Source organism: Plectrocnemia conspersa, unplaced genomic scaffold, assembly GCF_051122295.1.
Source record: "Plectrocnemia conspersa isolate PC_06_02 unplaced genomic scaffold, ASM5112229v1 ptg000012l, whole genome shotgun sequence".
NCBI lineage: Eukaryota > Metazoa > Arthropoda > Insecta > Trichoptera > Polycentropodidae > Plectrocnemia > Plectrocnemia conspersa.
In genome coordinates, this window is record NW_028277176.1 from 21,577,692 (window position 1) to 21,700,421 (window position 122,730).

A 122,730-nucleotide genomic window follows, 5' to 3' on the forward strand; every position below is an offset into this window, starting at 1 on the left:
CAGATTTATTTTATCAATCTTGCGATATTTATTTCTATTCACGATCCACATTCGTATGAAATAAAATTGAAAAAAATGTCAGGCAATATATTGTATTTTGCCTAGTCCCGAGTGTGTTCAAAAGATAATGGCCCTGTTTCGACTTTTGTCTAGTCTTCGAATGGAATACAAATTGGTTGAGCCTTCCCATCTATACACAACAAACGCTTTTGATACCGGGAACAAGACAATAATTCGAGGTATTGGAAGGAAATGACGCAAAACGTATAATCCCCTATTGGGAGAATTGTCTGAAAAACATTTTGCATTGTTCGGGAACAAATGACGAAATCCCAATTTAACGATTGGGTTTAAAAATTGTTTTTACGGCAAATATTATGTGCGTAATTATTCGGAAATATTATGTAACGATATAACAACGAATAATAGTGTGAGATAATATATTTTATGATTCTATATTATTTATAGATTTATTTGATGGAAATAAATATTAAATTTAATTTATGTAATACTAATAGCCATAAAATAAATTAAACGTAATTCTAGCGTATTATATAAATCAAAGAAGATTTGTTGCCTTACTCTGCGAACCTGCTGTTACGAAAATAAAAGTGGAATGACAATAACCAAAATAACTTAAAAGTAGATCGTAATAATTCAGCTTAAAAGTTTTGTAAATTACGACTTTGCGTACTTAACGACCTTAAAACATATATTAATGTATTTTTACATACAAACAAATTAATTTTATTTTAAACATTATTGTTAGCTTACTATTTTTATGCTATAAAACAAACTAAGACTTCAATTAATATGATTTTTTTATTGACTTTCCTACTAAAATGTATCTCTTAGCAATAATATTATAATTATATTAGGCTTTTTTTATTTTCTGTTAATATTTCATTAGGTTAAGTTGGATTTGCTTAATTCATTTAGAATAAATTTTGGTTTTAAATTGAGTTTTATAGATATCTTTGAGAAGCATATAATTTCACTAGCGCCAATCAGCTAAATTATTTTTTCGCTAATAAAAATATATATCAACCTGTGACAATGTATTAAGATATGCTTTTACTGAATTCGAATCGAATGGCTTTAAAGCAATAAGATATTTTTTCTATATATCGTCCGGTCTGCCTTACATCACAAAGTTTCTTAAAAAGTTTGGAAAGCCTATTGTTCAATTTGCAAGTTTTTAGTATAACAGACAAATAGAATGACAAGCTTAGAAAATTTTTCAAATGTTTCGATAATAGCCTATTACCTGAAAACTGGGTAATAACCCAGTTTTTTCAGGCTGTAATAACAGTCATAAAATATTCAAGAATACATTTTTTTTAAATTGTCTTCACTCATAATATTCTCCCTCTAGAAACGTGTTAAAACGTAAAAATAACACACGGCGGCACATGTTTATGCACGTACATGCTTTACATATTAGGAAAATGTGACGTTTTTATCTGGAGTTATGCGAACATTTCCCTGGGCCGCATAAGCGAGTATGAATCATGATAACTGGCTTCAGAATAAATCTTACTTTAGTACGTGACTCGAATTAAGACGGGGCTCGTCTCCGCGCCTTGCGAATCTTCCAGACATGTGTCATTATTATCCGTACACGCAAAGGGATGAAAGGGTTAACGTGAAGGCCTATCCGGATAATCGACGGAGGTGTGAAAGAGTAATAGTGAAAAAAATCTATAACATTTTCTATGTAGACGAGGTGTTTTAGAGTAAAACCTTTCACCGATCTTAATCAAATTCTGCATATAAACTTTTTTGATCGGTGTTAATGACATTCGTTTATAAATATAATTATTTTAAAATATTGCTCAGCTGCGCTATAGGACCCCAATGAAAGTATTGTAGTATAGGCTTACTTTATTTTTCAACACCCAACGTGCTAATAGTTTCTTATAGTACTATATTTCGTTCTCACTGACATTTTTTTATAATGAACGTCACTTATTTTTGCTTTACATTCACAAAACCATTTTTATAGTATTCATAGAAGCATTATTAATAAGATAAACCATATATCAATTTTACTAGTATTAACCGGAAAGCGCCTATTAAAATAATGTTATCATGTTGTATAAATTTAATTTATAATTATAAATACCAAAACTGTAATTATTTTTCTAACAACCAAATATGTTTTCCACTTCATTTCTGTAGTATGTATTGTAATATGACATCAATTATGCATTTCACTGTGTGACACAATTTCATTTCGGTAATCCCTAGTACTGATTTTTTTTTCATTATGTGTTTTACCTGGTTCATATAATATTCCATGTGTTTTTAAAGCCTTCATTTCAAAAAGGCCGTTCTAGTTTTTATTTATATTAAATTAATTAACCAGCACGATAGACAGAGTGGTATAAGTCGCTAACTATTGACCTGAAAACCCCATTAGTTATAATCCCATATGGAGCTTAGTGTGTTTTAATTTATATTGTGTCTGAGAGATTTGATTTAGTGATTATTATATAAATATAATAAAGATTGATCATCGCAGATTAGATTTATTTAGATTTTCTTAATCGCGATAATTAATTAAAATCAAGTTAGGTCGTATATATAAGAAATCATTTTTTTTTTTAATAATGAGCTGCTTTAGCTGATAAAAAATAATTTTTATGAGTTAAAAAAAATATTCTGACAAAGTTAAAATATGAAGTACCATATAAAATATTACATATATTTCTTGAATTTTGGATCAATTTTTTGTGTTTTGTGAAATAAAATAAAAGGAAAGTGCTATTTAACCGACGGTTAACAAATAATTATAAATATATGACTTATTTAAAAAAAATTATCTGCATTGTCAGATAATATTGTAGTTGACTCACTTTCGTACATATGATACCCATTTAATTATAAATATTTTAGTTCTTAATTAAAAATAATAAATCAAAAGTATTATATAATATACATATATTTATATGTATACATTAAATATAGTACGTAATTGTTAATTTTCACATTTAGCAATTATTTAAACAATATTACAAAATGAAATTGGATTAATTCACGTTATTTGACAAAATGATTGTTTGCCGTTGAGCTTTTTTATTAAAAAGTACAATTAAAAAAACGTGAGAACATCAGAGTTTTGCAAAACAATTTTATCATTACACGTTCAAAATTTATTCGTGCAAAGCTCTAGGCCGCTTTTTAATCACCGCTGGAATTAAGCAAATGTCAAAGGCAAATACTTAAACACATCACATGGCGTATTTATATTGTAGCAGAATGTAGAAGTGCGTGCTTCCAAAAGAAAATACTTTTTTAATTAGCAATAGCAACGTATGGCATTTTCGATTTTAGCTCTTGTATCTGGGTTTGTTTTTAAGTTAAATTAACAAATAAGCTTTGTCGCCAACGGCTCAAGTTGGAAATTACTGGAATTGAATTAAAAAAGCGTTAATATTAATTATGGTGAATGTCAGCGTTTTAAGCTATTAATATTTGTATACACATAAAGCATTTTTCACAATTATTAGAAATCTTTGTATTTTTCTTTTTATATACTAAAGCATATACTCTCACAATTTTAGTAACAAAAAAATATATCAAGCGTAAAAATAAGGAATAATATATATATAATCATATGTATAAAAGAAATGGTAGCTCTTCGTTATATTATATTTATGCAATTCCTGCATATTATTAAAATATTATCAATTTATGTTGTTTATTTGGTCCCTTATCTTATTAAACATATTTTTTTATTTATCTTATAAACAATATGTCAAAATAAAAGTTCTATCAAATCTTCAGTCAATCTAATAAGAAGCAAATCAATATTTCATGTGCCACTCAATGTTTCAGATGAAAGCTGCCACCTGAAACTACCAGCGCTCCACAATCGACTACTCCAAAAAGGATTGCAAGACACACACAAAATGTACCGGATGAGAAAGAGATTACAAAGAGTACCTGCGACAATACAAAATCACCACCAGGTGAGTCAAAAAACTGTCAGATTTTTTAATCGCTCTTTTTAAAAATTTAAAGCGATGATTTTTGAGTACGAACTTGACTAAATTTAAAACGGTTTTTAAATTTGTAAAAAATCTACACGTCCACAACTTTTATAGGTTTTTTAAGTAAAAATATTCATCGAAAATTCTTAAAAATTGTAAAGCATCCAAGGACAACGAGGTCAACAATTTTTTACTTTTTTTTATTTTTGGACTCAAATTGAGCCAAAATGTCCACAATTAGTGGACATTTTGGCTCAATACCTTAAAAAAGTTTTTGTTTCCATTTTTTAGAAATTTGGAGCTTGTTTTTAGTAATAAAAAAAACTATAATTATATATTTTACAAATTTATAGCCTGTTTTAAAAGACATCCACGATTTTTGAGAGTTTCTGCTGGATTTTTAAGCTTAACCCCTTACAAAAGCGGTTTAAAATTTTGCTCAAAAAAGCGTTTATGAGCTTTTTGATAAATAATGAGCTTTCAGCATATGTTTGAACCTCTTAAAACATGCTCTAAATTAATCCCAAATCTTAAAAAATAAACACAAATTAAAAACCTTTTTCGTTGATTCTTAAGCTTTTTGCTGATTAAAGATTTTCTCTTTTAAGCTCCTTAAAAGAGGCTCTAAATTCATTAAAAATTGCATAAGGCATTTTTTAATCAGTTTAAAGCCTGTTTTAATGAGTTCAGCATTTTGGTAAACTATTATTATCACATAAACATTACATCTTGTAATACTCAATAAAGTTGCTTTTTAAATTTATAAAATTAAAATCACCCTTCTGAAAAGAAGTGTCTCCCACCTCATTTATTTATAAACACTACAAATACAAAACCCCCGACTATTTGCTACGCTTAATACGCTTATATTTACCTAAGTAGTAGAAGCTTTGCTGTTTCATTAAATAATGAACGCTCCAGTTGGAGTTCCTCAGAGATGTTTGCTCGGGCCGTTTCTCTTAATCTTGTCTACAAACGATATCCTAAAATTAAACAGCAACTTGAACAAGTCCTTACGGTCTTAAACTAATTGTTAATTAATTACAAAAATCTTTTAAATTCTACTATAAACATTTCGAGAGGTAGAAAATTAAAACCAATAAATTAAAAAAAAGCAATTATATTTACAAATCATTGACAAACTCTGTTACCGCTTCTCCAAAATGAACAAGCGTTAAATATCTGGTCCTAAACCTAGACTGCAAGCTTAAAATTGATAAACATATTTCAAAACAGCTCTAAATGACGAAGTTTTAAAGTATGCCTAATTAATCAAACCCATTTAATTATACGCTTTCTAGATTTAAAGTGACACTAGTAATACAATTTTTTCTCAATTTCAAAATACAGCTATCAAAATAATTTACTTTAATACAACTTTTTTATACTAATCTTAAAAAACGTCATATTTCGCGTAATCACACTAACCAACTAATCTCGTGTATCTGTGACTACGATAAAAACAACATTCAATTTTAAAATTTAAGCACAAAATGTTATAGTATATATTGCTTTGGAGGTTAAAAACATCATGTCAGTGGTTTAAGATTTTCAGTTAAGTGTATTCAAATTATTACTAAATTTATTATTATTTTCCGATCTTTTTTTTCTTTTACTTAAATTGTGAAAGGTTGTATAGCTTTTGCTTTAAAATATAACCAGCAAAGTCTTACTAATATTTTTTAACAAATTATAACTAATAACAACTCGAAATGGTTATAAACCAGTAACATGTATAATATAATATATATTATTGGTATATTTGTCAAATCATTTCTATTATTAGAATAAACTATAAAAAATTAAATACAAACCATTAAAGAATGGAAGTTAGTTATAAAAGTCGCAATAGAATACGAATGAAATTATTATTTGTTTAACAAAAATGATAAAAAACGTATATGATACAAAACAAATTTACGATATAAATAGAAAATCTTAATACCTTCTTTTTTCATATACCAATTTCTTTCGCTTTTTGGCTCGCTTCCTAAAATTATGCTACTCATATTCATAACGCTCACTTTTAAAATATCTTATGTAAGTACACACGATATAAGAAGATTATAACAAGAATTTCAGAGGACATAAAAAATATTTTTATCCTTATCTTTTTATATTTAATATGATCATCTGAATTTCGTGGGTGAAATAATTTAGCTTAGGCAATTTATTTAGTACTTTTAGACCAAAATAAAATAACTTTTTACTCGGTCATTTACACTGCCACTTTCACAAGGATCCGTGTGACAGGGTTGAATTTTAAGTAATAATTTTGTTTAGATAACTACGTCTTTATATAATATTGACCGACCGTTGTTGAATTAGAACCACGCACAACGTTTATATATTATAAACAAATGTTAGTCCTTAGTAATACGAAAGTTCTAGACTTCTTAAAACGATTTTTAATATAAAATAAAAGCCTACAAAATATGTGCCACACAAATTTAATTTAAATTTTAAAAAATCGTCGTTAAAATGTTTATTCTACAATGAACCAAAGCCCTTGAACTCACATCAATAAAAAAAATCCCAATATCTTTAATGCTTTATTGCATATATTTTCTATATTTTTTTTTTATATATAAAGTAAATTATTAGCTATTTAAATCCTGCAGTCTAATAGATATATCAGTACTAATCTCTTTCGCAATTTCTAAACAAATTAGTCTGCTTCAAATAAAAACTAATATTGCCAACTTATAGATTATATATCAATAAAAGTCTACGTCTCAACAACGGGTTGGGAAAAAATAACAGATTTATTAAAAAGCAACAGACTCCAATGGAATATAATAAATGAAACTCGAGTTTTAGTTAACTTGCTTAATGCAATTTATCAAGCGCGAATTTCGAGGCACAAAACAGCCACCAACATAAAACTAAAGCTAATGATTAATTTTACTTGGTTTTTTACGGTTATTAGCAAAAATTGTATAATATGTATATTAGATTTTTTCAAAAGCAAATTCTTACATATAAGTAACTTTAAACTATGCTACGAAAATTAGAGAAATTATTTAGTTAGTACTTAAAACTAAGTATAGTTTGCTTACTTTATAACATTTTTTTATGGACATATGTAGATATTATACATACATATACCATAAATTTCAGATTCCCAGTATTTATTTAATACAATCTATTTTTTACCGGCACTTTTGTGATTGTTGCCAATCGGGCGGTCAAATTGAATTTTAGAAGTTATGTTTTCATTAGGTTTTATGGAGTTTTTGGAAAATTTACGAGCGCACCTTAATTAAGCACCCATCCGGTCGTGCTTTAAACATATTTTTCACGCGTATCGCAAACGTAAACGTGGTGAAAATTAAATAGGAAAAACGTGAAAGAAGAAAAATGGCGCCACATCGCCGAATGTAAACGGCGATTTTCCGCTTTAATCTCGGCTTGGATCGCAGGCCTTTCCGGCGATTTAAAATTTTCCGCGGCTTCCCCGTAAAATTAATTTAGTCAGATTTTCCGAGGAAATATCACTTTGTATCCGGAGAACGCAGTCTCCCACGAGGGACAAAAAATTATTACTCAGACATGACAGTATTTACCGGCTATATATTAAATCAAATTTAAAAAAATCTCAACTAGAAAAAATAACATAAATAACTTGGTACTAAAAATTTATATTACAAAATTTCAGGAATTGTTTTTATAATATTGCCACAATAGAATAATTTTGCCTTTTTTTTTAACAAAAATAAAATTTATTCGTTAAATTAATTTTAATAATCCTATTATTATAAATTTATTTTATTGTACATATTGCATTGAAAAATAAATTCAATATGTTCTAATCAATCATAAAAATAGTTTTATTTAATTTTGTCAAAGCAAAAAAGTAAATATATCAACGGAACCTAAAGCAACTATAATTATGCAGCTGAAATCATGGTATAATTTATTTTCGGGACAAAAATCTTTTTGCAAATCTGATAATCATCACCATCATGACATGTTTCTTCAATGCGTTATGATGGTCAATATCTGTGATACTTTCCTTTTCGCTCGCACAAGTGTTAAGTGACGAGAGCGAGCGAAAGGGAAAGTATCTCACCGTATGCGCCTGCTCGATTTACAAACAATAATTTATTTCTTTTGGCATTTAAAGAAATAAATAAAAAAAAGATTTTGTCACCGCCTTCAAAATGCATAACAGCATAGTGGCCCTGGAACGACGCGGATAAAACCCATGTTGTTGGTCTACTAGCGCTTGCCTTACTAGCTCGTAAATACTTTCAATTTCATCATTTTCGACACATGATTTATCACTGTTTTTTTATTATTGTAATGCTGACATGTCTACATTGAAGGCTCACAATCTTAAATTTCTAAAAGAATTGTCATCAATATAAATTTTCACTGCATAAAAAAATACGGGAGAAGGGTACGTCATACGATCTTGAGATATTTCTCAATTAAAAATCATTGTTGAAAAAATAGATGACTTACTTTTTCTGAAAGCGAAAGGTATTTTTCAACCATCACCGTACTATATAAAAAATATATTTATTTACAGATAAATACGTAAGATATTCATCTAAAATATGTGGGTTTTTTTTTATTTTAAAATATATGAGCTAATTGATTGACAAAATACAACATTATTATTTTAGAGCAGTTTAGTCGCGAGTTAATAAATAATTGTATAAATTTAATATTAATAATTTATTTAAAATAAATTTTTGGTATCTAATATTTAGCGTTCATAAAATATTTTTGTATCATTTTATTATGATTTTGCCTTAAAATACCTTAAATGCGTCTATTTAATAATTTTTCTTTATACAACGATAGCTTATTGCTGTTATAGTCTCACGTTTTCTATATTTTTTAGCACCCAACGCGCGCAGAATTTGATATCGATAACGGTTTTTTAAAGAATGGCACCTACTTTTTCAAGTTTATTATTCGCTTAAAAATTAAACGTATATCAAAATGATTGTTTTTTTAATTTTAAATGAGCTTGTTACCCTTTCTGATTTAAATATAGAGCACTATTTCGTTAAATTTTGTAATATATTAATTATCTATCTTCATTTTTTAAACCGAATAAGGGTTAAACGAAAATATTATTTTTATGAATAGTCTTTAATACCCACTATTTGCTGAACATCCCCTAATCGATAAGTAGTCATTTTTTGACGAAACCCGAAAATAATTTATTGAAAACGTTTTGATTGATAAAATCTCAATATTCGATACCGTGAAAACTACTTTTAATAAATAGTTAGGTTAATGTTAATGCGCTGAAATTACTCCAATCAATGTAAATAAATCATTTACAATATTTTACTAAAAATAAAAATATTTTTTTGTATACTTATACAAAAAGATTTTAAATATTTTTTATTATTTTATTGAGTCGAAATCAAGTCTTAAATATTTAAAATCAGTATAAAGAACAACTATTACAGAAGTAGATCATACCCAATTGTTGAATTCAACTGTGACATAACACACGTCACTTGTTGAATATCGCATATGAAAAATATAAAAAAGTAATGTATGTATTTTTGAAGAACTTAAATCACTTTTCTATTTCGACTTGTAAACAACAATGAAATATATAAAATATATCATCGGAAAAACTTCTTGTTACCTGGAGATATCAGCCCCTTTGACAGATTGTTCGGCATATACCTATAACTTTTTTTTCTTATTATATACACTTTTTTCAATTTTTCGTGTCAATGCATATCAACAGGTCACACCGGTAGGCCTGTGCTTCATTCAATTTATTTCGATTCAATAGATGGCTTTTGACCTCGTCTTATACATAAATCGAGCTTTTATTCGAAATCATTTTATCTCGATTCATTCCATACGCGTAATTTTTTTTTTTTTTTTCTCTTAAATTTAATTCGAAATTCGCTTCTGAATATTTTTTTTTATAATTAATAGTTCGTTTTAGTAAATGTGTGTGAGGCATAAATAAAAACACAACACTAAAGTAATAAGTCATTTGAATATATTAATGTGATCATCATCATTTTTTTTACATAATACTAATGACATTATACACTATCATAATATTTCACATTTTCATTTTAATATGATTACAAATATGAGTTAATTTTCACGATAGAGTTGCCCGATAGGTTCGGCTATCGAATTTGATATTAAAAATCGCTTTTCAACTCCTTTGCAGCCGTCGTTAAAAAATATCACTCAAGACAATTTTTAATATCGAATTCATTCATATTGTTCGACATCTAACTAAGAAGCCATAAAAAAATCTAAACTGTCAGTCTAAACAGTGAATCAGTAACAATCAATATATAAAGCAAAGAATCGTATCGATTTATTATCGTTTATTGCGAAAGTACTATGTGAAAATGATATATTCAATTATTGAAATCGTTTTGAATACCATGTCCAATTTTTTTAACTATAATATATCATTTATCTCTATTGGACCATCATCCAATTCTATTATTATTATTATTTTACTAAAATACCATAAAACTATCTTAACAGAATATATACAAAGGATCTCAAAAATATATACATATACATATGTATGTATATATTTTATACTCCTTTGTATATACTGCAATTATAATCTATTATTTATAATAATAATAATATATTAGATTAACATAATCAATAGGAAAATAGTTGAACTGCATTTATAGAGAAAATTATCTACAAATAGTCTATAATAATAATCTCATTGAGTCAAATCTGTAAATACCTTACGAAATTCATACATATAATTTAATGAAGTAGTCATTCGATTAAAACATTTTTTCAGACAAATAAATTATAACATTGGTCTCGAATTTTTATTACGCTTATCATAATCTTTAATAATAGTTTTAAAAATTTCAACCCGTTTAGCTACGGTATCGATTTAATAAAATATGTCCATCTTTAACCGATCTCTTTCTTGTTATTTTTTTTCTTCATCATAAATCACGCCATACATTTTCCGATAACACATTAAAACTATTCAATAAAACAACAATACACATCATACGCCTAAACAATAATAAATAACAAAAGTTGTATATAGTATAATATAATATTTATAGAAATATAGATATAAATATCAATACTTTTCACTTTTTTTAGAATCGATAGCACATGTACGAAAATGAATTATGTGAAACGTAACGCCTGGAAGATTTCGGCGAAAGCAACAGATGACGATTCTACATAGTGTTGCCTACAACAACGAATAACTCGCCTACGGATATGTCATATATGTCATATTACATCTCACAGTCAAATTTAAACAAAAATAAGAACTATTATTTTATACATACATGTGATATTCATGGAACCTAATAGGTATATGATACCCGTACTTCGAATGTCTTACGACTGTGACATACACTATTATTATTACATTTATATATGTTTCACTTCAACGTTGACCCCACACACGTCGAAGCATCTCAACTCGCGTAAATAATAAGCGTGCGTGGTAGAATACGTGAGGATCGTTGTATCATCCGGATATGATTCCAAAATGAGGTGTGGAAGAATGGATTTAATCTCTGATGAAGACGAATTCATTGTAGTGGTTCCAGCGGTTCTCTTCCGAGTCGACGCCCGGTTTAAGCTCGGCTGCGCTTCCGGCTGTTCCGCTTCCGCAACTTCCGACGAGCTTAAATCCTTGCTCTTGGAGCATGTCGAAAGCTTGCTCGATGAAGGAATGCTTGAGGAAGAATCGAGACGTGTATCTATCTGTCAATCCGTGGTCAGGATCGCGACTTTCGTTCAACGTCTCTCCGAAGACGTCTCGGCAAAGAGTCACCCTTCCGCATACTAAGATTCTAGATAGTTTCCTGAACTTGACGTCGGCTAATCCGTCTCTGCCGAATGCAAAACTGCCCCTGTATCCGACGGTGATACTGCCTTTCTCCTTGTTTTTCATCGCTATTTCTGTGCCATATTGTAGATTGATGGCTTCGGACATGCCTTTTAACTTGAAGTATTGAGCCTCGTTCCTGAGTCCCTCAGCTTCGCGGAAGCTCTCCGGCAGGACTAGAGAATCGTTTCGCAGATAGTCCAAGACGTAGCGGAAAAGCACTCCATCTCGATCGATGAAGTGTTTTCCTTTGGCGTCTTTGGCGACGGGAGTTCTTCCAGTGAAGATGGACGCTAGTAAAGAGTCAGCGTCTTTGGTGAGAGTGCTCAAGGAGGTGGTGTAGAAGACGCCTCCCACGTTGAGCTCGATCACGGGCCGAAATCCCGCCGCGTTCTCCGCCATTTTTTTCTTGAATTACTGAACAAGTTTGTCGAACTCGGTTTGTTTACTATGACACAGTCAAGTCGCGCGTTTCACTTGGTGCGGCTCATTGCGGGGCACGCGTGCGGCCGGCCGGCGGGGCTCCAATCGACTGAGACGTCGGAGGGCCGACGGTGCCGCATGAGAGCGACGGCGGGCGACTACTGCGACCGGCCTCGTGTGAATTGTGCGCGTGTTATGGACATGGTAGTAGGTGAAGTTTATCGCGTGCATTATCGGAGACCATCTCTGTCTGGTAGGCTGCGCGCAGCATCTCTCCTCCCGGTCTGGCGACAGAGGGGGATATTTACGGTCGTTGCGCGGGGCGTGATCAATACGGCGGCGAAGGGGCGCAGGCGCGAGGGGCCCCGCCGCCAGATGAGCTCCACCACAATTAAAACACATTTCCCATTTCCACCGGGAAGAGCGAAAAAGTTTGAGACCGTTAAATTGGAGGTATTCGACACAATCGCAAATCCATTCGAAAAAACTAATTCAACACCGAAACTATTTTAAAGAAAATGCGCTACCTAAAAATCCCTTCATCCTAAAAAAAAATGGTTTCAAAGGATCCTATTTCAGATAACATCGCTTCTCTTCTTATATAAAAGACGAATTCAAACTCTGTCTGTATACACTTAATACTTAAAAACTCTAACGCTTTGGAATTTCCAAGACTTTAAGCTATATTTTATCAATATACAATATCGGTATGCTTATAGTTACAAGTTTTTCAAACAAAATATATTGATTTGTAACTGCCGTTAAGCGTATTTGTTACAAGTATTCCGCAAAATTATAAAAGCGCCATATTATTTAATTAAAGTGCGAAAAATTTTAAGAAATAATAAAATATTATCAGATGTTATTGAAATACAGTGAAAAGTGATCCCCCATTATTTTTAACATTTATTCAAAAACCTATTTTTTACACAAACGAAACGATAAAAAAAGATTCACTCAATAAACCTGCGATTCACTAATGATACATTGCTAATAGTAAATAGTCAAGAGTGGTTGCAAAAGCTCGTTAAAAAAATAGCAGAAGCCTTAAAATAATACGGTCTGAAATTAAACTTAAAAAAAATTAATGAGCTTATACAATTATAAAGCACACGACTTTAGATTCCACTTGAACGAATATGAAGTTTTAACGTTTTTCTCTGTGGGAGCAACTTCACTTTTTTTAAATTTTAAATTTGCACTGTTTTTTATTACCAAATTATTGTTCATCATTTTTTTTATAATATTGATACAAGGCGGCCCAAAAACTAAGTAGTTAATAAAAAATATTCCTTAATAAAATATAATTCATGTGTCAGGTTTATTAATAAAATCACTCTTCTAATTACAATTGAAGAGATTAACTAATGCAACACAATCACAAAATTAGTTTCTTCGTTAAAATGGGACACCACCGTGAGAAACATTTTAACAGCTCTAGTCATAAAGTATACGCTTATATTAGAAAGTATTTGTCGCCTTGCGAAAAGACCGTTTCTGGCCTGCTTTATCGTCCAATGGCAATTTCTTTCAAAAAAAATCCCCACCTTTCTACGGTAAAAGGGGGTGTAAAAAATCTCAGATTAAAAACAAAACGCATTTTATTGCCATTTTATTTAATAATACATATTTTTGACTCGTTTGAATTAAATTCTAATGTTGTTTTAAATTAAAATGTTTGCCATCTAATCGATTCTGAGATAAATAATTTGTTAAAATCCATTATTCAAGAATTTATAAGTTAAAATCTAATTGTAGTCAGTTTTTTGTCCTCAAATTATGAGTTCATTCTTGTTTAGGTCAGCATTTTCATTACGGATTCATGGTTAAGCTTTTATCTCATGAAGATAAAAGTAAATAAGTGTTGTTTTGTATTTCAACTCAACTTTGAAAGTTTGAACAATGTTGTCCTTTACTCTCATTTTACTGATTGCTATTTATGTTGCAGTTATAATGGTAAAAAAATATTTATCTCATTCATACAGCGAAACATATCTAGTTTGTTAGATAATTCTTAGAAATCCTTTCTAATAAAAGTGTTTCAGGAGTAACTATATTATTTCTCTTTTTTAGTTTTAAAACCTCTTTTTTAGTTTTAAAGTAAAACCTCTTTTTTAGTTTTAATAAGCGTTTCAAAATTTGTTATCTTGGAAACCAGTATACTTCTATGTGATAGAGAATGCTGCTTTTTATATAGTCTATGTGTTTCTGTACCCTAAACAAAAGGATCGCCGACAGGTTAGCAAACTAGAATATATTAAAATTTAATTTATCAATATTTAGATCATATCTAAAAAAAACAGACCTTATTAAATATTGTTATGTATATATAATATGTAAATTTCGAGTAAATAAAAAAGGAAGTTGTTTATGTAATATATTTAATAATTTGCGCACGTTAATAAAATAGAGGAAAAACAACACTGAGCAATAAATAAAATAAAAACTTTTTGAGAGCTCTTTTTAGTACAGTATTATTTAAAGGTCATAACATTGTTGTATCGGGGTACGGCCGCCATGTAAAAAAAGCTATTGACGTCTTAGATTTTCTTATTAAAATACACAGGGTAGCACAGAAAATGTAATGTTTAAAATTCTATATGAAAATGACAAAAATAAGTTAAATTAAAGCAAATGTTAGAATACTATTACTTGAGGCTACAAGAAATAAAAATAAATTTAAATAGTTTTTCATGGGATAATATTAATTGTCCTTGATATACGTTAAAAAAATGCCTAAAAAAAGAAAAATAAGTAACAATTCTATTAAATAGTAATTTGTTTTTATAAAAATGAGATAAAACTGATTTTATTAAAATGTTTATATTTGCTTTTAATAATAAAATATTTTACAGAATAATAAAGTATCTCACACCGACCCATTGCGATATTCAGAATTTAAAAAATACACACAGGTGATTAAATTTTATCCCAAAGCATAATGAACTTATACAGTCAATTCCCTGCGTTCTTTCATAAATAAATAAATATAGCAATTATACAAACAAACAGATTGCTTTAATTGGATTCGGATCGCCGCAATATTTTCGTAAAATGAAATATGGTTTCAAAAATAATTGGAATAACAAAATTGTACCAATTTTACTCAACATTTATGGACCCTTGATTACAACGAAACGTTCAATATTTTTTTCATCTAATATGTGTATTTTTAAAGTATAAAATCAATTTTAAAAATATAAACTAAAAATAATTTTTAATTCGCACAACATGTACACAACCCAGTAAATGAGAGATAAGACCCAACCGCAAATTTTGCGAAACTTTGTACTACGGTCTGACCGTTTTAATTTAACTGTTTGATCATATCTATGGTCGGTTAATTCTCAATCAGATTTTCGCCGCTCCATTTCTTCGCGATCTTAACTATACACAATTAGTGATCGAAGTTGATAAAGCCAATTTTTGAAACATGTTAATGCAACACTGAATTGGCATAATAAAATATTGCACTAAATGAAATTGTAATTAGTAAATTAAAAATGTATTTAATTATATTACATGAATTTGTATAATAATATAATTTATTCGTTCTACTTATTACAAAGCAAATATATGAAAATTATCATTCTGATACATAGTATGCTATGAAAGTCTCAAAACTTTAATATAAATTAATCATAAAAAATATCTTACATGTCGCTGAAACCATCAGTATCCAAAACAAAATCCGCTGCTTCACTACAAAAACACTGGTTCATACCACAGCATGCACTTATTTTCTGTTTCATCCACATATTAATTTACTTTCAGCAACAATTATATTTGTTATTTTGATATTCCATAAAGCTAGTAAATAGTAAAAATATTTTTGCCAAATATCTATATTTACATACGTCTGTAATATCAACAAACTGCTATATAAAATATATATTCAAAACAACGATTGTAATATTATAGTTTTGTTGAGCAAAAATAAGTTTTTATAAGAACAAAGACATTTAGAAACAGATGGTCTATTTATAATTTTTGTAGTGAATATTTCTGCCACCAAGAATTCTTTTTTTGCTCGCTTTTCATTGAAGTTGGCTTAGGTGTGAACAAATATTTATACAAAAGATTCAGATTTTGAGTCCGTTCTCTGATTGTTTACAAAATCTTAAATTAATTTCTAGATTTGTATTTCTTATGTGGTTGTCAACGTCATATTTATGAAAACGTGATCAGTATCCTCCATCAAATTCTAATTACCTTCTCATTATACAAATATTTATTATACAATATTTATTTAGTTTTAATTAGCCATATAGTCAGAGACTTATGAAAATATAATATACACCAATGAGTTGCTTATTTATTTTTTCTTTAATTTAATATTTTAGCGCTGCAAACATCTATAGTGATAAATTTGTATTAATTTCAGACAATATTTTTAGTAAAATATCAAAAATTCTCGTGTTAATTTTTTTCACACAACATTTTCCCGAAAAAAATTACCAGATTGCCTCGACACAGAATCTCTAAGCTGCATGATTAATCAATGATATGTATTAATCGGTGACTAATACACGAAAAACCTGGATTTAAGTCCCATATTTTTGTCGCATCTGGGAGATTGGAATTAGTGATTATTATTTAACTATGATTCCAATCGATTATTTTTTCTAGATATGTTTAATCTTACGAATGAATATCATATCGAATATAGGTGTCTATTAATTATGAGCTATAAAAACGTCACTGATTTACTCACTACTTAATTGCTAGTTAATGGCAGTATTTACCCCGTTGTAACACATTGGCGCAACGAAAGATTTACAATAAATAATTTTAACAAAGTGATAAACAAGCACATACGATATATTTTATTATATTTAAAAGGCAATAGTAGATTTTATAGATACGTATAAACTTGTTATTTTTATAACACAGTAAAACAAATACTTTTTGAGCTTCTGAATTTAACCAATTTACATTGCGGCCTTCAATATCCATAACCTAAAACTTAATGTTTCTTAATAAAATCAATAACAATTATAAACATTTTTTACACAAATGACAAATAACTTTAAATATGTTACTATTTTTATCTTTCTTAGTCTAATTTTCAAGCCTTTCGCTTTGGAAATATGTTTTAATAATAAAAAATATATTAATTATGATAACTACATAATCTTGTATTAAATTTAGCCTTAATAATCTTAGGGCTTTAGATTTATTTTAATCTAATAAAGTAAGATGTTCTTACGATGTCTACAAAAAAAAAATTTTTACAGTAATTTTTTATTTTTGATGAAATTTATATTTTTTTTTAATACAGTTGTTTTTATATTATTACGGCTATGTACGACCCATAGTTATATATATTATTTATCTTTACAGCAAGTCTTTTATTCAGTAATCATATTAGAGAATAATGGATACTACAATAGTTAAAGTAAATTTAAAAATAATATATACAATAAAAATGTATTATTACAAAATATATATATACATATATATTAATATGTGTATTCATTATTTTTAAGTTATTTTATACACATCCACGAAAAACAGAGATTCATTATAAATTCACGAATCCCTGGACACGCAGTGGTAAAAGTGCCAGCTTGTCACGCGGAAGACAAGGGTTTGAGCACCGTTGAAACCATCAAAAACTGGATGAAATCTTTTTAAAATTCCGCTTCCTTTTTCCTCTAAAGCCTCTCAAATACATTATTAAACCATTTATATAACGAACGAAATAGTTGGCCTATTAAAATTCAGCCGACTTTTTATTACCTACTGAAGTTGCTTGGCAATAGTTATCGTATCCGTTTCGAATACATAGTAGTCGGAGCAGTTAAACATTTTAGCTTTAATTCGTCTGCCGTCTAAGCTTTTTTTATTCCGCGAATGTTCCGCTTTACTAAGCGCGGCCATTATTTTATTTATACGCCCCAATTTGTACGATTCGAGTTTCCCTTTTCTTCTTCCATCCGAAATGAGAGATATAACAATTTCATATGATGATATAACAATTTCATATGAACATATAATATACATTTAAGCATACACGAAATGTGCGCGTCAATTCATGTACATTCGAAAAAGAAGTTATATTTAAAATATTTATAAAAAAGTATTAGTTTAATTAATATTGTCAAGGTTAAATCAATTTTGTTTACGTTTGACAGTCAAGTATTGACTACGCATTGGGTCACTCTCAGTGATTTCTTTATTTTGAATATTACGGAACAAAAAAAATTGTATCAAATTTTGCGTTCAATTATAAAAAAATAGTAAAGCAATATTAGTGATTTTTTTCGAAAAAGGTTAGTTGAAACGACATATTCAAAAATTGTACATAGTTAAAATGAAAAAAAACATATTCAAATGAGATTGTCGACCTTCAGTTAACAAAGAAAAACCTGGTTTATGTTGATGCTTAACGCAAAATAATTAGGTATTTTTAATGCCATTTCAACATGGCATAAGTTTAATAATATAAATAGTGTAAATTTTATTTTTATTTTTTTATTTTTTTGCAAATATTTAATATTCATATGTATGTTTAATATATGTTCATATATGTATAATATATGTATGTGGGCAACACCCGATCCGATTAGATACCATTATACAAGCAACTATGCGTTCAACTTTCGCCTGTCTCTCTCCCTAGTAATTTACTCTAACAAGAACGATAATAGCATTGGGGGCTTCGGGGAAAAAAGAGAAAAATTTTCAAAATAAGTACTTGGAGGTCCGACCGCCAATTTTCGCTTTACATGCTGCCCTAGGGGCAAGCGTGATGGCCTGTCTACGTCACACGACCCTTGTAACTCACACACGCGGGAATTTCACGTGAAACGCGTTAACGTAATACAAGTACGTATGTGAATCCGCTTCTTTACCTTCCCTTTGTATGTTGGCAAATATATTTTTCATCTATACTTTTGTGTCTAAGTATACAGGTCGTATATAGTTGCTTCGATAGTATATGCTCTTTGATTACGTCGGCAGGTCTTTCTTGAAGTCGTCGGTACTTGTTCTTGAGCACATGTTCTGGAGGTGACGCTCAAACACGGAGCGAGGCGTACGTTCATGGAGAGAAGTAGCCCTTGGAGGAAATAGTAGTCCGAGCGTCGATGCAAAGTGGAGTCGAGTGCGTTTAGTCGTGCGGGCGTACTTACCGATAGCTGCTAGGTCCACGAGCACCGCTCACGAAACTTCAGACGCACATGTCCCGTGTCTTTTGACTCGTGTTATAAATGAGTAATATCTTTTCTTATTCGTTATATTTTTTAAATTTTGTTATTATTCATCTTGTTTAAATTTAAAATTTATCTAGTTGCTTGTGATTATTTTTACTCGATTTATATTTTTTTAATCAGATTGTTTTTCTGCAATGTTATAAATTCTTCATATATGGTCATAGCTTATTTAAGTAGCTTTAAAATGGTTGATGTGGTTTTCAATTTGTTTTTTTTAATATTTGGTTATATTCTATTGTATACGCAGAGTTTGATTTGAGTTAATCCTAAATTGTAATATTTTGAGCCGATTTTTATTTTATTTTATTGTACTGTTTATACAACTTTATGCTATGATTCTTTATATTTATATGTGTATAAACGTCTTAATGAAAGTTTAAAAAAAATGTTTACATAATTGTTACATATTTCATTCTCTTTACGGAATTATACTAATTTATCGCGTCTTTCGTTTTTGTCGCCAAACCCCTATTCTCCTACAGTATTTTATTATTGTCCAAGTCCGGCTTAATTAATAAAAATTTTAAATTATAATTGTTATAGTAATGTTTTTAATATTATGACATAAAATCTACTGTTAGAAGTTAGATTTGCTTAGATCACTGGATTTGCTTATAATTAAAGTTTCTATTTTTTAAGTTTAATACTGCTTCATCTATTTCCGAATAAGCTGTAACTACTTCTTCATTTTTATTGTGTGAATTATATATTGTGTAATCATCAATTTTCCTGCTTAAGACATTCGCATTTCACTAATCTCTTGTATTAAAATATTATTACTTTTCATTTTATTGATTAAATTATTTTTTTCCTGGTTCAACAATGTTTCTAACATTCCTTGTATGTGTGTATATATTTTGATAAAAATAACTGTCTTGATATATAATGTAACTGACTATAAATAGCCATAAAAGGTTAAGTGATGAGCATCGCGACCTTTAATAAAAATAAAAATACGAATAATAAAATATAAAAATTGTGTATATATTATATGTACATAAATATTGTGAATTATTTTTCTTCAGAGGCTTCCAAATTAAAAATTCCCTTAGGGCAAAATTCTGTTAATTTACACGAACACTTGTTGATATTTGCACACCGAAAGGTCAATTAGCGATTAGCAATTGTATTGTGGCGTTAATGGTAACGATAACATTCAAGGATTTTTGGCTTATATTGTTGTGCCTATGATTGCTATATTAGAAATACAATAGTTTTAAATAATTAGATATTAATAGTGTAATAAACAAAAAGTTTATGATTCTAATTTGTATTATTTTTCAAAAATTTATCGTTAAAATAATAAACATAAATGTTTATTATTGTATTATTTTAATTTTATTTATGTATGTTTAGGGTTTAACATATTATGCTATAAAACTATAATATATAAGAGAACTATAATTTTATTTGTTTATAACTAGACCCAAATTACTACAAACACCGATAGCTGGTTATAGTTTTTGATAGTTATGCTTATCAAAGAGCTATTTATTATGCCTGTTCTTGCATATAATACATGTAACACTTCTAGGGGACGCAAGCGCTAGTAATAGTGTCAGAATATATTTAAATAAATTCCCACCAACAGTGAACGGTGCCATACAACTATGATATGCTTATATGGCAACATGAAAGGAGACTTAAAAAATCATGAAACAATGGCGATCATTGGCCAGGTTTAAAGCACTTATTAAAATCGCTTTAGTCGCAATACGTGTTAAAAGCGCAATAAACAAAATGTCATAGGTCTTTACGTCCCGCTGAAAAGTACATTTTGTGTTTGAAGATTAAAGCCATTCGCAGATTTTCAACAGAAATATTTTTCCTACTTTATTATATTATGCCTATTATTAATAACATTGAAAGCATAAAAATATAAGCATATATTTACAGAGTATGTATATACGTATTTATAAATCCGAACATGAATTGATTCATTTGAAGTGAAAATTATTTTAAATTCAACCAATCTTCAAACGCAGATATCTTGTTCATACTATCAATATTAATCTGAAAATCTAGATCAAGAGGATGGGTTTCTAATATTATACGTCGACGTGGTTCGGGTACGTGTCATAGAGTATTCAATCTTGTACGCTAATATACATAATATAAACAGGAGCTTCCCAAAATATACAACTATATTTATTTATATGATATACCATGTTTGTACAACTTCATTGCTTACATAAACACGTAAAAATACCGCAACTAACAGGATACATACTGAAAGTTTGCTGCGTTGTAGGCAATTCCATTAAGAACGTTTTACCCTTAACCTCAGTCTGTCATCGCGGTAATAAAGACGTAAGAAAATCTGGGCAAAAAGACGACGGAGCTCGTCGAGACCACGTATTGCGTAAATCTCTATAATTTGCATATACAAGGATAATTTTAATGCAGAATTGGTATATCGCGGTCGCATCTCGATCTATTCATATTCCGATCACTTGATATAGCTCACCATTACCGCCTCAAGGACAATGATTGTTAAAGCAATTTATTAAATATACTACGTGATGTGGGTCACGGTCGCATCCTTCAACCCTTCTTCTATCCGCATGAATAATTGCCTGTTCCCTATTATTGACTTTATATGTATAAATTATACTCGGTTGAAGTCCGCGTATTATACAAGTCATATAACAATTAAATATTAATTGTTACAATATTAATTAAATAAACAGTGGCTTCTGATAAATGAGCGTACTAAAACGAAATGTCGCGTGGGTGCTCGTGGATTTGGGAGAGTGGTTAAAAGCATATCAGTTGGGTTTGTTTGTTTAAATTAACTATAAAAATAAATGGTTACATGACAACGAACTTAATGCCTAATGGTTTATTGTAATTACAATATAATGTATAATTTTTTTAACATTATACAGAAGTATAATGTTAAAAAATAGAGATTATATGTTTAAGTGAAATAGTTTTAAGATGGTTTGATAATAATTTTAAAAAGAGAAATCAAAAAGTTAAAATAAATTATGCTTATTCCAACGAAAAAATAATATCTCATTATGTAAATTAAGATCATTATATTTTAATGATATAATTAACAATATACAAAAACGTAAAATACATCTGTTTGAAGACGACACTTTAATGTATTGCAAAGAAGTAAAGAAGTTGAAAATAACTGAAATAACGAATTAAGTATAATAGAAATATAGTTAAAAAATAATATACTTAAGCTAAATATTTGATTATTAATTTTAAAGCGAATAATTTATATTGACCGGCTGAAAGATAGTGCTGCTGAAATTGCAACAGCAACAACCAGGCGACGTTCATCACAGATTGAGTTGTCCAGAACCCACTGCAAAGAATTTTGAAGAACGATCAGCACCTTTTATAAACAAAATTTAATTGATGCAAGAATTGAATTCATTGGAAACAGAAGAGCGCCTTGAATATTCTCAAGATTTTTTCCACACACTCATCATGAGCGATGAATCTCGTTTTCATTTGAGTGGGTTTTTTCAGACTTTAGGGCTCGAAAAATCAAAGAGGGGTTTATCAGCGTCAGTCCATTCAAGTGCTAAAATTAAACATCGAACATGAAGTTCAAGCAATACAGTCCGAAATAATAAGGAAGGAAAATGCAGTGAAAAGAGCAGTTTAGTGCAAAGAATAAAATGAAAGTCACCTTCGTAATATAATTTTTACTAATTGATTTGTAAAAAATATTTGTTAATTATTTACGGCCAGGAGAATATTTTACGGAGGTGTGAATTTGTATAATAATATTCCGAGGACAATCCGTAAAAATAAAAATATAGCTGGTTTCCTCAATGAATCAAAAAATATTTTCGTGTATTAAAAAATAAATTTTAATATTAAAGTATTTTTTGTAATATTTTGTTCGTGTTATATTTTATATGTATGTTTTGGTTATATTTTTTTAGTGGATAAACTATTAGCTATATTAGCTAAATAAAATAATAGAATAAAATAAATATTAAATAGTAACGTGTATTTCTCACATTATATTATAAAAAATAAATAATTATGTAACACTTTCTACAAATATATATAAATCACTATGAGTATAAGATTTGTAAGTAAAATCTTACTTCCAATCAAAATGGTTATGACGTAGATATTTTATACACTGTCTAGTCAAATATATTTTGAACTAGATCAATTAACTATGGAAATTTTGGTTTGGTAATATGTCCATGTGTTTTATTTTTAAAAAGACAAATAGTAGCGAAAGTAGTAGTTGAAGTTTTCTTGAGAATATTTTGATAACTCAAGAAACACTTTTAATTATATCACATTTTTTTTAGTGTTACTTTTAAATATAATAAATGCTTATATATATTATGTAAGTTTATCACAAATGTAGTAAATGGCAGATCAAAGGGCATAAGTATTTACTCAGTTTGAGCAATATACGTATATTTATATTTTGTATTTACATAATATTATATAAAAATATACTGAAGCATGTTTATTTTTTTATATTCAATTTTTGACTATAAACACTAATTAATTTTACTGTATTTTTCGTTTCTTGTGTCATTTTTATTTAATTGGTACATGGTCAAAATTTATAGTGCTTTATCCGTTGCTATAAGACAAATAATAGGTGGCGCTAGTGTCGATTTATAAAATGTCACTTTGACACTCCCTCATCAACTACATATATTATTTCCGAGTAATATTGCTTGATTTTACCATTTCAAACGTAAGATTCACAATATTATCATTCTATAGCAATATTTAATATACATGAGATAATAATCTTACATCCCCGCGCACATTCTCATGCATGTATTAGATTCATAAAAAAATATTTGTTATTATAGTTGCAACCAAAGAAATGACGACAAATCGTAAATATGCCGAATACAAATATAAGAAGATATCTAAATCAGACTTTACCGATGAACAATTTCAATTACCACCTCGAAAAATACCATGGAAGGCCATTTTCCTTGCAACATTTTTATGTTTGATCGGTTTCGTGTTGCTTTTGATCGGCTGCTTGATAGTCACAGGTCATATCAATTCTCAGTACAGCGACAGAATGTGGTCACTCATAGTGCTCGGCTTCATCATGTTTCTGCCGGGATTTTATCATTTAAGAATAGCTTATTACGCATTCCAAAAGTACCCCGGATATTCTTTCGAAGACATTCCTGAATTCGATTAAATCCATGCTATGTTTTGCAATATTCGTAAAATGTTGATCTCATGATTGTATTTATTGTTATTCAAAGCTTTATAAATCAATAAAAATATTTATTTAACAATTATTTTTGTTTTATTGTAAATATATGTCAAACACAATAATATAAAATTTGCGTTATTTTTCAAGAATATCATCAAAGAATTCAATAATTATCTAGAAACATTATAATCCATTAAAAAATGTTACTAATATTTATATTTTACACGTTGACCATATAACTTTGTCAATGTTATAGAAGTACCATTACTAGAAAAAACTCATTTGTATCTATACACAAACATAATAACATATCATTATTAAAATGAGAAAAATAACTATATTAAAAATTGTATTATGTATCTCTCTTTTTCATAAACAGCCCAATTTTTTCTCTCGTTCTAAACAAGGCAGTCTTTTACTATGACCTGATATGTTCATGTTATGCTAAAATATGAAGAAAATCAGTAAGTAAGTTACTAATTGAAAAAGCAATGTATGTGCTTGATCCAATATAATAAAAGAGAAGCAGCTGTTGCAAGATGGCGGCACTTCTCAATCAGTTTATTATTATTTTCAGCGCTCCGTGGTGCGATTTGTATAGTCAAAAGGTAATAAAATATGGTAACCATCAATGGAGATCCACAAATAAATGCTGCTTTATATGGTGAACATTGTCTGCCACGTCAAGCTATATATAATTGTGTACATAAGTTCTCTGAAGAAAGAACCAGAATCAAAGATGAACACCGAATTGGCCGGCCACTGAAGATTGCCAGTTGAGAATCTAAGCATGGACACCTGTAAGTCTCATGAAGATACTTTAATGTTTTAATCTCAAAAAAATTTGTGCTAATATTCAACAGAAGCAACCAGGACTACTATCAAAAATTGTGTTGCTGTTGCAGCCATTTGAATCAAAGATGCGCCGACAGGGCCAGCCCAAGAAGCGAGCTTTACGGGCAGCTTTGCGTCCCGTATATTTATAAAATTGATATCACAATAAATACTACTGCATCGGGTCAATCTGTGTATAATTGCCACCCGTCACCAAAATATAATTTTATTTATTTAATTAAGAATTGTTATAGATGAACAATTTCATTTGAAAAAGAAATTTATATAATTGTAAAAAAAGGATTAAAGAATCCTTTTGCTCTTAATATTTTTGTAAAAAGCCTAAAGAGGCTTTTTACAAAAATATTAAGGGCAAACTCAACAAATGCATGTTTCGAGATATATTACTACAACGTTATTTATGAATTTAAAAAAAGGGCTAACTAAACTCTAATATACAAAGACTAGGTTATTAAATGGTTATATTGAAAAAATCACGCATTCTTAATTTGGTTCTCATGTTTTGTCTTTTTTTCATATGATTTTAGCATAGTGTAATCACAGTGCATGATTATATTTTTTAGTCAACGCTTAGCTATGTTACTATTTGATATTTGAAGAACATAAAAAATTATGGTTATCAAGTTTGCCATTATAATTGTTAAGTTCGTCCTTATTATTATACATACTTAAATTAATTAAATAAGTACATACCGTTAAGTAATTAGAATTTTTTAAGAAAAGCACATTTGTATTATATAACCTCAAATTTGAAATATATATTTTTGTATTTAAATTATTTTTATCTGTTTTTATACTTAAAAATAATTAACTAATGGTTAATATAAATGTTGAGACTATTTATTTATTATAAAAAATATTAAAAACATACTTTTGTTTGGTCGTTAGATGACCTGTTACGGCCAATTTTAACTTTATGACTGGTAGTGTCAACTGCGTACTATTTGTTCTCGATACTTCCGCCATGTCGTTCGGAATCAAGATTTCGACTCTGCTTAAGGCCCGTAATTTTCGCAGCCTAACAAATCTGTACGAAAATGAAGCTTTGAAGTTGTCATCAGCGGCGCATTACCATTCAAACGTAATATTTTAAACTTTATTTATTTATAAATATTGACATTCATGAAATATTTATACCTGACTTTGATATTTAGCCAATTGGCATAATAGTGATTAGTAATAAAATATCAGCAGTGAAATTCATGCAATATTTGTTTTAATTATGTTATCATCTTAGGTGTTGGAGCATTATGAAAACCCTCGCAATGTTGGATCTCTCGATAAGAAAGACAAAAATGTTGGCACCGGTCTGGTTGGGGCTCCAGCTTGCGGCGATGTCATGAAACTGCAGATCAAAGTCGACGATGACGGAAAGATCGTCGATGCCAAATTTAAAACCTTCGGTTGTGGCTCAGCTATAGCATCGAGCTCTTTGGCTACCGAATGGGTAATAGGCAAAACCGTCGACCAAGCGCTCGGGCTCAAAAACACAGACATCGCCAAAGAGTTGTCATTACCGCCAGTCAAATTGCATTGCTCCAGTATGTCTAAACTAAACTATGTAATACTTAAAAAAAATAGCAAATGTATTCAATTTAATATTTCTATTTCAGTGCTCGCTGAAGATGCCATAAAAGCAGCTTTGTCCGATTATAAAATCAAGCAACAGAATAAAGCAGTTCCAGTATGAATTAAAAATGTAACGTAAATGAAAGCTGTGATATAAGTGTGTCAAGGTGTGAAGTCTTACACTCTTAAGCACTGATTTGTGTACTATTTAAATATTTATGATTTTCCATATTTTTATATTAACACATTGTGGTCTGCTATTTTCCCGAAATGTATATGTATATTTGACAAATGGTGACATTTTTTTAAGCTATGAAAATAATTATTTAAAAACAAGTTTAAATCTTTCTTACGCTGTTATATTATTTTTAGCCCTCGAAAATGCATCAATGGACTGACTGCGAAGATTCACTATCATGCAAAAACGGACTGTAATGTGTTAATTGTCTTATTTAGATGATAAATGTTAAATCAATGTTATAGAATATTATACTAGATAATTTTAATAAAATGCGTTTTATTTCAAAGATCTATCCTTACTCAAATAAAATACTTATTATTTTATTCAATTTATTTGAATATATTACAAAAATATTACAATATACATTTTACAAAATATTCTCACCATTTATGCTGACTACTCTGATATCTTGTCAAAAGAAATGTACAAGATATCAGCTCCATCACTGTTTAAGCATTAAATTACAGTTATTAGAATAATCATAGTTACAAGCTCGTGTTTATAGTAGAACTTAATTTTTGTACTTCCAAATTATATATTTAAGTATAAAAAAACATCAAAACATGTATTGCTCTCATATACACAACCAATTAAATATTGCTTCATTATTTTAAAAAAGCTTGAATCTTTTTTTTATATTATTGATTGATTCTTAATATTTTCTCTAATGGCTGTTATAAAAAAAATGGTATACTCTGTCCGATATATCCATCTCTGGACAATATTTGTTAGATAAGAAATCCGTTTTGTATCAGGAAATTTATATACTAGTCAAAAAATCTAATCGATAGTAATGAATGCAAATATGAAGTACGTGTGTATTGAACACATGACAACGATAATTTAAACTCGACTGCTTCAACAGTAAGTTTTATAGCAATAACAAGAAAGTGACTAAAGAATATGGTGTTGCAAATTCAAACAGCTATTGTGTAAAATTGTATACACTAAATTCCATGTGAGCTCTACTCCTGATCATTAGAGAAAGGTCACTCGCTCGCACAGGATAAAATAGAAATAGATTTTGTATGCAACTATTATTGTAAAAAATAATACTTATCAAATTATTTAAATATAAAATCCTTCCATAATTTGTATCGATATACCTTCTATATTGTTATATTCATTATTTTATTTATACAAATTTGCATACAATCATCAAGATAAATGTTTGTAAAATAATTTCATTTTTAATGTACAGTGGAACTTTAACTTATGTAGTAACATATGAATAATTTGAGTTATGAGCTCCGTAACCGAACAAATTAAACTCACAAGTCAAGGCACCAATGTAGTTCTCAATTTTCAGAAAATATTTCTGTTTGATTGATTCGGCAAATACTGCATAGTACTATTTTGGAGTGTTTATTCCGGACAGAGTATAGTGGATGACATTGAAAAACTGATTATATACAATGAAAAGCTTAATAAAACATTTAAAATAAATATATGATACATATATTTATGTGATAAAATTATTAAAATTATAGATGAAATTTTATTGAATAAGTCCTAATTTTTGTAAACAAACAGTAGCTGCATCAGCTTTTGCCTGTTTTTTGTTAGCACTTGCAACACTTGGTTGGTATTCAATACCATTTACAGTCACCTGTAAAATGATAAAAAAATATTATAAAAATTCTTAATCGGTAAAGTAATAAAAATGTATACCTTAAACAAGAAATTCTTTCTATGATCGGGTCCACATTCAAAACACAAGGTATATGAAGGAACTCCTAATTTGCGCTTAGAACAATATTCTCCAAGTAATGATACAGGATGTTTTCCAGCTAAAGTTTTCACAGTAGGAGCGAAAGGCCGCTTAGAACTACCCCGGTTTCTTGTCTGAAAAAAAAAGTAATTAATATGTTTAGATGGAAAGTTTGGTGATTAATTTTCTCCGTATAATATCACAACATAAATTAACAAAAAAAATCTATGAGTGGCTGGTAAAGAAGAATCTTCTAATATCTTGATATTAAAGAGCCAACAGTTTATCATTTAAGAGTTTGAGTTAGTACAATATGTTGGGGGAGTTCAACGGTTAATTTAGAGATCCCATAAACAACAATGAATAGAAATCTTGAAGGGCATTGCCATCTACGATGAGTTTAGATAATATGTGGCTATAAACAACGGAATAGAGATCTGCCATACAACAAAAGAGAAGCGCAATAATGGATAAAGAATCGTGCAGGACATCCAGTATTGCACAATAACCACAAACTTTAATAATCACCAATACTTGTATGAGAGAGGACACACGCCGGACACAATACATTCGATCTTACATCATTTGCCAATGTTTTTCGAACCCCTCAGTTGAATATCCGGCCATCTGGAGCCGTTCTCTGATAGGCATTAACGAAGATAACGTAATTGGTTTTCAATTAATTATCATCGTCAGCGATACACAAAAGATTCCTCGAACGAGCAAAATAAAATCGGTGAACTTACACAAGCAAGAGAAGAGAATTGAGACTCGCATAAGCAAAACACATTGAGATATTATCACAATATCACCACATCTTTAGCTGAGTTGCGATAAAAACATCGACCTGGATGAATGATTGCTACTCAACACGCTGGCGAAAACTCTCGGACTTCCAAAACTTACAATTTCAACTTCACCACCTGATATTGAAATCTACATTTAATATGTGGTATATAATATATAATTTTTAAAATAAACTGTAACTAGCTTTTCCAGTGTCTATCTATTTTCAAAGTCACACCCTTCGGCCTCAAAACACGAAAAACATATTTTTAAACCTACCTCTTCTTTAGCTACGAGCCCTCGTGTATCAAGTTTAACCTCGAGCAGTAACGGAGTCAAAGCTCCGTTTTTTTGTTTGCCTAAACCTTCGCCGGGCTTCCAACCCATCTTCTGCAGCAAATGCATACCCATTCCGCTGCTAACCGGTGCTGCAGTCTGCAATTGATCCTAAATAAAGCAAAATGTCGAAAATTAAACTCAAACCCTTCAACAATATCATAACTCACAACAAAAGGTTTGCATATAGATCATGCTTTAATTCTTAAAAATTTCCATAGTTATAACAGATATTGAATGAAATCTTTTTTTATTACACAGGAAAAAATAATAATGAAAATGATGTAACTCAAGATGATCATTTTTGGATTGAATGTCAATCCCAAAATTACCATTTAGGTCGGAACATAAGTACTTTAGTATTTAACGGAAAGCAATTTAGTACTTTCCAAACCGCTAAATCCTAAATTACTTAATATATGTATTTCCGCCTACAATGTAAATCCGATAAACTCACACAAAATATAATAAATTTTATGTACGCATAATATATCACATTAATAAAAAAGGATGATTAAATTATAATGCACATGTACAATATTTTTCTTCTCTGCGTCCTCTCGTGTCAACTTTGCCCTCCCATATAGACGAGTCTCTATAAGAGAGAGCAAAGGCTCGACACCAAGGTACTCACCTACCCGCCAGATCCATCATGGTTCATCTCACATTCTCCATTGCAATAAATTGTGGAAATCATGTGAAGACCCTATTCAATTATAACAGCCGCACTAGCGTAGACATATCAAATCTGTCATTGAGAGTTTCCTGTAACAGATTTTCAGGTGTTCTTTTCTTCTGTCTGTGTAGCATAAGACGGAAGTTCGTAATAAATAAAATAAAAGCTCAAACCGTTTTTATCCCTCATCATCGTTCTTTAGATAAGGAATAAAAATGATTATTAAAATTAAGCATTGCTTTTATACTTTATTAATTACAAATTAACTTTATAAATTTTCTGTCTTGAAGAGCATGAACCATTTTTCATAGATTATCATATGTTTCAAGTTACTAACATAGTAATGTTTTGAAGATAGTTAGAATACAATAAAAAATGAAAATATAGGTGCACGCTATTTAAGCACAGAACACCTGAAAATCTGTTCTTTTAATATTCATCCACACCAAATAATTAAATATTAAATAATTCATCAAAAATTAAGAGTTCTTTGTGTTATTTTAATATCCGATTGCTCTTTTAATATGTCCAATTTTTCAAACGATTTTCAACAATAATTACATAAGGGAATTAAATTGCGTTTACTTTTATGGACGTATAAAAAGAGCAATAAATACTTTTTTCAATATTATTTTTCGGGATGAAACGACCATTCTTCAAACGTAGAATACATCTCGGATGTCCAGCTAAAAAAAATTTACATCATGATTATGACAAGTGAAAATAACCATTTAGTTATTGTAAATGTTCTTAATCTAATCTATGTATTACACTAGATGCAATCTGGCAAAATTAATTCAAAGTATGCAGCTGCAAGCTCATTTTGCTTCCCAGATCACTCCTAGTTTAGTAAATAGATCATAATTAAAACACATTTGATTATTTTATAGCATTGAGATATGCCAAAACAAAGCGTTTCTATTATATATTTGGCAAACCTTATGTATATTATATTTTTATACAAAACTTTAAAAGGTTATTTTTCTTTGTCATGTTATTATATTCATGCTAATAATTTTAGTGATGACATAAATTGAACGAATCCTTAATACGTGATAGTACTACTTATTAATTTACATATTCAAATATGTACCCATAAATTGACAAAGAAACATAAAATTTTTACATATAATAATATGTCACTTTTTTTTAGCAGAAGATAGTATGTATCAACATGCCATAAGTAAAGTACTATATTAGCAAATCTATCACTTAATAAATAAATAAAGCTCATGTAAAGGAATAGATTTGGAGATAGAGTACTTTGTGTAAAGCTTGTCGGTATAATACAAATAAGATTTATTATACTAAGGGCCATCTAGATTAATTTACACAACACTAAACAACACGGTCTCTGCTACAAATATTCTGGGCAACCTAAGCATATGACTGCTGTTTCATGTGCAACTCAGATCACTCTATTAACTATCCTGTTAAAGTGTTTACAGACATGTGCGCTTCCCACAACTGTAGATCCTCAGTATGCAGATACCTCTTCTAATGGTCTTATAAAATTTGATCAGGAACTTTAAAAAATCCTAAAAAAGATAAAAGGTGACACACTCACCAGTAGATGTCAAGGAATCCACCACCGCACTACACCAAATCCAGTCATTTTATATTGATTCCACAAAGAAAAAATATACTTTTTATAAATCATAATATCTAAATAAGTATAACTGTTACTGTATATATACATATAAATTAATGAAACTACAGTTATACTTATTTAGATAACACCTGCGTACCAACAGCTTCACAGATTTTTACGGACAGGAACTTTCCGGACACTGATTTTTGCACACTGATTATTCCGAACAGGATTTTTGTGGACACTGATTATTCTGGACAGAAAAATATTTTTTTATATTTTACCAAAAATAAAATAAAGGTAAGCATTTGGATTGTTGAATTTTTAACCACCAAGTTCAATGAAGCAATCAACTTGAATGAATAAATATTTTAATTTCATGAAAAAATGGAAATAGACCATTTGGGCAAAACAATAGAAAAAAAAATTTTCACAAAACAAGACGAATTAATTTTATTACATGTCACTAATATTATGTTTTATGACGATGTTTTCAAACGGATTTAGACAAAAATTCCGCTTTCAATAATGGAAAAATGTGCTCGAGGATGTCATCTGCATATTAAATACATCATAATACATGCAATAAAAATAAACTTTAGGCGCATATTTGAGAATGACTTTTTTGGTGAATAACAATACACAAATCAGAGGGTAAAAATTTAGCACGCATTGAATCTGTAATCAGCAATTTTTATTTGTTGATCATATCCAAAATTTTCCATTCATTTTCATAAAAGCCACCGCCAAAAAGTCGCAATCAATCTTTATTTAACATTTAATTGCTTGTTTTTATGCACGTCAACTAATTAAAAATGTTACAAAAATAATCAAAATACCAACAGCTGATATTTTAAAAAACTTATAAAACGTTTTTTTAAGTAAATATAGATTCATTGGATTTAATTAAGTTGATTGCTACATTGAACTCCATAGTTAAAAATTCAACAGTCCAAATGTTTACCTTAATTTTTTTTAATATAATATTACAAATATTTTTTTGTCTGAAATAATCTACATATGTATGTATGTCCAAAATAATCAGTGTCTGAAAAAATCCGAGCACCGTAGCAACATTATCATTGTTTCATAATTCCACTAAGAAGTAACAATATTCAACTATGAGATATTTCAACCTTTTGAAATCTAAGTGGAATGATGAAATACTGAATTCGAAATACTGTGCGGTGCGGTGACAGATTTCTCAACGTCCCTACAGGTTAACAGATCGACTTTTCTCTCTCTTTGGGACTTTTTAAGGCTCCTGAACATTTTCATAAATTGGGTTGTGTATATTTAATTTATTACTACTAATAAAGTCAAATTTATTGTACATTGTAATGAACTCGAGACTAGCAGAACAAATCTGAGCATTTAATTACAAACTGAATTTAACTAGTATAAAGATTATCCTCTTTCGAAATGGCCTGTAGAATAACAATCCAAGCGTACACACCACTACAATCCCTAAAATAATCACCTGAAATATAAAAAAAACAGTTAAGACACATTTAAATTAAATGTGCCAAAACTGATATAATCAAGCCTTATAAGAAAGTGAGGCTTCGAATTACTATAATTAAAATATAAATTCAATAATTTTACTATTTGTCTCTATCTGCAAAAATAAATTCAACTAAAATATAAGTATCTATTTTTATTTTAAAAATAACTTTCATTTTTGTATTTGTGATATTCGCAAGTAAGATGTGAATATGAACAACATTAAATTCTGGATGAGAAGCAAGAATAGTCAGCACTCACCCGCCTAGCCCACGCTTGATATCCGCTAGCTAACTCTTTCGGAGTCAATATCTGCGCTCCTGTACTACCTGTGAATTGACCGGGTTCCTGTTTTGACTGTGCCCATTTAGACATCTAGAATAACGTATTATATAAGTAATGATTTACAAAAAATCAATCATTAAGCAGGATATTAAACTTACTTCTTGATTAGCTTGATACATTTGAGTTATGGCTTGTGCATCATTTGGATTCTGCTGTAATCTTCTAATTGCTGTCAGCCTCTGGGAAACGATGGAACCGATGTCTATCGCCTGAAAATAAATTTCAATCCAATTATTACAAAATGGAAAAAAGGTTAATGTACTTCAGTGCTTTGACAGTGAATAAACCTTTAAATTCAGAATAAATGCCTGTTATGTTTAATTTAATTTAATATTTCTAGTTAAGAATAAATAAGCTCTTAGTAACCATTGAAGAAATACAGATGAAACATTAAAAGGGAAAACATACAGACTAATGCATCAAAAGGACAAATTCATAAAATAAATACTACAACGATCGAAAGGTTTCACTTAATCTATCATCTATGACACTTACGGTATTAAAAGAGCTGCTTACAGATGATACATGAGAAGAAAATAAACTCAGAGAATAACATAGGAGAATACAAGTCGGTAAAATAAATTCAAATTATTTTGAAGTCAACTGGATTTAATATTATATCTGATTTTATTACATAATTAAATAGGTAGGTAGAGGGAGTTGTGATACAACGATATATGCTATTCAGCATAAGATTCACAGATACATTATTACTTTAGTAAGATTTGTATACCTAAAAAGTGTTAATTCTCCTAAGGACTTTAAATGGATCAAGATCGAAAAAGGTGTAAAGGGTAATTACAATTACTGATGAAATAAGAGAGAAGACGTAGTATTTTTATATAAGGAAATATTCTAGAGAAGACTTTTTATATAGAAGAAAGAAAACAAGTTGGCGTTGAATGTTATGGATTTTATAGACTAAGACACTTTAACAAATGACCATCGAAAAAAAGCTATCAGCAAGATGTTGTAAAAGATCAGTTGCATATTTAAGACCCTTGAGAAGCTAGTAGCAAAATGTTTTGATGGGAAAAGAAAAAGATGAACCAACTGTGTTGCACTTAAGATCGGGGAGATCGGAGATGATGGAAACAATCCAAAACACAGACACAGATCACAATACTCAATTACAAACACAGCGACTGAGAAAAATGTAAAATAATATAAAAAGCAAACAATTAACTGATTTTAAAAACAATTTCTTGCTGTATGGTCTGTTTATTATGACTTTTTAGCATTGATTATCATAGCCACTTATAAGATTATAAAATACTCGTAAGATACATGTATATGCATATGAATATGTGAAAAGTAGGACTGATGAACTTTAAATATTATTCTTATGGTTTATTTTACTAATATAAGACTTTATATAATAATTGTTAATTTATTTTCGTAATATTTTATTACAAAAATAATATTAATTTTATAATTTTGTACTTACATTTATGTAATTTGGACAACAGAGGAGACAAAAAAGCTGATTGATTGATTGTTTGAGGTATACAAAAAATTAAAACAATTCAGCCATAATAAATTTCATAAAAAGATAAACACAATAAATATTTAGAAACAGTTAAGAGAAAAAAATTAAAACCAACTTATTGCACCTTTTATAATAACTATTATGACTTTCAATATATTTATAAGCATTTAATCATGTTTATAGAATTACAAGTAAAAATACATAGTAAAGATTTATATAAATCAATATTACATAAAAATGAATAAGCATTTAACCCGGTGTTACTCGCGCGGGCTGTAAATTACATCCCAAGCTCTTTCTTATTGACATATTTATTCTCATACTAGTTTACTTCCACTTTTTCAGCATCTGGAACTATACATGTGTTTTGTGTGTTAATTTGAGTAAAATAAAATGCCTTAAAGTGAAAAAATATTTTATACAATCACTTTATTGACTAGGCTTGATGCATTCTTTGTTTCTGATAAACAATACTGCATTCTAAAGATAGAATTAACATAATTTTGAAAATTCATAAGCTATATACACATAGGAGTGATATCATTTTAACTAATTTATTTTGACCTCAAAGATGTGGTAAGCATTAGATGTATTCTGTTGTTTGTATTTGTCTAAACGTCACAGATAATTGAAATTCCAGTGGGGTGTAAAATATATCCCATACGAGTAATGCCGTAAGTCTTAGTTGCGCGAGTAACGCCGGGTTAAAATTAATTTATCGAACTCGAACCTAATAAAAATAAAAAATGGAGATGTACTTTTAATTTGAGCAATATGTATAAAATTATATTACCGATGCTTCTGCAGTCGAGGGAAAAACTTGAGGTCCAGGCGGCACAGCGGTATTCGGTGTTTGAATCATTCCAGGCACTAGAATTAGATGATTATATTAAATGTTTAAGTGTTTATTTAATATATTTCTTAAACAACTTACTAATTGACAAATGGTCAGTTGTACTGCCATTTGTTTGTGCAATAAAAGCCGGTTTTTCTGGAACGACTGCCACAACCTTAGGTACACTAGTAGTGTTCTCTGTAGAATGTGATCTAAAAATATTTATATAATAAAGTCATGTAGAATAAATATTTAGAAACAATTTAATCAAAACGTACGACTTAGTTGTGGTAGTTACAACTGGAACTGGAGGAGATACTGGTCTCCATTCGGTTTCAGCTCCCCTGTGTTGCGAGCCCGAAGATACAGGAAACTGTTGCCTTAAAACTTTAGTTTGCTCCAAAGTTTTTTCTTGGAAGGACTGCGTCGGCAAAGCAGTACCACCCTAAAATACATAAACCAAATTTAGATATATAAACTCAAGAACTCTGTTCCCAAAAAAAGAACATACCTTAATATTCAATACAATCGGTGCTCTATCTTTAAGCTGAAAAGGACTATTGAATGTCTTTGACACTGAATCATTCTTCTCATTGTCTATATCCGAATTAGACGAGACAGATGAAAGCTCTCCGATCGCTTCTTGTCTCGATAGATTTTTACAGAAGTCTGTCAATTCGTCTACCGATTTTCCTACAAGTTAAAAGATAATATCAAGCAAATAAATAAAAGTACACATATATATATAATGATAAATTAAGTATACCTCCACATTTTATCGCCGTAATAACATTTTGCGTTACTTGTGTACCTAAATTTGCTGTCGTTGGTAACGTGCCAGTTTGTAGCATGTTTATAGCATTTTTCCTGGCTATTTCTAACAATCTTTTTTTGTCAATCTCGATTCTACTTTCTTTATCTTTTGATCTTCGTCTTTCGCGTCTATTAGATCTAGAACTGATCATTGGCATGAAATTAATAAAGAGAAGATATTGAAATGTGATAAAACAAAATTACCCATCATGATGATGCTTATTAGATCTAGATCTGCTATTACTTCTAGATCTATGCCGCGATTTGTGATGTGACGCAGATCTGCTACGGGATTTGCGAGATCTGCTCCTAGATCTCTTCCGAGACTTGTGAGTTCTAGTCTTAGATTTACTTCTCGATCTACGAGATGCTTTATCAGACGATTTCGTTTTATCCGAACGTCGCTTCTCTCTATAATAAAATAAATAAAGGTATATAAAATTTTCAATTGTAATTTCATAATAATAAAAAATACCTTGGAGTGACATCGTCTTTCACATTAGCTAACATTTTATTTAGCTTATCTCGAAGATCGCATTGTTTATGCACATCGCTTTCAGAATCAACTTCAGATAGAACTTTAACTTCCGAGCTAGAATTAGATGTTTCAGTCAACTGGCCTTCTTCAAAGCGCTCCGCTTTCTTTCGAGCTTCTTCTTCGACTTGCTTCACAGTGGCCTCAAATACAGAACTGAATTTCAAATTTTTAATTTGAATTTTATTCGTACCCCCTTTGCTCTTATCCGAATTGTCAGTTGCTGATTTTTCCAGCGGTTTATCCTCTTCTGGTAATTTAATTTTAGATATATCTGGCATTTTTGGTATGGGTATATCGCTCATTTTATCAATAATCGAAACACTTACGTCGTTCTCAATTTTTACATCATCTGAATCTACGGATATTTTTCTACGTTTCTCAGGTGTCTCGCCATTGTTCTCATTAGAATCTGCTTTTTTTGCTATTTTATTTACTGGCAATGGAGTAGTCGATCTTTCATCACTCTTACTGCGTTTTCTCTTACGTTTCTTATGTTTACTCTTTTTCGATTTCTTCTTAACTATCTCACCCTCAGATTCGCTGTCGCTGGCTTCCGAACTACTCCGTTCTTTTTTCTTGCTCTTTTTCTTCTTCTTCTTTTTATGCTTACTTTTCTTTTTACCTTTTTTACGCTTTTTAGAGTCTTCATCGCTCAACACGCCTTCAGTTATTGACGGAGGCTTAGCGTTGAACACTCCGAACAATTCTGTAAGTATCTCCGTAGATGATTTAGCCACGGGGTCACATTTGACTTCCTTTTTAGGCAAAAGAAGCTTATCCTCTGGTAATTCTGTCACTTGCGCCATTGCGTGTAAAATATAATAACACCTCAATCAATACATATCCAGATTCGATAATGTCGTTTTATACAGTTGTCGCATGCGATAACCTAAGAGTTTTTGCGATGCTATAAAACATCATAATTATAAGCAATACGAGTATAAAATCACAATAAAAGCAATTAATAGAAACTGAGACGGTAACGTCAATCCGGCGAAGCGTTGTTTCTTATTTTTTATATTTGGTCATAACATCATTGATGTGCGCCATTTTCTTGAGTAGTGTTTTGGTCCTAAAAGCACATTTTACAAATACTAAAATATTATTTGATATTAAACAAAAATATAAATCCCGTGTAAAAATAAAATATTACTTTTCACCTATTTTATTGTATTTTTTTACTGCTTCCTCTAAATATTTAAAAATATGATTCAAGGCTATATTTTACAACATTTGAATCGTTCGATATTTACTAGTACGGCTCAAACACGTGCTAAATATGTCAGGTGACTCTAAGGCATAAGTGTGTAGCACTCGGTACTGAAATAAGTAGAATATTAAAATAATTGCGAGTTTTTTTTTACCGTGTTTAATAAAAAACTAGAAGGAAGTCTCTTCATATATTCATAAACCAAGATATATGTTGGCAACCTGACTGCCACAGCCAGGTTCCTGCAGCCAATTTTGGCTGCTAGTCGAGTTCGCTGCGTCGAGCCAAATGGATGTAAAGGGAAAAAATAATTCAGCTGGCTAAAAAAAAATATAGAAGATAACTAAGACAATTTTTTAGAAAAGTTATATGGAAATCTATTTGAAAACTATAGCGGTTTATTTATACAGCATATTTTGACTTACAATGGTTTTTTGTTCTGTTTGTGATACAGTTATATCAATAAGCTGCACTTAATCCCATTTTTAACAAAAAAAATTATACAAATACTTTGTTACGTCATTTTTTAAATAAATAAATGGCCGAGTTTAACAAAATGCGTTGATAATTATTGGCTACAAGTGCGCGGAGATTGGTGGCTGGCTGCCTAGTGCGCGGTCTACCTAGGCAGCCCAATATATTTCTTTGCGCTGTCTCTATTGTTTTCTGGTTGCGAACAGCTATTGACTGCTCTGTCAATGGCGAGCGCTACATCTGCGGCAGCCAGAGCAGCCGTGACTGCCTAGTGCGCGGCTTACTTTAGGCAGCTAATACATTTATATGCGCTGTCTCTGTTTTTCAGACTGTGACAGCCTGACTGTGACAGCCTGACTGCGACAGCCAAGTTGCCTAGTGCACGGACAGCCTAATACTCTCCATTTAATGTTTGTCTCTTTTCCAAGTAGTCACTGTGAATGATTCCGCGTTCATCCAAAAAAACCGTGCCCATCACTTTGCCGACCGATTTCACTGTCTTCACTTTCTTTTGAGCCGGATCGTTTCCAGAAACCCACAGTTTCGACTATTCATCTACCTCTGGAGTGTAGTGGTGGATCCAAGCTTCATCAACGGTTATGTATTGATGCAGAGGTTTGTTAAGATTGCGACGGAAAAGCGCCAAACCAACAATTTAATCGACCACACGATTGCATTTATTCGGCACTGTGAGCAAATGCGACACCCATGCCGATATCTTTTACATACCCAATTTTTAGCGTAAAATTAAAACCATCGAGCTATGTGATATGCCTGTAGCATTTAACAAGTTCGCGCACTTTGACTCATCGATTACTCAAGACCACATCGTGAATTTTATCGATAATTTCTGCCGTAGTTACCTCAAGTGGACGTCCCGAACGATGCTCATCACTTGTGGATATACGATCACGTTTAAACTCATTCTACTCTCGTACAATCAAGAAACTAAGGCAAATATTTCTGATAGGAAAAATGAAACACTTTGTCAGATTTTGTCTATAAATGTACACCGTGAACATTTTTTTATTGCCGATGACAATGATGAACCTGAAAGAAACGCTCATGGCTTACTTTAATGCAATTGGGTACATGTAAATAGTAGCGATGACACTCTAAGACAACGACCATTTTTCTTAAGCAATGAGTCAGACCGAAAATTCCAGAAGGTTTTCAGGAGTCTATCGATTTCTTTCAAATATTTTTCACGGATAAATTGATTAAAAATAATTGTAGAAAAACAAAAAACTACTTACTTGCGGATAATTTACTTTAAAAAAAATACATTTAACTAGTAACATTATGTCTAACAGAAGAAGCCTTTCATAAGCAATTATAAAATAAGCAAGAGAGAAGTTATAAATTATAAATGAATGTATAATATAATATTTGCATAGAAGGACAAACAAATCGTCGCGATGTGTACTAAGCGTGGCTTATTAAATAGGTACTACTCCTATATAGTAAATTAAAGAAAAATAAAAAGGAGATTTCTTAAAACGTGATCGAAAATCATATCTTCATACAGTGGCGTAGCAATGGGTCCCATTCCCCTTAATTCAAATATGTAGCTGATCCAAGTGATACTAGAAATATAAATAATAAAGATGCTTTCACTTAGTTTTTGCTAAAAACTATTTACTTTTTAATATAAAATTTACTTTGCAACTAAAATTTACTAAACACCCACTCTAGGCAATTTGGGGAAGCAAATTTCCTAGAGAACAGGGCCATAGGGACATAGAACAGAGCCATTTAAAAAACTTGCGATAAAAAATATCAACCTCCCCTGCCAAAAATATAATAATCTTAAATTATTTTAAGCATTATTTTATTCAATTTAAATATAAATATTTAAAATAACTGGAACATTAGATAATATTAGATTCATAGGTAGAAAAATATTATATAATAATATTGATCAGGGTATTATCATTAACACCTTAGTTCGTCACAATTTTGAAATTGGATTCTTAATTTAGAATCCTTGCGAAGCCAAATATTCTCTTATGTTTGAGAGAATAATATTTTTGAGATAACTTTATATGAGAGTTTGCATAATATTATATTGCATAATACTATCTCAGCACCTTTTATATTAGATTTGGATTATGATTCGTGGTGTTCTCATAAAAACTTATATATTGCCAAGTATTTCTTCAAATCACTAAATGACAATGTGGACAATCCTGCTCCCAAGAATTTCCAGCTATGGGTCCCGAAATAACATTGATTAACACGCTCATGATAACTCTTTATGCCGGTTTCAGCGGGGACATTCCCACTTGTAAATTCTCTTATGGCAATAGCCAACTTGCTTCTTAATTCGCTGGCACTTTACGTCGATCCGTTCAGGGTCATCTATGTAAAGCTGATCTGTTTTTTTTCATTTAATTTTAATATTTGAATATATTATATACGCTTGGTCAAGATGGAGAAGGTTTATTTGTTTTGTCTTCTCTCGATGCGTGTACTAATTGCGATGATCGGGGGGGGGGTTAGATTAGTTGATTTCCGTCGCCTCTCTTACAATAATCGTTGCGTTGCGTGATATAAATTTATAAATATATAAAAAAATTATAATATATATATGAATTTCAATTTTCTAGTGTAGTGTAGTGGTTTTAAATAAATTTTATGGTTGTTTACCCATACTTTGCCATTTTTTAAGCAATACAACCTAGATAAAATTATTCGAAATAAATAAACTTAATATTGAGTTATTTTTTTAATTATTTAATTTCAGTTAAATATACCATTTATAAACGATATTATATAAGATATTATTATTTTATGGTTATAAATTTGTAAGCATTACTCGTTTTGAATGCCATATCTATATTGAATTTTCTTTATCTCATCGTTGAGCTTTTTATTATTTGCCTCTAATTCCTCTTCTTTTAACGATAAATGATATAAATTCTTTTCAAGATCCCGATTGTCAAATCTGAAATGTATATATTAACAATATTTCTAAGAAAATAAAATATTAAAAAATATACATACTGAATCATATTTTTTAATATTCCATAACTGGGATTGTCTTCAGGATAGTAAAATATCTGATTAAATTTAGTTATTTTTTCTTTCAGAATACCCAACTCGATCTTAACTTTGTTAAGTATTTCGGTAGAATCATTCACTTCTTTTTGCAATTTAGCCTCTTCCTAAAATATACACATATTATATTAAATAATAAAAAAAATTAAAACAAACATCATGCATTGGATTTTTTTACATATCGATTCGGTTGTTCACGAAATGATTGACTTAATTCATGGAGTACATTTTCATGATTTGTTCTAAAATTTAAAGTAAAAGTGTGTATTGATTTAGTATTAACTTTTATATAACAATTGTAGATTTGTACATACATAATATCAATTTCTTCGGCTTTTAAATTTTCTAGTTGTTTTTTGAAATAGCATGATAAGTTTTCTTCTTCTGAGAGCTTTTGCCTTAATTTTATGATTTGATTTTCATATTGTTCCACTTTGGCCTTTCCCTTAACTAGGTAATATGTTTTACTTAAACATATTATTATTGTTATGGTTATTTTGTTTTACTTAATATATTTACCTCTTTCATTACGTAAAATCTCGATTTTTTTTTCAATTTCTTTTATCATAGTACATAAATTAGTAAACTTGTCGTCTAGTTCTTTATTTTCACTTTTGATAACAGGTAGACACTTTGCCTGAAACATTATTTTTAATATCGGTAAAATATGTTCATAATAACATAACCTCACTTTATGAAAATTTAAATGTCACGAGGAATGTTTAAATGTTCATAAATAAATATCAAATTATTTATTTTCAAAAAATATATTACACTACCTGTTCTAAAACAATTTCCTGGACTTCGTTGATTTCTTTTTGCGCGTCAACGCCTACGCCAGCCATTTTGAAAATTCTCGTCGTTGAGTGTTTTTTACTAGTGTTGCTAGCGTAAAATATGATTTTTGTTTTTCTTAAAATATTTTTTTTAAATTATGTATTTTTTCTTTAAAAATTGTGTTCTTATTTATTATAGATTATATTTAGCATTTAAATTTTCTCTAATTAATTATTAATTATTCTTAATATTCAAGAATCTCATGCTCTGTGTTTTTTCGGTCATTTTCGATTATGCACTGAGTACCCATATAATAAGCTTTAATTATTTTTAAGGTTTTACAGCATTGTGATTGCCAGTACCGTAATTATATTTTGTGACTACCTAGTAAGTATAACTATGTTTTTTCTTAATTATCATATTTTCCTAAATTAAAGCTGTGTATAATAAAATTTTATTATTTCCATCTTTAATATTGTAGCTCTTTTGATTAAATAGACTGTGCAGAGAGAAAATATGCCATTTATTAATTTTAGATTAAAAATACAACGACTAATATATTGTAGAACTATACATCATCACAGTTAACACCCACAAGTGTCACAATTTATATATTAGTGGTCTAAAAGTGAGATACGTGAGGTAGATAAGGATGAATAGATTCTCTTAATTGATAGGGAAACTTATTTTGTGATGGAATATGATTTACAATAACTTCTAGGTCGTTTTTCATTAACAGCAGCTCGTGACTTGTCTGTCAATGGACTAGCTTTACACTTCTTGATTGGCTTTTATCCTATAATAGTCTATTGCACTATAATGTTTCTATTACTCTTTAGACTCTTTATTAACGGTATGATCGTTTTAATGAAAACACCCTGAAAATTTAAGACCAACAAATCACATTAAGTTCGATCAAAAGTTGAAGTAATTTATACTGTTTTTTTATATTTATATCGATTATACCGATGTAATTCACTACTAATTCTTACCACCAGGTTGTATAGTCAATAAGTGCATTACTAAGCAGCTTTACGGTGATTGTGTAAGGCAATCATGAGAAAACACGCTCCTCATACTTTACTACTGATTCGTGACTTTTGGCCAATATTGCAACTAGCGATTTATTCCTGTCCCAAATGCTAAAAAGGACGTTTTGCATCAATATATTAAATGAGTGTATGATTGGAGTGGGTGTGTTATATCTGAGTAGGAACTATTTTGAAATGGACAATATCATAATTTAACATTAAATATTTTTTCATCCTATCTTAGATATCATATTTTAGATTTTTTCCTGATAGTATTAAATATTTTTAAGTAAAACAAAACTGTTTTGAGCGAGCTTTATCGCAAGTGCGCTCTTCATGGCCGATTATAACTAGCTTTGGATCAGAAAAGGGAGAGACGCAACGGCGACGATTCGAATCGGCCGCTGCGAAAGTTTGTTGCGGGGAGCGCGTGGGGGCGCGCGCGTGATTGCGCAACGTGCCGGCGTGTCGCAGGGGTGCAAGCGGCGGGTGCGCGCGCCACCCGCCCCTTCTCTTTCGCTCTCTACGTATAGGCCGTGTGTCGGTGTCGGTGCCGGCGACGGCGAGGCAGTGTCGTCGGTCGTTGCGGAGTGGTCGGAGTGCGGAGCGCGCCGCCACCGCCGCACGCCGCGCAACACCTGCAGGGGCTCAACACCTTCGCCCCGTCACACCGACCCTCGCCAACGCAGAGGTCTGTACTCGAGTCGAAGCCGACGGTAGACGTCCGACGTCCCTCTCCGCTCGGCCCGGCCGACCGACTACTTGCGCGTCCCCGAAATTAATGATCGCGATAACCAAAAGATTTGCGGCCATACCCTGTAAAAGTATATTCAAATTCAAATCGAGTTCGTCGAATAATCGGATCATGATTGAACGAATTTAGAGACCAGGATTTTAACGCTTATGCAATAATTTTATCGGGAAAACTTAAAAACTCCACTAGAGCCTTGAGGTTAGATTTTCCCGGGAAATGGTGCAGCACACACGCGCGTGAATAATGCATTTGCGCATGTGGATCGTTAATTGATTTAATTTTAGAAAGGCATATTATAAATGAGACAATAATAAAATTATTTTCTTTTTTCACCTATACATCAATTCTTCGCTTTACGGACTATATAATTCATAAAAAGGTGACTGTAAAGTGAAACACCGTATATCGCATAGTATGGAACGAAAGTTTTATTTAATTATTTTTGTTTATACATATGTGATAATATCTTTGCTCTTTATTAGATAAATTGATACCATATATGCACGAATTAGCCTGATTTTAATTAATCATCACCATATTTATTCATTAGATTAGGAAAAGCTATAAAGGAGAACGTAATGATCGATATAAATTATAATAATCACTAATTCCAGTTTCTAATTTCAGTTTGTCATTGACTAAGCTATCAATTTGGATTCTAACTGAAAAATAAAAGGTATACATCGCATGGGACTAGGTCTGAGCTGTTAAGAGTTTGTGAAACTCAGCAGGCGCGTTGTCGTGGTGTAGCGCCTGTTTTCGTCGAAGTCGATCCAAAGCGAATGGTATACTTCTTCCACTGATGTGAAAAAAATGATAATCATCGGTTTCATCCATGCATTCTCCGGCTGAATAACATTTTTCGTGTGCCATTCCTCACTTTGCCTTTTGTTCTTCAAAGAATCGTACTTCAACATGATTCGTCTCTTGTTACTACAATTTCTAACCGAAGGAACAAGGCTTATCATTTTCTCGACCCTTTTTAAGAATATTTGTGCCAAGTAAAAATACATTTATTGATTAAGTAGCTTCTCCATAAACTTAAAGTTAAACTTGCAAATGTCTCGGTTTCAAAACACGACTGTACACAGTCAAAGGTAGCGCAGCACTGACGGCCAATCGACATGCAAAAATGTACACGTACAGTAAGGTGAATCTCGTTAAATATCTTAATAAAATAGTCTAGCAGTTGTTGTTTTGCCCTGTTTTATGCTTTTTTTACAGTACTTTGTAATCTTGTGAAATGTTGACGCTGTTTTTTTTATAGTTTTTTATTTATTGATAAATTAGCTGGATTAAATCTATTGTAAATAACTTGATCATTATATCGATTTTATTGGTTTCAAAAAAATTATCGTGTAAATATAGAATTACGATAAAATATTTATCAACCTAGCACAAATAATATGTTTTCTACAAATAGCTTTGTATATAATTTTGGGGGTTGCGGGGTAAAACCCGATTTTGCCCCTTTTATGGGCTCCCGGTTTTACCACAAAGGTAAATGACGTAAACATCGTGGTTTCACTCTACTCAAATTAAATTAATTTGAATGCTTTTTTGGTATTGATATTTTTTTAATGCAAACTACTTAATCTACTTCATGTCAAATCTAGTCTTTCGTGTATTGGTTTTACAATTTGATATTTGATCAGACTAATAAAATATAAACAGCTTTAATCGCTTCAGAACATTAATAATACTTACGAATTAAGACATTGGCAATGTAAATGATGTACTGTAATTAAACTGTAACATCAATATCAACCCTAACGAGAATCCGAGTAAAAAGTTAACAGATGAAATGAATGATCGCTTAGATTTATTTTATAGATATCGAGTCGGAATTTTCGGGTTAACAGTGCTGAAAATCTGAAATTCACCCTTGATAATTTATCAAATTCAGGCAGTACCCGCCCTTTTCGCTTGTCAAATTTAAAAAAAATCGGATTGGCCAACGCTTAAAAATATATTTACATTTTTAATTAATCTTCCATAAATATTGGTAACTTTATTATTGTATGCAAATATTATAAATGTAAAATTTCGGAAATTATATTTTGAGTTTGCCAACTGGAATACATTTAGAATGCCCTTTTATTTATTTTAAACTTAAGCCATCATGGACCTCAATGCATTGGTGAACCAGCATAGGAACGAATTTCTTGCATCTGTTCTTTTTTGTCAACGCGTACTGATTTTTTGATAGCATAGTTTTATAAAGGACAGTTCTTGCCATTGTTCATCAATCCTTCCTCTCCTTTTAAAACATAAAGAATGTAATTTATTATTGCTTTAGATCACGATAATATGTTTCAGAATTTTCTGTGTCATTGTCATAAACAAACAATATTTGACGATTAATTTTATTAAAATGGTAGGCATTTAAAATACACACGTTTGCATGCCTTTATAATATGAATATAATATTAAATTATTGAGTTTTAAAGACACAACTAATCAAGTGTCAATATGCGATGTTTGAAGACAGATACATTCGCATTTAGTTGTTTGCAGTCTTGTAGGAAGAAATAATCGATTTAATGACATAAAAGTTATAAATATATAAATGCGATTGCGCGTGCTACTTACACTACTACTTGAATCGTATCTATACCTTCAGGGGTGGTTTATCGTACTGCCATTATAATTTTGATCATGATCCAGGACGACAATAATCGTTGAAAGTTAGTTTGGCCGGGCCTTTATAAGTTAACTGAGCCGAGTCTATCACGCAACTGTCCTAACCGGGTGATTCACCCCCATATTGCCAATTTCTCACCACACCTCATTACCATGCGAATGTTTGAAATTAAATTTACTAAAAAAGTCGCAACAATCGTTCGACACGGTCATAGTTTTCACGCAACCCTTCCGTGACTGGGCGGTGTTACGTGAAGGTTTTCTAAACAACACCCCTTAGCCTTACTCAGCACGGTACGACAAATCATCGTGGCCTTCTCTCGCCGGCATTATTATGGCTCCTTATTACATTATTATAAAGCTATTTTTGATAGCACGTGCGCCACTGAGTTTTGCTACTTTCGCTACTACGTATTTATCGCAAACTTCCTCGCTGACCGTAAAACGAATTGTTTTTTGTATTTTTTTTATCATCATGTCGTTGAGTATAGCGAATATAATATATACGGTGAGATTCAAAGTAATGTATCAAAGACTGTTATTGCTTATCGCTGACTACATAACCATACATCACACTCTTGGAACGTTCACTACTATATAAGAAATCCTTAAAATACGTAGAAATAAACAAAGAGTATTTTTTCTCGAAATATGTCAGTACTCCATAATAGATTTATTGTCATATAATAAATTTATAATATATACACACATATCTGAAAAGTTTATATATTTCTACAGTATTTATTTTGAGATTAAGATTATAATATATTCAGCATAGCTACGATGGTTCGGTGATTATTGTGCAATCGAAATTTTCGCATAGCGAAAATTTCAAGCAACAAAAATTTTGATCAAAGATGATTAATATACACATACGTATATGTATAATATATTAAAGAACTCATCAATATACAGATATCAAAAAATAATGTCTGTATATGTAGCATATATTAATATGATTTTATTTAAAAAATAGCATGTTTAAGTTATATATAATTAGTAATTTACATTGCTATACACATTTTCTGTTATTACATCAATTTTTTCTTAAAAATTGACAAAAATACAAAGCAGTTGAAATCAAAAGTAAAATATACATGACAATCAAACAATTATCTATGTTTAGAATATTTGCTATGCGGAATTTTTGTGTGCGCAATTTTAACGTTTGCGCAATAATCCAGCCACCGGTTACGATGGAACTCAAGGGTAAAAACCTCGAGTCTGATTTTTTTCCGGCACTGATAGACTGAATCGACACGTCTATTTTAAACACACACTGTAGCACAACGCTGTTTTTATTAAATGTGGATTTGTTTAGTGAAAGATAGCTTATATTATTAGTTTCCGTATATTATTTGTACATTTATTCTGAGAAACGAATTTATAGTGGTACATTCTAAACGCTGTTATGTCACGTGAAAAGGGATTTTTATACAGACACATCTATTCTAAAAAATGTCAAATATTATTAAATTTAATATTAATCCTTTTACCTATCTGAAAATAAGCCTAAAATTATTTATTATTCACTGCTTTGTTTCAACCGTAAAAATAAATTATTTGTTGCTTAATTACATTTCGTTGCGTAATAAATATATCTGAATTAATAAAGCGAGCACTTACTATTAATGAATTATTGTTTTAATTTATCAAAGGTTATATAATATAACGATTATTAAATAATTTAAAAGGAATAACGTCTAAATGAATTTAATATCATTATAACTCGTTTTTAAACTTTATGAACTCCAGGGACGTTTAAATATTAATCCTGCTTTTTAGGGTCCGACCACATATTAAATCTCTGTTTTCTCAAAAGAGAAAGCTTATTTCAATTAATTGTCATTGATGTACTATCCTTAAACAAGTAAAAAATATTTTTTATTTTTACTTCTTAAAAATAAAACATTTCCTAAACCAAAATTATTATTTATAGTTTTTTATTGTTAATATTTACATTCCTCTTTATTAACGCATTTAATGATTAAACTAGATTCTAATGTAGAGAATTAGACCTTTAGATTATGAGCGACGATCTTTATACTTTTGTGTTTTTTTTACGATGTTGCCTAAATATGTAATTAGGATCGGATAAAAGCCGAATGAAAAATGCAAGGTATGAAACGTAGGGATTGAATTATGCTTTTAATGCCGGTTTAATTTATAATGAATGCTGCCATTATTTTTATAATAATTTTCAAATAAATTTTACCAATAAAATATTGTCTGTGTTTACTATTATTAGTCTTGAAAATAGAGCGCAAACCTCAATCCTTACAATGTAAAGTGTTTCATAAAAATAAATTGTTCATTGGAGTATGCAATCAAAATAAATGCTTACCCAAAAACGTTTGAGTTTCCGAGTAGGCATTTACTTTTGTTGCGTTTGGCTTACATATGTTGATCTTTGATCTGATTCTCAAGATCGCATTATTTCCTAATCTTTTGAAATGCATAAAAGTAACCCCTTTCAATAAAAAAAGTGCCAAATTGTGTATAGAGTCCTGTTAAATTATAAAACAATTATACATAAATACGTTTTCAATAATTTTCGGCAAGTTTTGTTGGAGCAATTCAACCTTTTGCGGACTTCTCTCTAAACTTTAAAAAATCTAAATCACTCTTTAGAGTCTTAAGAGTGATTTAGATGTTATGTTGTGCTTCCATCAATCGTCTGCCCTTTAGTGTCAGAAAGTGCAGTATTGTGTAATTTAATCGATCTTGTTTGTTATCACATTATTCCTATAATCTCTATGAGGACGTTTTGGCAGTAGAATCTTTCACTAAATATCAAGCAAACATTGATACTACACGTAAATGACGTGTGCGAAAAAATTTCAAAGATACTTGGTTTTGTTATGAGGAACGCCTTTTACTTTGACGATCCGTCAGTTATTCGTGTCCTCTATGACACTTTAGTTAGCATCATTCTTGAAGCAATATCTATAATTTACAATTTACTTATCTCAGAATCTTAATCAAAAAGTTCAAAAAAAGTTCTTAAGATACCCTTATAAGAGAATATTTGCTTATTATATGTTATTGTAACCTAGCGCCTTTCTTTTCGGAACATTTTGGTGAAAGTTATATGTTGCTAAGCATTTTTTAAACAGAAGTGTAACTACTCTTTCAGTTGTGTGCACTACTGCTGTTACCACTACTAGGGCCCTAGGAGTCCAACCCTTATGGGTGGGCGCCCAGCTTGTGACGGCCGGATGAGCGGGACATACCCCCTGTTTTTGACCCACCACCTTATTGGAGTTTCATTAGTATTTCTTTCGAGCGCACGAGAAAACGTGCTCTCGTTGGCTGGCCTGCATTGCTTTGCACTGCATTTATTGCGTATCATCCTTGTCACAAATCCACACCCCTGATCTTCGAGAGGTGTATATGTTGCCTCAGTTGCAGCCTTGGCTCTCAGTTCCCTTCAGGGCCGCGCCCTTTGACCATGCTTGCGTTACTCTGCTATGCTTTGTTCGTCATAAGTAGTGCTTCGCGCCTTACCTCGGATGGCCAGTCCGAGAGATCACTTCCCCTCAAGGGTTTGGGTTTTAACCTCATGAGTCCCTCACTCACCCACGCTATAATCGGCGAACTCCAGCGTGTGGTGGACTGGCGCCGATATTTTTCAAACAATCAGACAATCGAACTATTTTCCAGGAGTTCCAGTTTTGGGTTCCGAAACGTGTTCAAAAATCACGAAAATTGTCTTCTGATGCCCGTTAACGCCAAGACGGTTTTATGCATTTTTTTTCTTCTATTCTGTGTTGTTCTAATACAATGTATTATTACCATCGGGACGCATTGGGGTAACCTGTTATGTTACGATGGTCATAATTTAATTTAAATTAAATGAATAAATAAAAATGAAGTTGTCGGTGATTAATATAACTTAGATTTACAAAATATTCGTTATAGTCAACTACTTGAATATCGAAAATGATTGAATATATTTGAAATGAAAATATTTGAATATTCGAATAAATTCGTAATTATCAAGTTTAGAAAAATATTGAAAACATACATATTTCTAATCTGTCAAGTATCAATAGTATGAATTTTAATTTATAAAATAGTAGAGTATTAAGTTTTAAGTTTTATTTTTAATAATTCCTGCTGCCGAAAATACTCATTAAGTGGCTGTTTATGTGGCTCTATTGTCATCAATGTGTTGCAGAAACTATAGTTCGGAATGCTTAAAAATAAATATAATAATAAATTACTTAAAACAGATTTCAAATAAACATTATTCGTAATGATTTTTAAGAGCTAAAAAAAATTCGAGCAATTAAGAAAGTGCATAGTTTCATTATAATAACTCGAAAATATGGCTAGTTTCAAAAAATTCTGCGGGCCGAATTGAAAATATTTTTTTATTTAAAAACCGGAGAGTGTAGAGATTAAAAAAACATAAAATACGATTTAATAGTTGCAAAAATAGTTAAATATTTTAAATATTTATTTTTTTAGAAAGTAGAACATAGGTATAAAAATACATTTGCAAACAATGTATTGATCGGTCAAAAGAATCGGTATTCTCAAATGTACACCTTTTTAAATAGAAAGACATCCGTATATGTTGAGTAATGAAACAGTGAAATTATTAAAATCTGTATGACGGACCCATTCAGCGGAAGCTATTCCATGTAATAGTTTTATTAAATGCCCACTACTGACTGTGATTTTTGATTAAAATATAGATACTTTAAATACAATTTAATATATAAACACAATAACTTTTTAAATTTCATATGTTATAATAAAATGACAGTTTGTTATGTCATATAAAATACAAAAAAATCACTACTTTCAAATACATAATACATTTCTAAGTAGTAAATACTGATGTATAGATATTTTTACTGTATAGTATTTTGCTATAAAAATCCTTGGTAATAATTATTTATGTATATTTTAATAAATGCTTATTGTACAAAAAATATGATGGATTATTTTATGTTATAATGGTTTGAAAGACATATTTATGAAATAAACGTATAATATGTATTATGAATGAAATTTAATATCGCCTTGTTTTGCGTAACTTTGTATTATATAAATATTTATTAAGCTTTCAAACACGTCATGGCACTTCTTAAAAACGCCCTCGGGCGCCATTTTCTCACAGGAACACTGCAGACACTTCAAACGTATATGATACATTTGTTACAGTTTCCTTACATAATCTCACAAATTTTGTAAGCCTTCAGCGTGATGGATTAGGGTTAATATCAATTAATATTCATAACCCAATTGACCGCTTATGAAAATTTTATCATATTTAATAACAACCCTATCACCGCGACGCAAGATCGTAATCATTCCGAGTCGCTAGTTATTAGTTTTAATAACGCTGCATCGGTTAAAGCCATAATCGAGCAACTTTTAATTATAAAAACAGCAAGCAGTTAACTGTTATGTGGGCGTTATTGTCTTTTAGCACACAGTTTTCAAGTCAATTCGAGCCAATTAACTGAAAATAGCTTCTGCCTTTCAAACTAACCGTATAAGCGTTGATAACGTAGGAAGTTAACCTTCAAAATCCCGTATAATGCTACATATAGAATGCTTTTATATTTTACTTATTTCATGAAAAAGTCTCAGCATTATGTAAGAGACTCAGAAACATTTTGGGGGTAGTGAATGTGTTCGGGAAGACTTTTATGTATCCTCTCAATGTCGTTACGTGAATGTCGATCCGCAAATGACTTTCCTGCTGACGGGATTCTTTACGTGATTTTCTTCCTATCGATATTTTTACTTATTCAAGAAAAACCTAGAAAATGCGTCACTCCAAACCTGAACATTTGCCGCTATTTGATTGATTAAAAACCAAGCTTTCACGAGTTGTGTGTCAATAAAGTCATTATATCCACACAAAACACGTGTATGTTTGATACAGAATACAAGACCGCGTTATTGTGTTGGTGTTTAATTTTCTTCAACACGTTTGCTAACCGTGGTTAGTATACAAAACGATTAATTAATATGTTGTGCGGTGTCGCCTTAATTGTATATTATATATAATACATATGCTTTATACCTATAAGTATTTATATTTATTAATTAACGAGAACTTGGAGTTACGTTATTTTTTTATGTCTGGTTTTAACTTTGTAAAGTAATTAATTAGATGAGTGGCATGCATGCTGTTAATTTTTCATCATTTCAATTTTACTAATTGAAATACGCCTGAGTTTGAAAACTGTGTTTGATGTGGTGTTACTGTCTTAATAAAACAAAACTTTTAGAGATTAGGTCAATGCTGTACGTCTACAAATATTTAATATAACTTGTATGGTTTTAAACGAATTAATAATGTAATTGCTTAAAATTTCACATAGTATTATATTAAGTAAAAGTACAACATGTTTACATTTAAAATTAATTTTGAAGAGTTTATTTACATTGCTATTTTGTTGTGTACAAAATAAATTACACTGTATTACGCGTTTTTGCTACAAAGATCCGATAAGCTGATTTATTTGTAAAATTCTTATTGTTTCTTTATATTATATAATTCAATTGTGTATAATAAATTGCCAGACTTGGTTACGTCGTACTTTGACAAAATAAAATACAAAAGTTAATGTAAAGCTTAAATTCAATATTATTTGCTCACTTTTTCGTCAACTTTTGATAGCAAAAACATTTAAAACTTGCATATAATATTCTTTTCAAAATTATTATTAGTTTATTAAAAATCGGCTAGAAGATGTTAACTACAATGTTTTATCATTAACGCAAAAATTTGATCAACTCAAAAATAATAACTTAATTTTCGATCGCGTATAACAATCATTTTATAGAGACCAAATTCTATGGGGTTAGATGATAGAAATATTAGACAAAAACTGTATTGTAATTAATATAGTAATACGCATTGATCCAACCGAAAATATCCCAATAAATAGAGATGGCAGACAGCTATATTCTTTCTCCTACTCTTCTCAATATATATATAAAAAAAATTTAAATACTTGAGTAGTTCGACATTACTGATATTTCTTCTAAGCGTTACTAAATAATTAAATAAATAAATACATTATTTTAACGGTTGGCAATCTTTATTGGTGACAACCAAATCTCAACATAGACATTTAACTTTGAATCTCTTATATAAACAAAATAAAGCAGTAAAACGAAAGTTTTTGGGGGCAAAAGCCAGTATTAACACAAAAAGCTCACAAATACAATAGTAACGATATTATATAATATAATGCATTCCTGGGCTTAGATTAATTATTATATAAATATGGTATATTTCAAATCAATAAGATAATCACTGTATAACTGATTTCCATAATTCATTAAATGCATAGGGTTTATTACGTAATACTGCATATAATCTGGCTTAAGCTTATAATCTATATCGTAACACTTTCGAAGTTTGTTCATGTGAACCATTTAATTTAATCTGACAAGCTCATTGTATTATTACGTAAATGTGATTTTTTTTCAATGCAGGTAATGTTTTTTAACCAGTATTTTTTGAGTTACAATATTGCATTATTATTTTTCACCGCGCTCGCTTAAAATATTTTAAGTAAAATTAACTAAAAAAAATAAGCGTTTACTAGTACATTTTTCACATAAAAAATCTGCGATAAAGTATGTGACTGACATGAGAATGAATTGGTAGTAGAGATTTACGGTATGACATGTCATAAAAACATTTTTCAGTCAACTATTTTCTTTATCTTTCATCTAAAAGTATTATACAGTAGCTGCATTTTATTTTGATTGTTAAGATAAATTTTATACGATTTTTGAACGATTTTATACGATTTTTCGAGAAATGGTGAAATAAACTGAAAATTGTGTTTTTCATATACATATTTTTTAAGAAGAACTAATTTTTCCAGTTATTTGCTGTATACAATATTTATGATCTTAATAAAAAAATATATGTAAAATATTGGTTGGAGAATGTAGAAAAATACTTGGTTTTTAAATTGACATATTTTATCATCGAAATTACTGTCTTATTTAAAGGATGTATAATTCAACAAAATGGATCTAAATTTAGGGATTTTCTTTTGGCTTTCATATAATGATGAATGGGGCAGTTTTTTAGCTTTGGATCGAAAAATCATATAACATTTTTTTTTTATTTCAAAATGAGATTTGTCGCGTATTTTGCTTCAGGGTTTTCAAATGATGAAAAACGCTTTCTTTGCTTATTCAACGCGGCAGTTCGTGACCTAAACCCCAACTCTCTTAACTATCGATCTTTTCTCATACCATGCCAATCTTCGGCGTTTTGATTTTTTTATATAAACAATTAAACATTAAAACCTGAAAGGGGTTTGATTCAATTTGCCTTGCAAATTTGTATCGCTCTTAATTAATTCATCAATTGCCTCCCTTGAGAGTTTTTTGTACAATTTAATTTTTGGTCGTATTTAAGAAAAATGTATAATTTTTCTCTTTTGCTTTAATTGAATTAAATTAAGAACAGCTTTTAATTTTTACCATAAATATTTTTAATATTTTTTGTAAAGTTCTCAAATTAATCTACATAGATTTTTATTTGTATAATGCAATGTAACTAATTCAGAAACTTCGAACGTTTGATATTTCCATGCCTAAATATAAATTCATGATAGATTAATTTTGATCAAGAATTCATCGGATTTGAGTCTTAAACTATTAGTGAGAGATTTGTCGAATTCATAGCTTAATAATGACTATCAAATGCTTATAAAATAAATTTTCTATGTGATAAACATACCTAAAATGCTTGATTAATTAAAAATAACAATTTTTAAGAGAGTAGTGGTAGTGTTGTATTATAGATAGATAATTATTATATTATATTTCTATAAAAAATGGTTAATACATTTTTTGCTGTACGATCTGAAGTAGCTCATTATTAAATTTTTTTTAAAACCTCATATGTATGACCTAGCTCAATTTGAATTAATCATCACGATATTCATCAATCATAATTATAAGAATTATAATTCATAGATACGATTAAAATAGAACAATACTAAGGTTCATATATAATTCAAACCCAGGTCTTACAGGTAAATAGTCAGCGACTTATATCATTATGATGTCATTATAAAAATGTCTCACTATTTTCTTAGTAGTTACTGGTTGTCTATTATGTCGGATATTAAATATTTGCAATAAATAAAATAAATGTGTAAAAATGTCAAACGTTAAGCTTTATACTCATACTTCACTATCGTAGACAGTTTGTAACTTATTGTCAGAAGAATATTTCACCCTTTCGGTGGTGCCTCAGTGGTCCAAGCTGGGCCATATGCTCTTCACGTTATTTATTAATGACATGAATACGCCAGTTACAAATTTACGTTATCTTCTGTATGTAGATAATTTAAAATTGTTTAAATGTATTCGATATTTTGCGTACTTTTTCTCTCAGAGTTATTTAGTTTCTCAATTGAGATGAGCTTCTGTCAACTATCTGTCAATTGGGGTCGAAAAGTGCCATACTGTGACATTTTATCGATCCCGTTCAGATAGGAACATTTTTGCTAGAAAATCTTTCCCTGAAGATCTCTACACATAAATGATGCCTTCAATAAATCTTCCAAATTGTTACGTGGAACGCATTTCACTTTGCCGATCCGTCAGTTATTCGTGTCATAACACTTTCATTCTTGATTGTACCAATCTAGAATCGGGATTTAAAATTTGGAATACTCGATTTAAATTTAAAAAAAGTTTTGGGTTCCGGAACGTCTTCGAGAATCACGATCGCGTCCTCTTCTGATGACCGTTAGAGCCAGGACGCCCGCACTAGCCAACTCGTCTATGGCTGTCGCCATCCGGTGCCTTAATACGCTGACATTGCACATTGATCTGATAAATGTCAGCTACGAGAAACTGGTCCGGGTCATATCATTTAATTTTATTATTTTATGATTTTCTTTCTTTCTTACTATGTATTATTTTTGACTACTATGACGCATTAGGGTAACCTGTTAGGTCACGATGGTCTTAATTAAATTACTATAAACTATGATGAAGCATACTCTTTACACCCCCTGAAATTAAATTTTATAATACCTATGTTATATAGGTGGTAGTGCAGGAAACTATCAATCAGATATAATTGGGCAAGCACATTGAGTCATCGAACCATGACTCATAAGATCAACACAAAGTATTTTATATAATATTTTAAATAAGTATATTACATTAGCTCAGCTATTAAGTTATAATGCTTTTACTTCATAGTGATAATATATTTTGTGTATTATACATATGTGGCAAATGTCATTTACATAATATATTTATATATGCTATACCTATCCGGTTTTTTTCAGCGGTTATAAAACCGTCGTTAATCAATACCAAAGGTATCCGCTTAAATAAAGACTAGATCAATTTCCCTTACTTTAGCTTCTTTCGTCGTAGCTTAGACAAGTTGATTGATCGACGCAGATATATGACGCACCGCTTCGATAGAAAACCGACAAAATGTTTCGCTACGCGCCCCAAGTGGATGCTGCGCTATGTATCGCTAATAGACCAATCTCGAGATTGTTTTCTTTCTCACAATCTTAGTGATTCACACAGCTTTTTTTGCGTGTGTGTATGTGAAGCTATGTAAAACCTAGTATAAGGCTTGTTCGCACAGCCTTTTATATTTAACTCAGGCTGTTTACAGTGTGTGTGAATGATGCTTTTGTCCCTTTTGTTTGCACCTAGCATTCTGAAATGAGACGTCGAGAATTGAAATGGTGTCGTCAGTAGACTTTTATAAAAAGTGTCGAGGATTACGTACCAAAGTAGTACCAAAGAGTTTATGGAATTGTCGGTTTTCTTCTTAGTACATACACCAACAGGCGGTGCATTCATGCGCAATTCGGTCTTAAACTCTTTTATTGTCGGGGCGAAATCGAAAGCTCTGATTTTTCATTGTGTTCTTTTTGGTCGTTTATTATTCAGTGAGAGTTTATAGAGCTCATTGTTGTTTTTTAATACTTTAAAAGCTTTGTCAGTAGTATTATTTAATTTTAACAAAAAAAACATCAACCATTAATAACCGTTTATAAAGTAATTAAGCAACATGCCAATACTAAAAAATAATATAATAGTTATAGCTGCTTCCATATTTTATTATCTTATAGGTTAATTAAATTAAAAACATAATTTATCAGACCAATAATGTGTATTATAATTTTAGCACTTACTTTAATATATAATATTATATTCTTTAAACGTATATGCTACGGTTTTATTACCATTTTCTTTTAATATCCATTTTTATTGCCCGTTATCAATCATTCCAAAAATGGTTTACATTCAGCGAAAGCAAAAAGTGGTGATTGAGATATGATTTATGTTTTTTTTTCAGTAAAATATGTGGCATTCTAAGTTTTGCAGCTGCTTTTCTTTGTTATATTATTTTATAGTTTGATTGTGTTATGTTGCTATTTTTACATTTATTTTGCAATTCAAGTGAGACAGAGGAGCCAATTAACAATTAAAATATCACAACCATAGACTATACAGTCAACATAGATAATCCATATCTCCCCATCTATCAGCCATACGCTACCACCTTTACTTTATTTGACACTGGGGATCAATAAAAGGTTCAAATCGCATGCTTTTAATATTTGTAATCAATATTTAAATTATTTTTTAACAACTAAAATACAAAATTTGCAAGCGCAAAGCGCGTATTTATGAACGCATGACGTGAAACAGGTTATGGAATCATTCAAAATTTAAACGTTGATAACAAATGCTTATTATGAACTATACGTTTTAAATAGCGCAGCTGTTAAGGTATTGACTGGTAGCCCTATGTAACTGAGGCTATGGGTTCGAGCCACGGCAGCAGACTAATTTTTTATTCATAAAGATGCGCTATTATTAAAAACCGGCCTCAGCTACAAAGTGGCATTTATTGATTTTAAAATCATAATACTTTTAATAATTTATAATTAATTATATACAATAGCTGTCACTTATTCTGTGGTTATACTAAAAATAATATTAATAATTAAAGTTTAGTGATTATTATTTATTTGTAGGTATTAATTATGTATAGTATGTGACTTAGTTGGTACAAATTTCCCCTGCTGTAACGCATTGGACTTACGCCTTTCAGGCTACAACGGTAGATTAGAGATATAAAATAAAAATAAATTACCAATGATAAAAATCCAATTGGCTCAATTTATAATACACATGATCTATAACTATTTCTTATCACATTTAATTGTAGTTAATCCTATCAATAAAGAATTATCATATGTAATAAAAGATTTATTAGAATACCAAAAATAATTAATTATCATGATAATTTACGATCTAATATAAACTTTTTAGGTCGTTGTCAACGCAATTAGTGCTGTATTAATGTATTCAACTTTAGACTAGCATAACCTAGCCTAACCCAACTGGCAAAACCCCATATACGTAGTTTTTACAACATATATGGTTTATCAACATATCCTAATCGAACTAATGACCAGCACAATAGACAAGTGGTTTAAGTCGGTCGCTTGCATCTAGAAAATCTGGGTTTCGAATCCCATATGGACCCTAATGTTTTTAATCTCTATCGTGTCTAAGAGATCGGAATTAATGATTATTATATAATTATAATTCCGATAGATAATTACGGATTAGCCTTTCTTAGATTTTCATAATCTCACTGATGCACATTAAAAATAAATAAAATAAAATCGAAATAGGTAATAATAGTTTTAGCTGTAATTATACTTGTTAATGTATAAAATAGATATTACTGATTTACATACTGATTGATTTATGTCTTATGTGCCATCTCTTTCTAAATTATAAACAATGATGAAATGAATAGCTCTCAAACTGACTGTATTAACGCAAATATAGTATAGTAGTTATTGGTATTTTGCCTGTGGTCACTAGGATCACCCTAGTGATGTCGATATGTTGCAGAGCGTAGGAATTTTGGCGCATTGCCTTTTTGTGTTTAGTACAGCATCGTTATGAGAGGGGGGGGGGGGCTAAAAACAGTTCCAGTGGCTGTCTTGTGGGGCGTAGACCCTATATGTAAGGCAGGCTCAATAGCGTAATCATCTAATTGTGGGTCTCAGCAGCAGGCCTTATTTTTGCTTATCTTTTAACTTGTATTTTAGGCAATGACATTTTGGTGATTTTGATGTCTCATCAGTAATTCCATTACTGAGTTACTCTCCATCCTTTCAGCTCGTTGCGCCACTGCAATTCCATCTTTTATGTTAGTGTGACACATAAAGCCGCCAACGTGTAAAGGATATATTAAGTATTGACAGTAACATTTCGCTCAGCTGTCATCACAACACCAGAGGTAATAAACCAATAATATTTTTTTATTGATTTGATTACAAAAATATAACATAAAAATATCAAACGCAAATGTGCGAATATTTTGACTACTTTAAAAATAGGAAATCGCCTACGTAATGGCATTTATTTTATTTTTCTTATAGACTCGTTACTTTAATGATTTTTAGTTAACGTCTTTCATTCTTGCTCACGTCATTCTCCGAATTTTATTATAAATATATTAATGTAATAGATAGAAATTATAAATAAAATATTAATAATTTTATTCATATTAGTCTCCCGGTTATGATATTGTATAATTTGAAAACAATAAATTCTCTCGTGGGATTTAAGCCTTTCACTTGATAAGAAATGTTATAACTGGAAATAATTAAACTTATCTCTTTAAATGTTATTTTCTAACACTGAACATTGAAAGTAGAAAATAATATAAAAATGATCCTCTTACATTTTTCATATATGTACATATAAAGTTCAAGACAGAGAGCTTCGTTGGAAATCTTATAGTTTATCTTACGAAAAATTCACTAGAGTTTCTTTAGTTGATTCACACTAAGCCCTTAACGTTCTTACGTTTTCGTTCTCAATTTTTCATCGTCTACCGAGATATTTTATGCGCGACATGTGCGTACCTATTGTACGTGTGTCTGGGCCACACCTTAGCTATTTCTGATAGTGTTGCGAAGGTTACCCGGCTATTTGGCCAAAAATGTATTGACTTGGCGGTGCCACGCTCGACAGCAATAAAGGTCAAATCCATTAATATCCCTTTGAATATACACACTTTCTTTTGCTGATTTCCATATTGAAAATCACCATAAATTATAAAAGGAAAATTCAATGTCTTTAACGACTGCGAATGTCGTGAAAATTTGCCGATTTTTTTACTATTGACATGCTCAAGATTTTCGTGTTAACATAAATATTACTCGTGTTTGCCGTTCGCTCTTCCATTCGGCAAATATACATTTTGGTTTATTCGATAACATATCGAACGTCAGTTTTATGGCAATACGGTTACAACGATCCCTTATTTTTCATCCATGTATGAATATATTATAGACGTTTGTATATTGAAACTTCAAAACCTTTCCGTTTCTCATTTCAAAATTGCCGTTATCGATGTTCTCCAAATATAATAAACTTAGGCTAAGAATCAGATAGATAAATAGCCTAACGTTTTCCAATAACATTTACTTAAACTTCTAAGAATTGAACCTTGAAACAATCTATAGGTTACACATTAATGATATTCAAAACAAAATAAACGGAGCACAAAATACTGATATAAATACAAGGGTAAACAAATAAATATCATAATCTTAAAATAAGTCAATGTGATATATTACATAGATATTATTTTGCACTAATACAAATGGCAATAAAAGGTTAGAAAATTACGGCAAATGCTGCGAGAATATCAGTGTAGATTCCAATAGATCATATTAACACATTGAGATAGATATTTTACATATTTAGAAACGCTCGTTACCGAGCGTTCCCACTGCGACGGCGCCGACAGGATTTTATTGCTTTTGACGTGAATTTTTGCCTTCTGAGAATTAATAATTGTTTTTGCGCTCTTCTATTAACCAAAATTTGGTTTGAATATACTTTGATCAGCCATATATTATTAGAAGTCCATAATAATATCGATAAGGATGGCTATCATATTTTTAAAACATAGTATATTATAGTAAATAATAGAGCAATATGCGAGATGCGATGCCTCTATGTACATATTCTTCCACTTATTTTCCTTTGAGAGCCGAGTTAGCTTAGTTTGAATTTTTGACTTGGCCTTTTAGATTACTTTTAGAACTTTCATTAGGTTAGGTTTGGGTTTGAACAGCAAATGTACGTTTTGCAACTGTCAATTTGAGCTTCATAGACAGTTAAATTATACTACTGATTGCTTACGAGTGTCAATAATGTTACTTTATGTTTACGTTTCTTCGAATTTAAATAGCCACAACATTACTGTGTAAAATCAATTAAAATATATATAGAAATATCTTGACCTTAAGGTCAGGGCATGCAATCATACATAAATTTCAGTGATTTATTTATTTTAGTATTTTTTTATTCATGTAAAATTAGCATTAAAATATTTCGTTAAGTTTGGAATCACCCCCTATTGTAGTATGTAATACTTATGAACACATTGCATTTGTAAAGAATCACATTCAGTACTTAAATTAAGAAATCCACTTAGTCACGAGTCACGATAAAACACAAAACGTATTTTGAATTAAAGTTATAAGCTTTCACACATGCAATATATTATCTACGTGTCAAAATATATCCCCTTCGTTGAAAATAATATATTTAGGGAAAATCCTTGAACAATATTTCATTTAATTATACTTGATAAACTGTGACTCTTATAAAAATAAATTAATATTATTTATTTATATCAAATTATGATTTGTTTTCTTAGACATACACCTACATAATTTCGCGGATGGATATTAATGTTGATTAACTAAAGTCGCACTTTGATATGAAGGTAAGAGAATAATACAAAAATAAAATTTATCAATACATATTCTATTTAAATCAATTAGTATCAAAAACTAATGAATCATCGCATAAGTCTACCATAATTAAAAACCTTATTGTTATTATTCATATTTCAGTATGTTTTTATTATCGTTATATTGGTCTCATATTACATATGTATAAAGCTATAATTTTATGAATTATGTAAGGGTCGATGGGAAATTACGACTGTTCTCAGGGTTTAAGTTCCACAATAAAAAATATTCACTTGCGAATAAGAATGGCGCCAGAAGTAATCAACCAAACTTTGAGTTGCTGTATATAATGTTTGTTTTGCACTTTTATCAACGCGCATAAAAAAAGCAGGAATAATTTATTTTCTCTAAGGCTATTCAAAAGTAAAAAAAGAAGGAAAGTGCTTAGAAAAGGTATGTACATACATATGTGATCTGAGTTTCAATTTAGACATTTTCACTTTGTCGATTTCGACCCTTAACTTTTATCAGGAGTGGAATGAATACACCCGAAAACTTTATAAGTTAAAATTGAGTTACATTTCCTTATTTTAACAAGCTTTGTCGTATAAAAGTTAGGGAAGTAATTTGCGACTGAGAATGATTCTTGTTAATTTTAAATTGGCAGCTTATACAGGGTTTGCCTAAGTGACAAGAATTTAAAAGCAACACTTAATAAACATAAAAAGTTAAATACAAAAGTGAGTCAAATTAAAGACTCAAATATTTTTTTAATATTGTGATCTATTGAACAGAAAAAGACCACATATTTTTTTTTTTTAATATCCACGACGCTTAACCGCCATCTCTCTACTTTTTGAGGTCAGAATAGCGTAGTCTGCAAGTTCTAGACTAATAATTCAAAGACCGCGAGTTCGAGTCACGGCAACAGACTCGAATTTTTATTTATAAAAATGCGCTTTTTTTTAAAAAAAAAATCTTTAGCTGCAAAAAGACATATATTGATTATAAATTATAATAGAGATAATAAATTATAATTGATGAAAAATTTAGTGAGCAATATTTACTAGTAAGTTTTAATTATTACTGATTGACTTACCTAGTTGGTACAGATTTACTGTACCCTCATGTACTTAAAATTCCATGTCATTTTAATCCGATTGCAGGTTGAATATGATTTCTAAAATATGCATTTGCAAAAAGCTCTGATTTACTTAATTGTATTGCATTGGGCTTACGCCTGTACAAGGTTACAACGAATTAAAAGAAATCTTGTAATGTTCAATGGGAGCCCTTTAAGGCAAAAATTAGAAAACCCTGGTGTCAGGGCAATGAAAATGAAGTGCGCTGCTCTTTTTGTTCTCTTCGACGATCCAAGATTTACCACTGAGTGTGGCTTAAAATATTTTTTGCACTTGACGGAAGGAGATCGTTTCTCAAAACCTCTTAGAAGTTTTATTCACCAAAATTTCTTTTGATAAATCAACGCTTTATTTATTTAAAATGGTTCTGAGACGTGTCGTTATCTCATTTGGTGTAGCAATGGGGGTGGTGAATTTTTTTTTATATATTATATTATATTTTATGTTTCTTCTTCAACGTTTCTTGATTTTAATTGTTTTTCGTGTCTGTATTATAAAACACATTCATTGTCACTAATATATGCCTGAAAGAAAAACTAAACCAATGATGAGTAAACTACGATAATTTTGAAATTGTATAATAATGCCAATCAGGTTAAAATGATTGTTTTCTTAACATAGTAAGTAGTTATTTAAAAACAACTGTATATTGTATTATACATATGATTATATATACGAAGTGATCTTTATATAATCAGAATGCTCAAGTTCAGATTATTATCTCAGAAAAATAAAATTAGGTTATTATTAAAAATATCAGACAGTGCTGCCAAAGACATCTGCCACGTGAAGTCAAATTATAAACGGTTACATCTAACATTTAGCGTTAATCATTTTAATTAACAGAATATGAAAATATATCATGTCAGGTTAGAGCAGTAGTATTACTTAATTATCATATTATATAATAAATATGAAGCGCGACCCACAGTACGTGACTCGGTAGGTAATACATAATGGAAAACTTAAATGTAGGTTATGAAAGTTCAAATTCAGAGTTCAAACTTTTTGGGAATTTATCTTATTTTTACGATGCCGCAATGGGCTTTTCTCCATTTTTCTTATAATTTAGATTTTTTATGTATTTTGGCCACAGGCCAAACAGAGAGAGGTCAGGACGGGTGGTCAGGGTCGGTGATTCAAATACCGACACCACTCAAAATTTCCTGTGTGATGTCACTCATTAGTTTTAATACCAATTAGATTTACCCTCTTTCTAAATTTGCAACATGAAAATTCTCAGACGTCGACTTTAATTAAATTGTGATGATATAATATTGATGGAAACGATTAAAACTTTGTCACTTTGGCAACAATTCATCTGCGAGTTTTTCAGGCGTCTGCAACCATTTGAATTAAAATTATGTATATGGGTATTCGGATGAAAACAGATCAACTCTATCCTTTATTTGCTTGAAAGGTTGAAAAACTTTGTTTATTAAAGAGTTTTATCATATGTATGCTCCTATAAAAAGTAATTAAAAAAATATTGAACATATGCAAAAAAAAAATATTAATTAAAAACATAGGAGATAATGTCACAATACAAACTAATATTTTGCAGTTAATCTTAGCATAAATAAAGGCTATAATATCTTGATTTACAGAATCTATTTGATTCATAGCAATCTTCCTTTTAGTTTTAAGAAGCTTCATTTCTTCATTCTCCATAGCAATGCGTATCATAATTAGTGTTTTTTTTTCTAAAAAAATGATAAATCCAGAATTCTCATTTATCGAGAAATTTTCAAAGATCTCGATAATATTATTTTTTTGCTAAAAAATTGTTTTTATTAATATTTTTATATGTTTTAACCACTGCATAAAAAGGATAGGTCCATGCCAGATTTTTAAAAATATGCATGCTTCTTTTCGGATGTTTTAAATAGAGGTTGGAAGTATTTGAATTGAAAAAAATGTTCATGAAACCGCTCCGCGTAAGAAACATTTTTTTAATATTAAAACTAGTCCTTTCATAAAACAAACAATTAATTTTATGTTTTAAACACTATTTTTTGTTTTATACTACACAATCACTAATATTAAATGAGTTTCAGTAATGATAACTAGACTAAATCGAAGGTCTTAGTCCATTTCAGTCGTCTTTTTAAGTTGTCCACATTGAGGAGTTTGTTGCCTCGATGTTGACGTGCTGTTTGATTTGTAAACCGTTTTTTAATGTACATGTGATTAACTTGTCGCAATATGGCCGACAACCCAATGCTGGTTAATTTCGGTGATCGAACGGGAACCGGTGCATTCAGGATAGTATGATCGTTGGCGAGAATATCCATATTGCAAAAATGTATGGGGGCTTTCCACAGAGCTACAACATAAAAGTTGCATGTCCGAAAATTTAAATCTAGTTTTTTTAATAATCCAAAGAAGTGCTTTACCTATAACTTGAATAAAAAATTTAAGGTAGCAATATATTGACAATTCTCGCTACGATTCGGCTACAATTACAGGAGCTCAAAATTACTTTATAGCTCAAAAATTTTTAATATGAAAATTCCTTCTGTATGTCCGCGATTATTTTAAAAACGAATTGTTAGATTTTTACTCACATTCTATCGAACAGTTTCAAGGCACTTCAGAGGGTTAAATGCATCCTACGGGAGGATGAGACGTGCCGTCTATCGGGGTCAATCTGTCGGTGACACGTTACGTGTGCGCAATAGTCAGTCCTGCGATGGTGTATGTATATGTCCAGGGGAGGATTTTCTCCATTGCGGGTGGGGCAAGGTCGAGTCACGTGTTGCACCGCAGTGTGTCGTCCTGTCGCTCGGCGGCGCTACCGGCGCACCAATGTGACCGTGGCCTAATGCAGGCACACTGCTACAGCCGCATCGCGTGCCACCCGTTTCGCACCCCTTTGTCGCCACTTTCTCTCGTCGCACGGCTTATACGTAACGCCCTAATCGTCCTAATCCCTTTTTCTGCGATCGCTGTGCTAATTGCACTTTTTGCTTGTGTGTGCCCTTATGGTATATGTATTATACATAATTAAAGAAGAACTCTGAACGTTTTTGAGTGAAACAGCTGCAGGACAGATTGGGGTTATAAAAAATATTAATAATATAAAAAGCACATTCACTTGATTCAACAATTAATTTGAAATATTATATATAAGTTCAAAAGCAAGTTTTACTAGATGTATGATTCGTGATTTTTATATACGTGACAGTATAAATATATTATAATAAAAAACTATAAAACCAAATATTATTATGTATATGAGATACATGAGTAATATTGGCACACGCTTGGGAGCCCACACTGCGCTATTGCGCTTTTGATAAACTAACAATATTTTTGAACTGGAGAGTGGATTAAAAAGAAAAATATTAATTAAAAAATATTTTCAGTAATATAAGAATATGAGCTATTAAATATATTGTAGGAATCTACCCGTTAATTATGAGATTTTATTAATTATTTGATTTTTTATGGTTGCATCACAGTACAAAGAGTTGTTTATCACACTCGATATCTATCCGAAAGAGTATCATTATATAATATAATTGAAATAATACACCTTTTGAAATGGGTTTTCAAAAATATAAAATCTGAATGAGTTGAACCAAAATATATACATTAAAACACCGTTAATTAACGCTTAAACTCAAGGGAGTGAAATTTGGGAAAATTTCAAAATGTATGCAACGCACACATGTTATTTTATATTAAAATTTATGACCTGTATGTTACGAAAAATGTATTATTGTTGTATTTATTTTATATTTTTTACATATTGTATATTTTTTAAATACTTAAGTATAAAAAATATTACTACACTACTTTTCGTACTAAAAAAATATTTTGTCGAAGATATTAATCTTCGACAAAATATTTTAATATTTATATGATGAAAGGTATTTAATTCCGAAAATTATATTTTCATATAATTTGCTGTTAATGTTAATAGATTAAAATTTTATTCATAGAAAATGTAAGTAAAATATTGCCATTCAAAAGTAAATTAACGTCACTACTACAACTCTACAGTGCATATTTCTGCCTTTTATTATGAGAATTGTATCTTTAAGTCAGAAATATTAAAAAAAATAATATCTATTGTATTATCGTGAGATAATTTTAAATTGTATTAAAAAATTCATTGCTACTGACAGCATATTTTTAGATGATCATAATAATGATAAATTCAAAACATTATTCTGTTAAATTATTCTGATAGATCACAACTTTTAGCATCTACATATTAATTTTTGACAAACTATTGTTTAGATTGTAATAAGAAACACAACTTATTTATTCGTTTCTGATGATTTTTATTAATTGCATAATGTTTTAAAATAGCTAATTTACTATAAAACAAAATTATTTTTACAACAACGACTATTAATAAATCAATATCAGTTGAAATTATTGGTTGGAAATACAGTGTATAATAGTTTTAAGAGATACGTTTTATAAAATGTTTTAGAAGTAATTTTTAAATAACGAAATTATTCTTACATTGAAAACACATCGTTCTAAAGAAGCCAAGATACTATATAAAAATTTAATTCTGTAAATAAGTAGAACATATTTTAATTATCTAAATAAAAATTGTATTGCATTAAATCTTTTTTCACCAAAAAATAGTTATGAAAATTTTGTCCCGAGTCGGTTACATATTATTTTATTTATTATGAAAGTAGAACAATTCATTTAAGGTAATAAAAACACTTTATTTTCCAATGTAATCGTAAAATTCCGTCACTACAAAAAGATTATCGCTAAAATGCTAAGAATCATAGTGTATATTTTTTAAACAAATTTACGCAAAAATAGCATTATCTCAAAGGCACATATGTATGTCGTATAATAAATTAATGGCTCATTAATCTATTTTAGAAATTATGTATATATGAAATTTTCATGTTTTTGGTGTTTTAGATTTATACACTATTTTTCAATATAACTTTTCGCATTAAAGTCAGATTTTTTTGTATAAAAATGCTATTTAGAGTCACAATTTCTAAATCAATTAAGTTATACTTAATTGTGTTTTATTGTCTTTAACAAGATAATTTTAGCTTATTTAATACATGGTTACATTAAATACACGATCTATAGTTGCTGTATATTTCTTGAGCAATTTACATGCTATTTTCTTAAATTTATTGTTTTTTTTAATTTATTTACAAATTAAATTATCAACATTTTTCTTGTATGCAGAAATTATCATTATACATTACAATATTTCTTATCACTTTTGGTTTGTACTAATTCATTATAAATTTTACTACACATAAATAAAAAAATTATGACATCCGTTTTGAGCTATATCTCTAAAAAGTGGTAGCATTAGCGCTATTATACATATTTAATTTAATGACAGTCGTAGCACTATTGATTTTTTATGTACGATACAAGTATATTTAAATGTGACATATAAGTGGTATAATTTATAATAATTATATTGATCCTTTATGTCACGATAGATTAAATAAAAGCAAACACGTGATGAACATTACATATTGATTCCGTTTTTAACAAAGTGCCGTGACGCAATGATACTGAAAACAAAATTTAAATAATGGCACTGCGGTTTGAAAACCGCAGCTTTAAAGTCTTCTTTAATGGTGAGCGATTCAAGAGCTGGTCAGTGTAATACCGGACGTCCGGCAAGTAGGTACATCTTTGTACATAGTGAAATTAAAACATACATATATAGTGTATGTAACATGATTGTGATATTAAATAAAAATATATTATATAAGCGATATATTAAATAATTTAAAATTTTATCATAGTGACAAAAATAGTGAAATTTGTATTAGCGTGCACTTTACAAGTTGAAGTATCACTTGATCTAAAGTGTTTGAGCGTGCATTTTGAGAAGCGCTTTGCGAAGCACGGACGAATTCGAGCTTTCCGCTACGACAAGCTTTTTAGTAAAAATCACATTTACATATTATTTTACAAAATATATATATATGCAAGTGGCATATGTAAATTAAAGCACGTGATAATTACACATTTAGCCATTGAAGCACGAAAGCTCGTGATAAATTTTTGGAATTACTATAATTTAAAAACTTAAACGCAATTAAGCCTTTAGATTAAAAATTGTGATATATTTAGAATTTAAATTAATAATAAATTTAATATATTTATATGTAAAATAGTGATTTTAAAACTTTTAGTCAAGAGGAAACAAAACGGACCTTCAATTGTTAAAAGCTCGCGTTTCAGTTTGTACAACGTTACGGACCAAAAGTCGAAAGCTTAAAAGCTACTTACGCGCATAAATAAACTGAATAGCTCGAAGCAAACGGTGAAAGCTTGCACATAGTTAATTTTATATATGTACATATATTTTCGTTACGGCCCCTATATTACTAGTCTAATTAATTATTTTTGAAAGGTATTATTTTTTAGCTGTAATAAATTTTAAGGATCCTCCCTATCTATAATTATACAGTCAGCAATATTTTTCATGTGAAATTTTTCTGTGAAATATTTAATTATTAATGATCCAATTAAGTATTTATTTATATTGTTTCAGGTAATAATCGCTGAAATGTATTACGCTTGAAACGAAAAGACTGAAAATGGTACACACACTTGGTAAGGAATATTTTTTTTATTTATAACCAACTTTTTAACAAATATAATTATTTATTCTCATACGCGTCGTTAATCAAAGTTATTTTTGTCATTTACTATGTGTAATTTGTATTCTGAAAAAAATATACCCTTACGATTTCCTTTCAGTTACTTCCTTTCATGAATACTTTTAGTGTATATTAAAACTCTTTTTTTATATACAGAATGTGTTATTTAGCCAATAGGGAGTGACTAATATCGCGTGTTCACATATTTATTCGCTTGTGCGATCATGCGAACATAAGGCCATGGTCGTTTTTTTAACACACTGTACTTGAACAAAAAATAGCTTTATAAAATTATACGTGGGCGGTAATACATAGGCGTATAAGTAAACGTTTAATTATTCTTAGTGATTGTAAAGGCTGTTGTTAGGAAATTAAACTAACGAGAAAGAGTTTAATAATAATCTGTCACTTTTTTATTTTGAATCTATAGATTTTTTATAATTAAATGGCGAACATCTAAGACCATGTTCGCCATTTATTTACATACCCCAATATAGATGAAGTTTTTAAAGTAGACTTTAAATTACCAATTTGTGATAATTTATATTACAATATGCTTAAAATATATTTTTTAATAAAAAAGCATTTTAAAATCATCATTATTAAAAACAATGATTTATTGAAATATTCAAGGGATTTATTTTAAAAATATTTAAATAATATATCAACAAAACCTTTAAAGGTATATTTTTATATTCATAAAATAATTTTGGAATTTAAAAATTTTTGTCTGAACTTTTAATCTACATTCCTATAGGGCTTCGTAAATAACCAGCAAATTTAACAAACGTGCATAATCCAAGCCTACTTACAAAGCTGATAAATAAGTATAACAATAATTAAATCCTTTATAGATGGGTAGTATAAATAAAATGTTGTATTATAATTTAACTAATTATAATAAAGCTAGATGAAAAAACGAATGCTAAATATAGTTATATATTAGGTATCAAACGTGATTTTTAAAACGCATTTGTACGATAGACTAGTGTTGTAAATTGGAAACAAAAACATGAAAGATATGGGTTCGAATCCCGTAAGAGCCCTATTGTTTTTTTTTTAATTTTCATAATGTCCAGGTGATCATAACTAATTATTATTAAAAACTTATTTTATCGATTATTACATGCTAGGTTTTATATATAAATAAGTATTAATAAATCCTCTATAAACCTAGATTAATGAACGAACGTTAAATATAGATATATAGTATACTTGGTATTATCAACCGTGCTTTTCAATACGCATTTGCACGTGTTATAAGTTGGAGATTAATACATGAAAGATCTGGGTTCGAATCACATAAGGGCCCTGGTGTTTTCCAATTTTTTTCGTGTCTGGGTAATTGGAATTAGTGATTGTTATATAATTATAATCGATCATTGTATATTAGATTTTCTTGGATTTTTGTAATCTCATCGATGATTATCGTGATTAATAATTAAAATATAATCAAGCTAGGTCGCTCATAGTAAAACGTATGCTGTTATTATAGTTTATAATAAATAAAATATATGTCACTGATTTACATACATGTCTCACTACAATAAAATATATGTTACTGATTTACATACATGTCTCACTACTCATTTGATTATACTCTGTTGTAATATATTGGGCTAGCGAATGTCATTCAGTAACAAAAGATTTACAATTATTTATTTATATATTTTTTTAAGAACGGAATAGCGTAGTCCGTAACGTCTCAGACTAGTAATTCTGTGGTTGCGGGTTCGAGGCCCGGCAGTGGCACTCGAATTTTAATTTATAAAAATGCGCTATTATTTAAAAAAAACGGCCCCAGCTGCATTGACATTTATTGATTATAAATTGTATAGTATATAATAATTTATAATTAATAATATATATGTCACCAATTCCCAGACTTTCAGTCTGGTGGTTAATACTTACTTGTAGGTATTAATTGTGTCCGATTGCCTTACTCACTTGGTGCAGATTTGCCCGGTGTAACGCATTGGACTTACGCCTTTAAAGCGTCTAAAGGGTTGCTTTTTAAAGCCTTAGATAGTACCATTTTTAAATTTCGTTTAAATAATAAAAGTATAAACTCATATACTTCAAAGTAATATATATAATATATAATTCAGAAAACGTGATATTTTTATGAGCACCAGTGTTATTTTTACATAAACTTTGTATATGTTACGTTAAACTCGAAACGTTGGAGCTTACACCCGAGTCGAGGTCAAAAGCGACCCTGCCGACCTCGGGGCTAATTCTTTTTTTTTTCGAAAATTCTCATATTTCATAAATTTTCAGACCCCGGGCATTACGTATGCGACGTTTGGATAAGCCCGATGGCAATATGTCGTCGCATACGTAATGCATGTGTGCTAAACTTCGTTTGTATGCAAAACTTTCCGCATAAACCGTCACTCGCAAGCTTTTTGAAGGTTCGACGCGATGAAATGAAACTATTATGTAAATTTTATTACTTTCTAAGCTTCCTCGGCTGTATTAAAATTATAGACGATGATTATTATCTCCAACGTTCATTGTTTACGGCCCATCTATGTTATATAAGTTTATAAATAAAGCTTTCTCGCTGTTGAAGCTTCTGTATTTGATATGAACGTCGATAACACACAATAGGCGCAATCTATAAATAAAGTTCATATTAATAAACGCGGAAAAATGTTCACGTAGTCCGACGATGTTGACACGATTGCTATAATGATATATTATGAAAATGCCTCTTGCCAAAAAGTAATATTCTGAAGATGAAAAAGCATTTTTGGACATATTCATAAATATACACGCGGAGGTGTGTTTTGTTTGCTTTACATCCGTTAGGTGAAGTTTTAATGTAATTAGAGGGTAGGTAGCTTCTAGTGGGCAGGTTCAATAAAGGTTCGATTTGGGAGAAAAAGCAAAATTTAATTAAACGGAAGGAAAATAAGTTAGATTGCTTAATGTATTATATTACAATAATGTTTAATGTGTAATACTGTATTTATTGAATTATACAGTAAGTGCTGCAATGATCAATTTTTAATACACTTTTCTGTTTATAAATATTATATATTAATTTAATATAAGACTATTGTGACGTAATAGGTGACCCCCAAAGCGTCACGATATTAAGGAAATAATACATAGTATACACCTACTTTAAAAATATTAAAATAATAAAATATTACTAGAATTTTTAAATGTAGTATTTATGTCATTAATAAATATCGTGGTGAGTAGAGGGCCCTGTATGGATTATTTAGGAATTCCCGAAGGGGTGAAATATTCTTTCGACATTCGACCGCCATAGGTCACGACTTGTCTACAATCGCTCAAATATATCAAGAATAATTGAATGAGATTATCAGATCATCTTAGGCTCAACAATTTTATTATTAATTATCCATGACAAACTCATCTACTTGTGATTCCGCATCGAGGTTTTGGTCATGGCACTTTGGAAATGTTAAAATGATAGCGCAAGTGACAAATTATGTACAGACTGATTAAAAAATAACGTATATATAATTGGTAGTTGCAATCGTGTGTCGCATTCAATTGGTGGAAAATGGAACTCTTTTTATCAATTCATACAAAGTGTGCGTGCGAATAGACGACACATTCTATTATGCTTACCGTTCAGCATTGATAAATGTCATGTTCACAAAAGATCTTGGCATCTTGGCATTTTTAATATTACATCATAAATATTGTAGTTTGTGATGCAAAAAGCGAGGTACTGAAACACCGAAGTCACATTTTAAATTGTACATATATGACAATATAGTCCTTAGTATTATATAATATAAATATTTAATAATATTAAAACGGATATAAAAAAAATCGATATTTTTAGAGATACATATGTAGATATTTTTATTTGAAATACACAAGAAAATTTATATATGAATACATAAGTCTGAATAATTACATATTTATATAAGGCATTACGTATTCCATAATAATAAAAACTCTGACTTTTACGAATAAAATTATAACAACTTTGCAGTAGAGTAACGACTGGAGTAAACTATATAATCGATATCCCTAATAAGTATGTCAAGATTTTTTTGCACGCCCATTAGCTTAGTTTGTGCATTCGAATTAAAAAGCAGGAAAAAAGTATTGTAAATTTAATGAGCAGATTGCATTGGTATCAAGTTGTTAGTCTCAGTGCTTATACATACTTACAGATAATAAAATGATACATATAATTTTATTCTGATTTTATTATATGCTATTTAAAAAATAAACAATAATAAGTAGTTCGTTAGTTTCCTAGTAGGTATCATTAATCATGCCTGTTTGCTCCCTGATTACTTGTTTATTTTGTCGGGTTCTACTACATACATATGTATAACACACACAGTTATTTATTTAATTCTAGAGAATAATATTATTAGATAATAAAATTTTGTTATTGTACTCTCTGATAATATTTTCCATAATTGAGAAATATTAATTCTTGTTCAGAAACTGAAAACGTTTAAATTGTAAATATGATAGATTAACAACTATGTACGATTTCCATGCCATGCCACCTTTAGTCATTTGATGAAAATTCAATTTCCATCACAGATAATTATTCATACGAATCGTACGCTACACGCACTAATTTTTCAAATAGAAATTCACGTATATTTGCATATTTACGACGCACGTTTATGTAATATACCTAACTAAATCGTTAAAATCTGCATCGGTCGCTAGTTATACAAAGCCGTAAAAAAACAAAAAAAGAAGAACATATTATATAAAACAGTAAAAGCTTGCGTTAAATCAAGGCTGTTGAATTGGTAGCCAAGGCCCCAGTTTGGCAACCCTCCAAGGATTTGTATGTAACAATAATTGAGCTTTCTGTAATGCGTATTGGACCCTGTCAAAACTTTAGAATAAATAACGCTGTTAACATCACGCTTTCGTTTATCTTGGTATGAGTGAAAATGCAATTTTCATCACGTAAAAAAATATTGATTACGTCAACATTTGGCATTCCTAGCTAAATTGTATGCTTGTTTGACTCAGAAGCTTTTGGTTTTGAGTCCCTTATATTGTAATATATACCATATTTAATATGATGAATTTGGCTTGAAAATTGTTAGATTGGGTCGCTCCCCTATAATCTTGCAAAGGGTGAAGGTCAGACTTAGTTTTCATTGCATTTCGACACGTAAGCCATTTTTAGGTTACATGGCGACGTGAAAAATTATATTATTTATAATAAAAGTGAATTTAATACTCAATTTCAGATATATTGATAAAATAATTATTCACAATATGTTATATATGAAGTCTTAAAAAATATTATAATATAAAAACAATTCATATGGGTATATAATCTCCTTATTTCGTAAGCGAGTTTATCCGCCCGCCGCATGGCAACAAATACATGATGTAATGTAACTGTATGTTTCTGTTTGATAGATGTTATCGCTAATTTTTTTATTTTGATAGTCGATATATTGAATCATGGTTATTTAAAAATCTTAATGGGATGTTCATAAATTATTACGTTACCAACTGTCTTGATTTTTTTAGTAATTTAAAATTTCTTTTAGAACATAAATGATTATCTGAGTGCGGATTATCAGTGATTAAAAAAAAAAAAATTTTTTTTTTTAATTTATTTAATTTTTTTAAATAACTGATTGTTTTTTAATTTTAAATCATATAGAAGCTAGTCATATGTTGCAAAAGTGCATCTGGAGCTCATAAAATAAAGCTTTTGGTGATAAGCAAAGAAAAAAACTGAATGAAAAGCCTTCCTGTTGATTATTATATCCAAAAAAGAGTATGGATGGATAGAGAGATCTTCGAAAATTGATGTAAAACTAGATGGGTTCCTGAAGTAAGAGATTTAAAAAAAATAAAGGGTAGGCATAAAAAGCAGTATTGTTAATAAATATTCCTTCCCCACTGAATAAAATCATATTGAAAACGAACGATGGTCTTATGGTTTCAAAATTGTTAATGTCTAATGTTAAAGTTTCTAGTATATCGATATAAAAGTTATTAGAAAAAATCGTACTGATATTCGAATAGTATTGAGAGATTCTCAAAAGCAAACGAGAATCACAGATTTTCCTAATACATAAAAAAAATGTTATTCCGATTTATGTAAATAAATTTTACATTTTTTTTCTAAACCAAATAAAAATTAGTAATTCGAATTATATGTGTCCTTCCTCTCATATATAGTATAATTTATTTGTATTATATAAATATAAAATGGTAACTGTGTAAAAGCTGATTTTTACTGACAAATTGCTATTCGTTACATTCTCAAAGGCGAAAATTGTACGGTATAACTTGTTATTTTTTGTGTGAATGTATTATATATATATATTATTATATATAGTTCGCAGACATATCTATTGATCATATTTGTTACTCTTACTGCCAGAGGCAGCGCAAAGGCTAAGTTATATTTAAACTATTTTTAAAACAAAACTGCTAAAGTTATAAACGTGATTCTTATCAGATGTATTTATGATTAGCTTACGTTGATTAATAGCATAAAATTTTACTAAATTATGTAATATTTTTCTTGCCAAAATAAAATATTTGTGGATGGAGCCAGTAATTTTCCTCATACATAAATCAGCGTTGAGATTAAAGCTCTAGATCTTAATAACAATATCGCAAACGGGAAAATCCGTTACGTATGAGATAACATAAACAAATGGAAAATTGCGCGAAAAGCACCCTGCGTTAAAGATAAGGGACAAAATTGCCACGAAAACTCTACATACAACATGCTAAGGGATTAACTTGATATATTATTGTATTGTAGTTTCACTAAGGACTCCTGCTATAAAGTAAACGATATCAAAATAATTGTATATTACATTTTCTATAACACAAATATTTAAAGGTTTACTGATATTTGTAAAAGAAAAATTGAATAAAGTATCATGAATGAGTAACGAACCGAAGAAAGCTCGAACGTGTTTATAGAATATAGTAGAATATAAAAATTTAGCAAATATTTGGCAAAAAATAATTGTATTTAATACCATTATACGACTCTAATTTGAATACAATTTATTTGCTACTGCTGGCGTTGTAGATAACGTTTTGTCCGTTTCTTACTTTAGTGAGGCACTTGAGATTCTTCTTCGCGAACTTGGCACCTGAGTGTAACGAGGTCGTACCTGTGCTAGACTGACGTGAATGTCTAGAGACGTTACTGAACAACTTTGCTAAATGATTAACTTTAACACGCCTGACTTTATAAATAGAAGAGCATTTAATAACGCGTGTCATATCCCATATTAAGACTAATAATAATTATTGTTATTAAAATCCATTAAAATTAATCAAATTCTGTCTTAAATTTTTCATACGTATATTCTTTATTTTTAATCCAACAAATAAAGTACATACGCAGTATATAAAACATTCCATATGAATTACATATTTAACCTTAATAAGGGTTGGAAATTTTTAATCACCTGTGTAATGGTTGTTTTGTTCATTTGGTTTCGATTTCTGCTTATTTCCTCACAATTTCAAAATTTGCTACCCTTATTATTTTTACAAAAGCACTGGATTCGTAGTATTTTTATAAATATATTTATTTCTAATGATTCATTGTATTCTATTTAAGAACACTCGTTAATAAATTAATCAATAACCAAAGGTAATAAATACATACTAAAAAAACATTTGTTTAATTTTATATAGTTTATTGATATAATAAACAAGAAGGGCAAAACATATATTTTACTGTCAATTATATATTATATTTTAATTTCGATGTATCCAATAATATTACATATATTTAAAAATGTAAATGAATATATTAACTAATTTAACTTCTCACTCTGGATCGCACGTACATACTCCGTCGTTTATTTCATTGATCAGCCTATTTGTCGATAGCTGTATTAGGTCAAACGCCTCTTCTACAAATAAAAATAAACAAATAATTATAAATATTTATTATTACTTATACTTATTAAGAACTATATTTACTTATATCAGATTCATTCAAAGCCGTCCCCGATACCCAGAATTTCAATACAAATTTAGTTCGCAACCACGTCGAATCCAGATTTATCGATTTCGCTTCCCTCAATAAGTCAAATAATTGCTGATTCGTTTCGTTATTGGTGTGCTTTAAGCGAAAACACACCAATCCGTAGACCACGTTATTCATAATTTGGTATAAGCCAGTCTGGATTAGTAGGCCTTCGAGAATATGTGCCAATTCGATGTGCGTTCTCACATGTTTTTGAATTCCCGTCAATCCGTAAGAGCGAAAAGTAAACCATATTTGCATCGATTTGAAATGTTGCATCGTGTACATCTCTCCAGCGTTCGAAAAAACTTCTTTCATCTTTTCCATGTCCTTAACCCACAAACAAGCACAGTCGGCGTTGACCAGAAACCACATGTCTGCATTGGTATTAAAGGAGTCTGCAAACTCCAAACCATCAGCATAATACCGCATTTCTGAACACACAAGCGAAAATCCACCGTATGCGCCGTCAATGTGCAACCAGATATTGTTACTTTGACAGACAGGCCCTATTTCTCTAAAATTATCTATGGACGTATTTAGTAAGCTCCCTAAGTTGGCGTATAAAAATATTGGAATAAGTCCTCTCTCGAGGTCCTCTTCGATGACGGCTTGTAAAGTAACTGCTCTCAAGCTATAAAATTCATCCGATTGTATAATTTTTACGTTCACCGTTGCTAATTTGGCGACTGATTGAAACGTTGAATAATATTCTTCTGAGCAGTAAGCGATGAACTTTGATTGAAATTCGTACTTAGGAATTGACTCGTCGTACTCTTTCATTTTGTCTATCTTTGCTGCAATCAAAGAGTTCAATACGCATTCTTTTCTCGAAGATTGCAATCTCCCACCCCCCATTCCATTGCTCCAAAAATCCATCGGCAAATCCATGGCTCTAGCCATCCAATCCATCATAATTATTTCTAGATTTAAACTCATCTTCCCGTTTACTGCATTGTAAGGCACCATGCCTATGGCGTTCGAAAGCATATTGCCCATCAGCGACGGATAAGAACCTCCGTTCGGAGGAAAGGCATAATTATGTTTTTGGTGGGCGGCTATGTTGTATTTCAAAATACGTTTAGTGACATTTTCTATCATCTTACTCCAATCTTCTGGGTCTTCGGGTGCCACATTTGGCAAAACGCTTTTCAAATCGTGTGTTTCAATATCAGCGTCATCTTTTTCTGAAATCGCTCGGTGAAAACCAACAATTTGCTCTATAAGCTCTTTGACGCTTTTCTCAAAGGTGTCTGTGTTCATTGTCTAAAAGATAAAACGATAATTAATGTATGAGATAAACGTGAAACAAGATTAATTGCGGATCACAAAGTACTGCGTATAAATTATTAACATTGATGTTTATTTCATACGAATATAAAATAAAATATAGAGAAGCAAAATGAAAAAATTATTTATATTTTATATTCCTACTCCATAAAATATACTCCGCTGTCACAATAATTTTACATATTTAATTCACTCTTCAGTTTATTATTGATCGTTTTTTATAATATATTATTATTATGATGCGTAAACATACAAAAGTACTGTTTGGAATAATAATATTTTTTCGCCAGTTTATAATCCAATTTTAGTCTTAAAATTACTATGACTTAAATTTACGGTTGAAAACAGTATTTTCCAAGAAAATTCCCTCAGGAAGCGGAGACTTATTTTTTCATTCCGAAAGAAGAGACATTGCGACGAACCTGTTTCTAAGCCCGCAAATGAAAATATATTATGTCTTACGCTCAATTTTTAAAGCTCTATAACAAAGCATGATAAACTTTCGAGATACGAATACTTTTCAAGGGTAAAAAAGGTAGTAAGTGGCGCACAATAGAGATAGTAGAGGCCGTATAATAGTCGCTGTAAATGACACAGTAATGTCAACGCGACCTTACTGAATAATTTTATGCGATTACGACATATACGATTAAAAAAATGATATTTTATATATTTCGCGTATTATTAATATGATTACTGCTATTAATTTTATTTAAATATATTTGATAAACATTTTACACATACATTTGTATGATGCTACAACCCTTATAATTTGGACAGTGCTGGTTTATTGTAAATTACTTTAATAATAATGCAATTTTCTGGATAAATAGATAAAATAATAAAAAAATCAATATAACTAAAATTGCAGTTGATTAAAAATGTATACAGTGTAATAATTATTATATTTTTTTATTAAATACATATAAGATATTCTCTAGGAGTTGAATTATGCCAGTATTAGAAAATTTTCAAGCTGGATTTTAATTAATCATTACGATATTCATCCATTAGTTTGGAAAAATCTAGGTAAACCTAATTTGTGATGATCGATCGGAATTATAATTATATAATAATCACTAATTTCGATTTCCCAGACACGATAAAAATTTCAATACACTACGAGATTCGATTTTATTTTTTAAACAAGTAAAATCTGTTTTAAATGAATTAATGTTAAGTAATATATTTTTGAATTGGGTTCTTTTCCTTCGTTTTTTCGTTGACATGTTATCAGAAAACATCTCTATGTAACCGTCATTACATGGTGAATTTTCGAACAACTTCGTCGTCAATGAGCGAAAACAAGTTGCGGACGGAGGCGGAAGTGTACAACGAGCTTTCGCTCTTTGTGCGGCGAAAGCGGACGCCGGGGGTGAAGTTCGTCTGGCACGCGAGTACCGGGGGGCGGAGGCGCTGGGGGCTCCCGGCTGGCCTTGAACGGTTAACCGCAGTGTCGCGTGCTCGAATCCGCTACATAGGTCAGGTGTTTTTAAACGTTCACACAATCGCAAATTTAACTTGTTAGCTTTTCCTACTGTATTATGTACGGTGTCAGCTGAAAAGCACGAAGTTAGTACCTACTATAAAAAATTGTATCATATCTTGCGTGTTCTCGCGAACATTATATAAATGACTAAAAGCGTACTTACAAACGAATGTAAATAAATTTTATATGTGCAAAATGAGTCTCTGATCCTATTCTCAATGAGGGAAATTATTTAAAAGAGCTCATTTTTATACATGTGTATTTAATGGCAAATCTTATAAAAAAATGATTTGAAATAAATTGAGGTTAATATTGATAATTGACTTTTTCGACGATCACGCCGAAGATCATTGTACCTCATATAAGACAGTTTCAATATACTATAAAATACAAAAGAAAATGTTTTACTATAGATAATTTTAATGATAAATATTATTTATTTCTAAAATATGATTTTGCCCCTTTGATTTAATTAGCCTAATCGCGTGATATGAAACAATGCTAATGGCTGACGATATACCATATGCAAACTTTTAAATAATTCAAAAATATATTATTAATAAAAATCCTACGACATAACTATACCGGAAATTATTTTTACTATTTTATTATTAAAAAAATATGCACGTAAAAATGTTAATAATCATCTAATAAGAGTGCTAAAAATTATTTATGTTATAAATGATTGATCAGAATTTTTTTGTGATATGAAATTTTTACAACTCGAACAAAGCAAAAAAAACAGTATACATACATACGCTTCTGTACGTAAAATTTTATGTTAAATTGCGAAATAACACGTTTCATCTGAAATATTGCTCGAGCATGCCACACACATTGCACGCGCACACGACATTTAAAAATACGAACCAAGGAATAAAAGGATAATGAAAACTTTATTGTGTTACGGATAAAAGTAAATCCATTGAAAATATGATTTGTATTCTTCTCCGATATGATATTTGTAAAGAATATATAACAGTGGTGCACAAAATGTCGATACATACGCTAGCGGAAATGTGTGTTTTTTTATTATTAAAGAACATGTAGAAATAAACAAATTAATGAATAACGATGTATATAATTTTAAATATTTTGCTCAAGGTTTCAATAACTATTTTTAGTTCTCCCTATTATATATGAATTATGATTCTTTGATAACTAAATTATAAGGAGCGTGTATTATTGACAGTAATATGAGAATATAAAAATTCCATTGTATTATTCATCAATAGCCATTAGGTGATAAAATTCTTAACATTAACAATATTCGAAGGATAAATTTCTAGGGCCTTTATAAAAACGTAGTACGTAAGTAACGAACAATTGAACTACACTGACATCAAATTTCTTTAACGATTCTTTAACATAAAAAATTGAAGCAAACGAATGTACAAGACAAGATTAAATGGATTTTTAAAAAGATTGATACTGTAAATTTATTTTAAGCTAATAAACTAATTATTTAGTATCTGATAAAAAATTACAAATTTGCATTCGTTGTTTTGGTTGAGTTTGAAAATTTAGATGTAGAAATAGGATATATACATTATGGACTGTATACAGGTTAAACAAAATCCTATTTGTGATGAATTTATAACGACTAGGTTATTATTCGCATATGTATGTACGTATATGCATTTGTACTACGGAATATAGAGGTCACGTATGCATTTCAAATTTTAAATTGCGGCCATTTTCGCAGTGAAATTGCTAGGCTACGCCAAGCAACCCGTTCTTAAAGCTACCTTTATGTACATACATTAGTTATACAATATCTGATTTAATGTTATAAAATTCGCATAGTATTTGAGACTATCGATTGGCATCGGCTTTAGAAATCGATTCTTTCAAAATCGGGAACAAAAACAGTTACAATAGCAATAATATTTTTTATTTTAATACTACTGCTTCTTGATATTGTAATGCCCTAGAAAATATATACCCCCTATCCCAAAGAAGTAATTTTATTTTATAAAAATAATATTGCAAGGGATTGTATCAAATTTTTCACAAAATTTATATATTACTTTACATTAATTTTTCCTTTAAAAAGTACAACTTTAGTTTAAAAAATGATATAAACGTGCTACAAATAATTCACAATATATTTTTAGGCAAATGACATGCCAAATAAATTTCTTATTGCATTAACTTTAAAACCAAAAGTCCAAGTTTTGATATTGAATACTATATGTCGTTCTTAAATTACTGACACATTTAAATAAAAAAATATTCAATAAGAAACATATTTTCTTTAAAATTTCAAGGACCAAGTAAAAATATTACTTATATTTATTCCAATATCAAATTTAGTATTGACTGTAAAACTATTACAACGAAGTTTTTCATAAATACTAAAGTGCTTTATGTTTGTGTATACAGGTTAAAATAATGCTTTTCAAAAAAAATATATGATAATGGTGAACAAAAATACCATTTCTAATTTGCATCTCTCACATGTCCTTTAAATTATAATTGACATATTTTAGGCAAGGATTAAAAGATTTGTCAAGAACGTTTTGTCTATTATGTCAGCCCATGATTATGAGTTTTTGTTCTTTCGCATGAATTTTCACGTACATTTCTAACACAGTTATCAATGATTAAATATTATACAATGTCTCTCAAATGTCGTGTCACGAAGCGTAACTTTCTAAGTTGATTGGAACTCTTTTTTCGCGTAAACCTACCACTACATCTAGAATAATACGTAAAGGGTGTAGGGCACGTGTACCAATAGTATGAATTCGCAAAAGGAAAATCGTTCCTTACACGTATGAGCCGACTAATACACATTTGAGTCGGGAATTATTAGTGTGCCCCACCTCGTACACAAAACGGTGCATGCGTCCTTGGGTCTCATCGATTTCGCATTTGGCCGGAGGATTTCAAGGTCGGAATTCCAGTTTTGCACCATACCCGGCGTATTGCTGAACGTACTATAGTACCTACGTACGAGTACGTATGAGAAAAAAGAACGGAGAAGAATACGCGATGCGGACGAGCCGTATCTTTAAAAGCGGAAAATGGCGGAAAACCGGCTGGACGGACGCGGAGAATTTGCGCATTTCGCATTGTTGTGGCGTTTGGCATTGTCTTTATTGAATTTAAAATTCCTATCTCTATTGCGCGTGTGAAATGGGTATTTAATTTATCTTTAAAACTAATGATAGTGTAGAGTTTAAATGAATAGTTATATTTATGCGCCAAAGGTTATGCAATAGTGTTTGTTTCAGAGCGCGAAGATCAATGACACTGAAATTATCTAAACCAGGCATTATCAACCTAAAATCGCCGAAAGATTTTTTCTCCTAACTAACCTATTATTTTTGTCTATAATAATATAATTAAAAAATGATTTTTCGTTTCCTTCGTGTTACGTTTCAATTTGTGACATATGTTATAATTTTAATTAAACAGACGAGCTGCTTGCGCAATAAATTCCAAGTGGGTAGAAATTTTGCAAGAAAAAACTTTTCTGACTAATTTAGCTTACCACGAAAAAAACTAAGTGACGTGGCAACGGACATAAGTGTATGCGTTGCTGTGACTTAAATTTTAAATTCATTTGGGAGTTATTAAACGAGAACCATTGAGATTAAAAAGTTTTTAGACTTTCAATATATATTACATCAATTATATTTAGCCATGATTTGGATACCATTGTGCATTATGAAGAATTGGAAAAAATACTGATATTCAAATTTTTATTTAAAGTTCATAAAGAAAAATACCCGAATAAACATTTCATAAAATTATAAAAAAAATGTAAATGAATATTAAAGTTGAAAAACTTGTTTTAAAAAATATATTATTGAATCGAGAGTTGAACTACGACTTTTTTTAAATTTAAATCAAAAAAGTTTTGTTGTTTTAGAAAATTTCTCAAAAAAGCATTGCCTTTTTTATACCGCTGCATAAAAAATATTCAAATAGCATAAAATTGTTTACAATTTTCTTAACTACTAATTTCTCTAATCGGCCTTATCTCTGTTTTGATAATTTAATAACTACAATAATAAACGGATAAGAAAAAACCGCTTCGCTTGGGAATCGGCAGATTGCAAAAACGTATGGGGACTATCCACAGAGTTACGCCATAAAATTTGCCTGTCGGCGAAGTTATATCTCGTATTTTCATATAGTATGTGATAGTATAAACAGATTTATATTAAAAAGTATCTCGTTAAACAAAAATATTTAATAATTGACTGCTTACAAGTAACGAGTCGGATTACATATCTTCTTAAATTAATATCAGATAGAAAGCATGAATGAAAATAATTAAAAGTAAAACATTTTGGCTTAATGTAAAGTAATCAATATGGTGTGGAAATGAGAACAATTATTTTTAAATAAGGCACATTTTTAGAATAACCAAAGTATGGATATAATTTTTGTTGTGAAAAAATATTTATACATTCGAACCGTGTATTAAGATTAATTTATATATGACCAGTATGATTGAAAAGGTTGCCAAGCAATGACGCTACCCATACATATTTATAAGTATTGTGAGGCATAACATATTTGTCACGAACTGAACAAATCGATTCGCAAATCGCAAAAGGGTGTGAATTATTTTTGATCATTAACTATAATTCCTAATAGACTAAAAGTCACGTATGGTTTTATTTAAAATATTATATTATATAATAAAAAAATCGTTGTCTGCTTATGAACTATAATATCGACCTTTGTGTCCGCAATAACAAATTTCTCACATATTCGTCTAAGCTTTTATATATATTATTAATTATTTTTTTACTGTAAATTAAATGTTTAATTAGTCATTTATTAACGATAATTTTACTATAAAATAAAAGAACAACTGAATCTTACAATGATCAAAATTGTATTTATTAATTTGCTTTGCTTAAAAATAATTATATTCAGTTGTTTTATAGGTAAAATGTTAAGAAAAAAATAATATAACCATAAAATACATTAAAATTGTTGCAATATTTATTATGCAATTAATTTATGAATCTATGAAACTAAAACTTTTCTTTAATTATAAAGTATAATTTATGGAAATTTAAAATAATAAATGCAATAAAGATTTATATTTTGCAAGAAATATTACTATAATTTAAATTTAATATCAATTAGCATTTTATGTTTTAAAGATTTATAAATTAAAAAAGTAAAAAATTATTATCAAATCATACCGAAATAGGACCGCTATCTTTGATTGTTCACGCCAGACTGAATCAATAAAATATTAAAACAAAAGAATAAAAAAAACTATTTTGACCAATATAACGCTTAAACAAATTCTACATAATATTATTTTCATTTAAATGCTTTATATGTAAATTTCAAATGACTTATTATTTTATTTGTATTATTAGTTAAGCGAATAAAATTCACTATGGCCAAATAAAGTGTGCTCCCATATTCACAATAATAACATCAGCTGCATTAAATAAATAATTAATACAATAATTAAATATTGCTCAATAATACTAAATTAAATATTAATCTAGTATTACAAATAATCTGTTACACTCTTAATTCGAGACGTCTTTAACAAACCACAGATGATGATGTTTATTGGTCAATTGCATCGCTTGCGTATTCGACCAAGGAAATATACTCACACTTTAAACAAGAGAAATTACAAGGTAAACACATTCCGAAGGTCGTTAATAATAACGGTTTTATACCGGTTAGACGCATTGTCTATTGCATTTTGAACGCACAAAGGGTAGTTTTTCTGGTCATTAGGAGCGGTTAACGGGCGTTAATAGGGTGTTTGTTTAGTTACTCAATTGTGGTATTTCTTATTATTATTATTATGCCTTTTGTCAAAAAGCGTGGGTATTGCTTTTTCATTTAGATGACCTTAGTGTTGAATGTGAGGCTTATTATTATTATTTAATACATACATATAGAATGCTTAAATTGCCTGTAATAGAAAAGAAAATAACATTTTTATTATTCTAGTTTTATTCATTCGTTTGAGCTGGTTGTTAATATTTACACAATAGTTGTCTGCATTATTGTTAAAATGGCAAATTAATTAAAGTATGTCTTTAAATGTTCTTATATTCCACTTAAACGCCATCTCTATTACTTCTAAAATTAATGATTACTTTTTTTATTTACACAATGTATACAAATATTAATTCAAAACAATTTATATTGTCTTAATTCTAAATTCATATTCGTATGCACAGAATAATTTCAGTTAAGGCTTTTATTATATTTAAAAAAAATATTTTGCTAACTAACAGAAAAATATTTCGTCTGGCTTATAACTATATGTTACAGTTATATTTTATTTGCTGCTCAAAGTTGATAGTAGATGATGATAGTGCTCACAGTAATATTTATTTTATTTTAATCTTTAATTGTAACCTACCATGCGTAAGCCCAATGCGTTACAACGGTGTAAATCTGTACCAGCTAGGTAGATCAATCAGACATAATCAATCAGTAAGTATTAATTACCAGAGTTCTTAGCCTGAGAATCTGTGACATCGTGATAAATAATTATCAATTATTTTTGTGTATTTCAATTTAAAATCAATAAATATCACTTTGCAACTGGGGCCGGTTTTCAATAATACCGCACCTGTATAAATAAAAAATCGATTCTGCTGCCGTAGCTCGAACCCGCGACCTCCGGATTACAAGTCTAGATTTAACGCATTACGTTATTCCGACTTTTTAAAATAATAATTTTATAAAATTGTTTCAAATTCTTTATTTTCACTCGAACGCTTAAACATTAATTGATTATTGCGTTAACTGCTAACTTTCCGATTGCGCAATGATTTAACGTTCCAAGTTGGACACGGAAATTCCAGCACCCTTCGAATGGCTTTCTTTAATGCTCTTTCGAACAAAGTTTCTTTGCGCTCAATAAGTGCGTCTATAAATGAAGTAAACGTTTGCCAGCAAAGCAAGAAATTCCCTCCATTCATTGTATAGTAAAATGTGTGTGTGTGTGATTATCGTCCGAACTTAATATCCAGCCATTATCCTGAAATCTAGCGTAATTTGGAATGCGTTCAAGATGTCGCGTCGGATTACGCACACATCAAAACATTTTATTAAGGCCGAATGAAAGATTTTCATCTTTTGGCTCTGGATGTTCGTTATTTCTCTTTTTAATGTCTGCTCGGCGCCGAGCGTGATTCACAAGATTTAACCGTTTTTGTCACCTGGAAAGTAGTAGTTATGCTGTATTATGTTATAAAAGTGCTTCAAGGACAGGTAGAAAATATTTTCGACACATTGTCACAGCTTCTAAACTTATTTTTGTCATCATCGTTTACAATTATGTAATTGAACTTTGATACGAACTTAGTTACTTGTTTTAAGGTACAAATTATTTATCGTATGTGTCACTAGAAACTATTTAAAGATTTGCGTAACAATTTTAATTTAATTAAAATGATAAATAAATACAGAAAAGAATACTGTTTTTTTTTAATATATTTAATTTAATAAATTGTTGCGTAGCATGAACCAATGAATATATGATTTTTTTAAATATTATTTTATTAGTTTTGCTTTATTATCAAACTAACGTTTTTTCGTAGTAAAAAGTACGACATTTTAATTTTATAAAGAGTCCATTTTGCAACATGGGAATGCGCATTGTCGTGTTGTAGAACTTTTAGACTTCTATTGATAAGTGCAGGCCTTTTTTAAACTTCCTCTTGCATAACGATCCATTTGATCACAATAGAAAATTGCCTTTATCTTTAACATTTGGGAATAGCTAATTAATCATCTACCACTTCACAAATGTTCTTAATGGCCGTAGATGCCAAGTTAAAAACAAATCATATAACATGAAATTTCGTATAAATTGTTCACTAAAAAATCTGCTATCGTAAACTTTGGGGCCCAATATTTTTTAAATATCAAAATGTAAAGTCTAAATGTGCACCAATACAAATAATACAAAAAAGTACTCAAGTATCTACAGACAAATCAAGAATGTTATAACTAAAATAAAAAAAAATATATATTTATTTCGAGATTACTTTATATATTGTATTTTGTATAAGTGTTTCGCAGAGGAATTCTTAAATTAAGAATATTTTATGTGACATAATTATGAAGATATTTACATAATAATATGTCATGTACATTCGGTATGTCATATCACGGCAAATGAAAAGTTATTTATCATCGTTTTTGTGTTTTTAATAAAACATCTATAATAATTGGGCAGCTAAATTAACAATGACACTTTCTTAAAATTACATATGTTTGGTTTTTAAAAAAATGTTTATAAAAGAGAGTGAGAATTAAGACTTTCTTCCCCTTCCAACATTAATAAATATTTTTCTTAAAATTTTAATTAACCTATTTATAATGCACAAACTATTTATACACATTTATTTTAAGCATCTGGGGGTTCGCGAACCCTAAGATGAGAATCTCTGAGGGAATGAGTAAGAAGCATTCTGAATTCAAAGATTTACCTGCACTTCATTGTATAACGATTTCTACCTGACATACTTCGTAATGTAATCGACAAGCACATTCCTGCGGGCATTCTGTTGTCAATCGCCTCTAGGGGTTGTACTGTGCAATCTAGGAGACTAGGAGAATATCAAGATGTTGATTAAAGGAATAATTTGCATTGTACATAATGTGTATACATACGTTTAGCGTGTGGGCATATGCATATATATTTTTAATTTAATGCGATAGCGTTAATAATCTTGCTTTTTTTGTTTCAGAGATGGAAATCGTGTCCGAAGGGAGGAACTTTAGATTGCTTCAAGAAGAAGAGCTTCCGGCTGTTTTAGACTTTCTTGAAAAGTATTTACCTGATTCGCTTAAGGTATGTATTACTATAGTTTTTAAATATTACCTCTATACTGAACTCATAAATAAAGTGATCAGGGCAGAAATAGCATTACTTGAAAAAATATATTTTGTAACTAATGTAAAATTCTAGTAAGCATATTCTCTTTACATTAAATGAGTGGTCAATTTACTGTAATGACGTAATCATGCTTAGAACATTTTTTTTTCGTCTCAATCTATAAATTAGTACAGAGCTAAAAAGCACACATGTATCATACTAATATTTTTAAATTTGTAAATGCAGTTTTTAATCTATTGAATTAGTTTTCATTCTTAGACAATAAATATTGTATTATCAAACGAAGTTTTCATTTTATATTAATATTTCATAATTGTACCCATAAAAATTAGTATAAATTAAATCACGAAAATTTATAATGCATATTTCAATTGAAAATGAATAACATTATTTTCATGAGAATAATTAAAATAATTAGTAAATAAAATTATCCAAGTTTAAAACAATTATTCAAGATTGTACGGAGCTCAGTATTTATTTTATTAAATAAGTTTTATACACATGACATATTATCTATAAAAAAATAATAAAATAATAATTATAATACAAATAATGCTTTTGGCTTTGAACTCATAAATTAAAAATCTGATATTGATTCTAGTGTTGTATGCCACGGCAATGCTTTTGAACATAATTTGAAGGACCACTGTGTAACTATTTAACCATTATCAAGTATTAATGTGATGTTTTTACATTTCAGTTTCATCAGACTATAAAGACATATTTGAATAATCGCGTTTGGGACTTCCATTTTTATGTATCGAGAAATTGGCCAATCGAGCCAGTGTGCCTTCATTTTCCTGGCTGCACGAGCACGGTATGATTTTTCTGATTGTTCCTCAAAATCATCATAATCATATTATATACATATATGTAACAGTCGATTTGCATTTAAAATGTGTTGTTGGTATTTACAAGCAGCCTAATGGACGACTGTACGAAAGTGTTAGTGTGTTTTGCCCCAGCGAAAGTCTGGAATTTATAGAATTATTAAGAGAAGAAGATATTCTTATTGATTGGACCCGCCCGCTTTTCCTTAATTTTACTCATAGCTTAATCGTGGAGAAGATTGAAGAGTTTTATCAAGAGCTAGGCACTTTAGAAAAGGTCGCCGGTGATGTATATATCTGTGATGAGGATTCGCATTTAGAATTCAATATTGATGAGTAAGTGATCATGATTTATATGTAATTATGCTATATGCACGTATTAATCTTGTTTTTATTCTTATTTCAGGTTACCAACTGAGGTAGAGATGTGTCGTCTAAAGCCTCACCATATGGAGTCCATACACAACTTGTATCCGGCCAACGACATGGAGTGTGTGGAGGTTTTTGAAAAGTTGGTCGCGGAGCTTCCAGCATATGGTATATTTTGTTCGGGAGAATTAGCTGCATGGATGGTACAATCTTACTATGGTGCTATGTTCTCCATGCAGACTAAGCCCGAATTTAGACGGAAAGGTTATGGAATACATTTAGCTAAATATTTAACTAAGGAAGTAACAGCGAGAGGTTATTTGCCATTTGTTGTAATTAGGCCAGAGAATGATGCTTCTAAAAGTTTGTATACTAAGTTAGGTTTTAAAAAAAGTTACCAAATGATCAGAGCGGTCCTACGACCCAAAAATTACGAGCAGAATGGTACGACGACCCCAAAGAATGGTGAGATTGAAACCGTCGATTAATTAGATTTTATTTCGCACACAGCATAATCCCAGCAAAAATAAATTAAAAATTCCATATTATATAAATATATACATGCATATATTTTTAAGAGTGTACATTTTAACGGTGAATATCAACGGAATAGAACTCATACTGTATAATGTACTTTTTGAAACGTTTAAAGTTTTAAATAAATAAAAAAATATTTTCACTAAAATCAGCAACTGCAAGCCAACTTAGCGTTAGGCGAATATTTCCAATCTTTGTCACTTTTCAAATATTTTATGTAAAACTTTTCGTAGTTAGTCATACATGAATGATAAAAATTTTGTTCTAAATTTTTTAGTGTAATTAACAAAATAAAAAAACGTTCAAATACCTCCAAAAAATGAGCTTCGAAAATATATTATTAAGCTTACAAATTGAGGTCTAGCCAAACGTATTTATTTTTAAACTTTAATGTAAACTCTACATCCAAAAATATATAAATTGGTACATATTATTAACGGTGATGTGTGAAACGAATGTTATTAAGATGCTGTTTGGCCTAATAAGTGTATTATTGACAAAATGTTGATGTTTTAAAATACTTGAAAACACTTTCTTAGTTTGTGCACCCTCTATTTAAATATTTAAGATTAAGAAACTTGAGTTTCAGTATTTATACTTTGTGTATTTTCGATTTTTTATTATAAGGGCTGAAAAATGACCAAATACATGTCATCGGCATAGTCATATTATTTTAAAATTCAAATTCCTATTATCACAATATAAATTGTTAAAAACAGCCTTTCTAATAAACACAATTCTTTTTTGCAAAATTTATAAGATATACATATATTAGAATACAAAAAATTTAATAAAATAAATTACTAAGCCGATTTATATTTTCTTTTTATTTATATAATTTTTTTAAAACCATAGATTATCAACCTAATCTAATAAACTCTTAAGCCTAATATTTTAATTTGTTGTATAATTATGCTTTCAGTCCTGCTAACGCATTTTAACTTATCCTATTGATCAGCTGTCTGGTTTGATAAGACCGTCCAGCGTTTAAGTGATAGAATTGGATGTAGTAGTTTTAAAGACGATACAATACTTTATTGTAATGCACATTTTTAAAACATTATAATGCGTGCAGCTGCTGATTTGGCAAGAATTTTTAACATTCGATATCCTTAATTTTAAGGTTGCTTCTCAGGCGCCTAATTCTATCATTAATACTATAATATTAATCGCCAATCTGATGACGAACGCCCTGATTATATTTGCATCTATGTGTACCCTCGTGCTCAATAAATTTGCAATAATCCCGTTGTTCAATATTAGACTGAACGCGCAGGAGGATTTAATTTTATATTGAATTATATATTTTTTTTTTAATGTATCAATCTAAATTTTATTATTTTTACACATAATAGTGTAATTTCTATTACTTACTTAATAATTTATTCTATTGTAATATAATGTACAATTTAAGTTAATATACATTTATTTCAATAAGATTGTGTTTCTAATTCCCTACTACGTCTTATTTATTGGAACAGGGCCGCTTCTGGATATTTGGACCTTTGTGGACGAAAATATCTGCATCATCTATTGTTATATGCTATTATTTATTTATAACCACACTTAATATTATTTAGTATGTCAGATTATGTCTACCTCAACATAGATGTGCAGCATTGTTTATATGTATATTATATTATATATTAATATTAATAATTGAAATATATATATAGATACATATTAATACAAATTAAGTTTGATTCAATGCTAGCACAAATCTGAATTATTTATTGTGTGTATATTGTGTATGTACTTATTGTATATTGATAAAATTGCGTATTTTATAATCTATACATCATCGCTAGTCATAAAAATTGCACGTCTTCGAGCGAAAACATCATCAACGAAAATGCTTTTATATAGAATAAGTAACTATAGATAATCCACTGCTATTGTTAATTATTGTTTAATTTCGGTAGATGCAGTTTGTGATCTGTGTTAGAATTATTTCTAGAGGAGAAAAAAATAAAATTATTTTTGAAACTGACTTTGGCTGGACCATCAGTTATTATTGCTATGACAAATATGTGATATTTTTATAATCGTAGTTTGAAATTTTAATTTTCAATAAATGATTATAAATAGTAGAAATTATTTTTATATAAAGTTAAGCTGACTTGTATAATTCTTTATTAAAATAGATTCTACTGCTAATATTATATACATGATATTATATATATGCAAAACCATAACGGAAAACGCTCACGGAATAAAAAAAAGTATAAACTAGTATAATAATAATTAAAAAAAATAAAACAAAGCTGTTGTGATTTATATCTTGTTTGTACAGTTATTGATATGAAATAATAACATATCGTGTATGTGTATAATATATGTTTAGTGGAAATTATTAGCAATTGAGAATTACATCTATTGTAATTATTATCTTAGATTCTTCATCATTTCAAATGACATTATACAAATTATTGTAAAGGCTATTTCAATATTGATAATTTCCTCTAAACATATGCCTATTTTAAATAGCAGTGGATGTATCAACATAGATTGAAATTATGCACATTTTTACATATTATGTGTGTTTATATTCACGCATAATATATTTATATGTGTATAATGAACATTGTGCACATTCGATCCTTTAAAATACAATTAAGTTAACAAGTAAGATAATCCAATTACTTATTGATGATGATTGTTTTATTCGATCATTTGTAAATATATTTATGAATCACGAGTCGACATACCTAATGAATGTATCGATACCTTCAGATGTATGTATATTTTTGATCGGTTCTATATTATATGTATAGTATTAAAATGCTTATAAATCATCGGCTTATAGAATGCATGGACCATGTTTAAAAAACTATTATTACTGCTCAAGTTTACCGATTGCATCTGCGGGTATTGATATAAATTAAAACCAATTTTCATGTGGTAAATATGTAATATTTTTTTAAACCTAATGAAAATTGTAGCTTAGTTGAATATATTACATATACATTAGTATTAATCAATTAACAAAAATAACACATTCCAAAGTAGTAAATTTATTTGATATTTCAAAGCCTTGTAAATTTTTATTATCTAAAAAATTTGCTGAACTGTATGAAAGAAACTGTGATGATTATTGTAAGAGGTGTTAATATAATTTAGGTTTGTATTATTTTATCAAAAATTAATAGTAGCCAATCTATGAAATTTATTAAAGAAAAATTTAGAAAACTCAACACATTTTATACCATCATGAGCATGTTATTAAAATATTATACAATACACTATATAATTTGTATTCTATTTAAAAATCTTAATAGAAAATAAATAAATTATATTATACACTTGCGTATTGTATGCAATATGATAAACATTTAATTATAATGCTAAATTTATACAGAATCGCATTTGACATATTATTTTTAAAAAGTTTTTGTAGTAACTGCAAATGTGTAAATATCAAATGAGAAATGCGGTCCTGTTTAATTATCTGTTCATATTGGTTTAAGTAACTCAATTTTATCGTTTTATCATTTTTAATCTCTTTTTTAAATATGTGTATTCATTTCTAAATACTTCTTCTCGATAAAATGGTAGTAATTATTTTATCTTAAATTTATATCCATAGGTACGCCTACAGCTTACATACATTAAGTAACTTATTGAATCTTACAAAGGAGTAAAGAATACAAAAAACATTTATTACAAATTAAACATGCTTGGAAATAAATAATATTTTAAAGATTATGAAGTTTTATTTTACATATATTAACCTTTTCAGTTATCGTGCATGTATTGTTACTGGTGATGTTTTACAATAAAATAAGAATAGAGAAGAAATATTAAATCAACTGATGAGAAATGTTTACTTACTAAACATAAGAAAGTTCTTGGTTGTTTTATTAAGTAAAGATTCTAATAATAGCAAACACTAATATTAGTAATTAAACATATAAGCTATTATGAAATGTTAAGAGGAATGTATATACAGTAGCAAAAAAATGTAAACGTACAATATATCAATAAAGAAAAACAATGACGGAGGCAAAAATTCTTCAATTCTTCATAATTCGAATTACAAAAAAGACAGTATAATAGTACACTTTAACTATCTTTTATAAATATGGTTTATTATCGATTTGGTTACTTTTCTGGTAATTTGCATATATAACGCAAACATGATGGTCAATAAATTGTTTAAATAAATAAGTGTAAAATATTCTGTTTTTTAGTATAATGTTACAACAAACAAAGAGCAGAAAGAATACGTTAATGGATACAGTCATATTTTAACAGTACTTTTTAATTGGAGTCGAATATATGACTTACGACAGGAATGTGTTGAACTATTGTACATACATAATTAACATGTTCTTTCTATAAATATGTTTTGACATTTGCATCTGTATGCTAGAACATATTTTTACACAAAAAGATTTAGTCTGTTTCATGAATATGTAAAAAGTGGGATATGGATATAAAAATATTTAATATCAATTTATGTATCATGTATGCCATATGTGCTTGCGAACACCGCTTTGGTAATGTGCGAAAAGGCAGTGAATTTAGCCTGCGCGCGAGTAGAGTTAATCAGTGGTCATCGTGCAAATAGTGTTTGGTGCAGTATCTCTTAAAAACGTGTAATAAATATGTTGGATTAATTTTTTTTAATTTATAAAGTAAAATATTTAAAATAAATATTAGATGCCAGTATGAGAAGATAATAACACAAAATATGTATGTATAAAAGCAAAATCACCAAAATTGCAATTTATATAAAATAAATTCTTACATTTAGTTTTATAAAAATATTAGGTCATTTAGTTTTAAGAAAACATGATTAAACTTTTCGGTTAAACTTTACGATATAAACAATTTATTTAGTTATGAAAAAGTGTATTTTTATATACTAAATAGATTGAGAGATTTGGTTACTATTATGTGGGGTAATACCGAACATTGTTTTTATTTTCTTCATATGTTTACATATTTTTAGAAATCGAAATGTGTTATTTTAAATATGTTTACCGTATTACAATAGTATTTATTTTTTTAAAATACAACTATAATATTTTGATGCTGGCAATACTGAACTGTCAGAAACACGTTTATCAGTTCAAGCTGCAAGTTCGTTTCGAGCGGTTATCATATTTATTTTCGCAATATTTGCAATAATTGAACAATGAAGTGTTATTATGAAGTGTTAGAAGTACCGCGAGACGCTGAAGCTTCAGATATTAAAACGTCTTACCGAAAATTAGCTTTAAAATGGCATCCAGACAAAAATATGGACAATGTCGAATTAGCTAAAGAGACGTTTCAGCTCGTTCAAAATGCTTACGAAGTTCTGTCAGATCCACAAGAACGTGCTTGGTAATATTCTGAATTTAGACAATCTAAATATGGCTTTGTATCAGTGCCATAATATGTTTGGCACTATTTTCATTAGATTGTGCAATATTATTATTATTGAAAAATGTTTTAATTTTCAGGTATGATAATCATCGAGATCAATTATTAAAAGGCGCTGGATCTTCGTTTAACGATGAAAGCCTAGATTTGATACCTTATTTTACGGCATCTTGTTACAAAGGCTTCGGCGATGATAGTAAAGGATTTTATGAAGTATATAGAGAGGTGTTTAAAAAATTAGCCGCAGAAGAAGTAGATTATTTGGATGATCCTGAAGATGTGTCAAATATACCAATGTTTGGTAAATCCGACACTGAATATGAAAAAGTTCATGAGTTTTATTCTTATTGGATGTCGTTTTCAACAGCTAAAAGTATGTTTATTTTAATTATTATATTATTTATATTATATACGCGACAATAAAAATATTTTATTATAGCATATGTGTGGCTGGACAAATACGATATCAGAGAAGCTGATAACAGAAGGATTTTGAAATTATTAGAAAAAGAGAATCAGAAGATTAGACAGAAAGCGAAGAAGGAGAGAAATGAAGAAATTCGCCAATTAGTGACTTTCATACGTAAACGGGATAAGAGAGTTTCAGCTCATGCTAAAATTTTAGCAGAAAAGGCCAAAGAAAATAAATTGAAGGTATTATTTTTTTATTTAATTACTCTTATACTAACATAAATTCATAAGTAATATTTTATAGATGGAAAAGAATAGAAAGGATAAATTAATTAAACGGCAGCAAGATTTAGAAGAAGCTAAAAATAAATTAAAGGATACCGGTGTTTATCATATGAATAATTTCAATGAACAATTAGAAGAAATTGAAAAACACTTATGTGAAGAATTTGGCAATTCTGATGATGAATATACGTCTTATTCCAGTAATGAAGATGTAGAAAATGTATTACTATATTCAATATTATTATATGTATAATATAAATATGTTCTCATGTATAAATTTAATTACAGGAGAAAGAGGAGCAAAACAAATCTGTGCATGAACTTGTGTATGATGAATCACAAATTAAAAATTTGTACTGCATGGCATGTAATAAACCGTTTAAGAATATTAAATCGTTTGAAAATCACGAAAAGAGCAAAAAACATAAGGAAAATGTTTCAAATTTGCAAGTCAATGAAAATATTGAAATATCTGGTGATGAAAAAGTTTCTGATGATGAAAAAGTTCCTAATGATGATGATGTAATACTCACTAGTGACGAAGATGTGCTCGAAGTAGTGGTAAAATAAATTATTATTATTATAATTATAAGAGATCATTCATTTCAAATTTAAATATACATTTAAAATTATGGTTATTTGTTATTATAATATAGAGTTAATTGAAAACCTTAAATAATTAGTATCTTGGAATCTATTTAATAAAAAGGTACATAAAGACATGATTTTTAATCATAGTATTTATGATGTTTAATGTCTGGTCTATAACACTTCAATTGTATGACTGTTCTTAGAGATCAGCATTTCCTTGCTGTCTTATTCAGTGTAACTTTAATATGTTGAGATATATCTTGGTAACATTTTTTTATGTCTTCTCTGTTGTCCTAATGCTACCTCTGCTTCATTTTTATCTGTTTTTTATTGGAATCTTTGGATTATTTTGATGTTGAAAATTTTTACTATTCCAGCTTTGATTTCAATATGTTCATATTGTCTTTTAAATAGTTATGTACTGCAGTCTATGTTTAATTAATTTTAATAAACTATATTTATTTTATAAGGTTTACGCCAAAAATTCGTAATAAAAATTATCTTACTATTAATATTATATGATAAATAGTAGGTAATAAGGAAATATGCACATATTATGCAGACTTAATCCTAGCACTGTTTTAATATTATAGTATCACTTCTTTCTAGTAAGTTTTAGCAATTGTAACGATATATTATGATCACAAAAATTTAATTTTTGTTAATTTTAAATATGAATTAAATTTTTTTATTACTATATTGCACTTGATTTTTCAGATTTGTGTATAATACATTGATATTGAAAAAAACTAATCCTTTAAGCTCATTACATGTTTTGTGGAATAAAAATACAGAACACTAATTAATTGTAAAGTCATTCCATTGATCTTTAAGTAAAATATTCTACTAGTGACGAAGGAAACCCTTTTTTTTAGCGGTTGATCTACAAATATACATATTCATTGTTTCATCATAAAAACCTTATTTAAATTTTTGTCACAGAATTAAGATTAATTAATAATTAAGACTCGATTTATAAATCTATATGTATAGCTTCACTGATCTTAATTGTGCTACTGCTTTTTTAGATATCGTCAACTTTATTTTTCAAAATAACTTTTTAATACTTGCTTTGATAAAGTACTTCAAAATAATTTTCAATTGCATTTTTATGCTGCTCATTACAACATAATGTTGCTAAAAATTAAATAATTGTTGTTTAATGTTATTGATTATTTTTATATTATTTTAATTTATAGAAGGAGAGTAAAACGAAGAAGAAAAAGAATAAAAAGTCAATTGCGATTCTTGATGATTCAGATGAAGAATCAGAACTCACTGACCTATCAAATTTAGATAATAATGTCAGAAATAGAAAAGGTAGACGTGCTAAGATGGCTGCTAATTTAGCGAAAAATAAATTACAGAGAGCTGAAGATACCGCAGTATTAAATGAAAATAGTACAGTAGAACAAAATGAAGAAGAAAAAGAAGAGTTAAATGAAGCAATAGACAAAAATACAGAAAATATAGCTAAGATTAACAAACCAAAATCAAAAGCTAAAGATAAAAAATCAGTAAAGAAGACGAAGAACGACTTTGTAGCTGTGGCTGACGTTGCCGAAATTGACGTTTCACATTGTTGCGCAGTTTGCAAAAACGATTTCTTATCCAAAAATAAATTGTTTGATCATTTAAAAAAGAGTGGCCATTCAGTTTACATTCCGAATGGTTCTGACGAATTGAGCAACAGTAAAACCAAAAAGAAGAAATCTGTTAAACAAAGATAAATTCAACTGCTTGAATATTATTTATTCTTTCTGTAATAAATATTTATATAAATTTTAAAATTGCATTTCTATTAAAACCCATTTTAATAATATATTAAAATTTTAATTGAATAATTATTTTGTAAAAAAGTTGTTTTTAATTAATTTTATTTTATATAATAATTACATTATTGTTATAAATATGTTAATAATATAACAAAATCAGTTCCTTATTTTATTCATTATCTATACTAAAATTAAAAAAGTCTTGAACATTTAAAAATTGTGTTTTATATAGTAATATTTGAGCTTCTTTAAAAAAACTTATTATAAAATTAATTGTCGATATTTATGATAATCACAGTAATATTTTTTTATTATTATATTAAAAATGTAATAAGAAAACATTTATATGATCTCTACAAAATTACATTAAAACAATTTTGTGATTTTTAATACATGTATATTTTAACATTAAACATTACTTAGAAATGTAATCATCCTTAAAATAATACAATAGTAATACAAAACTTATACTTAAATTAATATATACAATTACATATAATTTAATTTATTTACATATATCAGTATTTTCATATGGAATAAATACTTCGTACAATTTATAAATAAATACACATCTTAAACTCTAAACGTGTATACGAAATATTAGGAGAAGATAACATTTTTAAGTCAAATAAAAATATTAACCTCTACTTCCCTACACCTTGTCCAGATGATTGTAACCAATTTGGCACAAAATTGTAAATAATTCAAGAAATTTATTTTTTTATATTCAGCTTATACTCAAGTTAATGTAATTTTTGTGTTAATTTATATACACATTTATTCTATATTCCTTTAGTATATTTGAAATTAAAAAAATAAATTTCTTAAACATGATTAACATCTAAAAATCATTCATCGCTACATACACACACTTAAATATAACTATCGTACATTACGGAAGTAATCTCGGATTATATCTTCCCATGTATAGAATCAAGCCAGTCGGATTGTGTCGAACGAAGAACATGAACGGTCTATCGAATTTCAGTCTAGGCTGTTCTTGCGATTCAGGCAGCCTCGCTTGCCGAGGACGGAGATGAAGAGGCATAGATAGATAGCTGTTATCATACAATGGATCATGAAAAGCTCTTTGATAATCCTGCGGCTCTTCCCATAAATCTCTCACGATGGGAGAATCGATAACTTCTTGAATCACTGGCCTTTGAGTTCTCCACAATCTTCTTTGCGCTTTATTTGGCTCGCCAGGATACGTTTCTGTATGATGTTGTTCGCCGATCATTCCTTCACCACACGTGGTGAACGTATTCACCAACATCATATCGGATACGTATAAATCGTTAGCCACACCATTCAATCCCCTCAAATCAGCCTTTTCTGGTGTGAACAGATCTTTCAAGCCCATCTTTTGTAATGATGATGCGGCATTTTCAACTGATCTGTGAGAGAATCTTGGTATTTGAAGTTCTAATCCAGGTCTTGGTAATAATGATTTCAATAACTTAGACCATGTGCCGTCAACTATAGCTGATTTGACTATCCTTTCTTGCAGATCTAATATGTGATCACCTTGTGCTGTGCTTCCTTGCTGTCCAGGCATAACAAGTATTGTACTGACGATTTGATCGGAGCCGCCTAAAGCAGCGACTGTTGCGTCTAATTCGGGTACGTAACCAGCTAAGAATCCAGCTTTGTATAAAACTGCAGGCACTGGTACTAATCTGCGTTGTCTGATTGTAGGTGATACTACAAAGTACATTTCACCGTCTCGGCCATCAGTAGAAGCTGCTGTGCAATCAGTCTAGAAAACAATACAAAACTAGTAAACCAAACAAATCGAAAATAATTTAATAATAATAAAAGATAAGCACTAGTAGATGAATTCGAAACAAAGTTTAAAATCTATAAAATAACTAAAAGTGCACCTATTTTCATAAATACAAAAATAGTGCTCTTTTACACTTATATTTAGGTATAATTTAAAATTCAAAAACATTATTATGTATAAAATGAATGAGTGTTTTAATTAGTTCTTAGCTAAAGCAGATAATCGTGTCATCTATCAGAGAGACCGTTTTGAGACATAGATTGGAAGGCGGTAGAAGGAGTACTCAAATATGAACTTTTTCAACGTAAAAGCGTTTTAGCGTAGATTTTTTGTTTAAATTAAAAAATGCTTTTCAAATAATTACTAAATTTCTTGTTATTTAAGGAGTAATCATTTTTGCACAGTTCTATTCATCCAAGAGAGATGTTTTCCCTTGGTCTTGAGTCAAATTGAGCAAATTTTGGACTGGATGCCATTCAATATAATCAACATAATATATATTTGTATCAGGGTCCTAGAGTGGAAATATGCAAAATATTGAACAGATTGCATTAATTTAAAAGCATATTCATATAGGAGAGTGTTTGAATGGGTGACTATATTTTCCTTAGGATACAAATTATCAAATACACATTTACAACAGGAGGAGTTAATCAGTCAATGGGTGTAGAATTGTAAACAATAGACACATATGTGTTATATTCTATATATGTATGTATATATGTGAATATGTGAATATTAGCTTAATTTAATATTTCGTTACTGCAAAGTACCTATTACAAAACTACACGTCAAATTAGCTGTAGTAAATTATAAAATCGACAATAACGAAAAATTATATGCTAGCAAAAAACTACATTATTACATTACATTAAAAAAATATATTTTGTGATGCAAATTCTAAAACTCATTTATACCAATATATATAATATGTATTTATCACTATACATAAAAGGAAGTTATGTCTCTCTTTGTCTGTATATCTGCTATTATTTGAGATACGGATTCTGGATAATTAAAATAATTTAAGCAAATTACATTTTCATACACATCTCACAAATATAAAGTGTAATTAGATAATATTAACTACAAACCTGGAAAATATTTGCAGCAAAAACTGAAAGTGGCGCTCTCATGACCATATTGTTTCCTTTAATATATTCTGGTATTTTTCCCCACGTTTGCCTTTTAACCAATAAATTAGTACGTCTCCTCACAATATCACCAATCACATTAAAGTTAATCTCTTCGACGTGTCCATTATAAAATTGCTGCACCCTATCCTTATAAAAACTAAGCAAACGTCCTTTAGATCTATCACTGTATAATTCTCTAACGAACGCTGAAGTTGCTACTCCTGTCTTTTTAGATACTTCGATCGATTCAGTCACATTCTTGAAAATAATATGAGGATTGAACGTCACCATATCGTCTAGTTTCAATATATCATTCATCTCTCCTGAAGTAGCTCCACGGGCGCCCAGAAACATCATAGCCAAAAGTGAAGTTACAGCAAATGGTGAAACGACCAAACTTCTTTTAGCATCAGGACCATTTGATGACACAGAATTCCAATATTTGAATGCTAGCTCATTGCATAACTGAGCAAATTCTGATACGTCACTGCCTAAAGCAGCAGCTGTAACTTCTAATCCTTGTGGGTCATTATCTAGATTATTATCGAGAGAATGTAATGTATTTGGAGGTTTTTTGTTTGCTACGTTAATGGACGTATGGGATTTTGAGTCATTGCTCTTAACGACAGTAGAGACGAGTTTCCAAGTGTTATCGCCTTGATTTTCTAACTTGAAGTCATTTTTGTTTACCTTGTTCCTATCAAAGCTTGAAGCTGAATCAGCTGCTTTAGTTTGAGGAGAAGGTGGAACTGTAATTCCAGTAGATTTACTTGTAATGTTGGTATTTTTTAGATTTTCTATCAATTTTTCAGTAACTGGTGCCTTAACTGTCGTCGTGGAAGGAGCTTGAGTTACATTAATACTTGGAGAAACAGTTGATTCTTCTTTTACATCGATTGTAGTAACATTTTCTACCACAACATCGATTTTTGGAGTAGTTGTGCTACTAACAATTGTTTCAATTTTAATCAAATTTATTTGTGTCACTTTTTCATTTGGTTTTATTGTACTTGTAACACTCTCCAAGGATACGTTTGATTTTTTATCATTCACAACTACAATTGAATGATTTGCTATAAGAGGATCTTGAATCTTGGCTTTTTCAGTATGTTTTTCTATCTTTGTTTCAATTTTAGGAGTGGTATTACTTATTTGTTGTGCTTTTTCAGTACTATCAATTTTAGGTGTAGTGCTACTTATAGTTTGTACTTTTTTAATGCTTTCAGATGTAATGTTATTTTTGATGTTTTCAATTGCTGGTTTTTTTGTAGTCTTACTTTCATTTTGCCCTTCTTCTTTCTTAGCATTTTTATCAACACTTTGAATAGACTGTATCACCACATCATCAGGTTTAATTGTTGTTAATCTATCATCCTCTTCATCTTCTATATCATCATCAGACTTTGCTTCTGCTTGTGGTGATATTTGAAATATCTGACTCACTTGATTCAACATATCCATTAATTCATGATCTTCGGTACTTCCGATATCAGTAGTAAAATGTTCATAATCTTCTAATGGCAATATAGTTGTTAAAGCAATTGACTCATCACTCAAAGTTGTAGATGGTTCTTCTTTTATTGCCTCCGATTGTGTCGGTTTACTCGTCGTTGTCGTACTAGTCGTAGGTGTAGTAATACTAACAGTAGTCGACTCTATCTTACTGCTTGAACTGGCTAAATTATCTTTAGTTTGTGCATGCTGATTTATAATGGTGACTGGTATGAATTGATCAGTTTTCATTGTCGTCGCCGGTGACTTTGTGCTTCTGATGAACGATTGTGTAGGTCTATACGTTGTTGGTATAATATCTTCAGTCGTAGATGGCTTTTCTATCAAAGAACTTTTGTTCTCATTGGACAATTTAATGGAAGTTCTAGTTGTCGGAGTCGTTTGAAGTTCTATTTCTTCTGTGGCTTTACGAGTCTCTAAAGGTAAAACCGTAGTCACTTCTTCGGGAAGCAACGTTTGTGTTTCACTCGTGAGTCTGCTCAATTCTGTAATCGGTATCAAAGTTGCTTTATCATCTGCCACGATTTGTGAAATTAAATCTGTGATTGAATCGTTAAGGTCTTCAAATTCTGGTTTTGTAACGTCAATATATTCTGCAGATACCGGAGTAGTTAAATCTAGATAGTCGTCATTTAATTGTACAAATTCTATAAAACTTTGTCGTGTGGGCGTCGTTTTATTTTCATAATTTTTAGTGGTGTTTCTCAGAATTGGAATTATCTTCACAAATGTAAATCCATTTTCAGTTGTTGTTTTTTCGGTTGTTGTTTTTATTTTTGCAGCAGTGCTTATTTTTTCAGTTGTGCCTTTCGTTGTAACTGTAGGATTAGATGTTGTTGAAACAACAGCTTTTTCTTTTTTTGTAGTTGAAACTGTAGCTTTTTCTGTTGTAGTTGAAACTGTGGCTTTTTCTGTTGTTGTAGTTGTTGATACAACTTTGCTAGGAATTGAAGGTGTATTATCTTCATATATTTGAGATGTCGATATCTCAGAATTTTGTAAGTCTACTGCTATTTTATTTATTATTTCGCCCAAATCAAGTTGAGGATATTGGCTTGTAGTATATATAATTGGTGTTGTAGATTGTATTTTCTGATCCACTTTTACACTAGTAGTCGAAATAGGAATTGTAGGTTTGGAAGTAGTAACAGTTTCTACTTTATTCGGAATAATTTGCTCAATAGTTGTGTTTTTTATTTCATATTTAATGGTAGTCGTAGGTTTCTTTGTAGTAGTAGTTGCTATTAAAGCTTCAGCTACTTTATTTGTAACTCTTATTGGTGCTAATGTTGGTTTATTTTGTTGTTTTTGGGTTGATTTCATTATTTGCTCTGTTGTTGTTTGTAGTACGTTATTAATCACTACTTTTTTAGTAGTTGGAGCTTTAGTGGTTGCGACCGTACTTTTTTCTGTAGCTTGTGTGACTGGTTTAGTTGTAAGAATTTCTTTCTGCGTCGTCTGAATTATTTTAATTGTGGTAGGAACTGTAGTTGTAGTAGTAGTTGTGGTTGTAGTCTTAGGTTTTGTACTTGTCGTAGTTCTAATTGTGGTAGTTGTAGTAATAGGATTTTTATAATCATGCTTTTGGATTCCGACTGTTTCACTCTTTTCAGGCTCTGGAGTAACATTATTTCTTGTACTTAAAAGTTCAAAGACATCTGTAGTTTTTGTTTCTAATTTTAGCTGACTTGGTTTAACGGTTGTGGTGAAAGAATCACTTTCACTACTGTCTTTCTCTTCAGAACTGTCATCAATCTGTTCGTATGAAGTTTCTTTCTCCGGCAAGACATGATCATCGCTTTCTTTTTCCACACTTGAAGATTCACTTATTACGTCTGTTTCAGGCTCAATGTGTGATGATAATAATGTATCTGGCGTTATGCTTCCTCCGGTGTTTCCAAATATGGCCGGTAATATCATGCTCCATGAAGAAGAAACATCGGGTGTATCGAATATTGTCGGTTTATCACGATTCGTTTTTTGAGCTTCCATCTCAGCTTTGAGTACGTTTTGAACATTATTCACAATTGTATGAACTTTTATATGAGACGGAGCTTGATAATTCAATGGTGAAGATGGCTTTGTCAAATCGGCTTGGGAGATGGTTAGGAGATGACCGTCGTCTCCTTCTCCGGTCGCTATAATTTGCTGGATCTCTTCCAGAGTCATCAATCTTTTGATCAACTCTCCCGTTTCGTCGAATGTATAAAATTCATATCGGTCGGGTCTTGCTAATGACGCTGGACTCCCGACTCTTGTAGGAGTTTGATCTGGTCTTAATAAAATATTTCCTACGGGATCAGCCACATATGCGATATCATGTCTGTTGAAATAATAATAATAAGTTAATAAAATGTAAGTAAATATATTGAATTATTGTGTCTAAAATAGTTACCTTCTAATTGATTTGCCATGTGATAGGAATATTGTTGATAAGAGTACCAATAGTCTTAAAGTCACCCAGTGCCCCATTTTCTTTCTGTGAAATTCAATTATATGGTTATTATAATGTGACACGTTTTACATATGTAGCTATAATAAAATATAAAAAAGTTATTTGAATTAATAACTAATCCAAGCTATAATTTATAATAACAGTAAAACAATTAATTAGTATTATATTATACCACATGAGTTTTTACATATGTAAAATTAAATACTAATTTTGTGTCATAAGTTGTACGCAAAAGTTTTTTACATGTCTATGGTGGACGTGAATAAATTGACTAATTAAAAATATATTTTTTTCAAAGCAGCGGTTTTAAGGCTAGACATTTTGTGCAATATTAATTTATTGCTTTTGTGATGTTTTTATAATTGAGTGTTTAGTTGTTGCTTAACAATATTTTAGATGATACATATTACAAATGTGACAATCATTCCAAAAACTTTATTTAAATGTCCTTCGAAAGGCACAAGAGGTTAGTGACAGTGGAACGGTGCGAACGAAACCCGCGTTGTTGGCCTACTAGCGCTTGCTGACAGTGATTGTGGATATATCTATGGATTATTATATTAAACAATTTAGCAGATTTTAATTCATAATAAATAATAAAAATACAATTTTTTAAAAGTTTTAAAATACTAATAGCTCTGAAATTTAAAAAAACAAAAACCTACGATATTTAAAAAAAAGCACTAAAAAAATAAAATAAAATTTAAGTTCTGTGGACATAGTTCTAAACATAAATTGGGTAATTTACATCATTTTTGCTTAAAAACAACGGATAGCTTATGAAAATATTATAAATTAACTAAATTTTTTTTAAAAGCTCTATTAATATATTTGTATTTAATAAAAGTATTCTGTTTGAAAAAAGATATAGATTAGTACATATGTACAAAAAATATTATATAGTACATATATACATTTTAACTAACTATACAACATCTTAACTATTTATTTAGTGTTTGTTATTGTTTGTTTACTTTTTGTACAATAAAGAAATAGGTAACGCATTTTTATCACGTGCTTGTTACTATGCATACGTGTGTTTCAACTCGTAGAAAATAATCTCTATCAGTATTCACGATACAAACCTAGAAAATATAAGAGAAAGCTTATGAGTAAGACCCAAAAATAAAACTCACATTTAAGATACCTGTATTTATTTTTAATTCTAAATTACTATTCGATGTTCGAATATATCCCTAAATATTTAATAAATAAGCATTGTCATTAAATCTTATATCTTAATTGATATAAATGCACACTTTTTACCTATTTTTAAAGCGCAACATTGTTCACACAAATTTCAAGACGGAACTGGAGTAATCTATTTCCCATGATATCAGAAGTGAATTTTAGAACGGACAATGAAATTATCTAAAGAGCACGTAATAAATTTTGGCAAATCGCTTTATTCGCCACACTTAATGCGGTCAATTGCGAACGGTCGATCAACGTACTAATTGTTTATTTTTTCACTCGGTTCTTAGACAAAGGTCAAAGTTAAACGAAAGCCTGTGCGGAATTAAATACGTGCCTTTTCTCAAATGTCATTTGTGTAAGGCTGAAAATAATTGAAATTTATTAAGAACAAAATAATTATTTTAGACAAATTATAAAAAAAGGTCACACCTGTCACTTAAATAAACATTAGTGACTTTTATAAATTCGAGGTCTAATCAAAAAATATTATATTATAATATTATTTTTTGTGTACACCATGCTACCTTGGAACCTAAAATGCATGTGTGATTTTTGCCAGACAGTCCAGACCTTCGGCCGCAGTCAAATAGTCGTGAAAGTAGAACTGTATCCTGTTTTCATCGCTTTTTTCTAGTTCGAGATCTAATGATCAGAGAATTTGCGTTTAATTTTGTCATACACTGACGACACGTAATTAACGAGGATTTAATAGGAATGTAGTGATTAGTGAATAGACCAGTGGAACATCATGTAATAGTAATCAGACGTGTAGTTATTTTTGTATCATGTAATGGTACACATAAAAAAATATATTTAAAATTGCTTTCACTTGAAACAAATGATAATAATTTAATTTAAAAAATAAATTTATTACGATACGATATTGTATATTTATCGACTAAAAAACGGATAATTTTAGTGGAACTGACATACAAATTAGATTTATCTCAAAACTTTGCAATGATGAACTTTGATAGCTCTACTTTTTATGACTTTTGTCTTCTCAAGATCAGCGTTTCCTAAGTGATATAATGATGAATCTTGAATAATGTAAAATTATTGATTTTGCAAAAAAAATTACACATACTATAGACGCTAAGCGAATAGACCAGTAGTATAAGTTGGTGTTTGATACCTGAAAAACATGGGTTTAAATCTCTTATAGTGATCGGAATCAATGATTTTTATATAATTACAATTTCGATTGATCATCACAGATTAAATTTTCCTAGTCTCACGAATCAGTGTCGTGATAAATAATTAAAATAAAGTCGTGCTTAGTGACATTAATTTTAAGCTGTAATACGAGTTTAAAATTATTAAAATAAATGTCACTAATATACAGACTTTGATTTCAGTCTGGTGTCCCTATACTAACTTACCTAGTAAGGGTTGGTAGTGTTAACTCCATTATAACGCATTTGTCCAATGCATGTCATTTTGCAACGAAAAAATTACAATAAATAAATATCACGTCTTCAAAATATTTTTAAAGTTAAGGCTGGATGCTAATTAATCAAAATATATTTATTTATTGATCCCAAATAATATTTAATTGCATGAAATTATCATACTAGTTAAATAATATTTTTATTAAAATCACAATATTAGCATTCGTCAAGTTACTGTAGGAATAAGGAAAAATATCTGAAAATTTCGGGCTGCTCAATTGCCTATTTAATATTTTAAATTAGCTGACTGAATAATATTATTCTGAATATTCTTCATTATTTTATCAAAATAAAATTGGTATAGAAACACAATTACTGAGCAAAGATTAGTGATATAGTTAGACATAATCTTATTTAATAATTTAATGTTGTGCATCTTGATAATGTTACCTTATTTTTATAGTTCATGTCAAATAGTGGCGAGGAAAGATATATTTACACAAAGTTTTCAGTGCTACGCAAAAACTATTTAATGTGTTGTTAAGGTCCTGCTCTAGAAGTTATATAGAAATACAAACGGACAAAAGTAATTACAGATACGATGAAAATGTCAGGAACACAAGGAATCGTAGCGGCTAAATTAGTTGTTAAAGACTTGAACGATTATATAACTAATGGATTTATGTCCATCAAATTCACTAAGAATCGGAGTTATATATATATATACGTACAGATGTCTGATAACAGTTCAAACAAAATTGCACCGAAATCGTTGGACATTACTGTAAAAATATGGCACCGAGCAGATAATATCCAGATATTAATTGTCCAATTCAGAAAAAGACTACGTTGCCAAATGTTTACAATTTTGAGTCACGCCGTTACACATGCCACTGATTAGATTTGTGTTGCCTCGAATCATTGACATTTGTCAAAGAGACACATAATCACTTCCACAAATAATTTTAACATAAATCCAGTCGGTACTTTTAAACCGGAACATGAACACAGAACTATCACTTCGTTTTCAACTTGGAATTACCAGAGTTAAACCGAATACGCAGCAAGCGGAGCTACGCCGAATCGACTGAGACAACCCTTGTAAGCTTAGGAAAAGCATAGATTAAGGAGCGGGCTATTATATATTATGTATCAGGAATGGCCATGTGACTAATGGATATGCATTGCCAACTTGTTTATGATAATGACAATGGTGTTATGATGAAGTAAAATGTAGCGAGTTGGTGTCGTGAATTTAAAGATCGATGAACAATATCAAAAACTTATTTATAAAACGGTTATCTAATTTTGTGCCCGCTCTAGGTGCGATAAGAGAGCAAATGTGAGAAATATATGACTTTGGAAGCAATATTATTGTTTAAAGACAAATTTCATAGAAGTCAATCTTGATAACACATATAAATAAAGGGGTGTTCAAAGGATATTTTAAATTACATTTTAATTATATCTAATACTCTCATAAATGACACTAGCTGCTTGATATTGCTATTAAGGTCTATTATAGTGTATTATGCTGTAATATAAAATGCACACCATTAACTGTTACTGTTGTTCGACAATTTTATCATTCGGAAGCGTTCCTCCACGGCACGGCCGTGAAAGTCGGCCGCCTTATGGTACATTACTGATAAAAATGAGGTAACGGTGTTCAAATATATAAATTTTAGTACACATTACGTCGGCTGAACATATAGAAAAAAATCAGGTTTTCACAGATAATACGCAAAACTGTAAGATCATCGTGTACGAGTCCCGTTACGTGTGCACAACGTGAAAATAAAATTGATGGCTATATTCAACCGTGAACGCATAAAGCGTATAAATAAAATAATTTGGAATGATTATTATAAAAAATAGCATGAGCTTTGTATTATTTTGAAATTCAACGGTTTAAGGTCATCTGGCTTTTACACAATATCTCAATTCATTGTACGTTTTAATTTATCTGTAGCTTAAGACGTACATTTAATTAATAATTTATAAATTGCTTATTATATCCAATACAATATTTTCTTAGAAGACATGATTGTTTGGACTCAATTACTAATTCTGATCTCTCAGACACGATAAAATTGAGAAACATTGGAGTACATATTGAATTTAAAACCATGTCGGTAAAGTATTGGTCACTAGCTTATAGCACTGGTGTTGTTTATATTAATATTATAGCAAACTTCTAAGCCAGGTTATATTATTTAAAATTTAATTTAATAAATTTATTATTTTTATGGAATTTTATAATGGAGGAAAAAGTATAAGCCGTGCATTTTTGACTGATTTTTTTTTCATAATTCGACAAGAGTAACAGCGGGGATCGTTATACCAAATAGCCAATTCTCAGAACAAATTAATTGCGTACAAGAATCGAACATAATAAGCAATATATTATTTTTTCAATTTGGCTTCACTACCTCGGACCGTTTCTCATGAAATATAATAAAAATAAATTATTTCACAAAACAATAATATAGAACGGCTGCGTTGTATAATACGTATAATAATATAACGACGATGATTCGACGAACGCTTGCTTCGCAATTACATATTTCGAATCAAAGCAAGCAAGGATACGTTATTATCTTGTGGGAAGCCGATTGTTGATCGTATCTGATTTTTTCAAAAATCTAATGGTCGAAAGACCTTCCGCGTTTCCATTTCATATCGTGCAGAAAGAAAATACAGTATGTATTTATGCTATTGTCCGAGATTGAGTTTGTCGGCAGAGTCTACATAACAATTTTAATGATATTTAGGAAACGGAATAAGCTCATTTAATTTATTATCAAATATGACATATTTAAACCAGAATAACATTTATGAGTGTAAGGAGTGACTAGATGTTTTAAGATCAATCATGGATATCATTTTTTAAGACATAATTTTAAAAATTAAGTCTTAACATTTTTTTTAGAAATTAATACTTATTTAATACTCTCACAAATATTTATATTACATTAAAATATATCAGTAATAATATTTAAATTCAGTGAAAGTAACATTTTAAATTTATCTTTAAACTGATTAACATTTTATTATTTATTGTATAATACGGTTGATATAACTAAGCTTGCAAGTAACTAAAAAAGTTAAAATATCACATAAGATGAAAATGAATTTTAATGAATAATATAATATTGGTTATGATGGATTTTGATTATTATATATATATTAAGTTAATATTAATCTGAATTTAGGAGTCTTAATTAAAATAATGATTTTTTTAAATTAAAATTTTCTACAAATAGATTTTATTAGAAAATGATATATTTTTTATCTGTTTGTTTTTAACATCATCGGATCATCACATGCTCCTGAATTTGCTCTGTGATTGGTCGGTTACTCTGAGGGATGGTACCGGTATGTGGAAGTGCACAGGGCAGTATAGGTTTACTGAGTATGGTTGTCAAGATTATTATCTTATTGCTCATTTTACTATTGCTATGTTTTATTTAATTTAATCCATTACTTGTCTACGTGTGTTTTTATTTTATTTATTTTAAAATAATAGTGTTTTATTCATTTAGCATTGTTTTTAGCGAACGCGTGAATTCTGCTTGTATATATTTTTGTGCTATGAATTTTTTGATAGCATATATAATGTATGTTTTTTGTAATGTTTATGAATACGATAAAAAAATCTGAAAAATAAGTTGCATAATTTTGCTTTAAAATATTTTGTTATGATAAAAATATTAAAAACCATAAATTTTAGAAAATTAATAAAAATAAAATTGACGATAGCTAAAAGACTAGACCTTTCTTGGAATTAAATTATAATTACAAATCTAAAATTGATACATTATTTTACATGCAAATATTGTAACTAAATCTTGTGGTAAAAATATGCAATACAACAAACTTTTAAAAAAGCAATCATCACACGTAGAAAAGTAAAAATATAAAAATAACTATTACCTGACTTATAATTAGTCCATAATGTATGAAGTAGGTACATGTTTTATATTTAATTAACTTTTTATAGAAAGAAATTGGCATTGTGACAGATATTAATGCGTGATAGCATTTTTAAATCTAGGACTGTTAACGTCATTATACTTTAAATTTATTTCGTTTGATCATTACATATTTTTTTTTATTCATAATCTATGCTTTCATTGCATTCTCTTCGTTCCCATCTCAGATAATCATCCGCTTGGAATTTTGGAATATCCTAGGCAGCAATTTCGTACTGGCGGAAACTCCTCCTGCCCTATTGTTTCGTATGCAAATATGATAAGTGCCAAAGGATAATTTTAATATTCTCACTATCGCTTGGTTATATTCATGAATAATTAAAATCACGATCGATCCGCATTTCGACAGGCGTATAACCTATAACCGATTGTGGTCGCTCGCGATTCCATCATGACACAAATCTTACTTAGTTGAGCAACGGCTTTATTTTCTCTCGATGAGGTAAAAACAAAGACACACGCTTACAATTTTGTAACAGAAAAAACAGATTGGATTATAGCGTGTAAGTAATTTCTGCGCTGAAGAAAGAAAATATTTTATAAATGTTAAGCGCTCGATTCTATTTATGTTGTTAGATGGCAATTTATCGACGTATCCTTTTAAAGAATTTTCGTTGAGTCATAATAACGCCTAGGCACTCTAATAAATTGATATGTGCGAATGTTTAGCAATATAGAATTATTATTCAAGGTCTTGCATTTACATATATATCAGAGCTTTTTATGATATCATTTAATTATAAGCGATTGGTCATGGAATGATAAATTTATTTTTAGACTTGTCCAATCACTTTGAATAATACTGTTTCAGAATACCAATAAAATATCAAAATTGTAAAACTACTTTCAATGCAAAAATATACTATATAGGTAACACTGAGAAATATAAGAATATATATATACACAATAATTGACTATACAATTATTCACTATGCATTAAAATTTAATAATTTATAGAAAATAAAGCCCTTGCTATGACTTAACCTTTAGTGGTTAAGTTCTGTATTTTAACAAAAATATTTAAAAAAATATTAAATATTAAAAACAAAAATTCTTATAATAAAATATATTTAATATTATTTTTGTGTTTCTATATTAATAATAATACTTTTAAAATACTAGGCTTAGAGTATTTTTTTTTCTATATAAACTTAATTTTTATTTAATAAATATGTTAAGCATTCCTTGCAATGATTAAAATTAGGCTTTATTTTATTTATATATAATTAAAGATGTGGTCAACATAATAAATAAAAAATATTGATATTTTTGTATTTATATTTTGACACTATAGTACGACCGACATTCATTCATTATCACACGCGTTTGTTCGACCCATATCTTCAGTGTTTCGTCTTATTGTTTCAGTCGGTCAAATCATTATTCCATTGAGTTTGAATATTGAACACGTATATTGCTTAGCATCATAATGGTTGCAGTGGATATAAACACAAATTTAATAGACGACAAACGAAGTGTGTTAATACTGTTGCACTTTACAGTTATGTTGGTTGTAACATGCGACGAAGCGGATATATTACATGTACGCTTTAAACACACGGTGAAAGTAAACAGGATGATAGTTTTTAAATTATTTTTTAATAGTAAAGTATAAAATCTGATACATATAGTTATAGGAATATTTAAAAAAATAATTACTGCGTATGTCTATGTAACGCGTTCGGGTTTGGTGCTTATGCGCGTCGATGTCACTTTGAATTTATTTCTGTTTTTATGTACCATTTGTGTTATATTGTAATGATTATCATATTTATGTAATATATTACGTTATGAAATGTACTACGGCGGGTCAAGTGAGGTTTATAACGTCTTTTATTTATTTATTATTAACGTTAATAATACCGTTAAGCAACACGTTTTTGAGAATCTTTTACAGGTGCATATCGAACAACAACAAAAAACGTCGGTGATTCATTGCAAGCCCTTCGAACTGTGTCAAGACCCTTGAAACGAGTTTTTGGTTTCGCATTGACTGCGACAGGATCGAGTTTTATTTTAAGATTCATTATATCATATTTAAATTTTAGGATAACTACATTTTATACAATCTCGCACGGATCGATTTCATGATTGATCTTAAAAATAAAAGTAATCACCTGTCATGAAGATCGCTGCGATAGTTCAATACCAGAGAACAGGTTTAAGGCAGAATAAAATCGTAAGTATTTTTTTTCGGTTAGAGGTTCTTAACCTTAACACTTAAAGCGTCCAGTAGCGCGGTCGACATTAAAATGTATTCATATATAAGTAATTAATAACATTCGCTTTGTACTGGTTTATCAACTTTAGCCGTGTGGATTTTATAGCTCCAATTGCATTCCAATATCGCAGTCCCACATAAAATCAGGACCAGTTTGCGTCACTGAATAATCGAAAACGATTTTGATTATGCGTATAAAAAATTTAATCTCTTCAGCATTCCACTTTCGGTTTTGCGCGGCTTGTAAATGAGATTAACCCTTCACCGTATGAGAAGTTTAATATATCACTGCTACGTGTTACACATTTTTGTTCTCATAACTCGTTACATAAAAAATAAACAATAAGGCTGTTGCCATCATAATATGAAGAAAAATGAAACAATGCATCTGGTTGGATATGTGTATAATTTATTTTCAACCGTAACCGATACGTTTTCACACCGTTTCAATGCAATCAGCGAAATTAATTGAAAGCTTTTAATCAAATATTGTTTGTTATTATCTTATGCATGATGGTGTACGTTCACGGTGGCGTTTTACCGTTTTCATGTGAGGTAATGATACAAGAATAACGACTGGTCCGATGTAACATCCGCGATAACGTTTAATAACACTCAATTATTGACGGTTAATCGTAATTGTTCGGAAGTTGAGCTTTTAAGTTGTGTATTAAAAATATTGATTTATAAAAAAAAAGTAAGTGTATATTTAGCATTTAGCATTAAATTTGGTTATGCACGTTTGATATTTTGTTGTATAAATACGTAGGCGTATACTAGTGGGACGATATTCCAAATTGTATATTAGTTGATAAATAAAATCCTATTATGGCAAATCGATGTATTGCATAATACATATTTGACATATAAAATAATATTTTTTATTATAAATATACATAATTAACAGTTTTTTATAGCACAATACTGGAATATATTTTTATTTTATACAGAAACATAATAAAAAAGTAAATAATTTTTACTTATTCTAAATCAAGCTTATATATTATACCTATTTTGTTGTAATATATAATAAATTATATTGAAAAAATTACTTTAGGGGTAAAATTATATAATACTGCTACTTTTCTATACTATTATAATATAGTATAAACATTTCCAACATAGCAACTAATCATAAAAAAGCGTTTTAAGAAAATTGACAACTCTATTGTTACTGAAAGTAACGCTGTAAAATGTCTAAAAATAACTTCACCAATTTGTTCACGTATACATTTAAGTAATAAAAGATGTACATATAAGGATTTGGAATATAAAAAAACATAAATCAATATAGAATATCTTATCATTACTTCTTTTATTTTATTTATAAAATTTATGTAATTTTTACTTAATTTATTTTATATTTTTATTACTATTATTATTATTTTATCTTCTTAATTTCTTCTAGATAATTAGATAACGGCTATAAACCAGCAACTTGTGCTTTATTTTAAAATGTTTTTGTAATAAACGTTTATATAAAAACAAGTGGGGTAAACTTATTTATACATGAGATAAAAAATTAATACTCTTGTAAGAATATACTATCCAATGTATTAATATGATTCTATATTTTTGTTTGGGTAAATACATTTTTATCATATAAAAATAATTAACTTACTGTGTAATTTATATATGCTTAAATCCCTGATTTTTTAAGTTGTTTAAGGATAATTATCATATGACTTTAGGTTAATCATAAATGTGGTTTCCCAATATTTTTGACAACACGTGGTTACTATATATTAGGAACAAGCGATTTGCATTAATTTAAAAAAAATCTTCAAATTTTTTTATCATCTTTTTTTAAGAAAAAGATATTTGTACACTCGATCATTTCTAAATTAACTATGTCTTTTGCAATAATTAAAAAATATGCCAACACGTTCATCATATGTTAGAAGAAGGCTTTACAAATATACTTTTAAATGTGTCACTGCTTAATAATAATAATAATAAAAAAAAATACTTTTTTTTACTGAATCGTTTTTAAAAATATTTGCTATAAATACTAAAAACGACTACTTTTAAAATTATGCGAAGGGTATAATTTTCTTTAGTATTATAGATATTTTTATTTTTGGCACATTTACATTTAAATCCACATATATTTTTCTAGATTATTAATTTATTAAACAATAGTTTTTAGTTCATAATCTTGATATATGTATGTACATGTATATACATACATATATTACATATGATTAAAAAAAATATTTTTAATGCTACTTTTACATGCGCTTTATTTTAACAGATTCTTAGTAAGGATTTTTTATATATATTTATTCAAGTATTAAGTATGTCAAATTAATTTTCTTGCAGACCAAAACTATAAGTATATTTTTATAAGTAAACTTTTTTCTGGATTTTATTAAAAATAAATATGTAAAATAATTATAAAATCAAGACATGCAATATATTTTTACATTATCATCAAAATATATAAAAAGTAACATTGCTGAATATTATATAATCTCAGAAACTACAATAAAAATTTAAAAAAGATTGATAAATGCTGTATAAGCTCAGAGACTACTATACAGAGATATTAACTATATGTACATATTTACATATTATTATGTTTAACTAAATTGGGCTATTTTATTTAGGTTTAACCACATTGTGTTGTTCAAGTATACATACAAATTTTAAGCGAATGGTTATCTAAAATTAATAAACACAGATTTCACCTACACGCTATCCACTAAAAATCACCCAAGTAAATTGCCTAAAAATATGAATATCTCACCTGTTGGGGTCACTGAACGTCTTGCGTATACGTATATGATCGGATTCGTTTATCCGTCGTTTTTTCGTAACGTCTTAAAAATGTGTTTTCACGCACTGATCACTACTTCTGACTGGTGCGGGCACATGTGAGAGGCACTTGACCGGGTCCGCCTGGGGAACTAGCGCCGGTTCGGCTCCTCTTCGCTAACTGTTGCGAGGGTCGCTGTCGCAGCCTCTGCTGGACCTCCAGAGCCTCCTGCCCCCACCATGCACGGCAGAACAGAGCTTTGCACGCCTGAAGAATGAGACCGCGGAAGCCTGCCGGAACGGTATACCTATACGACGCGAGCTCTGATATGTCTGCTGCCTTGATTCCACTTATGCAAGTGGACTGACAATGATTTATGGCGGAGATATAATGCACAATTCTATTATGTTTTGTCGAGTGTGTGGTTGCAGGTTTACAAGTAGGTATATATCTATATACATACATACATACAATGCAAGAACGGGGTAAATCTATATACTCGTACATACGTTTAATATATATGATAATGAAGTTTATGAATTTTTTATAAATATTGCTTTAAAAAAATATGAAAAACGTATCTCAATTATAAAATCAAAACTGATTTTTTAGATTTATTTAATGTATATAGTATTATTACAAGCAGAACGATAAACTAGTGGTATAAGTCAGTGATTATTTTCTGAAAGAATAGAGTAAGAAACCCATATGGACCCTAATGTTTTTAATTTGTTTCATATCCGGGAGATCCGAATTAATAATTACTAAATAAGTATAATTTAGTTAATAATCTAGACTTTTATAATTTTGCGGATTAATATTGCGAGCAATTATTAAAATAAAACTGAACTAGGTTGAGCAATAGACACAAACTTTGATAGTAAGCTGTAATAATAGTTTAAAATAAATAAACTAGATGTCAGTGACCTACAGACATTGATTTCAGCCTAATGTCTTACTAATTCCAATAGATCATCACTGATTATGTTTTCCTAGATTTTCATAATCACACGAATTATTGGAATAAAATCAAGTTAGATCACAATTTATAATTATTAAATAGATGTCACCGTTTTACAGACTTTGATTTCAATTTAATGTCTCAGTCTTACCCAGTAGTTATTGATTGCGTTAACCTTATCATGTTGCAGTGGAAGAATTACGATAAATGAATTCATAAAAGTATGAATTTATTTATTAAAATACTAGAGACATTCGTAGGTGTATGGCGAATGTACAGAAATAATATTTCTAAAGAATTTAATTTTCTGATCACCACAGCACATCAGATTTCTATTAAAAATTTTGAAGTACATACCAAAAAAATTATCTTTACGAAACGCAAATATATTTAAATAAATCTTTGCAATCACAGAATTATCATTTTTAAATTGTAGTATTAAATTATAATTAAAATAAGTTTAATGGCTATAAATTACCAATAAAGGGTCGTAATTTAAAAATATATTTTGAGTATAACATCGTAATTTTTAAAGATGTAAAAAATATGTTCTTGCACAGACTAAAAAAAATGTTTTAGTTTGCTAAAACAATTATTTATTATTACTACATATACTAGAGTTTTTTAATATGTTTTTGGGGGTTTTGATCACCTGCACAATTAATTTAGAAGTCATTCTAACGATTATTTTGAAAAAATGTAAAGAAATACTAACTCGTATCAAATGAAAGATAGATCTCAGGACTAAACAATTGCGTTTATAATTGTAAATATTTCATAGACCACCTATTAGCACATCCGTCCCGAGACGAATAATCATCCAAAAAACTACCCGTTTGTGAGGAAAGGATGCGTAATAGACAGTGATTTCTACTACGCATTATATAGACTATTATTGCTCTCCACCCTTTTATTAACGAGCGCCAAAAGTGGGGCAGTTTTACATTTAGGCGAAAACACATTTCGTGAGTGTCAAAGAAACGATGCAATTGGCCTGTCAGCATCTTCATCTGTGATTCGCTAGAGCTGTCTCGAACTAGCTCTAGCTTTCAACTTCTATGACCTGCCATTTCGGCAGCTACATTTCTATGTACATGTGAAAAAAAATATATGCTTATAAAATAAACTATATTCTGGGATCTATTTTGGTTGCAAAGTCACACTCTTTCGGCTTCAAAACCAGCTATCATCTGCTCAAAAGTTAAGTGGCACTCAAATAGATTTAAGTTAATTTCGATTAACAAATTTCAACATTGTTCTGACTTTTAAGTACAGAGAGAAAGCGATATGTCAAGTATAATTAATATAAAAAAAAATATCTCACAAATATGATCTTACCTAATTGTTACATACAATTACACTTTTAATATAACTATCATATATCATGGAACCTAAGAAAACTGTTTTTATTATATAATGAATATTGCTATTAACAATTCTAAAAAATAACTTTTTTTTACAAAATATTTGACTAATTTTATTATGACACACAGCATTTTATATTTTTAAAGTTTGCGCTTAAAATTATTTTTTTTAAATTATAATTTTTGCTTAATAAGAATTATATAAATTTTTGATGCAATAATAAAGTAGATTTCTCTGCGTGAAAGAATATTTTATGTTGGTAAAAGTTGATCTATGTCGACTTTGTGGCAAAAAGCATTTTGTATAATGTTATAATATTTTAAACGTGACACATTTGCAACAAGTTGCATTCTAAAATATTCACCAAGGACCTCAATGTATTTAGTGAGCATAAGTTTCTTGATTTGTTAGCAAAATAAAAGAAAAGATAGTAATATGCTAATGTGTATTAATAAATTGCAAACTTTTGTGATAGTATTAAATATTTTATTTAAGAGTAATATATCATTTTTATAATTACAAATTACGTTTGAGTGTAAACGAATCGTAATAAACATAGTGGGTGAAATATATGCAAATTATTCTGCTTACAAATTCTAGTGAAGTTTTGTTCAAATATTGTTAAAATAATTCACGAAATACTGTACATCTTTATTATATATAGTATATTAAAATCAAGAGGTGTATAAATCTAAGTTAAGCAATTAGA

General features: G+C 29.4%; 8 protein-coding genes and 1 long non-coding RNA gene across 15 annotated transcripts; 5 read left to right on the forward strand and 4 right to left on the reverse strand.

Annotated features, from left to right (window-relative positions):
• Positions 1 to 9,965: 9,965 nt before the first annotated feature.
• Positions 9,966 to 12,491, reverse strand: Ktl (BTB/POZ domain-containing protein Ktl). Its single transcript, XM_088199698.1, has one exon. It carries the CDS (start codon positions 12,229 to 12,231, stop codon positions 11,509 to 11,511), a length of 723 nt encoding a protein of 240 aa, XP_088055824.1. The 5' UTR covers positions 12,232 to 12,491; the 3' UTR covers positions 9,966 to 11,508.
• Positions 12,492 to 24,057: 11,566 nt separating this feature from the next.
• On the forward strand, positions 24,058 to 24,733 carry LOC148228592 (transmembrane protein 230). Its single transcript, XM_088199613.1, has 2 exons — positions 24,058 to 24,165; positions 24,287 to 24,733. The coding sequence occupies exon 2, from the start codon at positions 24,301 to 24,303 to the stop codon at positions 24,631 to 24,633; it is 333 nt and encodes a 110-aa protein (XP_088055739.1). The 5' UTR covers positions 24,058 to 24,165; positions 24,287 to 24,300; the 3' UTR covers positions 24,634 to 24,733.
• Positions 24,734 to 25,030: 297 nt separating this feature from the next.
• Positions 25,031 to 25,674, forward strand: LOC148228593 (uncharacterized). Its single transcript, XR_015811601.1, has 3 exons — positions 25,031 to 25,119; positions 25,229 to 25,451; positions 25,515 to 25,674. It is a non-coding gene; the product is annotated as an uncharacterized LOC148228593 (long non-coding RNA).
• A 776-nt stretch (positions 25,675 to 26,450) lies between these two features.
• IscU (Iron-sulfur cluster assembly enzyme) lies at positions 26,451 to 27,586 on the forward strand. The gene is made up of 3 exons (XM_088199273.1): positions 26,451 to 26,587; positions 26,744 to 27,047; positions 27,120 to 27,586. The coding sequence occupies exons 1-3, from the start codon at positions 26,471 to 26,473 to the stop codon at positions 27,194 to 27,196; spliced, it is 498 nt and encodes a 165-aa protein (XP_088055399.1). The 5' UTR covers positions 26,451 to 26,470; the 3' UTR covers positions 27,197 to 27,586.
• A 48-nt stretch (positions 27,587 to 27,634) lies between these two features.
• Positions 27,635 to 38,971, reverse strand: LOC148228595 (protein Son-like). Of its 4 annotated transcripts, XM_088199270.1 has the most exons (12): positions 37,877 to 38,971; positions 37,606 to 37,812; positions 37,355 to 37,545; positions 37,100 to 37,281; positions 36,867 to 37,033; positions 36,688 to 36,800; positions 36,547 to 36,623; positions 34,363 to 34,473; positions 34,181 to 34,294; positions 30,093 to 30,260; positions 28,988 to 29,161; positions 27,635 to 28,925 (listed from the first exon to the last, which is right to left on the reverse strand). In XM_088199270.1, the coding sequence occupies exons 1-12, from the start codon at positions 38,743 to 38,745 to the stop codon at positions 28,815 to 28,817; spliced, it is 2,484 nt and encodes an 827-aa protein (XP_088055396.1). In that variant the 5' UTR covers positions 38,746 to 38,971; the 3' UTR covers positions 27,635 to 28,814. The 4 variants fall into 4 exon arrangements, 3 of the variants coding, with proteins under 3 accessions (XP_088055396.1, XP_088055397.1, XP_088055398.1); XR_015811573.1 differs by lacking the exons at positions 27,635 to 28,925; positions 28,988 to 29,161 and adding an exon at positions 30,784 to 30,914; XM_088199271.1 differs by lacking the exons at positions 27,635 to 28,925; positions 28,988 to 29,161; positions 30,093 to 30,260 and adding an exon at positions 31,457 to 31,511.
• Positions 38,972 to 42,431: 3,460 nt separating this feature from the next.
• Positions 42,432 to 43,617, reverse strand: LOC148228596 (uncharacterized). The gene is made up of 6 exons (XM_088200343.1): positions 43,463 to 43,617; positions 43,203 to 43,320; positions 42,998 to 43,133; positions 42,862 to 42,925; positions 42,630 to 42,790; positions 42,432 to 42,570 (listed from the first exon to the last, which is right to left on the reverse strand). Exons 1-6 carry the CDS (start codon positions 43,526 to 43,528, stop codon positions 42,438 to 42,440), a joined length of 678 nt encoding a protein of 225 aa, XP_088056469.1. The 5' UTR covers positions 43,529 to 43,617; the 3' UTR covers positions 42,432 to 42,437.
• A 1,243-nt stretch (positions 43,618 to 44,860) lies between these two features.
• Positions 44,861 to 92,813, forward strand: LOC148228597 (uncharacterized). 4 transcript variants are annotated; one of them, XM_088200361.1, is made up of 6 exons: positions 45,056 to 45,182; positions 71,333 to 71,394; positions 90,928 to 91,031; positions 91,777 to 91,893; positions 91,995 to 92,242; positions 92,313 to 92,813. In XM_088200361.1, the coding sequence occupies exons 2-6, from the start codon at positions 71,379 to 71,381 to the stop codon at positions 92,761 to 92,763; spliced, it is 936 nt and encodes a 311-aa protein (XP_088056487.1). In that variant the 5' UTR covers positions 45,056 to 45,182; positions 71,333 to 71,378; the 3' UTR covers positions 92,764 to 92,813. The 4 variants fall into 4 exon arrangements, with proteins under 4 accessions (XP_088056491.1, XP_088056490.1, XP_088056487.1 ...); XM_088200362.1 differs by having other exon boundaries at positions 91,998 to 92,242; XM_088200365.1 differs by lacking the exon at positions 71,333 to 71,394 and having other exon boundaries at positions 44,861 to 45,182.
• Positions 92,814 to 97,868: 5,055 nt separating this feature from the next.
• On the forward strand, positions 97,869 to 101,259 carry LOC148228598 (dnaJ homolog subfamily C member 21-like). Its single transcript, XM_088200126.1, has 6 exons — positions 97,869 to 98,143; positions 98,263 to 98,555; positions 98,622 to 98,836; positions 98,898 to 99,098; positions 99,167 to 99,439; positions 100,669 to 101,259. Exons 1-6 carry the CDS (start codon positions 97,953 to 97,955, stop codon positions 101,197 to 101,199), a joined length of 1,704 nt encoding a protein of 567 aa, XP_088056252.1. The 5' UTR covers positions 97,869 to 97,952; the 3' UTR covers positions 101,200 to 101,259.
• Positions 101,260 to 101,627: 368 nt separating this feature from the next.
• Positions 101,628 to 120,114, reverse strand: LOC148228599 (uncharacterized). The gene is made up of 4 exons (XM_088200932.1): positions 119,687 to 120,114; positions 108,074 to 108,157; positions 104,125 to 108,001; positions 101,628 to 103,003 (listed from the first exon to the last, which is right to left on the reverse strand). The coding sequence occupies exons 2-4, from the start codon at positions 108,148 to 108,150 to the stop codon at positions 102,137 to 102,139; spliced, it is 4,821 nt and encodes a 1,606-aa protein (XP_088057058.1). The 5' UTR covers positions 108,151 to 108,157; positions 119,687 to 120,114; the 3' UTR covers positions 101,628 to 102,136.
• Positions 120,115 to 122,730: the final 2,616 nt, after the last annotated feature.

Bases quoted from the DNA above. Each gene is read 5' to 3' on its own strand.
- LOC148228592 (XM_088199613.1), top strand. From the start codon at position 24,301: ATGACGACAAATCGTAAATATGCCGAATACAAATATAAGAAGATATCT.
- LOC148228598 (XM_088200126.1), top strand. From the start codon at position 97,953: ATGAAGTGTTATTATGAAGTGTTAGAAGTACCGCGAGACGCTGAAGCT. The intron at 98,144-98,262 runs GTAATATTCTGA...TTTAATTTTCAG, and splicing joins GATCCACAAGAACGTGCTTG to GTATGATAATCATCGAGATC. The intron at 98,556-98,621 runs GTATGTTTATTT...ATTTTATTATAG, and splicing joins GTCGTTTTCAACAGCTAAAA to CATATGTGTGGCTGGACAAA.
- LOC148228597 (XM_088200361.1), top strand. The intron at 91,032-91,776 runs GTATGTATTACT...TTTACATTTCAG, and splicing joins ATTTACCTGATTCGCTTAAG to TTTCATCAGACTATAAAGAC. The intron at 91,894-91,994 runs GTATGATTTTTC...GGTATTTACAAG, and splicing joins TTCCTGGCTGCACGAGCACG to CAGCCTAATGGACGACTGTA.
- IscU (XM_088199273.1), top strand. From the start codon at position 26,471: ATGTCGTTCGGAATCAAGATTTCGACTCTGCTTAAGGCCCGTAATTTT. The intron at 26,588-26,743 runs GTAATATTTTAA...TTATCATCTTAG, and splicing joins CGGCGCATTACCATTCAAAC to GTGTTGGAGCATTATGAAAA. The intron at 27,048-27,119 runs GTATGTCTAAAC...TTTCTATTTCAG, and splicing joins AGTCAAATTGCATTGCTCCA to TGCTCGCTGAAGATGCCATA.
- LOC148228595 (XM_088199270.1), bottom strand. From the start codon at position 38,745: ATGGCGCAAGTGACAGAATTACCAGAGGATAAGCTTCTTTTGCCTAAA. The intron at 37,546-37,605 runs GTAATTTTGTTT...GCCAATGATCAG, and splicing joins AATAAGCATCATCATGATGG to TTCTAGATCTAATAGACGCG. The intron at 37,034-37,099 runs GTATGTTCTTTT...TATGTATTTTAG, and splicing joins CGATTGTATTGAATATTAAG to GGTGGTACTGCTTTGCCGAC.
- Ktl (XM_088199698.1), bottom strand. From the start codon at position 12,231: ATGGCGGAGAACGCGGCGGGATTTCGGCCCGTGATCGAGCTCAACGTG.
- LOC148228596 (XM_088200343.1), bottom strand. From the start codon at position 43,528: ATGGCTGGCGTAGGCGTTGACGCGCAAAAAGAAATCAACGAAGTCCAG. The intron at 43,134-43,202 runs GTAAATATATTA...CATATTACCTAG, and splicing joins GATTTTACGTAATGAAAGAG to TTAAGGGAAAGGCCAAAGTG. The intron at 42,791-42,861 runs GTAAAAAAATCC...TGTATATTTTAG, and splicing joins GTGAACAACCGAATCGATAT to GAAGAGGCTAAATTGCAAAA.
- LOC148228599 (XM_088200932.1), bottom strand. From the start codon at position 108,150: ATGGGGCACTGGGTGACTTTAAGACTATTGGTACTCTTATCAACAATA. The intron at 108,002-108,073 runs GTAACTATTTTA...TTATTTCAACAG, and splicing joins CATGGCAAATCAATTAGAAG to ACATGATATCGCATATGTGG. The intron at 103,004-104,124 runs GTTTGTAGTTAA...ATTGTTTTCTAG, and splicing joins TTGCTGCAAATATTTTCCAG to ACTGATTGCACAGCAGCTTC.